The sequence below is a fragment of the Bubalus bubalis genome, chromosome 7, assembly GCF_019923935.1.
Source record: "Bubalus bubalis isolate 160015118507 breed Murrah chromosome 7, NDDB_SH_1, whole genome shotgun sequence".
Classification (NCBI taxonomy): domain Eukaryota; kingdom Metazoa; phylum Chordata; class Mammalia; order Artiodactyla; family Bovidae; genus Bubalus; species Bubalus bubalis.
The window spans coordinates 23,568,770-23,712,948 of NC_059163.1; the positions used below are offsets into that span (position 1 = coordinate 23,568,770).

The 144,179-nt window shown below is 37.9% G+C and overlaps 1 long non-coding RNA gene across 2 annotated transcripts; it reads right to left on the reverse strand.

Moving 5' to 3' along the window:
- Positions 1 to 44,662: 44,662 nt before the first annotated feature.
- Positions 44,663 to 119,168, reverse strand: LOC123334399. 2 transcript variants are annotated; one of them, XR_006552167.2, is made up of 6 exons: positions 118,184 to 119,168; positions 106,118 to 106,345; positions 78,218 to 78,313; positions 77,461 to 77,674; positions 61,207 to 61,317; positions 44,663 to 44,728 (listed from the first exon to the last, which is right to left on the reverse strand). It is a non-coding gene; the product is annotated as an uncharacterized LOC123334399 (long non-coding RNA). The 2 variants fall into 2 exon arrangements; XR_006552168.2 differs by lacking the exon at positions 118,184 to 119,168 and adding an exon at positions 109,744 to 109,805.
- Between the last annotated feature and the right edge of the window lie 25,011 nt (positions 119,169 to 144,179).

Here is a 144,179-nt window from a genome sequence, read left to right on the forward strand (position 1 = left end):
GTTTCTTGGGAATGAGCCATGGGGCAAGGAAATGAACTTTTAGAGAATCAAAACTTTTCTAAAATAATTCATAATTCTGGGTCTAATCCAGGTAGTCAGAGATACATCTAGCTTTATAGACAGATTTAAAATCAAAGCTCCAAAATTTATAAAGCAGAAGATAAACCTGAAATCATGTTATCCTGGGAAGATTTTAAATAAACCATCATCTGACACAAACAGTAAACTTATTTATTGGTTTCATAGTTTTATCTTTCCCGCCAAAGATTTCCTGAAACAAACAACTAACTCTACTTGACACAAAAGGTTCTCTTATCTGTTTCTCAGCTCTGTGTTCTTCTGTGCTCATTTTGATGATGAGATGCCCACCAGTAACCCCAGGAATATATTCTACCAACCAAGCAACCCCCATTAAGAGAGAGTGCGTCTCCTTTAATAGTAATAGCAAAAGCCTTGGGCCTAATTCTGATTAAAGGGAAATTCATTCAGTCATGTCTGACTCTTTGTGACCCATGGATTATACAGTCCATGGAATTCTCCAGGCCAGAATACTGGAGTGGGTAGCCGTTCCCTTCTCCAGGGGATCTTCCCAACCCAAGGATCGAACCCTAGTCTCCCGCATTGCAGGTGGATTCTTTATCCTCTGAGCCACCAGGGAGCCCTAGTTCTGATTGGTCCAGCTTAAATCAAATGTCCATCATGAACCTATCACAGTGCCCAGATGGATAAAATATACTTACGAGCCAGTTCTGGCTCACATGTCTATATTGTTCAGTGGCTAAATCATGTCCAGCTCTGTGACCCCATGAACTACAGTATGCCAGGCTTCCCTGTCCTACACTATCTCCTTGAGTTTGCTCAAGCTCATGTCCACTGAGTCAAGGACGCCATCCAACCATTTCATCCTCTGTCACCCTCTTCTCCTCCTGACCTCAGTCTTGCCTAGCATCAGGATCTTTTCAAATGAGTCAGTTCTTTGCATCACGTGGCCAAAGTATTGGAGTCTCAGCTTCAACAACAGTCCAATGAATATCCACAACTGATTTCCTTTAGGATAGACTGGCCGGATCTCCTTGCAGTCCAAGAAATTCTCAAGAGTCTTCTCCAAACCCACAGTTCAAAAGCATCAATTCTTCGGCACTCAGCTTTCTTTATGGTCCAACTCTCACATCCACACATGACACTGGAAAAACCATAGCTTTGACTAGATGGACCTTTGTTGGCAAAATAATGTCTCTGCTTTTTAATATGCTGTCTAGGTTGATCATAGCTTTTCTTCCAAGGAGCAAGCATCTTTCAATTTCATGGCTTCAGTAACCATCTGCAGTGATTTTGAAGCCCCCCAATAATAAAATCTCTCACTGTTTCCATTTTTTTCCCATCTATTTGCCATGAAGTGATGGGATCTGACGCCATGATCTTAGTTTTCTGAATGCTGAGTTTTAAGCCAACTTTTTCACTCTCCTCTTTCACTTTCATCAAGAGGCTCTTTAGTTCTTCACTTTCTGCCATAAGGGTGGTGTCATCTGCATATCTGAGGTTACTGATATTTCTCCTGGCAATCTTGATTCCAGCTTGTGTTTCATCCAACCTGGCATTTCGCATGACATACTCTTCACATAAATGAAATAAGCAGGGTGACAATATACAGCCTTGATGTACTCCTTTCCCAATTTAGAACTAGTCTGTTGTTCCATGTCCAGTTCTAACTGCTGCCTCTTGACCCGCATACAGATTTCTCAGGAGGAAGGTCGGGTGGTCTCGTATTCCCATCTCTTGAAGAATTTTCCACAGTTTGGTGGTGTCTTACACCAGGGGTCAGCAAACTAAGGCCTGCGAGTCAGATACTTACTTTTGTGAGTAAAGTTTGACTGAAACACAGCCATGCCTGCCTGTTTGCTCCTGTGCTGTCTATGTCTGCTTTCCTGCTGCAATGGTAGAAATGAGAAGTTGCAAAGGGACCACATAGCCTACAAAGCCTAAACTAGTTACTATGTATGCGTGCTCAGTTGTGTCTGACTCTGTGACCCCATGAACTGTAGCCCGCCAGGCTCCTCTGTCCATGGAATTCTCCAAGCAAGAATACTGAAGTGGGTTGCCATTTCCTCCTCCAGAGGATCTTTCCAAGCCAGGGATTGAACCTGCATCTCCTGCATTGGCAGGTGGGTTCTTTACCACTGTGCCACCGGAAAAGCACAAACTATTTACTATCTGACCCTTTAAGAAAAAGTTTGCTGATCCCTCACAGAGACCAAAAATGGGAAGGAGTGGTTCTCAAAAGAAAAACAAAGGATTCTAATTTTTTTAAAAACAGGATGAAATGCTAGAGAAAAAAATCAATATTACACCTGCAAGATAAACTGATTACAAAAGACATTTCCTCATAATTATATTAGTTGAACTGATCACATATTAATAGATTTTAGAGGAAGACTTCTTAACAAAGTTGAGGGCAAGAGGAGAAGGGGGTGACAGAAGATGAGATGGTGGGATGGCGTCACGAACTCAATGGATATGAGTTTGAGCAAACTCTGGAGATACTGAAGGACAGGGAAGCCTGGTGTGTTGCAGTCCATAGCGTCACAGAGTCAGACATGACTTAGTGACTGAACAACAATTTTAAGCAATATATTTACTTTCAAAAATTATCTTCTAAAATCAGTTTAATTAGAAACAGTACAACTATTCCCTAAGTACATGGAAGGATTTCTAACTTTCTGTTTTCAAGGGAGGCTGTAGAAAAACACTTGAATGCAACTCATTAAAAGTGGTATTAAAGTACACAAGTTTAAAAATACAAGTAAAGAAGTGTCTTTGCTGATAATAGCTAAGAACAGGTGATGATGACTTAGACACTTTTCTAGGTATTTTATATATTTTCATCTTATTTAATCCCCACCATCAACTGTGAAGCCAGGTACTTTTATCATTGTTTTACGAATAAAGCTCAAAGAGGACAAGGAATTTGCCTTGGCCATAAAAGTTACAGTGGCAGAACTAGTTTGGAACCCTTGCTCCCTCTCAGTGACACATGTGATACTGTCTTCATGAGAAACAAAAGGTAATTCATGGTGAGGCTAACAGAGCGTGACTCAGTCCAGTGTTGGTTGTTCTTCCACTCTGCTCAGTTATATCCCCACGGCAGTTGTCAAGCACTCAGAGAATCCTTATATGATATGAAAGTCTCTCTAACAGATGTTATCCTCAAGAGCAAATTTGCATTTTATGTGATAGGCCAGAAGGATTGGGGTGTTTGTATGAGTCATCTGGCTCATAATTTAGTAGTAGTTGTGCTTGCCTGGAGAATCCCATGGACGGAGGAGCCTGGTGAGCTACAGTCCATGGGGTCGCTAAGAGTTGGATACGACTGAGCGACTTCATTTTCACTTTTCACTTTCATGCATTGGAGGAGAAAATGGCAACCCACTCCACTGTTCTTGCCTGGAGAATCCCAGGGACAGAGGAGCCTGTTGGGCTGCCGTCTATGGGGTCGCACAGAGTCGGACACGACTGAAGCGACTTAGCAGCAGCAGCAGCAGTGGATAGAGAACTACACTGATGTACTGGAGGATGAGATTCCTTTCCTCAATTTGCCAGGCACATGCCTCACACATGTGAGTTCCAACTATTATTTTTGACATGTGGATGAAACTTTATAAGCTTCTGAAGAAAGTTGTAAACATTAACACAGAAAAGAAAACTGGGTACTTATGGAAAGCATTACATGTTTCAATTCATCATGGGACAATTTTAAGAATAGAAAACAGCAAAGCAATTATCTTTCAATTCAGGAAAAAAAAGAAATAGAAAACAGATCTTGTGAAAAATGGAATGATTGCTTTGGAGCTAAAAGAAAAATTGCAAATGTGTGATCACTACCTTAGTTATTTTTTTAAAAATGTATGTTTTATTATGGACATCTTCAAATATATATAAAAGTGGACAATCAATGTTTATAACATGTTCCTTGTCCTAGATTAAAGAGTTATCAATGTACATCCAATTTTGTTTTATTTATACGCTTAACAATGCCCCCCACTGAATTATGTTAAAACAAATTTCAAATATAATATCATTTCATCCATAAATTCTTCAAACTCTGTCTCTATAAGATAATTCTTGGGAATTCCCTTGCAGTCCAATGATTAGGATACAGCGCCTTCACTGTGGTGGCCAGGTTAAATCCCTGATGAGGAAACTAAGATCCTAAAATCTGTGCACCATGGCAGAAAAAAAAGTGATAACTCTGTTTTGCCTTTTTTTGAAGAATAGGAATCACAATAATATTATCGTATCTGAAAAAGTTAACAATAAATTCTTAATGTTCCTGAATAGCTATTTATTGTTCTAATATCCCTGATGTCATACATATGCATTTCATACATACATACATATAATTTGTCCTAGAAAATATTCTGTATTCAGGATTCTGCTGAATGCATTCCTATGGTGTTACTTAATGCGCTCCTTTTGGCCTTTTATTTCCTGAAAAAAAAAGTTAGTGGATCTAAATGCTTGATCAGGCTTACGTTTAATTATTTTTTGGCTTACATTTAATTATTTTATTTCAAGAATAAATCATGAAAATCATATGTTTTACTTCCCTACTGTATCTCATTAAGAGGCACATTATCTGATTGTCTCTCTTCATAATGTTGAAAGACTGATTAATTGGTTTAGATGCTGTCAACATGACTCATCACTAGAAAGCATGGGATCACTTTTATGGGTGGATTTAAACTTCAAAGCAACAAGCTGACAGTTTCAAGAAGGAGTAAAGCATGTTTTGGCAAAGACTACCTTCCTACTACCAGCTATGCTGGATTACAGTCTACCAACATGGGGTTTAGTTGCCAGTATTTGAGATGAAGAGTTAAAAAGCCCGAAGTCCCCTATTGGAAGTAAGTAGTGGGGGCAGCTTCTCTGGAATAGAATTATGAGGGAAATGATGTTCAAGGCCAGTATCTACTCCATTAGCAATTCCCTCTATGTTCCCAATCTTCTCCCCAATTATTTCATCAAAGGGAAGGTGCTAATTTTACATCTTTATAATCACCCCATTCCAGTACTCTTGCCTGGAAAATCCCATGGACGGAGGAGTCTGGTAGGCTGCAGTCCATGGGGTTGCTAAAAGTTGGACACAACTGAGCCACTTCACTTTCACTTTTCACTTTCATGCATTGGAGAAGGAAATGGCAACCCACTCCAGTGTTCTCGCCTGGAGAATCCCAGGGATGGGGGAGCCTGGTGGGCTGCCATCTATGGGGTCGCACAGAGTCGGACACGACTGAAGTGACTTAGCAGCTTAGCAGTAAGATTAGTACTGTGCAAGACCAAGAGGCTTTTTTCTAGAATGATAAGGCCTATCTAATACTTAGTTTCCCTTGTAAATGTGAACAAGAAGCCAGTCATGAGAGTGGTCCTGGTTGCTATGTCACTTTGTTGAAAGGCGTTTCTGGAACATCTGATAAGATAGGCATTATGCTAGGATCTGACTAAGGCACAATCCTCCTTTCATACAGTGTTTTAGAGAATATACATATTAAATAAGACATTAAATAAAGAATTAAAATGTGCCAAGTGTTGCTAAAAAAGCAGAGAGTGTTGTGATAATACACAATGGGTAATTCTGCTGCAATTCTGGGAGTGAAGTAAGCTTTTTCTGGGGAATAGAATTGCTGACAGAGAGTAGAACAGTAGAACTGGTATTATTACGCAATTTTTCCAACTCCAAATGAGTCTCTAACAATCACTCTATTAAGATTATGATCTCACATGGCCCCAGTATTCTGGCTCAGAGCAAGTCATATCTAACATAGCATAAGAAACCCACCAAACCTTCTAAGTTTTTTTTTTTTTAAACACATAAAATTTATTATAAACAATGCCAATGTCAAGACATCAGTCCCTGTCATAAACTCCAAAATGGCATTCTGGTCTCTCTGATAGCTCCCTTTCAAAAAGGCCAACCTCATTTTTAACAGTCATTTGTGTATGATAGGCACCATAGATCCAGAAAAAATCATGGACATGGATTTTGTTGGAAAATTTTCTGTACAGTCTTTTGAAAACTATGGACCAGGTACCAAAAAATGTAGGTAAAATCCTGATTTGTTGCACAGTTGGACTTTCAGTTTGACAGAATAATGTAATGGTTAAAAGCAAATAAGAGCACCTGAGTTCAGCTGCTACTTTCAAGCTCTATGACCTTAAGGTAGGTACATGGTCTCCATCCCACTTCTTGTGACTAGGTGTAATCAGAGCTTCTCCAAACACTGTAGTGCGGCTTTGATGAAATGATGTATCTAAAGACTTGGTATCATGGCAAGTACGTGGTACACACGTGTGTGCTCACTCAGTTATGTCCGATTCTTTGTAACCCATGCACTGTAGCCCGCCAGGCTCCTCTGTCTATGGGATTTCCCAGGCAAGAATCCTGGAGCGGTTTGCCATTTCCTTCTCCAGGGGATCTTCCCAACCCAGGGATCAAAACCCTGTCCCCTGCATCTCCTGCATTAGCAGGCAGATTCTTTACCATCGAACCACCAGCAAACCCCTTAACCACTACCTCTCCAGAATTACTTTTTAATAAACTTATTTTTAGAACAGTTTTCTGTATATAGAAAAATTTTAAATGCAGAGTTTTCATATACTCCTATTATTAATAGTAGTATGATACATTTGTACAACTGATGAACTAATATTAACACAGTATTTTTAACTGAAGCCCATACTTTTTTCAGATTTCCTTAATTTTTACCTAATATCCTTTTTCTGTGCCAGGATCCCATCCAGGATACCACAATGCATTTAATATGCTCTTCCTGGCTGTAACAGTTTCTCTGATTTCCCTTCTAATGATCTTCACAGTTCTGAAGTATACTGGTCAGGTAGTTTGTAGAATGTCTCTCAATTTGGATTATCTGATGTTTTTCTCATGATCAGTTTGGGGTTACAAGTTTTGGAGAGGAAGACCAGGAAGGTAAAGTGTCACTCTCATCACATAATATCAAGGGTACATATCAGCAACATGACTTGTCACTGTTGATGTTGACCTTGATCAACTGGTCCCAGAATTATTTTGTTCCATTCTTTATCTCACTTGCAAAATTCTAGCCACACCAACCTTCTATTAAGTTCTTCAAACTCCCCATGGTCCCCTAAAATATACCACTTCTCCTGTCTGGAACACTGATTTCTCACTTTCACCCTCTGCGTTCACATAATTAACACTCACTCATACTTCAGATCTTTGCTCAATGCACTTTCTTAGCAAATGCTTCTCAGAGACTCGTAGTCCAGGTCAGGATTTGGAGGCTGGTCTTAGGCTTTTATAGAATCATGTTCCTTTCCTTTGTATTCTGCTGTCCTTAGTCACTCAGTCATGTCTGACTCTTTGTGACCTCATGGACTGTAGCCTGCCAGGCTCCTCTGTCCGTGGCAATTCTCCAGGTAAGAATACGGGGGTGAGTTGCCATGCCCTCCTTCAGGGCATGAACTCAGGTATTGAACCCAGGGACTGAACTCAGGTATTCCGCATTGTAGGCAGATTCTTTACTATCTGAGCCACCAGGGAAGCCCAAGAATACTGGAGTGGGTAGCCTATTCTTTCTCCAGGGGAACTTCCCAACCAAGGAATTGAACCAGGGTCTCCTGCATTGCAGGGGGATTCTTTACCAGCTGAGCTAACAGGGAAGCCCAATTAATGCAGTCCTTGGCTCAAAGTGGACCCTCAAGAAATAGTTGTTGAATAAAATATTAATGAAACAAGATATTTTAAAACAATTCCTTAGCCCCACTAATTTTAATGCAGTTCTGGTGGAAGTACCCTGCATCCTTGTTGGACCATGAGGAGCCATGGCCTGGAGCTGATGGTGAGGACAGCATATAGGCCAGAGATACTGGACTTGAAGTTGATTGAGTGAATGTCTCCCTCACATCAGTTATTACAAGCCAACTACTTGCACACAATTCTGAATCTCAGGAAGTCTTTTCAGGGGAAATAAGATAACATCTATGTGTCCAGTTCATCTTAGATATCAAAACAAAAGTTAATCTGGGAATATTTAATAAGGTACTAAATATCTACAACTTTGGACCCAGCATTCTCAATCATAGGAATCTGTTGTACAAAAATAAGAAAATGAGAATGTAGGGCATATGTGTAGGAGTTTTGTTGTAAAATTATTTATAATCAAAAAACCTGGAAACAACCTGGATATACAAAAAGAGGAGAATGTTTGAAAAATATACATCCATAATAATGAATGTCATATAGCTATTTAAATATGGTAAGTTATATCTGAAATTACAGACCTAGGAAGATGTTATTATCAAGTGGGAAAAACCATCACCAGGATATGTGTAAATATATTCCATATTTTAGAAAACAGTAGATAAATTTACCTATATATGGCAAACCACCCCAGTACTCTTGCCTGGAAAATCCCATGGACAGAGGAGCCTGGTAGGCTGCGGTCCATGGGGTTGCTAAAAGTGGGACACGACTGAGCGTCTTCACTTTCACTTTTCACTTTCATGCATTGGAGAAGGAAATGGCAACCCACTCCAGTGTTCTCGCCTGGAGAATCCCAGGGACGGCGGAGCCTGGTGAGCTGCCGTCTATGGGGTCACACACAGTCGGACATGACTGAAGCGACTTAGCAGAAGCAGCAGCATGTTTCTATAAGTAGATAAAAATATGGCAGCAAAATAGCAAAAAGTTTATCTCATCTCTCAGAATTACAGGGTTACAAGGGAGAGATTATCCCCCTCTTTATACATCTTTTAAAGATGTATCAGTTCAGTTCTGTTCAGTTACTCAATCGTGTCCAACTCTTTGAGATCCCATGAACTGCAGCACGCCAGGCCTCCCTGTCCATCACCAACTCCCAGAGTTTACTCAAATTCATGTCCATTGAGTCGGTGATGCCATCCAAGCATCCCATCCTCTGTCGATCCCTTCTCCTCCTGCCTTCAATCTTTCCCAGCATCAGGGTCTTTTCAAATGAGTCAATTCTTCACATCAGGTGGCCAAAGCACTGGAGTTTCAGCTTAACATCAGTCCTTCCAATGAACACTCAGGACTGTTCTCCTTTAGGATGGACTGGTTGAAGCTCCTTACAGTCCAAGGGACTCTCAAGAGTCTTCTCCAACACCACAGTTCAAAAGCATCAATTCTTCGGCACTCAGCTTTCTTCACAGTCCAACTCTCACATCCATACATGACCACTGGAAAAACCATAGCCTTGACTAGACGGACCTTTGTTGGCAAAGTAATGTCTCTGCTTTTGAATACGCTATCTAGGTTGATCATAACTTTTCTTCCAAGGAGCGAGTGTCTTTTAATTTCATGGCTGCAGTCACCATCTGCAGTGATTTTGGAGCCCAAAAAAATAGTCTGACACTGTTTCCACTGTATCCCCATCTATTTCCCATGAAGTGATGGGACCAGATGCCATGATCTTAGTCTTCTGAATGTTGAGCTTTAAGCCAACTTTTTCACTCTCCACTTTCACTTTCATCAAGAGGCTCTTTAGTTCTTCTTCACTTTCTGCCATAAGGGTGGTGTCATCTGCATATCTGAGGTTATTGATATTTCTCCCAGCAATCTTAGTTCCAGCTTGGGCTTCATCCAGCCCAGCCTTTCTCATGATGTACTCTGCTGCTGCTGCTGCTACTAAGTCGCTTCAGTCGTGTCCAACTCTGTGCGACCTGATAGATGACAGCCCACCAGGCTCCGCAGTCCCTGGGATTCTGCAGGCAAGAACACTGGAATGGGTTGCCATTTCCTTCTCCAATTCATCAAGGTGAAAAATGAAAGTGAAGTCGCTCAGTCGTGTCCTACTCTTCGCGACCCCATGGACTTCAGCCAGCAGGCTCCTCCGTCCATGGGATTTTCCAGGCAAGAGTACTGGAGTGGGCTGCCATTGCCTTCTCTGATGTACTTTGCATATAAGTTAAATAAGCAGGGTGACAATATACAGCCTTACCATACTCCTTTTCCTATTTGGAACCAGTCTGTTGTTCCATGTCCAGTTCTAACTGTTGCTTCCTGACTTGCATATAGGTTTCTCAAGAGGCAGGTCAGGTACTCTGGTATCCCCATCTCTTTCAGAATGTTCCACAGTTTATTGTGATCCACACAGTCAAAGGCTTTGGCATAGTCAGTAAAGCAGAAATAGATGTTTTTCTGGAACTCTTTCGCTTTTTCGATGATCCAGTGGATGTTGGCAATTTGATCTCTGGTTCCTCTTTCTTTTCTAAATCCAGCTTGAACATCTGGAAGTTCATGGTTCACGTATTGCTGAAGCCTGGCTTGGAGAATTTTGAGCATTACTTTACTAGCATGTGAGATGAGTGCAATTGTGCATATTTTGAGCATTCTTTGGCATTGCCTTTCTTTGGGATTGGAATGAAAACTGACCTTTTCCAGTCCTGTGGCCACTGCTGAGTTTTCCAAATTTGCTGGCATATTGAGTGCAGCACTTTCACAGCATCATCTTTTAGGATTTAAAATAGCTCAACTGGCATTCCATCACCTCCACTAGCTTTGTTTGTAGTGATCCTTCCTAAGACCCACTTGACTTCACATTCCAGGATATCTGGCTCTAGATGAGTGATCACACTATTGTGATTATCTGGGTCATGAAGATCTTTCTGTACAGTTCTTCTGTGTATTCTTGTCACCTCTTCTTAATATCTTCTGCTTCTGTTAGGTCCATACCATTTCTGTCTTTTATTGAGCACATCTTTGCATGAAATATTCCCTTGGTATCTCTAATTTTCTTAAAGATGTATACAAGTGGTATATAATATTTGCATAATAGAAGTTTTTTAAAGGTGGAGATAAAATGAAAGAACAAAGAAATTTTGGAATCATAAAGGGTGTGATTTACACAATAAATAAAATTGCACAAATATCTGATTTTTTAGAATAGAATTAAAAAGGATCTGGGAGACGTTCCACATGTGTTAAATGTAAATCAGGAATAAGAATTCTTTCCTCAAAAGTTTGTATATAAAAAATAAGTATTGATGTTAAGTGTTTATTAAGAGTAAATATTTAACCTCTCAAGGGAAAAGAAATAAGGAAAAGATTCAAATAATACTAATAATAATTAGATTTGAAAAAATGTACTTATTAGGAATAAGAGATCTGCAAACCTAAGAAGAATAATGTCCATGATGAGGCTCAAATGTTCAGCATATTCACCATTTGAATAGAAATAAAGGGATCTTGGCCTTCCCAGGTGATCCAGTGGCTAAGAATCTGCCTGCCAATACAGGGGACATTGGTTCCATCCCTACACCAGGAAGATTCCACATGCTATAGGGCAACTAAGTTCTCACACTGAGCCACAACTACTGAAGCCCACACACTCTAGAGCCCATACTCCACAACAAGAGAAACCATGGCAATGAGAAGCCCACACAGTGCAACTAGAGAGTTCCTTGCTTGCCAAAACCAGATAATGATTGCACGGAGTAACAAAGACCCAGCAAAGCCAAAAATAAATAAATAAAGGGATCTGAATGGAAAAAACAAATAAATGAACAGAAAAAGAGCTTATGTTGTCTATACTGAAGATTTTTTCAATTTTATTTATTTTAAATTGGAAGGTAATTGCTTTACAATATTGTGTTGATTTCTGCCATACAATCAGCATGAATCAGCCACAGGTATACATATGTCCCTTCTTGAACCTCCCTCCCATCTTCCACCCCATCCCACCCTTCTAGGTTGTCAGGGAGCACTGGGTTTGACTTCCCTGTATCATGCAGCAAAATCCCACTGGCTATCTATTTTACATATGGTAATGTATATGTTTCTCTTACCTTCAAATCCTGAAAGATGATGCTGTGAAAGTGCTGCACTCAATATGCCAGCAAATTTGGAAAACTCAGCAGTGGCCACAGGACTGGAAAAGGTCAGTTTTCATTCCAATCCCAAAGAAAGGCAATGACAAAGAATGCTCAAACTACCACACAATTGCACCCATCTCACACGCCAGTAAAGTAATGCTCAAAATTATCCAAGCCAGGCTTCAGCAATACATGAACTGTGAACTTCCAGTTGTTCAAGCTGGATTTAGAAAAGGTAGAGGAAACAGAGATCAAATTGCCAACATCCGCTGGATCATCGAAAAAGCGAAAGAGTTCCAGAAAAACATCTATTTCTGTTTTACTGACTATGCCAAAGCCTTTGACTGTGTGGATCACAATAAACTGTGGAACATTCTGAAAGAGATGGGGATACCAGAGTACCTGACCTGCCTCTTGAGAAACCTATATGCAAGTCAGGAAGCAACAGTTAGAACTGGACATGGAACAACAGACTGGTTCCAAATAGGAAAAGGAGTATGGCAAGGCTGTATATTGTCACCCTGCTTATTTAACTTATATGCAGAGTACATCAAGAGAAACGCTGGGCTAAAAGAAGCACAAGCTAGAATCAAGATTGCCGGGAGAAATATCAATAACCTCAGATATGCAGATGACACCACCCTTATGGCAGAAAGTGAAGAGGAACTAAAAACCCTGTTGATGAAAGTGAAAGAGGAGAGTGAAAAAGTTGGCTTAAAGCTCAACATTCAGAAAATGAAGATCATGGCATCTGGTCCCATCACTTCATGGGAAATAGATGGGGAAACAGTGGAAACAGTGTCAGACTTTATGTTTTTGGGCTCCAAATTCACTGCAGATGGTGACTGAAGCCATGAAAATAAAAGATGCTTACTCCTTGGAAGAAAAGTTATGACCAACCTAGATAGCATATTCAAAAGTAGAGACATTACTTTGCCAACAAAGGTCCGTCTAATCAAGGCTATGGTTTTTCCAGTGGTCATGTATGGATGTGAGAGTTGGACTGTGAAGAAGGCTGAGTGCCAAAGAATTGATGCTTTTGAACTGTGGTGTTGGAGAAGACTCTTGAGAGTCCCTTGGACTGCAAGGAGATCCAACCAGTCCATTCTGAAGGAAATCAGTCCTGGGTGTTCTTTGGAAGGAATGATTCTAAAGCTGAAACTCCAGTACTTTGGCCACCTCATGCGAAGAGTTGACTCATTAGAAAAGACTCATGCTGGGAGGGATTGTGGTCAGGAGGAAAAGGGGATGACAGAGGATGAGATGGCTGGATGGCATCACTGACTCGATGGATGTGAGTTTGAGTGAACTCTAGGAGATGGTGATGGATAGGGAGGCTTGGCGTGCTGCGATTCATGGGGTCACAAAGAGTTGGACACGACTGAGTGACTGAACTGAACTGAATTGAATGTATATGTTTCCATGCTATTCTCTCAATTCTGTACTGAAGACCTTTGAGATTTGTAGTGGACTGAGTTTTGTGACCTACCTTTTGACCAAAGTGATGCTAGCTGGTCTACAGCAGGATGTAGGATCATCCACTAATCGTCACATAGCCTGGAATCACATTCTTTCATTCTGGCCTCCTGAACATGCTTTGCCTTTCATTTCACACCTGCACTAGAGATTGCTTGTCTATTGCCCTGTGGTTTTTCTAGATTCCCAGATATGGAACATGCCTCTCCTATATGCATATGCAACCTCAAAGTGCAGAAAGAATTAACACCCCATGATCAGCGGTTTGCTTCTTCTTCTTCTACTTTTTTATTTTACAAAAGAAAATACTGAAAGGATAAAACAGAAACTAAAATTGTTATCTGAATTGGGTGGAGTTGGGAGAAACATAGATATATAAGGACGGAAGTGAGAATTCTATGAAAACTATTTTATATATAGACTTTTATATATAAGTAGAGTTATATATAGACTTTTTTATATGTAAGGCTTTTATATAGACATATTATATATTTAATTTATATATATATGTATATATATATAAAAAACAGAGACATTACTTTGCCAACAAAGGTTCATCTAGTCAGGCTATGGTTTTTCCAGTGGTCATGTATGGATGTGAGAGTTGGACTATACAGAAAGCTGAGTGCTGAAGAATTGATGCTTTTGAACTGTGGTGTGGGAGAAGACTCTTGAGAGTCCCTTGGACTGCAAGCAGATCCAACCAGTCCATCCTAAAGGAGATCAGTCCTGGGTGTTCATTGGAAGGACTGATGTGGAAGCTGAAACTCCAATACTTTGGCCACCTGATGCAAAGATCTGACTCATTTGAAAAGACCCTGATGCTGGGAAAGATTGAGGGTAGGAGGAGAAGGGGACGACAGAGGATAAGATCGTTGGATGGCATCACCAACTCAATGGACATGGGTTTGGGTGGACTCCGGGAGTTGGTGATGGACAGGGAAGCCTGGCGTGCTACAATTCATGGGGTGGCAAAGAGTTGGACATGACTGAGTGACTAAACTGATATATATAATATATATAGATTTTTATATATAGATTTTTGACCCACATAAATATTTTTACACAATCAAAACATAAATTTAAATAAAAAAGCAATCCCCTAAACTAAAAGCAAAGAAATCTTGTAAAGTTCATGTACTCAAATGAATAGCCTAATCATGCAAAATATTATTCCAATTAACTTTTGTGTGTAATACTCTGACTATACCTGCTGAATGGGATGCAGTCTAAAAAGAAAACAGCACTCGCAAAGAATTCTTTAACTTAATTTAGATGCAATATTGGTATTATAATCTAGAAACCATTGTAAGTATATTATACCAAAAACAGTTAAATATGTGAATGCTATTAGGTAACAAGACTTTCAGCAAATATATTTATATATGTATATCATCTATAATAGTCTAAAAAGCTAAAAAACACTATTATTAAAATTGAATAGAATATATTATTTGGAATTCAACATGTGTGTATGCACTTATACACATATACATCCCAGCTATTCCACTGAAAAGTCGTATAAGCAATAAAATTCCTGAAGCAATGAACATAATAGCCCAGATCTTGGAATAATGGTTGATTTCAGATCTAGGACAAGTAAACTACAAAGTGAGCCTAACACATTTTACTGTCAGAGAGCAAGGAAATGTTCAAAAACTAATGAGACTTTGATTAGATATGGCTTGAAAACAGAACTTCTGTTTTAAATTTTTATTTTATTTTGGGGTATAGCCAATTAATTATGCTGTGATAGTTTCAGGTGAACAGTGAAGAGACTCAGCCATACATATACAGGTATCCATTCTTCCCCAAACTCCCCTCCCATCCAGGCTGCCACATATCATTGAGCAGAGTTCCATGGGCTATACAATAGGTCCTTGCTGGTTTCCATTTTAAATATAGCAGTGTATACATGACCATCCCAAACTCCCTAACTGTTCTCTCCTCCTCGCAACCAGAAGTTCATTTTCTAAGTCTGTAAATCTCTTTCTGTGAAAACAGAACTTTGAAAAAATGTATTCTGGAACAATCAGAAAAATTTGAATAAAGAATGGATATTATCATTAATTTTCTAATGATGTGCATATTTAGGAGAATACCTTATTTTCAAAACACAGGATGAAATATTCAGGAATGCAATGTTATAATGCATGTGAAATTTCCAATTGATTCAGAAAATACATATATAATACATAATAATATACAGGTAAAGCCTATATGGCAAAAAATAATAGTTACAGTTACTGAACGTGAACAGTAGTTACATATGCAATCACTGTACTAGTCTTCCCACTTTTCAGGATGTTTAACATGTCTGCATTTAAAAGATGGAAAAAATGATGTCAATGCATATCTTATAGAACGAAGAACAGGAGACGGACCTGACGTTCCCCTAAGGTCCATTTAAGTTTTCAGATTCTACAATAACAACAACAAAAAAAGAGATTGGAGGTAGCAGTTATAGAGAAGAAAAGAAAAATGGAGGGATTAAAAAACAGCTTCCTATAAGCCAATATCATAACAGCTTGCTCATTAGATTAGTGTGATTACTTCTTTATTAGGCCTTATTTGAGCTGTCATCTGGTATCAATTAGGTCAGTTATAGTCTGTCAGGTCTACCGGAGTGAAATGGAGCAAGGTTCATCATGGCGTGAGGATGGCGTAATTAAAGCAATGGAAGTAATGGCTACTCTTCATTTAACCCTCATCCAATCAACCAAGCCCATATTGGCCGTCCACTCACGTTGAATGCTAAAGATGTGGAAGAAGGGGAAAAATACTGCCAAAATAGAGTTTTAAAAATCTCATTTCAGGCATCAAATCAAATCAAATCACTAGTGAGATGATGAGTTACAAATAAAATATACTGGAATACTATTGTATTTATTTTAGAAACGGCACAATTCATTTGGAAATCCATTCCCTAGTGATTTAATTCTATACATATGTGTATATGTCATACATCATGGGTATGTAAATATATATGCATATATACCTAATTCTCAACCAGAAAAAAATGAAAGAGAAGGAGAAGTGTATAAATATTTTCCTAGAGGGCAAAAATTTTACATAGGTAGTCTAGAATTTTAAAAAGAGCATTTTAAGCACACATGAGTTGAACTGAGCATATATAACTTCCCTGAGCCTTGAAGAATCTAAGCAAAAACTTGAGACCAAAATTGTGGCTATGTTGCAAATTTTCCAAGAAATTTAAGTCAGGTTTACTTTATTATTTCACTTCAGTTGTAAGAGGAACAGAGGAAGCATGGAAGACACAAAAATCCAATTTTGTCTCAGCACTAAAATATCAAGAAACAGGGGGTTTCCCTGGTGGTCTAGTGGTTGAGTCTCTGTGCTCCCAATGCAGGGGTACAGGTTCAATCCTTGGTCAGGTAACTGGGATTCCACATTCCAGGTGGTGTGACCAAGCTTTTTTTAATTAAAATATTAAAAATAGCACAAGTGAGGTCAGGATAATTAGTCCAAAAAACTGAACTACAGTGAAATTTCATTTATACACCCTTGTAGGTAATGAGCAGTTTGGACCAATAGTTACATGGATTAGCGATTTTTAACAAATCTTATATGCAAGCAAATTTGGAAAACTCAGCAGTGGCCACAGGACTATGAAAGGTCACTTAAATTCCAGTCTCCAAGAAGGCCAGTGCCAAAGAATGTTCAAACTATCATACAATTGCACTCATTCCACAGGCTGGCAAGGTAATGCTCAAAGTCCTTCAAGCTAGGCTTCAACAGTATGTGAAGCGAGAACTTCAGATGTACAAGCTGGATTTAGAAAAGGCAGAGGAAGCAGAAATCAAATTGCCAAATACACTGGATCATAGAAAAAGAAAGGGAATTACAGAAAAACATCTACTTTTGCTTCATTGACTATACTAAAGTCTTTGATTGTATGGATCACAACAAACTGTGGAAAAATCTTAAAGACCTTACCTGTCTCCTGAGATATCTGTAGGCAGGTCAAGAAACAACAGTTTGAAACAGACATGGAACAACAAACTGGTTCAAAATTGGGAAAGGAGTACGTAAAGACTGTATATTGTCACCCTGTTTATTTAACTTATATGCAGAATACATCATATGAAATGCCAGGCTGGATAAATCAAAAGCTGGAATCAAGATCACCAGGAGAAATATAAAGTGTCTCAGATATGCAGATGACACCACCCTTATAGCAAAAAGCAAAGAGCCTCTTGCTAAAGGTGAAAGAAGAAAGTGAAAAACCTGGCTTAAAACTCAACATTTAAAAAACTAAGATCATGGCATCTGGTCACATCAATTCATGGCAAATAGATGGGGAAACAATGGAAATATGGACAGACTTTATTTTCTGGGCTTCAAAATCACTGCGGATGGTGACTTCAGTTATGAAATTAAAAGGCACCAGCTTCTTAGACGGAGAAGGCAATGGCACCCCACTCCAGTACTTTTGCCTAGAAAATCCCATGGACAGAGGAGCCTGGTAGGCTGCAGTCCATGGGGTCGCTAGAGTCCAACACGACTGAGCGACTTCACTTTCACTTTTCACTTTCATGCATTGGAGAAGGCAATGGCAACCCATTCCAGTGTTCTTGCCTGGAGAATCCCAGGGACGGGAAGCCTGGTTGGCTGCCATCTATGGGGTCGCACAGAGTCGGACATGACTGAAGCAACACAGCAGCAGCAGCTTCTTAGAAGAAAAGCTATGACAAAGTTAGACAGCATATTAAAAAGCAGAAATATCACTTTGCTGACAAAGGTCTGTATATTCAAAGCTAAAGTTTTTTCCAATAGTCATATACAGATGTGAGATTTGGACCATAAAGAAGGCTGACTGTCGAAAAATTGATGTTTTTGAACTGTGGTCCTGGAGAAGACTCTTGAGGGTCACTTGGACTGCAAAAAGATCAAACCAGCCAATCCTAAAGGAAATCAGTCCTGAATATTCTTTGGAAGGACTGATGCTGAAGCTGAAACTCCAATCCTTTGGCCACCTGATGTGAAGAGACGACTCATTGGAAAAGACTCTAATGCTGGGAAAGATTGAAGGCAGGAGGAGAAGGGCGTGAGGTTGGGATGGTTGGATGGCATCTTCAACTCAATGGACATGAGTTTGAGCAAACTCCAGGAGACAGTGAAAGACAGGGAAGCCTGGCATGATGCAGTCCATGGGTTTGCAAAGAGTCGGACACCACTGAGCAACTGAACAACAACAACAAATAAATGTTAAATTTATTAATATTTAAATTAATTAATATTTAAATTATACTTAAGTATTACTTCAAACTATGCAGTCCTCCTTTCACGATTCAGAAAGTCTGAAGGATTTCAGAGCTTTACATATAGAGATTGAGCTAAATTCAGAATTATCATCACAACAGCATCCAAGTTGTTTTTCCAAGAAAAAAACTGACAAGAACTTGTTCAGCAGTTTTCTTTTCCTCCATTCATAAAAATAAGATACAAAATTGGAAATAGGAAAATAAGAAACACAAATAGTCTGGATTGCAAATTAATGAGTTTCTATATAAGTGAAGATACATGACATTGATCTGTCTTCTGACACCGGTGCTGCCATGTAAGTAACTCTTTGGCTTAATTCACTTGTCCAAGGGACTTTTTCTGGGCCACAGTTTAATTTTTTATGAAATGAAGATAGCACATATTACCAAATATACCTAAATCATATTCAGCTTTAAATTTCGTACCTTTTATGATTTTTAGTTAACCTCCCTCTAAAGTCATTCACTCTTAAGAGGAAGGAATTAGATAGGCAGACACCAAAGAAAGTTAAAGTGGTATCAGAGTCTTATGCACACCTCCTCTTCCCTTCTCCTTGCTTCTCTTTTTTAAGGTTTAGGCACTATGCCTAATTTAACTAATAAGATCACCTACAATGTAGGATATTATGGTAATTACACTATCCTATCAAATTTTCTATATTATCATGGAATTTGCAGGTCACATTTCACCACATGTTAATTTCCTAAGTCTATTTTCAATAGATATTGACCAATGGCATCATTGTAATGATGCCCTAATTAGTTCTAGCTCCAGTGTAATTACGCTATAATAAAGCTATTCCTTATCATAATTCACATGCTAATGAGCTTCCTTTGACCATCCTAAAGTTCTGATAAAATATTGCTTAACTCTATGAACCTAAGAAGCTATTATTGTTGGACACAAGATAAAAAGGAAGACAAAAGGTTATATCTGGGCTTCTCAGGTGGCTCAGTGGTAAAGAATCTGCCTGCCAATGCAGGAAATGCAGGTTCTATCCTTGGGTCAGAAAGATCATCTGGAAGAGGAAATGGCAACCCACTCCAGCATTCTTGCCTGAAAAATCCCATGAATAAGGAGCCTGGCAGGTTACAGTCCATAGAGTTGCAAAGAGTTGGAGATGACTGAGTGAGCACAAAAAGATATGTCTATCTTAGTTCTCAGCCTTGGTTCTTTGTTCATGTAATACTTTCTCTGTTTACTCTGCCAAATGCTAGTAGCAGAAGAAAGACTTAACCCTATGCTTTTGGGAAAAAAATTAGACAATCACCAATATTATCACCTCAGCTCCAAATTTATGGCCAGTCTCAAGCTCTCTTCCACAGCTTTTCATCCAGAGTTTGATAGGCAGTAGCTTTCCACCGCCTTCCAAGTGAGCCTGGGGAGGCCAGTTCAGTAGGGCTCCCTGCAGTTCTAACAGAACATGGACAAGTTGATCTGCATCCCAATGTCTGCCATTGGAGCTCTATGAACATGCAGCCTCACTAATAGAAGCACAATATGCAAGATGCCAGTGCATCTCTGTGATTTACAATATGTCATTGTGCAAGCCCAATGAAGAGGTTTGTTGTCTACCATAAAACCAGATGGATGTAAGCAGTGATTAGAAGCAATTAACTCTGTTCAGCACTAAATAACTTTCCATCATTAATGTACATTTTTCCACCTCATTAGAGGTACGGAGGAGAGCATGAGGTAAGGAGCACTCAATTTGAATTTCAGATATGCATATGTTTGGAGGGGAAAAAAAATTGCAAGGAAAACAGAATACATATTAATAAGAGCTTTGTTTTGAAGTCATTTTTGTTCCATCAGTACTGGTATGGATATATACTCAATTTTACCAGCATTCACCAGGCCTTAGGTGAACATGAAGTGTATGAAGCGAAAGTCTGGTAAGAAACACAGAAGTTATCAAAAGACAAGTGATAACAGACATAGACATTTTTTTCTGTTTTGCTTCCAATATAATAATAGTATGCTTTCAATCATAGGTAATATAATTTAAAAGGATAAATCAAGAAAATCTCATATTGATTATCCAAGATACAAGAGCTTTCTAATTGATAGCATTAGTTAAAAAATAAACTGATACCTTCCCAAAAAACCTTTCAAAATTGACCCACTTCTTAAAATATTATAGGAAATGTTCCAGGTCACACAATTAGACTACAATGTTAAATGAATAAACAAGATATACTATGATCTCAAATATATTAAAAAACTCAGGGAAAATATTAGAAATAAATAAACTGAAATAGTATTAATGAATATTCTAGACAATAGGATTCTGGATGAATTTTTTCCTTTATTATTCTTATTTGTATCTCCAACTTTTCTGTATTGTTCAATCATTTACTCACTTATCTCTTACCTTGCTCTGCGAAGGACTGAACATAGCTTAAATAGTAAAAATAATTGAGCTAATAGGCATCATATGTTGTGTATATAAATGAATATAAAGAAGTAGTAAAGCAAAGAGGTTAAGAACATGTGATTAGGTAGATCACATTAGGTAGACCACAACACCTAGCCTGTCTCCTAAGAAACCTGTATGCAAGTCAAGAAGTAACAGTTAGAACCAGACATGGAACAAAAGACTGGTTCAAAATTGGGAAAGGAGTATGCCAAGGCTTATATTGCCACCCTGCTTATTTAACTTCCATGCAGAGCACATCATGTGAAATGGATGAATGACTCACAAGATGGAACCAATATTTCTGGAAGAAATATCAGTAACCTCAGATATGCAGATGACACCACTCAAATGACAGAAAGTGAAGAGGAACTAACGAGCCTCTTGATGAAAATGAAAGAGGAGAGTGAAAAAGTTGGCTTAAAACTCAACATTCAGAAAACTAAGATCATGGCATCCAGTCCCATCACTTCATGGCAAATAGATGGGGAAACAATGAAAACAGTGAGAGACTTTATTTTTGGGAGCTCCAAAATCACTGCAGATGGTGACTGCAGCCATGAAACTAAAAGACACTTGCTCCTTGGAAGAAAAGTTATGACCAACCTAGACAGCATATTAAAAAACAGAGACATTACTTTGCCAACAAAGGTTCGTCAAGTCAAAGCTATGGTTTTATCCCATAGTCATGTATGAATGTGCAAGTTGGACTATAAAGAAAGCTGAGTGCCGAAAAACTTGATGCTTTTGAACTGTGGTGTTGGAGAAGACTCTTGAGAGTCCCCTAGACTGCAAGATCAAACCAGTCGATCCTAAAGGAAATCAGTACTGAATATTCATTGGAAGGACTGATGTTGAAGCTGAAACTCCAATACTTTGACCACCTGATATGAAGAATTGACTCATTGGAAAAGACCCTGATGCTGGGAAAGACTGAAGGCAGGAGAAGGGGACAACAGAAGATGAGATATTTGGATGGTATCAATGAACATGAGTTTAAGCAAGCTCTGGGAATTGGTGATGAACAGGGATACTTTGTATGCTGTAGTCCATGGGTTCCTAAAGAGTTGGACATGACTGAGCAACTGAACTGAACTGCTCCTTGGAAGGAAAGTTGTAATAAGTCTAGACAGCATATTAAAAAGCAGAGACATCACTTTGCTGACAAAGGACTGTAATGTCAAAGCTATCGCTTTTTCTGTAGTCATGTACAGATGTGAGAGTTGGACCATAAAGAAGACTGAGCACCAAAGAACTGATGCTTTTGCATTGTGGTGCTGGAGAAGACTGTTGAGAGCTCCTTGGACTGCAAGGAGATCAAACCAGTTAATTCCAAAGGAAATCAACCTTGAATATTCATTGGAAGGACTTGATGCTGAAGTTGAAGCTCCAATACTTTGGCCACCTGATATAAAGAGCCTAATCATTGGAAAAGACCTTGATCCAGGAAAGATTGAAGGCAAAAGGAAAAGGGGGTGGCAGAGGGTGAGATGGTTAGATAGCATCACTGACTCAATGAACATGAATTTGAGCAAACCCCAGCAGGTAGTGAACGACAGACAGCCTGGCAAGTTGCAGTCCCTGGGGTTGCAGAGTTGGAGATGACTGAGTAACTGAACAACATTTCACCTTAATGACTATGAATGAATGAATAATACTCATTGTTTATCAAAGTTAATGATATTTTTCTTCCTAAAGTGAATTTTTAAAATGATACCAATAGTTAATGTGTGTAATACTTGATCTTTGCCAGGTATTGTTCTAAATAATTTATACATACTCATTTAATCCTCACTCTGTAATCTTATGAAATAAAGACTGATATAAATAATCCCATCATAGTCAGTTTAAAGCTATCAACGATTTATTAACCAGGTTGAAAAATTCCTGAAAATGTAACTAACAGCTGAAGAAAACCAATACAAGTCAGCTCCAACACATCACTGCTTACTAAAGGTCTATCTGCATGTTTACAGAGCTGGGCACTCCATAAACAAGCAGAAACATCAACCGCTCTGTTTCTAAAATGATGTCATCAAAAATTATGTTGTGGTAGACACCATTGATTGTCCTCCAATATCCACCTCCTATTTTCTTCCCTATTTCTTCCTAAAAGAACTGGATTTTGCACAATGTCTGAGCTTTTCCACCCTGGAAGGGACACTAAGAGGCATCTAAGCCATGGAGAGTTCAGCCTTTATGTGATGCTATTATTAGTCAGAAAATGGGCATGTTATTATGGCTGGCTTAAGCAGACTAAAAAGAGAAATATAACATGATACTATAAAACTCCTAGAAGAGAACATAGGCAAAATATTCTAGGACATAAATCATAGCAGTATTTTCTTAGATCACTTTCCTAAGGCAAAAGAAATGAAAGCAGAAATAAACAAATGGGACCAAATTAAAAGCTTACGCACAGCAAAGGAAACCATCCACAAAATGAAAAGACAACCTACAGAATGGGAGAAAATATTTGCAAACAATATAACCAACAAGGGATAAATCTCTAAAACATACAAACAGCTTGCACAGCTCGATACCAAAAAACCAAGCAACCCAATCAAAAAATGGACAGAAGATCTAAATAGACATTTCTCCAAAGATGACATACAAATGGCCAATAAACACATGAAAAGATGTTCAACCATTGCTTATTATTACAGAAATGCAAATCAAAACTACAATGAGGTATCACCTCATACTAGTCAGAATGGCCATCATCGAAGTCTACAAATAAAAATGCTGGAGAGAATGTGGAGGAAAAAGAGCCCGCCTACAGTGTGGGTGGAAATGTAAATTGGTACAGCCACTATGGAGAACAGCATGGAGGTTCCTTAAACTAACAGTAGAGCTTCCATGATCTTACAATCCTATTCCTGGGCATATATCTGGAATACATCATAATTCGGAAAGATATATGCTCCCTAATGTTCATTGCAGCACTATTTGCAATAACCAAGAAATGCAAGCAACTTAAATGTCTACTGATAGATGAGTCAATAGAGAAGATGTGATATATATATGAATATATGAAATGGAGTGTTAGTCAACCATAAAAAAGAATGAAATAATGCTATTTGCAACAACATGGATGGACATAGAGATTATCATACTAAGTGAAGTAAGCCAAAGACAAATACCATATATTTTTCATATGTGAACTCTAAAAACCATGATATGAATGAACTTGTATATAAAACAGAAACAGACTCACAGACATAGAAAACAAACTTATGGTTATCACAGGGGAAGGGAGGGAAGGATAAATTAGGAGTATGGTATTAACAGACACAAATTAATAATGTAAAAATTATAAACAACAATGATTTACAGAATAGCACAGAGAACTATATTCAATGTATTTTAATAACTTATGATGGAAAATAACTGGGAAAAGATATATATATACCTGAAACACTTTGCTGTAGACCTGAAACTAACACAATAGTGTAAATCAACTACATGTGTGTGTGTGTTAGTCACTCAGTCATGTCTGATCCTTTGTGACCTCATGGACGGTAGCCTACCAGGCTCCTGTGTCCATGGGATTCTCCAGGCAGGAATACTGGAGTGGGAAGCCATTCCCTTCTCTAGGGGATCTTCCCAACCCATGGATCAAATCAGGGTCTCCTGCATTGCAGGCAGATTCTTTAGCATCTGAGCCACCAGGAAGCCCAAATCAATTATACTTCAATTAAAAACAAAAGAATTTATACTCCATACTTTGAGAAACATTTCTAATACTCCTATTGTCTGTGAAAAGAAAAACATTAATATAATAACTTGTCTGATGACTAAAGTCAAATAATCTTGAAACCAGGAATGGAAATGATATTCAGGATGTAGCTGAAGAAGGCAAGGAGAAACAAGACAATATGAGCCCTTGATAGCATCTTTGGGCCACTCATCTCTGTGTGTGTTTGTCTCTCAGTAGTGTCCAACTCTTTGCAACAGCATGGACTTGTAGTCTGCCAGGCTCCTCTCTCCATGGGATTTCCCAGGCAAGAATACTGGAGTGGGTTGTCATTTCCTCCTCCAGGGGATCTTATTGACCCAGGGATTGAACCTGGGTTTCCTGCATTGCAGGCAGATTGTTTACCATCTGAGCCACCAAAGAACCACATTTATTGGAAAAAAAAAAAAAATCATGTGTAAGTGGAACCACTCAGTTCAAACTCACGTTGTTCAAGGCTCAACTGTAATCTCAAAATAGCACTCAGACCATACTGTAGTCCCAAATCATTAGAATTGGTATCAGCACTGATCATTGGTATCCTAAAGAAAGCTAAATTTGTCACAAATTGTCTATACTGAACACTTATACCGTCTACATTTTTGGCCCATAGATATTGCCTCCCTGTGAGTATTTTCAGCATGGAGCTAGATAACTGAACCCCAAAGCTCTTATTTAATTAATACTCCTGTCTGTTCCACAAATACTTATTTAATTAATACTCCTGTCTGTCTCCCTGTGATTTTGGCTGTTGCCAAAATTAGTTAGCTTGATAACCCCTTCCAATACCTCTGGAACTGTGATGACAATTAACCAGAATACTTTTTAAATAACCTGGAATCTACCTATAAGGGAATGTTTAATTTTTGTATATGGTATTGTATACAATGTTAGAAACAATGAAGAAAATAGTATACAAAGTGGTCTCTGTTCCAAGTTTATAATTTAATGGTGAAGATAAGATTAAGATTTCTGAACAAAATAAAACATTACAAGACACTCTACAAATCATAATATTCAAGAATGACAGAAACTGCTTACTTACCTAGAATTCAGTTAATAATCATCCTTACCTGTTAGAACCCAGGAAGCAGGCCCAAAAGCTTTTATCACATTGTACATTGCAAGTCCTTTACAAGAAGGGAAGCCTTGAGCCCTCACTGGAGATTATGTGTATAATAGCATAAAAATTAGACTACATAATTCAAGCTGACAATTGATTTAAGAGTGACAAAATAGACTTTAGTGAAAATAAGGGCCCAGAGCGAAAAAAGAAAAACTTTAATAACAGGGGGCTATTCCTACACATTTCAGCAGCACCTAAGAGTACCATGTTTTACTAATAAAAATTAATATTCATAATGATGACCCTGAATCATCAAGAAAGTGTGAAATTAGAATAATCTGCTTAAGATGGCAAGGAGGCACATAAAATTACCTTTGAGAAGGTTTCAGTCGCAATAGCTAAGTTGTAGTGCTTAGGACAGGGGATCTGCCATACAGAATTTCTTATGCTCCCACTTTTAAGATAGCAAGATTTCACTGTACATGTTTGTTCTAGAAAATTCCAGGGAGACACCTGGCATTGGCAGTCATTTAAGCTTGTGAGAGAACAGCTCTCGGGAAAAAAAAAAAAAAAAAGTTGACATTTCTTTTTAGAATATTTTCCAAGATGAAGTATTTAAAAGCTCACATCTTTGGGGATAAGAGGTGATAAGAACATGGTCAATTCTAGACCCATTAAAATGGATTGCTTTCTAAGGAATTTTTACCTTGCTTCTTTTTTTCTCTGCAAAGTGAGCCATTCAGGCATTGCATCTTCTGAAATTTCCTCGCCTCTTTCAGGGAAGCATATTGGGACAGAGCTTGCCAGCTGTCTGCTCCCTTTGCCTTCTGCTGCCATTATCCTGAGGTACCGCCCCACCTTCTGGCCCTCCAGCTTGTGGGGGGTGGGGCACGGGGGGTGGAGAACAGAACTCATGCTGCCGCAGACATGCGTAACACAATGAAAAGAGCAGAAGGCTCTACATCTATACATACGTTTGCCTCTCTATACATAGACATCTATAGACTGAGAGCACGCGTGTGGGCATGTATATGCATGTGCATCCACACACCCAGTGCCAGAATATCTATATGTATATATACACAGTATATATTCCATATGCTCTTTCGTTCTGCAGCACACATATGCAGCTGGGAATAACTACTGTGAAAAAAAATTACATACTTACCGAAGACAAATTATCAAGCAGAAACAAGAATATATGGAACTTAGCTATTATAAATTCTCATCTGACTGCTGCCTTTATTAAAACATGCTTACACAGCTTAAGAAACTACCTTGCATTGCATACTGCATATCAAAAGACTTCCTTGTCCTAAATTTCATGTTTTACACTGCTCAGCCAACGTCACAGTGCTGGTCCTGGACTGACAACTAATACAGTCAAGAGGTTTAAAAAAGCAGAGTACACACTGAAAGCTGTATATGATGGCTTGTGTGATGAATGAGCAGAAAGCACAGGTGAGTGTGAACAGGTAAACAGATGAGAGGATTCAATAATAGACAAATGCATGGAATGGGGACTATGTACAAGTCACGGGGACTGAAGCCCCTGGCATGTTACTGTGTCCTTTAATCCTCAGTTGGCCCTGTGTCCTTGGTACCATTACTCTTACCATTTTACAAATAAGCAAAGTGGAGCTTGGAGAGATTAAGCTCTCTCTCCTGACCTGAGAGTCCAGGATTCACCCACAGTGCGTCTATCTCCAGAGCCTGTTTTCCTTAATTGTCACTTTGGGCTGCCTCTGGCCAGGATAAATGAAAACGTCTCACATATACACAAGCAGACATTATGCATGTAGGAATAGAAAGCTCATGATACTAGTCTGGGTAGTGGAAGTTAAACATTCCTTTTAGATTTTTGTATATCATTTCTTTGCCAAAGTTAATGGATAAAATACATGATGCATGGTCTGACCAATCAACAATATCTAAACTGCATTGCTGGGAATTCAGTTATAAGTCTGGTGTAAAATTTTAACTTAGTTTAAAACATAATTTCAAGTGTGTACATTAAACAGTATTGAAATAGTAAAATCCCTCGTTTTTCCTAATGATATATTAAGTTCTACTAAAATGTATCATGACAATAATGGTTTACTCGGGACTTTCCTGGTGGTCTGGTGGTTGAAACTTCACGTTCTAATTCAGGGGGGTGTGGGTTTGATCCCTGTAGAGGAGTTAAGATCCTACATGCCTCATGGCCAAAAATCCAAAACATAAAAAACAGAAGCAATACTGGAACAATTTCAATAAGACTTTGAAAATGGCCTTCATCAAAAAAAAAAAAATCTTTACAAAATATAATAATGGTTTATTGACTCAGAAAAACAACAATGAGCCAAATTCCTCTCTAGTGCTTGTGTTGCTCTCCAGGCAGTTAGGTTGCACATTCAATGGATGTATCAATATGCAATACGCTGAATATGCCTTCAGTACCCTGAAAATGCTGCTGGTTAAGCATGCATAGGCCAAGTGACAAACGGCAGCTACCCCAGCCATTTCTCAATGAAGACTTCTTGTTTAGGAATTTATAAGGAAGTAATCACTTAGTAAGATCTATCACCCACTTCAAAGACTTCAATTATTCATCTTGCTAACACATTGAGCTCAATGCTCCTTGGTGTCTAAATTGCTTCCTGATATTAATTTAACGGTTTGGGGAGGGATCCTAACTCATTTAAGCTACTTGATACCATTAAGACTTGTAAAATCTATTTCAGGAAAAGGTAACATTCAGGCAACATTTTCAAAAAATTGTTCAACCCACAAACTTCTCACCAGCCTGTCCATTTACAAATTTCAGGAAGTAAGACATGTAGCCATTTGGTACATAATCCTAGCAATTATATAAAGTATAGTATTATCAGGAAAAATTTATGCAAGCCTGAAAATTATGTTCCAGAAGCAAAGGACAGTTTTGCAGAGGTTATATAGATAATTTGTTAAGGTCACTGACAATTTACTGATCTCAAGTTTTGGGTGGCTTGCTATTGTTGTTAAATAAAATCCAGATCACCAGTTTTGGCTATTATTCCTTCATTTTTTAAAGCTCACAGTTTAGAAATAATTTCTATAAAGAGGTATAACCTATAAAGCCCAAATACTCTAATATGTGAAATATATGTAACACTGTGGATATATGTTTATTACTTTAGTTATAAAACACTGTTATAAAACTATGGATATTTATTTAGGAACAAAACTGAGTTTTTTTAAAAAAAAAAAAAGGCTAGAATTACTTCCTGGGCTTAATCTCTATTTCTTTTTTCCTAGGGAGGCAGAGTGATATCTAATCAAGAACAAATTTGGTTTTAGAGGCTTTAATTTTATATGTAAGCTGAAAACAAGAGACATATAAAGCAGAATAGCTGTACTTTGTCACTCACAGAATATTTCCTTCACAGAAAATAGAACCTTGAACTCTCAAATAATACTATTTTAAAACTAACACGTATTATTTATTTACTACATTCTACCCTATAGCTTGGACTACAAGGAGATCAAACCAGTCACTGAACTGAACGCTACAGTTAAGTCCTTATGGTGAAAGTGTTAGTCACTCAGTCGTGCCTGACTCTTTGTGACCCCATGGACCATAGCCCACCAGGCTCCTCTGTCCATGGAATTCTCCAGGTAAGAATACTGGAGTGGGTTGCCATTTCCTTCTCCGGGGGATCTTCCCAACCCGGGGATTGAACCCGTATTGCAAGCAGACTCTTTACTGTCTAGGCCAAAGTCCTTACAGTAATTTCTTTTTATCTTTTAAATATTACCACATCTAATTCTTAAAACTATATTATGAGACAATTGATACTATACTATTTTTCAGGTGAGGAAACTGAGGTTTAAGAGTATTTAAATAGCTTTCTAACAGTGGCTCAGTAAGAAGCCAAGTGGGAATAAAAGCCATGATGTCTAATTCCAAAACTGAAGCTTTTGATCACCCTGATATTCTCGTACCCTTGTCCAATTTTTACTGGAAGCCAGGTTTTACAAAGTGTATTTATTGAAGCTTCCTGAAGGACTGGTCATGCAGTTCTTTTATTTCTTTATATATTCTGATTTCAAATTTGATCGCTATATTGTTATTAAAAGCTACAATTTTACCTTTGTATAGTTACTTGAAAAGGCATTAGGTATTAACATCTGACACCAACCTACACTGAGGATCGTTATTAGAAGCAGGCATATAAAATTCATTATTGTATTGTATTGTTGTTGAAATATTGAAAGTTGTTGAAAACATCACCAGCCCCACCAAAAGAGAATCCTTTTTCTATTTGTTTTTTAAGCGGAAAGCTATGTTTTTAAAAAAAATTTTTAGGAAATATTATGTCATTGTAGAAAAAGTAGAAGCCCAATGCAAAAAGAAGAAAGCCATTTAAAACACTCATAATTTCCACCACTCAGTGCTCAATGGGCTTCCCGCATAGCTCAGTTGGTAGAGCTTCTGCTTGCAATGCAGGAGACCTGGGTTCTATTCCTAGGTGGAAAATTTCCCCTGGAGAAGGAAATGGCTACCCACTCCAGTATTCTTGCCTGGAAAATCCCATGGAGAGAGGAGCCTGGCAAGCTACAGCTCATGGGATCACAAGAGTCAGACATGACTTAGCGCTATCTTTCTTTTCAATGATCAATAATGATGACTCTATTTCTTTCTTTATTTTTTAATTGAAGGATAATTGCTTTACAAAATTGTGTTTGTTTCTGCCAAACATCAACATGAATCAGTCATAGGTATACATAATGAATATGACTTTCTTGGCTAATTTTCTCTGCTAATATATTTAAAATGTGTCTTAGGTATTCAGTTCAGTTCAGTATTCAGTCACTCAGTCATGTCCGACTCTTTGCAACCCAATGGACTGCAGCATGCCAGGCTTCCATGTCCATCAACAACTCCCGGAGCTTGCTCAAATTCATGTCCATCGAATCAGTGATGCCATCCAACCATCTCATTCTCTGTCATCCCCTTCTCCTCCTGCCTTCAATCTTGCCTAGCATCAGGGTCTTTTCCAATGAGTCAGCTCTTCACATCAGGTGGCCAAAGTACCAGAGTTTCAGCTTCAACAGCAGTCCTTCCAATCAATATTCAGGACTGATTTCCTTTAGGATTGACTGGTTGGATCTCTTTGCAGTCCAAGGCACTCTAAAGAGTCTTCTCCAGCACCACAGTTCAAAAGCATCAATTCTTTGGTGCTCAGCTTTCTTTAGAGTCCAACTCTCACATCCATACATGACTATTGGAAAAACCTTAGCTTTGACTAGACGGACCTTTGTCAGCAAAGTAATGTCTCTACTTTTTAATACAATGTCTAGCTTAGTCATAGCTTTTCTTTCAAGGAGCAAGCAACTTTTAATTTCATGGCTGCAGTCACCATCCGTGGTGATTTTGGAGCCCAAAACAATAATGTCTGTAACTGTTTCCATTGTTTCCCCATCTATTCGTCATGAAGTGATGGGACCAGATGCCATGATCTTAGTTTTCTGAATGCTGAGTTTTAAGCCAACTTTTTCACTCTCCTCTTTCACTTTCATCAAGAGGCTCTTTAGTTCTTCACATTCTTCCATAAAAGAGATGTCATCTGAGTATCTGAGGTTATTTCTCCTGGCAACTTTGACTCTAGCTTCATCCAGTCTGGCATTTCTCATGATGTACTCTGCATATAAGTTAAACAAGCGGGGTGACAATATACAGCCTTGACGTACTCCTTTCCCAGTTTGGAACCAGTCTGTTGTTCATGTCCAGTTCTAACTGTTGCTTCTTGACCTGCATACAGGTTTCGCAGGAGGCAGGTAAGGTGGTCTGGTATTCCCATCTCTTTCAGAATTTTCCAGTTTGTTTTGATCCACAGTCAAAGGCTTTGGTGTAGTCAATAAAGCAGAAGTAAATGTTTTTCTGGAACTCTCATAGTTTTTCCATGATCCAATGGATGTTGGCAGTTTGATCTCTGGTTCCTTGCCTTTTCTAAATCCAGCTTGAACATCTGGAAGTTCTCAGTTCATGTACTGTTGAAGCCTGGCTTGGAGAATTTTGAGCATTACTTTGCTCACCTGTGAGATGAGTGCAATTGTGCAGTAGCTTGAACATTCTTTGCATTGCCTTTCTTTGGAATTGGAATGAAAACTGGCCTTTTCCAGTCCTGTGGCCACCGTTGAGTTTTCCAAATTTGCTGACATATTGAGTGCAGCACTTTCACAGCATCATCTTTTAGGCTTTAAAACAGCTCAATTGGAATTCCATCACCTCCACCAGCTTTGTTCGTAGTGATGCTTCCTAAGGCCCACCTGACTTCACACTCCAGGATGTCTGGCTCTAGGTGCGTGATCACACCATCATGGTTATCTGGGTCTTGAAGATCTTTGTTGTCAAACTTGCCTGTTACTCCAAGTATCTCTTGACTTTTTTTTTTTCTTTTTTTGGTGTTAGTTCTAGGGGGTCTTGTAGGTCTTCATAGAACCATTCAACTTTAGCTTTCGTGGCTGGGGCATAGACTTGGATTACTGTGATATTATATGGTTTATGTAGGAAATGAGCTGAGATCATTCTGTTGTTTTTAAGATTGCACCCAAGGACTGCATTTCAGACTCTTTTGTTGACTATGAGAGCTATTCCATTTCTTTTAAGGAATTCTTACCCACAGTAGTAGATATAATGGTCATCTGAATTAAATTTGCCCATTCTGGTCCATTTTAGTTCACTGATTCTTAAAATCAGTTCACTTGCCATCTCCTGTTTGATCACTTCCAATTTACCTTGATTCATGGGCCTAACATTGCAGGTTCCTATGCAATATTGTTCTTACAGCATCAGACTTTACTTTCACCACCAGACACATCCACAACCGGGTGTTGCTTCTGCTTTGGCTCAGCCTCTTCATTCCTTCTGCAGTGATTTCTCTGCTTTTGTCCAATAGCATATTGGGCACCTCTTGACCTGGGGAGTTCATCTTTCAGTGTCATATCTTTTTGCCTTTTCATACTGTTCATGGAGTTCTCAAGGCAAAAATACTGAAGTGGTTTGCCATTCCCTTCTTCATTGGACCACATTTGTCAGAACTCTCATGACCCATCCATCTTGGGTGGTCCTACACAGCATGGCTCATAGTTTCACTGAGTTAGACAAGCCAGCAATCCATGTGATCAGTTATATGTCAGTTTACACACACACTTCTGTAACCTAAATCCTTTAGAAACATTCATACATACTAATAAACAGGTCCAGATATTTACCAGTTCACATTGTAATTCTGGATTATTTTTGTTTTGTTTTACTTATGTGGCCAATAAAGAGATATTGGGAAGATGAATTCCATTTTATGCTTACCTGAAACCAGGAAGCTGAAGTCCAGTTGAGAAAAATATTATAGAACTCAAGGAAGGGCAAATACTGCCTACACATTACAAGATTAACCTGTTTGAAATGTAATAAGAACAAAGATAATAGAAATGGCACGATAGGCCGAAGTTACTACTTTATAGGCTCACAATATTGAACATTAGGAAATATCTCTAAATAATTCAATAACCACTTGAAAATGGTTTATGTATTCATCATTTATTCTATGCCTATAAATTTAAGCCTGAATTTAGAAGTCGTTTTAGAGAAATGAAAGTCTTAGGTGGCGTATTTATATGAATTAGCTGAAGAGGGCAGTGAGAAGGATTTTAACCACAAAAGCAAATAAAAGAAAAAAACTAATAGAATCATCTATAGATTTCAGCTTCCCTTGTGCCTCAGTGGTACAGACTCCACCTGGAATGCAGGAGACTCAGGAGATGCAGGTTTGATCTCTGGACCCAGAAGATTCCTTGAAGGAGAAAATGGCAACCCACTCTAGTTATTCTTACCTGGGAAGTCCCATGGACAGAGGAGCTTGGCAGGCTAGAGTCCAAAGGGTTGCGGAGTCAGACACGATTGAGAGAACACACAAACACTAAAAATATAAACAACATCTGAAATATCAGGGAGAACTAAAAAAAAACTTCCACATATATACCAGACAAAGGATTATTGCTGCTCCTGCTGCTGCTAAGGGTCTGACTCTGTGCGACCCCATAGACGGCAGCCCACCAGGCTCCCCTGTCCCTGGGATTCTCCAGGCAAGAACACTGGAGTGGGTTGCCATTGTCTTCTCCAATGCATGAAAGTGAAAAGTGAAAGGGAAGTCACTCAGTTATGTCTGACTCTTCACGACCCCATGGACTGCAGCCCACCAGGCTCCTCCGTCCATGGGACTTTCCAGGCAAGAGTACTGGAGTGGGTTGCCATTGCCTTCTCTGAAAGGATTATTACTATAATATAAAAAAGAGCTCTAACAAATAGTGTGAAAACATTAGTATCCTAACAGAAAAAAAAACTGGCAAAAGACAAAATCTAATGATTCAAGGGGAAAGTTAAATAAATATGAACAGGCAAATAATGAGAATTAAAGTGTGAAAACAAGATTCTGTGTTTTATTTATCAATACTCAATATTGTTGAAAAACTGAAATCAGCAATTTTAATCACTACTGATAAATTTCATATGATATTTCTATAAAACATGTACAAAGAACCTTTAAAAGAAGTCCATTGTCCTTGATGTATTAATATTATTCCTAAGAATCTACTATAAGCTTTGTCCAAATTGTTCCAGTAAGGTATATTTACAGCATTACCTGTAATGGTTAAAATCTGGTAACAGTGAAAATGTCTAGTGGGTAAATAAAGAATGGTGATGCACTAGGCCTTAAAATGTTTAAAAACCTTATTTTCAGTATTATGAAATGTACCAAAAAGTTAAAGAAATCCTAAAGAAGGTATATAAAATTCTACATATGGTTTGAAGTCAATTTGTAAAAAAAGAAAAACAGGTTTCAAATTTAATACAAAATTGTATACACATACATAAAAATATACATATATTTATCACATACACTTATTACACATCTATTTACAGGTATTTTTTAGTTGGGACTTAGACTTCCTGAAAAAAAAACAAAGTACAGTGGACAACAACTTTTTCATGAGCTAGAAAAAGAAAACATCTGTACCAACAAAAAGCAGACTTTCACAGTGAGTTGCATGTATAAAAGGTTTATAAAGATGCAAGACTCTTAACAGGAAGAACAGAAGGAATCAATGATAAGAAAACTCAATTTATCGACAAGCTATTTTTCTAATTGTTTGAGTTGCCTTCAGTCATAGGGTCTCTGATTATGAGTTCTATGCACTTCCTCATATTGAATATTTGATTTTTCTCTGGCTCTTATATCAGAGAAGGCAATGGCAACCCATTCCAGTACTCTTGCCTGGAAAATCCCATGGATGGAGGAGCCTGATAGGCTGCAGTCCATGGCGTCGCGAAGAGTTGGACAGGACTGAGCGACTTCACTTTCACTTTTCACTTTCATTTTTCACTTTCATGCATTGGAGAAGGAAAGGGCAACCCACTCCAGTGTTCTTGCCTGGAGAATCCCAGGGACGGTGGAGCCTGGTGGGCTGCCATTTATGGGGTCGCACAGAGTCGGACACAACTGATGCGACTTAGCAGCAGCAGCAGCAGCTGGGAAGTATGAGCTTCCCAGGTGGCACTAGTGGTAAAGAACCCACTTGCCAATGCAGGAGACATAAGAGACGAGGGTTGGATCCCTGGGTAGAAAGATTCCCTGGAGGAGGGCATGGCAACCTACTCCAGTATTCTTGCCTGGAGAATCCCATGGATGCAGGAGCCTGGAGGACTACAGTCCATAGCGTTACACGACTGAAGCCACTTAGCACACATACATGACTCTTATATGGATAACAACTTCCCCAAATATTCTCCTAATATCTGTTCTCCCAAATAACCCATAATTATACTTCAGGTCTTTAAAATCACTTCCTTCTGAAAGCCAAAAATCTGCCCAGAACAGGCCAATTCCCCTGTTTATACACTATCATCACACTTTTGGGCTTTCTTATAGCCCTTATCACAAATGTAGTTAAACAATTAAGTAGATGATTGGTTGCTTACTGCCTTCTTCCTTCTTCCCCACAACAAAAGTTCTATGAGTGTAGGGACCAGCTTCATCTTGTTCACCACTCTTTCCCCAAGGCCCAGCAAGTAATAGGTATTCAATATTCAATACTATGTGCCAGGTACCCACAAGCATTTTAAGTATATTAACTCAGTTTATCTTCACAACAATCCTTTGAGGAAGATAATAAAATTATTGTCATCAAAAGAAGTGGCTCAGTGGTAGAGAATTCGTCTGCCAATGAAGGAGACAAAGGAGACATGAGACACTCAGGGGCATCGGGAAGACCCCCTGGAGCAGGAAACAGCAACCCACTTCAGTATACTTGCGTGGAAAATCCTATGGACAGAGGAGCCTTGTGGGCTACAGTCCTCAGGGTTGCAAAGGGTCAGACACAATTGAGCAACTGAACACACAAAGAGGTGGAAACTGAGGCACAAAGACCCAAGATCCACAGCTAGTAAGTGAGGGGTCAGGATTCAAGTTCAGGCAGCCTGGCATCCTTAACCATGACCTAAGCCTCCTTATTACAGGTACCCCATAAATATTTGAATAATATTTAGAGAAATGAATGAGGGAATACATAAGCAATAAAATGTGTATTTGCTATGAATTAAGCACCAGCAGAGACATGTCCTGTAACAGCTGTAGCTCATCATTTCATGGTCACCTGACCATAATAGATGCATACGACTCCAATCCTATAATGGAAATACCAAGAACAAAGCTCCATAGACATCCTCATTAGAAATTCAATTATAATGATTTCTTTAGAATAATAGACTATTTGAGGCTTTCAATTTCAATGATAGGAATCTGAAATGAAAAGATTTGGAGTAAAGGCATAAATGGTTTTATGATACATATATGCATCCACTCTAATTATAACAACTGACCAGCCAAAAAGCTCTCAATTTTTGCATGCTCTTATTTCCTGTTGAAATCAGCTTTGAAAGAGGGTCTGTAATTGCAAACAAGTTGTGCAGAATAAACAAGCCATTATTGTAATGAGGATGATTCTTGCTGAGGATTATTTTTAAAAGCCAAATTATAGATTCCAGTCTAAATTGTATCTTTTTTTTGTCACTTGCTTTCAAATTTGGTTCTTATTTGCATTTGCCTGACCCCCTAGTTGGAGCACAAGTTCACAGAGCCTCTTCTGAAACTATAATGAGCTTAGGTAATAACCACCACATAATTGCGTTCAACTGCATACAAGTGTTTACTTTCTACTTTGTGCATCTGCCTTCGAGATTTTTGAGATGCAATTATGCATTGCAAAATTTGCAACTTGCCAACCTTGCTTGGACTATTTTTGCTATGTTTCACATTTAAACTACTTAAGTGTATAAGTAGAGGTATAAAACAGCCAGGTTTTCCAGACTAGAAAATTGCTGTTGCTTAAATGGCAGAATTTCTGCTCTGTGGTTTCCTATTTCCATGCCTTGCCTCAGCTACATATCTTTTTAACCATCTGTTTCTTTCTGGCGACCAGTGACAGGGAGGCAAGCAACTGTATCCACATTACTATGTGCTTTGACATCTGGTATCTAAATCCAACCATGGTATTTATCTGTGAATTGTTTAAATATAAGATCATATTAGTTACACTTGCAGATCCCTCTTCATTAACATCTTCAACCCTGCTAATGCCTGGAATTGCATTCCATTTCCCACAGAGAAAGATATGCATGTTTTCCTGCAGGTTGCATAGAATCTGGGTACGTGAATATGAGATTTTTTTTTAAGTAGCAAAATACATATGAATTAAAATTGTAAATTTCAGATATGTTAGAGGGAAGTTCAACAGACATCGCAACATGCACATGCTTTCAAGTATTCCCAAGACTGCTCTTGAACAAATTAAAAAACTCTGTAGAAATGGTGACTATGACATATGCGTATTTTATTGGACAAAAATACTGCTGGCCCAGGATCATTCGGAAAATTATGCTGTTTTTTCCTAGAAGAGAAGAATGCAGTACTTTCTTCTCTTCCCCCTGTGGCTTAAAGTGTGCATTTGGGAAATGGCTAACTAACGTCAGGGTATAGTAGGATACCCCCAGAGCTCAGTAGAAACCAAAAGACAGGGGAAATAAAACAAAGGATTTGGTATTATTAGCACCATTCACAACAGTTAACAAATAATGGTCGTAATCTTTTCATAATCCGTTAATTCTTCTTACTATAATAGTCATTGACTTCCATGTTCAGCTAAGATCACTTGATAATTAAAGTGAGTCAGGAACAATTCAGCTGGAAAGAATAATTCTGCATTAAAAATTACCTCAGAAAAAGAAGGATAATTTTGGTAGCTTCTCTGAGACACAAAAGGAGAGACAGGAAACTGATCCTCCCTCCCTCCACCCATGAAAGAGCACAGATTCTACCTTGACCTTGAGAAGCCTCTTAAAACAAGTTCATTTTCATTTCTCATTTCTCTCCTGTCTTACTCTCTTAAAGAAGTGATTGTGATTATCATTGCAGAAAGCAGACATGACATCTGTTTAACAAACTGCCTGAGAAATACTTTGCAGGTCTATGGAAAATTATTTATAAAGCAAAAATAAAGTAAAGCAGCAGCATATTTACTAGTTCCTTCAGCTGAAGCTAAATTCCCTTTAAATTTGCTTAAAGGTATTGTAATTACACTGCATAATCTTTTCTACCTACTGCCCTACACTCTTTATAAGCCTACAGAAATTAAAATCATTTTTAATGACTCAGTTCAAATGTCACTTTGTCCATGAAGTCTTCCTTGTCTCTCCTAGATTAGGCACTTCAACACAGCTTTCTTTTGTACTCTAAAATGCCTGTATTATACTGCATATTCCTCTATCAAAGTCCTTATGAAAGTGTGTTTTGGTCATTGGCTTGTACAACAGTGCCAACCAACTCCCGCCTTAACAAAGCAATAGAGCAAACCCCAAAATACCAGTGGCATACAACAATAAGCGTTTATTTTACTCATAGACCCATGGGTCAGCTGGGTGGTCTGTTTCACGTGTTCTTCGTTTTTCCTGTGGTCATGTATGGATGTGAGAGTTGGACTGTGAAGAAGGCTGAGCGCCAAAGAATTGATGCTTTTGAACTGTGGTGTTGGAGAAGACTCTTGAGAGTCCCTTGGACAGCAAGGAGATCCAACCAGTCCATTCTGAAGGAGATCAGCCCTGGGATTTCTTTGGAGGGAATGATGCTGAAGCTGAAACTCCAGTACTTTGGGCACCTCATGTGAAGAGTTGACTCATTGGAAAAGACTCTGATGCTGGGAGGGATTGGGAGCAGGAGGAGAAGGGGCCGACAGAGGATGAGATGGCTGGGTGGCATCACTGACTCGATGGACGAGAGTCTGAGCAAACTCCGGGAGTTTGTGATGAACAGGGAGGCCTGGCGTGCTGCAATTCATGGGGTCACAAAGAGTCGGACACGATTAAGCAACTGAACTGAACTGAACTGATGTGTTGTCCAGGCTAGGTAGGAGTCAAGACAAGGGGAAGTTCTTCTTAAGGTAATGGAATTACAAAGGCATAAAAGAGCAAGAAGAATTATGTGAGGCCTCTTAAACCTTGGCTCAAAACACTTTTTCCATGTGTATTTGGCCAAAGCAAGTCACGTGGCTAAGCCCAAAGTCAGAAGAGAGAGGAGTACACTCCATGCATTATGAAACCATGGTGAAAATGTGGATGCAGGGAGGGAGTGAAAACTCTGAAGCCAATAATTAAATCTGCCACAACGCTAGTACGGCAAGCATCACACATTCAATAGTGATTTGTTGGATGAATTGAATGAATGAACAAACTGAAAAATTCAGAATAAATCCAAAGTTGTCAAAATAAAATATACCTTTAAATATATATGTATTTGAGTGTTTAAATCTTCCTCACTAAGCTTTGAGTTATACATTAAAACTTATTTGGACTTCAGTGCCTTATTAGTATTCTATTTCTGCTGTTATAATTGCCACAAATATAGTGGCTTAAAACAATACATATTACTTCACAGTTGTGAGACCAGAAGTGTGAAATGGATCTCATTGGGCTAAAATCAAAGTGTTGGAAAGACTATATTCATTTCAGAGACTCTGGGAGAGAATTCATTTTCTTGCCTTTTTCAGCTTCTAAAGGCTGCCCACATTCCTTGGCTCATGGCCCCCTTCCATCTTTAAAGCCAGCAAATGTCAATCAAGTCTTTCTCACATTGCATCACTCAGATGGTTTTCTGCCTTCCTCTTCCATTTTCAAAGGCCATTTGATTACAGTGGGCTCAATCAGAAAATCCAGAATAATCTCGTAATTTTAAATTCAGCTAATTAGCAACCTTAATTTAACCTACACCTTCATTTTCCTTTGCCATTCCCAGTTGGTACAGTGGTAAAGAATTCACCTGCCAACGCAGGAGATACTAGAGACTTGGGTTCAATCCCTGAGTCGTGAAGATTGTCTGGAATAGAAAAAGGCTAACCCACTTCAGTATTCTTGCCTGGAAAATTCCATGGATAGAGGAGCTTGACAGGCTACAGTCCATGGGGTTGCAGAGTTGGACATGACTGAGTGACTGAGCATGCACACACAATATGTAACCCAACACATTCACAAGTTCCATGCAGAGCATATGGACATCTTCAGTTGGGGGCAAGGGGGATGAAAAGAATTATTTTATCTACCACACGGCCACATATTATAATAGAAAAAGCACAGATCCGGGAAATAGTTTTAGTTTGAGTCTTAAGACTAGACAGAAATAGTAAATTGGATGTGTGTGCAAGCTCAGTTGCTTCAATTGTGTCAGACTCTTCATGACGCTATGGGCCATACCCAGACTTCTCTGTCCATGGGATTCTCCAGGCAAGAATGTTGGAGTGGGTTTCTATGCTCTCCCTCTAGGGGATCTTCCTGACCCAGGGATCAAACCTACGTCCCCCACGTCTCCTGCATTGGCAGCCGGGTTCTTTACCACTGAGCCACCTGGGAAGTCCAGTAAATTGCACAAGTCCCTTCAAATTTCGGTTGTTTCTGGTGGAATGAAAAGGTTGTCCTAGCTGATCTCTATGTTCCTCCCAACTCAAATTCCCTTGATTCTATGACTATAGTACATCTAATTAGACTTGAGTGTTAGAAGATATCAAAGGCTAATTCATCATCATAAAAAAAAGAGGTAAAAACTTAGCAGCATTATGGGAACACAGAGGATGGTCATTCATAATTCTCTCTGGATGGCTATAGAGGACTTCATGGAGGAGATGAGATCTGAGTTTATATGCCCTTGGAGTGTCAGAACAAAGGCAATCCAGGCATGGAAACCAATGTGGAGGACACAGGCATTGAAAGGGCATCAATTGTGTAAGACATGGGGTGTGCGGAGAATGGAGAGAAATTCCACGTGGACAGAGCTATAAATGTACAGGAGAAGAGGCTGGAAGCCTACAGTCAGGCCAGATTGCGGTGACTTCGGTAGGCAAAGGAAAGACATCAGTAACTTTTTTTAAATCAGCAAAGCAGCAACATAATAAGTTTTGTATGTTTTAGAAAGATAACGCAGGAAGAATGATTTTCTTAAAGATCTAAAAATCCAAAAAAAAAAAAAAAAAAAGAGAGAGAGAGGGAAAGAATAACACATTTTTTGTGTCTAAGCTTACTATGGTTTTTCATGTGTAAAAACACTCATTTGTTTAGAATAAAAACATATTTCAAAGTTACCATTTAAAAATAGATTAGATAAAGTAAGATTAACCATATAAATAAGGTTTAGAGAATTAAACTTTCTACCCCACTCAAAAGTGGCCACTGGCTGTATTTGCCAAGCTCTTACTAACAAATCTTTCTTGAGAGTCTAATCCTGTAACTATCCCCTTGCTGCATGTGCTTAGTCACTCAGTCATGTCCGATTCTTTGCAGTTCTTTGTACTGTAGCTTGCCACGCTCCTCTGTCCATGGGATTTTTCAGGCAAGAATATAGGAGTGGGATCTTTAGGCAAGAAGGGTTGCCGTTTCCTTCTCCAGGGGATTTTCCCAACCCAGGAATCAAACCTGTGTCTCCTGCTTTGCAGGTGGATTCTTGACCCTCTGAGCCATCAGGAAAGTTCTCTAATACTATAGGTTCCTGTTTATTCCATGCTATTTAGTAAGTTAGCAGAATCCAAAGCTCTGGGATATTTAATTGCCAATTTAATTAACTTCATCTCCTCATCAGAAGCACTGAGATCTTGAATGATCAGAATGTGCTACTCCTTTGAATTTCTCACTTCACTAAAGAAATGTTTTCTTCCTTGTCTCTCCTTCCTTGTAGTTCTCCAATGTGCCAATCTTGCTCCCACTTCGGGGTGGTGTGGGGAGGGGAGGTTCACCCTGCTATTTCTCTCTCAACTGACAGCAGAGTGGTGTCCAGGATGGAGTCACTCAGGACCCTCTTGAGACAAGCCGACTGGACTCAAACATGATTTTATCACTTACTTGTGCACTATTAAGTTCCTTAACTACTCCATGTCTTAGTTTCTCCATCTGTACAATGAGGATAAAAATAATACACACTGCAAACGATTATTATAAGCATCTGATGAGTTATTATTTGTAAAAGGCTTAGAAAACAGGCATCATGTAAGGATTTATCAGAGAGGTACCCCAGATTGTCAGGTATGTGAGAAATACTAACTCCATACTTCCTTAAGCTGCTAGAGTATGATTTTCTGATCCTTAGAGCAGAACATAATCTTAATTAATACATGTGCCACCTAAGGCCTTTCAAAACCTGGCCCTTTACTTGCTTTCTAAGCTCATTCCTCATCCCTCTCTCCACTCCTTTTGCCTAAGTTTCCAGAATCACACTCTTGAATTGCCCATTTATCCTTAGAGACCCACTCTGCACCTTCAATGTCACATCATGAGAAAGACTTTCTTAACTCACTCATCACACTATGTTGCAATGATTTCTTTAGAGGTAAGTTCCTTGAACTAAAGTGCTCATTCCTTCAGAAGAAGAATTGAGTCTTTGGGGCTTATTTTCAATGTCTGGTACAGAACTGCAGCAGCATGATTAATTTATGAGTAAATGTGGAATGAACAAAGGCATCACTATTCTGATTCTTGCCTTCAGGCCATTAGGATTAGGTTGTTAACAGTTTAGTCTGTGCTTTTACAGTAAAAATATGAAGAAAGCACAATGTGGTCAATGTTTTAAATTACCATATCCCTTTTGTTATCTGAAATTTTATTCCTATATTTGAACATCTCTTCAAATACAGGTTGTTGTGTGTGTATGTGTTTTAATGATTTAATATATTAGGCCAAACATGAATAAGATGTTTACTTTGAAATATTTTTGCAAAATCTCATCTTTGTAATTCAAAAAGAATAAGACCTTTACCCTTATGAACAAATTCAGTTTTGTGCTTTAGTTTTGCAATTCAGAGAGGAATAACTTTCAAGTGTCTTTTATGTTTGAAACTAGGCTTTTCCTCAAATTATAAAATACCAGTATCAACAGGGCAAACAATAAATACTTTATGTTTGAGTATATTTACTAAGTACTTTGTTTGATGTACTTCACCTATGATCATTTAACTGTCTTTTTACTACCCATGTCAATCACAGTATCCAGCTCACTTGAAACCTTTTTATAAAAGGTTTTTTTTTTATAAAAGGTTCTCTGCAAGTCTTCTATAATTTTCGCATTTATAGCCACTGCTACTCCTGTCATCAAGGCTTCTACATCACCCCCACCTCCTCTCTTCAATTCATAAAGTCCTTGCTCCATTGATTATTTCTCCTCTTTTCTGTATCTTCAAACTTATCCTTTCCATTAACTCCTACTTCTCAACAAATTTTGGAATCCTTAAACAAGGAATCAACTGCAAGTATTTTATTTGGGAGGTAATCCCAGGAAACAGAGAGGGGAATGGCAACGTGACTCTTTTTATAGGGCAATCAATAACTGGTCTTCTTGATTCTGGTCTTGAGTCCCTCCCATCGGTTGTTCTCACTACTACCAGAATAATCTTTCTAAAATGTGTAATCATCTCCTGCACAATATCCTCCATGTTTCCCATCACCCACCAGGTGTAAGGGAAGCTGATCTGAAAGACCCTTCCCAACCTCTCTCTGTCTGTCTTTCCAGTTGTATGTCCTGTTACTTTCTCATCAAGCCATATGGCAACTCTCTAACAAGCCATGCATTCTTTTTTTTTTTTTTTTTAATTTATTTTATTTTTAAACTTTTGTCTGTGCTCTTAGCTCCTCCTACAAGTGGAGTCTTACACAAATTTTCAAGTTTGCAATAGTCTTTTATTTCCCCTACTTTTTCAAACTTCTCTAGGTCAACTTATAATCAGTCCCCACCACACTTAAAAGTCCAGCTCAAGCCCACGGCATTGTTATTGTTTATCCCAGGTCTACGTGTTATACATCTCCCAACCTCAATGTTGTAAACCAGCCCATGAAAACAAGCTTTCATTTAACAATTAACTGAGCTACCACAAGTGCACAGCTACAAGGATGAAGAGGACACAGGCCTGACTCAAAGAGCTTTTATTTGGAAGTATAGTATTTTGGGGGCAGAAAAGTTTTCCCTTCTTCCTTTTTAGGTTCTTTAGCTGGCCTAAGGCAATGGCAAGCCACTCCAGTACTCTTGCCTAGAAAATCCCATGGATGGAGGAGCCTGGTAGGCTGCAGTCCATGGGGTCGCTACAAGTTGGATGCATCTGAGCAACTTCACTTTCAATTTTCACCTTTCACTTTCACACAATGGAGAAGGCAATGGCAACCCACTCCAGTGTTCTTGCCTGGAGAATCCCAGGGACGGCAGAGCCTGGTGGGCTGCTGTCTATGGGGTCGCACAGAGTCGGACACGACTGAAGCGACTTAGCAGCAGCAGCAGCAGCAGCTGGCCTAAAAAATAATTTAACATAAGACAGATCAGAAGAAAACCAAACTTCCTACTTATAGAGGCCCCATAAAAATATGATACTCCCCTTATAGTCTGGTAATTGAGGCTTATATACCATCCTAAATGAAGAAGAGGGGAGAGGTCTGGGGCTTCAAATGGGAGGAGGGCAATTCATGGGAAGATGAGGAGCGTAAACATTGTAAACAACTGTTTGCCGTGCCATGCAGAGAAGTCTTTCTGATAAAAAAAAGTTATCTCTGGTAAAAGCTCTCTTTTGGCACAGATTCCCTGTCTAAATTATTTTAAATAGTTAAAGGAGAGGTGAAAAGCTCTTCCTGCATCTGTTGGGCCTTGCCTGTCTTTCTTGTCATTCTTTTTTGGCTGTGTTAGGCCTTTGTTGCGGCACGTGGGCTTCTCTCTAGCTGCAGCGCACAGGTTCTAGTTGCCCCACGGCATATGGGATCTTAGTTCCCTGATCAGGGATCAAACCAACATCCTTCGCATTGGAAGGTGGATTTTTAACCACAGGACCACCAGGGAAGTTGCCGGGCCTTGACTGTCTTTAGCTTGAGATAATCCACACACTCAAGCGGCACATTCTGGGATGGCATATCCTGCTCCCCAGCAGTATAAATACCAGCAATTTTAAAACCAGGTGTAGAGCTACACATTTTATAAATGAGATGCAGCTACACAATTGTAGGAGTTCACAGCAGGAAAAGATGACTGTGGCAATAAGTTTTAACTTTCCCAAATAGTACCTATCTTGGATTTTTTTCCAATTTTGACTTACTCTTAAATACTCAAAAATTCCATGGAAGAAAATATCTTTATTTAGGTAAAAAAAAAAAAAAAGACTTGTTGTCTTGTCTTAACTATGATTTTTATGGTTACTCTCTAAGGCTCATTTTATGAATCCAGACTTTTTTTCTGTGTTTATTTCCATCAGTGTGACTTCATCACCAAGGAAAATCATTTATATCTTCATTCATTAAACATTTGAGGATCTACTATGCAAAATAAACTATACCAAGAGACTAATCATAGGAACAATAATAAATTGCTTTCACCAGTTTTACATCTTTGAAGGGCAAAAATTTTCATCATTAACAATTGTGGCTGATTTTAACTAGAAGTTTGTGCCTTTATATTGCTATTTGAACACTCTTGTCTGCCCTTAAAGACAGCTCATTTTCATTGTTCTAGCTTGCTGTTTCAATGACAGCTTTGTAGCATCCAAAATAAGACTGAATACCTAGACTAATTTTAGATGAACGAAAGGGAAAAAAGTAAACAGATCCAAAGAAAGGGAAGAAAATTCATTACAAAGAAGGCATAATCTATATTTAACACTATGTTTCTTTCTGTTAATGCATTTTTTCACAATTATTTCTTAGTATCAACTCCTAGAAGCAAGTTCAATTTGCTTACTGCAGGAATGGTCTGCACTTTAAATACCGGAGTTTCGGAAAATAACCACACCTTAAAAATCCTTGCCAGTAAACACAAAGCAAACACCACATGCCATCAGTGACACAGCTGGAAATACAGACTTTCCATACTTAATAGACTCTGGTTAACATTTTATGACTCAAGAGTAACTGTCATATGAGCTCAGCATTTCAAAAAGCCATGGTCAGTGAGAAGAACTAAAATGTTACTTTTCTCCATGCGCCATTTTTATATTCTTTATTTGTCTTGAATAATATGAAACGCTGCAGTCACCCTATGATGCCTATGAACTGAGTTATTAAATGAATGACTGCAGCCCTGGGTAGCAGTGGGCCATGACACTCACAATGCAGATTCAGCTGGATGGATGAGCCTGGCACAGGACATCCTCATTGGGACGTTCGTTAGCCTCACTTTACAACTGTCAGAAATGATATCTGTTATTCAGCCCGACCCAGGCTCTGAGAAAGAATTCTATGGCAATTGATGGTAAAACACAGAAAATGATCTGAGAAAAAGCAAACCTATTTGAAAAGCTGACAAACCAAGTGGCGTAAATAAATAAATATCAATACTTCTTAGAGGATTAAAATGTAGTACCAAATAATAATTATAGATCAGAGTCAGACAAAGGAAAGGCATTCAACTTTACCTAAAAGAGTTCCGTGACTGTTTTCTATACTGGTCCCCAAGTCACACATTTGTTTCTAAGCCTGTACTATATCTCCATGAGTTACTCAAGTATATAAATACCCCTGCTCTCATTATGCTCCTCTGGCATTATTGTAAGTATGTCCATACTCAGAGAAAATTAGAGGCCTCTCAGATACTCCCATGTATTCCAGATAATTTAGGGACTCAGATGGTAAAGAATCCGCCTGCAATGCAGAAGATCTGGGTTCCATCCCTGGGTTGGGAAGATCCCCTAAAGGACGGCATGGCAACCCACTTCAGTATTCTTGCCTGGAGAATACCCATGGACAGAGGAGCCTGGTGGGCTACCATCCATGGGATTGCAAAGAGTTGGACACGACTGAGTGACTCAGCACAGCACAGGAAAGAGAAGATACAGCCTCACAGAACAGAAGCTGACTTGTCACTGGCCCACCAAGACCTCTCCATCCTTGGAACTCCTATACAGTTTTTATCTCCACTTGACAATATCTCTCTCTTCATCGTCTTATCTTATTATTTGTATTTCCCCCTCCCCACTTGGAATCACAATTTTGATACACATGACAATGCGACTCTTCACTTCTCTGGCTCAGTGCTTAAAATAGTATTGTGCACTGATTGGTTTTTAAGAAATAGTTGTTTAAAATCTTTAATAAATAGATGTTCAAAGTATGGAAAACCATGTGATGCCATATTGGCAACCCCAGTGTCCACAGTTCTTCCTCTACAAGGTGGCCAGCTTGCCCCTGAAGGCTTTATTTTCACTGTTAAATGTAAAAGCAGTGTTACCCTTGCATCTGGTAAATTAAATATCGACTCAGACATTTCTGTTAACAGAAAGAATCTTGCCAACAGTTTAGAATTCCTGAGTCATTCTTTAGGTGTTCTGTCTTCAGAAATGTTTAGATTTCAATTTGGATTCTTCTTCAACACATAATATCAGTACCATGCTTGCCATGCTCAACAGGTATTTTCTTAGTATATTCATAGTCTTTTAGGGCCTCCCTGGTGGCTCAGAACGTAAAGAATCTGCCTGCAGTGCGGGAGACCTGGGTTCAATCCCTGGGTCAGAAAGATCTCCTGGAGAAGGGCATGGCAACCCACCCCAGTATTCTTGCCTGAAGAATTCCATGGACAGAGGAGCCTGGCAGGCAGCCCATGGGGTCACAAAGAGTCAGACATGACTGAGTGACTAACACTTCCACGTTTCATAGTCTTTTAAAAGAAATTTCACTACTTCAAGGGGTGTGGGGGGGAGGGGGGGGGGGCGCGGGGAGAGCCTTTTTAAAAATGCGTGGGCTTGTAGCATTTTCAGCGCAGTGTTTCCTGAACAGCCAATGACCTGAAATATCTTCACATGGATCCTATGAAACCTTTAACAAGACATTTCTCAAGAAAATGGCACCCCAGAAACACATACATGTGTGAGGACACACACCACTCACACACAAAACACTGTTTTAATAGCCAAGGGCACTTTGGCACAATGTGGGGCGGTGGCTGTCAACATAAACAGATGGTCAAAGAAGTGGGCAAACACTTGGAGTGAACTAGTTCCATAAATGGAGTTTTTTATTTCATTTTAAATGCCATACTTACTTAACCAGCTTTCAGACAAGATGATACATGTAGCCAGTTGGAAACAGTTCCCTGCCAGGCTTCTGTGTTTTTATGACAAAATTAAAAGTCCACAGATGGAATAACTCAAAGCTAATTCTTACAGAGTTTGTTTAGTTAGAATGGGAGGGGGGGAAAGGAGAATACCATATTGCTTCAAATTAAAGCCACATCTACAAAATAGGAGATTTTTAATTAGGAAGGGTAGAAACGGCTTTTTAAAGAAATAGCAAGTCTTGTTTTTTAAACGAAAAGAATTATTTATCCATTAAAATAGCAACCTCCCCCAAAGAGTTTGAGGATCGTCTAAAAGATTCCTGATTCCAAGCTCAGCCCCCAAACATCTCAGCATCCTCTCAATCAGTTTTTTGAAAAATATCAGTTTGCCACTTCAGCTATCTTCTAAATATATACAGTCTTTGCATCCCGACTTCCCTAGTCATTAAATTTCAAAATCCCAGAGAAAGACTTCTGCAAGTGAGCTATAGGAAGAGAGGTGCTAAGAGAAGATGTAGAGGAGACCACTGTCTTGGCATGGTGCATTCTTTGAAAAATTTTCAAGTCTGTTAGAGTATTGAGCTGGTTCTTTTCATGAGGAAATGAAATAGAACTGATGTTTTGCCTAACATGGTAGCTCATGTGTAAAAGCATGAAAAGCATACAATATTGCCTATTGGGTAAGAAAGAAAATAAAAAGAGAGAACCCAAAATGAAAGAAAAACTATGTCAAATGGAATATGTTCCCTAATCTTTCAATTTAAAAACAAACCTAGGCATATAAAATTCAATTACAAAAACTAAGCTCTACAAAGAAATTTTCTCTACAGTTTTTCAGTGTATCCATTCAGAAGTCCCAAAGCAAATTTTTAAAAAGATGTAACCAATAAAATCATTATATGGGTCTACATAATATAAAAAGAAGTTGTTTTCATTTATTACCAATTGACTGATTTCACCTGATAGAATTAACTTGCTAGTTTCAGGTAAATCTAAGTGTCTACATTATATACAGGAAGTAAACATATATCAGCTTCTATTTGTCTTCTAGAAATACATGTACTTATTTCCACAAAAGACATTTTTCAGTGCCAAAGGTGGTGGCAGAAAAATTCTTAGCAAAAAACAATGTTCAACATTTGCTAGGAAACAGCTGGTCTTCTTCCAGAAGACCACTCAGCGGCCCTAGACTCATGGAACATGAGCAAGCCGACCAATGCATATACTAAGACCCTAAAAAGGCAAAATGAATCTCTTTTCACTACCAGGCATCCAGCAATTAAAGCCAGGGGTTCTCAAGTGTTCATGACCACAGATAAATGGGTGAATAGAACAGATCAAATCCCAACTTCCATATTATTCACTGAAGGATTTACCTGTGACTTCAATTTCTTTGAGGAGGAAACTGGTCTTGTTATCTGATGTTCTCTGTTTTTCATCTGATTATCTTTTATTTTAGGAATTCTTTTTCGTCATCTTTTAAAAACTTCTCTGCCATTAAAAAAGGGCTGTTTCTTCAATCTTCACTCAACTGTTTAAGGAAATCACTACAGGACTACCTGAAAATTAGCACTTCTCTCAATACAATATGGACTTCATCAAACGAAGTTGCCATATTCCACTGCCTATTTGAAAGTGTTCTGCAGACTTTAGTTTGCCAGGAATGGTAGACTTTGGATATGTTTTGATTGTTAAAGAAGCATCGGGTCTTTAAATTAAAGAAGGTATCTCTGTTTTCTGTGGCTCTTAATAGGAAAGCAGAAGATACAGAGAATGTGAAAGTCCAGTATTTTGGATACTAACAAGTAAGTGTTGTCTAACTAGAGTGGATTTTAAGCTGTGAAAGTCAAAACTTTGTACACCACTGTTTCTACAGAGTCAAGAACGGGGCTTGGCCTAAAGTAGAAGCTCAATAAATATTTGTTGAATATTGATCAAACAACTGAACAAAGGATTTCATAAAGATATGGTACTATAAAACCATAGCTTATATTTGGCTCTAAGAATTTTTGGCAGTTAAGCAGACAACAGAGAAAGTATTTAGCTTCTGTCTAGAGAGTAGTTTGTACACCACTGTGTCTAGAGAGCCTGGAATAGGGCCTGGCACATAGTACAAACTCAATAAATATTTACTGAATATTGATCAAATAAATGAATTGAAAGTATTTAATAAAAAATTATACTATAAAATCAGAGTCTATATTTGGCTCTAAGATTTTTTGGCAGTTAAGCAGATAACAGAGAAATTATTTAGCTTCTGTCTATAGAGTAGCTATTGGCATCAGTTATTGAAAAGCACTCTATTATTCTTTCTCAGCACAAATACATCCATTAGAATGATGAGTGAAGTGCTCATTAGTCAACCTGAATACTAAAAGTGGTGGAGGCTAGCTCACTCAAAGCCTGACCTTTCCAAACATTTTGCTTCTTAAAAAAAATAGACAACATTTCCCTCCCTAATCTTCCCTTTTTGATCCTCTGGCTAATTGGGGAGCAATCTCTCTTTTAACTTTGCCAAATATTGCAGACTATTTTCAGTAAATGTCAGCATAAATTGAAAGCAACACTAACATGGTAGATGTGTTTCATTTTCTGATCACGTGTAACAAACTTAGTCTTTGCTCTTGTTCTTCCCCTATTAGTATTGATTTTCCAAGTTGATAATGGATGGCAGAAAAAGACTCATTGAAACATTCTCACCCTTTGGCCTTACCAAGAGCTTAATTGTTGTCATGAATACACAATGGAGATTTTTAAATACCTTTAAAATAAGCATTTATGCTACTATTCTGATTGTACTGTGCCCTCATTATCCTTATATTTAATATTGCAGAAATGATGAATTTAACATGCTGGTGAAGCAAGGGAAAACCAATAGGTCTGTGATCACTAATTTCCTTTACCCGAAGGACAAGTTCTGTCCCAGAAGTTATTGCTCGTAACTCTGGATACATCCTTTAACTCCTCTGAACCTTGATTTTGTCTCTAAAAATGGGTTACTACCTAGTTCATGGCACTTCTTTAAGGATTAATTCAGAAAATATATGAAATTACCTAAGATATGTTTAAGCACTTCCATTCAGAGCTTTTGGAGTATGTGACAAAATTGTGAGAGTATCGGCAAGTAAGCCTTAACAAAAGAAGTACATTTTAGAAAATAAATCCTGTACTAGGCACAGATTAAAGTGGCTAAGTCACTCATACCAACTTCAACTCTACATTTTAGTGTAATATTGGTTATTATCCTAAGTGTTTTAACATTTTTCCTTTTTCAAAAGCAGGCAAAACAAGAGGATACAGAATCAAGAACAGGTTAGAGAGCTTCAAGTCAGCAGCACAAGGTCAGAGACTAATAAACCACATGAACGTTAACCAAGAAACTTAACTATAATGTGCCCCTGGAGTAAAATTCTCCCGTAATGGAAACCACCTTATGGTCTTTCAGTCTCCTACCTGTTCACTGTAGTCAATCATGACACAGCATGTATAATTTCATCCTGGAACTTTCTGAGGAGTGAAAGAAAATCACTGAGAACCGTACTCAACTTTCTACTCCAAGCCTTCCGGGGGACGGCACGAGTCCACCAGCTGCCAGACAGCAGAGCCTGGGCTGAGCCACCCACATAGCCCCAGCAATGGATCACAGGAGAGTCCCCAATTTACGAGACACAGCTGGTGCCTCCCCAGTCACCTTGCCTTCCTCTTTACCCAGGAGAAAACTGATGACTAGACAAGAGGGCACAGGTTGCTGAGGACAGAATCTGGACACAAGGGAATAAATGTCCAATGCTTAAATTAAGACCCTAAAAAATCAAAATGAATCTCTTTTCACTACCTGGCATCCAGCAATTAAAGCCACATCCTCCGTCAGTTCAGTTCAGTTCAGTCGCTCAGTCGTGTCTGACTCTTTGCAACCCCATGAACTGTAGCACACCAGGCCTCCCTGTCCATCACCAACTCCCAGAGTTTACCCAAACCCATGTCCATTGAGTCGGTGCTGCCATCCAACCATCTCATTCTCTGTCGTCCCCTTTTCCTCCTGCCCTCAATCTTTCCCAGCATCAGGGTCTTTTCAAATGAGTCAGCTCTTCGCATCACGTGGCCAAAGTATTGGAGTTTCAGCTTCAACATCACTCCTTCAAATGAACATCCAGGACCAATCTCCTTTAGGATGGACTGGTTGGATCTCCTTGCAGTCCAAGGGACTCTCAAGAGTCTTCTCCAACACCACAGTTCAAAGCATCAATTCTTTAGCACTCAGCTTTCTTTGTAGTCCAACTTTCACATCCATACATGACTACTGGAAAAACCATAGCCTTGACTAGATGAACCTTTATTGGCAAAGTGATGTCTCTGCTTTTTAACATGCATCTGGGTTAGTCATAACTTTCCTTCCAAGGACTAAGTGTCTCTTAATTTCATGGCTGCAGTCACCATCTGCAGTGATTTTGGAGCCCGAAAAACTAAAGTCTGCCACTGTTTCTACATCTATTTGCCATGAATGATGGGACCAGATACCATGATCTTAGTTTTCTGAATGTTGAGCTTTAAGCCAACTTTTTCACTCTCCTCTTTCACTTTCATCAAGAGGTTCTTTAGTTCTTCTTCACTTTCTGCCATAAGGGTGGTTCAGTTCAGTTCAGTCACTCAGTCGTGTCCGACTCTTTGCAACCCCATGAATCACAGCATGCCAGGCCTCCCTGTCCATCACCATCTCCCGGAGTTCACTCAAACTCACGTCCATCGAGTCGGTGATGCCATCCAGCCATCTCATCCTCTGTCATCCCCTTTTCCTCCTGCCCCCAATCCCTCCCAGCATCAGAGTCTTTTCCAATGAGTCAACTCTTTGCATGAGGTGGCCAAAGTACTGGAGTTTTAGCTTTAGCATCATTCCTTCCAAAGAACACCCAGGGCTGATCTCCTTTAGAATGGACTGGTGTCATCTGCATATCTGAGGTTATTGATATTTCTCCCAGCAATCTTGATTCCAGCTTGTGCTTCTTCCAGCCTGGCATTTCTCATGATGTACTCTGCATATAAGTTAAATAAGCAGGGTGACAATATACAGCCTTGATGTACTCCTTTTCCTATTTGGAACCAGTCTGTTGTTCCATGTCCAGTTCTAACTGTTGCTTCCTGACTTGCATACAGATTTCTCAAGAGGCAGATCAGGTGGTCTGGTATTCCCATCTCTTTCAGAACTTTCCACAGTTTATTGTGATCCACACAGTCAAAGGCTTTGGCATAGTCAATAAAGCAGAAATAGATGTTTTTCTGAAACTCAAGAGAGTTTTCAATGATGCAGCAGATGTTGGCAATTTGATCTCTGGTTCTTCTGTCTTTTCTAAAACCAGCTTGAACATCTGTAAGTTCACGGTTCATGTATTGCTGAGGCCCGGCTTGGAGAATTTTGAGCATTACTTTACTAGCGTGTGAGATGAGTGCAATTGTGTGGTACTTTGAGCATTCTTTGGCATTGCCTTTCTTTGGGATTGGAATGAAAACTGACCTTTTCCAGTCCTGTGGCCACTACTGAGTTTTCCAAATTTGCTGGCATGTTGAGTGAAGCACTTTCACAGCATCATTTGACTCCTATAGTCCTTGGAATTCTCCAGGCCAGAATACTGGAGTGGGTACCCTTTCCCTTCTCCAGGGGATCTTCCCAACCCAGGAATCAAATCCAAGTCTCCTATACTGCAGGCAGATTCTTTACCAGCTGAGCCACAAGGGAAGCCCATATCCTCCATAATAAATAGGAATACACTGCAGGGAAGCAGTAAAGAATTCTGATTTCATTCACCGATAATATGGGGTAAAGTCAGTTATAAAAATTGTAAATTTGTGAATTCGTTATATGTTGTACCTTTAGAGAAAGCATTAGTTCAGTTCAGTCACTCAGTTGTGTCCGAGTCTTTGCAAACCCAAGGACTGCAGAACACCAGGCTTCCCTGTCCATCACCAACTCCCAAAGCTGACTCAAACTCATGTCCATAGAGTCGCTGATGCCATCCAACCATCTCATCCTCTGTCATCCACATAGAGAACATATGTGGTCCATATCTATTCCTTTATCAAATTTTATAATTCCTTTATTAATACAGCACACCTCACTTTTTTTAAAGAGTCAAGTTTATATTCTTATTCTTTCACCAGAAGAAACAAACTCCATTCTTTCATTTTCAGCAAGTTAAAGAACATACACACACTCAAAAATCACCATGAAATATTTCTTCATCTTTTATGAGAAAATTGTATTTTTTTGTTGTTGTTTTGTTTGTTTGTTTGTTTGTTTGCATTTGCCCTAGGTTTCTGCTTGGTACAGAACAAAAGGAATGTTTCTTTCCACTTCCTGAGAAGCACTTTTGAATTATGAAAACCTCAGTGTCTTCTCTTATTCCCCTACCTTACCCAAGAGAATCTAAAAGATTTAGACCACCATGGGGTCATACAGAGATTAGCAAACAATGGATTGGTTTTTATAAAATGGTATTTGAAACCACTGTTTATATTTCTGAACCACCTTTGAAGAGTAACACCCCTTACCAGAGCTCTACAAAGAATGTAATATAACTTTAGAAAGAATGTGTTATTGATTACTGAATGTAGTCAGTAACAGGACAAAATGTAAATACTCTTCAAGATAAATATTCTTGGATCACAGCCTTAAAATTACTTTACCAAATTTTATTTTTAACATTCAGAGTTCTGGCATAGAAAGGAGTAGCTAAACAACCTTCCCAATGTCAAGCTGGAGAATTTTTCTCTTCTCCTAAGTAATTGTTATAGATGACTATTTCTCTACCAAAAATGACACTAAAGCAAAAAGCAAGCAAAAACTGAAGAATATGGAATGTTATATGTGGAAAAATCAAAATCCTATACTTTTAAAATTATGAAATAAATACTATGAGTTTTTAAATTTGTTTGAATGATCATATCATACTTCCTTTTGTATAGAACATGCTAGTGGTTTCCATTTGTGTTTAGAGTAAGCTCCTAATGCCTGCCACGGCATAACAATCTGAACACTGCAAGCCCAATCTCTTCCCCTCTATGGAGTTCTCTATGCTCCAATCTCTTTGGTATTCTTTCACTTTTAGGAATTTCCAAAGGTCTTTTCTGCTTAGGGCTTTCACACATGCTCTTCCTGGAATGATATCTTTCATCCTTCCCACGGCAGTGTCTTCAACCTTCACAATCCAGCAGAGATGTCAAGTCAGAAAGACCTTTCCAGATATTCCAGTCTAAAGTAAACAAACCTCCATCATCACAACTACCTCAAAGTTTTTCTTTCTCTCAACACTTGGTTCTTTTCTTTTATAGCACTCATTACAAAGTGCATGCATGTGTGCGTTTGTGGGTATTGTTTATGCTGCATCACCCCCGCTGGACTTAAAGTGCCCTGAGAGCAGGGACCATGCTTCTGTGTATAAAATAAAATGCCAAGTACCCAGTGCAGTATGCAAAGTACACGGCAAACACTCAATAAATATTGATATTTGTTAGATAAATAGAAGCTCTCCATTACATATGTTTATCTTTCCTAATATATTTCTCCAGAGTATTTGAGATAGGTCATCATTTGAACTGTTCTCTAGGCCTTTTGTTGAATCAGTACAATGAACATTTGAAAATATCCAATCACAGTAAATAGATGGGGAAAAAGTGGGAGAAGTAATATTTTATTTTCTTGGGCTCCAAAATCACTGCAGACAGTTAGTGTGTGTGTTAGTCAAGCAGTTGTGTCCAAATCTTTGTGATCCCATGGACTGCAGCTCACCAGGCTCCTCTGTCCATGGGATTTCCCAGGCAAGAATACTGGAGTGGGTTTCCATTTCCTCCTACAGGGGATCTTCCCAACCCAGGGATCAAGCCAATGTCTCCTGCATTGCAGGTGGATTCTTTCCTGTCTGAGCCACCAGGGAAGCCCTGCAGATGGTGACTACAGCCATGAACATAGAAGACTCTCCTTGGAAGAAAAGCTATGACAAATCTGGACAGTGTATTAAAAAGCAGAGACATCACTTTACAGCAAAGATCTGTATAGTCAAAGCTATGGCTTCTCCAGTAGTCCTGTATGGATATGACAGTTGGACCATAAAGAAGGCTGAGTGCTAAAGAACTGATGCTTTCCAGTTGTGGTACTGGAGAAGACTCTTGAGAGTCCCTTGAACTGTAAAGAGATCAAACCAGTCAATCCTAAAGGAAATCAACCCTAAGTATTCATTGGAAGGACTGGTACTGAAGCTGAAGCTCCAATCCTTTGGCCACCTGATGTGAAGAGCCAACTCATTAGAAAAGACCTTTATGCTGGTAAAGATTGAGGGCAAGAAGAGAAGGGTGCAACAGAGGATGAGATGGTTGGATGGCATCACCGACTCAATGGACATTAGTGTGAGAAAGATAGTGAAGATAGTGAAGGACAGGAAGCCTGGTATGCTGCCAGACCATGGGATCGCAAAAAGCTGGACATGGATGAGCGAATGAACAACAATAACTGACTTATTAATACTCATATTCTATGAAGAACTTAAATATCTCAAATTTAAGATCTCTATCATGAAGTTTTCCCAAAACACACAGTTGATAAATAGTACTTGCCACATACCTAAAACATAAATTTAATTCATATCATCCATTTTGCAAGTGAAAAATGTCCATGATTCAAACACAGAGACCAGAAACCAATGCCTAACCATTAAATAGGGACAAAATTAAGAATAAAATAAGCTTTAACTATAGTCAAATTTCTGAGCCATGACAGCTAGCAAAGAGGGTTTAAAATTCACTGGAAACTTTACATTATTAATATTTCTAAATATTATTGTTCAAAAGATGTATTGATTCATTTTTCTCTAGTTTTGCTCAATTTTACTTCTCATGCTCAACTCAGGTGCTGATAACATCTCCCATCTATAAGGATAATCAGATTAGACTAGATGAGAAATGTCTCCAAAAGTTATTAATCATTCCCCCATGATATTAGCATTTACATCTGTAGTGCTTTAATCTGGTTATTAGCACAGTTATTATGAAACCTGGTCCCAAGAAGAATAAAACAAGTAATAAACTTTTGCTCTTATCTCATTTGTGGGAAATTATTTTTCCCAAGAAGCTAAGCTACTTCTAACAAATAACTTATTTCAAAGGGGTAAATACTATCAAGAAAATACATCCTAAATCTCAACTTTCGATAATATGATCTGACTTGTTCTTATTATTACTAAAATATATAAAAATGCCATTGGATAAAAAACAGAATTAAGCTTGGTACAAACCCACTTAAGAGAAACAATTATGTTAACTTCAAATTTCATATTATTAACTGTACTCTTCAAATGAGCTCATGGCTGTTCATTCTCTAAGAACAGCTTGATTATTTCTCTCCACATTTGTGTCATCCTTCTTTGGTTTAAAATAGGAAAAGAAGAGGTTTCTGTTGCTCAGTTAAGAAGAGAACAAAGGGAGACCCAAGAGGTAATCAGTGAAGGGACCCTTCTCTGGACCCAGTTCCAGCACTGGTTCAGATACTCTCAAAGGAAAAATAAAATTCAACCAAAGATATTGGACAGAAAGGAGATCACACTTGTCAATCCTAAAGGAAATCAACCCTGAACATTCACTGGAAGGACTGATGCTGAAGTTGAAGCTCCAATACTTTGGCCACCTGATGCAAAGAACTGACTCATTGGAAAAGACCCTGATGCTGGGAAAGACTGAAGATAAAAGGGGAAGAGGTTGACAGAGGATGAGATGGTTGGATGGCATCACTGACTCAATGGATATGAGTTTGAGCAAGCTCTAGGAGAGAGGAAACCTGGCATACTATAGTTCCTGGAGTTGCAGAGTTGGACACAACTTAGCTACTGAACAACAACAAAAAAGAAATAAAATGCAGTTCATCCTCAAAACATTATGAGCTGAGGAAAAAGTTTATTCCAATTATAGACACTCAATGAAATGACTTGGTAAAAAAATGAAAATTCATGCACATACACACACATACAGTGTTCATATTTTTTTTTTTTTTAGTGTTCATATTTTATAATTCAAAAATTTAAAATAAACTCTCTCTTTGATACAACAGCCTAATTTATTACTCAAAGATAGAGATTGAAATTACTATTCAATGGACTATGTAATGGGCCTTACAGATTCCATTAATAGAGGAAGACTCCCTCCAAAGTACAATAGAATACTAGGTACCACAACCTAGGGTAACTCAGCAGAGAACTTCCTGACTGTACAAACTTCCTGATTTTATAGGTATCAGTTCAGTTCAGTTGCTCAGTCATGTCTGACTCTTTTCAACCCCATGAATCAAAGCACACCAGGCCTCCCTGTCCATCACCAACTCCCGGAGTTCACTCAAACTCATGTCCATCGAGTCGATGATGCCATCCAGCCATCTCATCCTCTGTCATCCCCTTCTCCTCCTGCCCCCAATCCCTCCCAGAAGCAGGGTCTTTTCCAATGAGTCAACTCTTCGCATGAGGTGGCCAAAATACTGGAGTTTCAGCTTTAGCATCAGTCCTTCCAAAGAACACCCAGGACTGATCTCCTTTAGAATGGACTGGTTGGATCTCCCTGCAGTCCAAGGGATTCGCAAGAGTCTTCTCCAACACCACAGTTCAAAAGCATCAATTCTTCGGCACTCAGCCTTCTTCACAGTCCAACTTTCACATTCATACATGACCACTGGAAAAACCATAGCCTTGACTAGACGGACCTTTGTTGGCAAAGTAATGTCTCTGCTTTTCAATATGCTATCTAGGTTGGTCATAACTTTCCTTCCAAGGAGTAAGTGTCTTTTAATTTCATGGCTGCAGTCACCATCTGCAGTGATTTTGGAGCCCAGAAAAATAGTCTGACACTGTTTCCACTGTTTCCCCACCTATTTCCAATGAAGTGACGGGACCAGATGCCATGATCTTCGTTTTCTGAATGTCGAGCTTTAAGCCAACTTTTTCCCTCTCCTCTTTCACCTCATTAAGAGGCTTTTTCATTCCTCTTCACTTTCTGCCATAAAGGTGGTGTCATCTGCATATCTGAGGTTATTGATATTTCTCCTGGCAATCTTGACTCCAGCTTGTGCTTCCTCCAGCCCAGCGTTTCTCATGATGTACTCTGCATAGAAGTTAAATAAGCAGGGGGACAATAGTAACAGTCTATAACCAGAATAAAAATGTAAACTCTTGACCTTGGGATATTTATGGGAAATAAAATAACTGTCTGGTTCAGATGACTTTGTGAGCTTTTGTAAATGTTCCAAGTGATATCTAATTAAAAATGATGTTTATATAACATTAATACAAGTGCTACGATGCTATGTATCAACTACAACAACTACAGTGTTATGGATCAACTTCTCTGGGCCATAGTACCCAGATATCCAGTCAAACATTATTCAGATATTTCTGTGAAGATGCTTTTGGATGAGATGAACATTTAAAATGGTGACTTTGGGGTCAAGTAGATTACTCCTTGTTATGCATGTGGGCTTCATCCAAGCAGTTGAAGGCCTAAATAGAAGAAAGATGGACCTTTTCATAGAAAGAAGGAATTCTGTCATCAGAATGCCTTTGGACTCAAACTACAGCTCTTTCCTGAATCTCCAGCCTTCCAGCCTCCCTCACCAGATCTGGGATTCTACAGTTACATGTGCCGGGGCTTCCCAGGTGGCACAGTGGTAGAGAATCTGTCTGCCAATGCAGGAGACTCAGGAGATGCAGGTTTGATCCCTGAGTCAGGAAGATACCCTGGAGTAGGAAATATCAGCTCATTCTAGTATTCTTGCCTGGAATAATCCATGGACAGAGGAGCCTGGTGGGCTGCAGTCCATGAGGGTCACAAAAGAGTTGGACATGACTGAGCACACATGCATAATCTCATGTGCCAATTACTTAAACTAAATCTCTCTATATGCACACATATTATTGGTTCTGTTTCTCCGGAGAATCCTGCATAATACACACACCAACACAAAAAGTGATCCATTAACATCTATTTTAGAATTACTTTTATGACTTAATTTTAGACATTCCCACCATATTACCATTTAATATCACATCAGCTTCACAAAGATTAGAAGTCAAAACCAGAAGGCTCTGGAGAACTACTTGGGCTTGTTTATTTATGAAACCAGCTGGGGGAGGCAAGACTTTTTCATCTAATTCCTTTTCATTTCCGTTAAAATCATTTTATTTGTGAAAATCTGTTCAAAAGGCAGGGTTTCCCTGGTAGCTCAGGGGTAAAGAATCCACCTGCCAATGCAAGAGACCTAGGTTCAATCTCTGGGTTGGGAAGATCCCCTAGAGAAGGAAATGGCAACTCATTCCAGCATTCTTGCCTAGGAAATCCCATGGACAGAAGAGCCTGACAGGCTACAGTCCATAGGGTCGCAAACAGCTGGACACAACTTAGTGACTAAACAACAACGACAACAATCCAAAAGGCAGAGGGCTCCTGCACCTTAAAGGATGGACAAAGCAGTTCTATAGTGAGAACATTTTCCTTCCAGCTCCTTAATTAAATATAATAGCAAAAGCAGCTGGAATTATGTGAAAGGACAACTCTGGCACCCAGTAAAGAGCCTTAGATGTGGTTTCTGTTGTCAGGCAAAATGCCCTTGGCTGAATTCTTGTGGACTCGCATTATATTTGAAGTATAAAAAGGAACGAGAAAAAAAAAATCCTAACAGAGAGGAATAACAGCAGAGCTGATTTTCTACAGCAGTTACCTCTGAAAAAGCTGCAGGCACAGTCTATTGAGCATTGTGGCCACAACTCCCAGCTCCAAGGTCTCCATGTCACAGATGGTTTATCAGGAGAAAAATGATAATGGCTGAAAACTGCATGGGTATTTTATTGTTAATGGGGACAAGGAAAGGAACAGACTGATATATCACGAATAATGAAAACATCATTCTCATTGTTATACAGCACAAATTACAGACAAAACAAACTGCTAACTTCAGGTACATTGGCCATTGAAATAAGAAGTTTTACGATTGTAAGGACAAACGAAGGAAAAGACCTGCCTCTTATCCCGACAGCTCCACAGCCATGCTTTCTAAGTCTCCTTGATTAATGTCAGGTGTCATTACCAAGGGAAAAGGAAAGAGGAGGATAACTTGAGAATTTCTCCTAATGCCTCTTGATGTGCACAATCAACCATCTTTGGTTCTTTTTTCTTCCTATAGAAATGCATCAGTTGAGAACACTATGTAATTGGCTGGGTAAGTTATTTGATGCCAAAAGTTATTGATGATGACCATAAAAATGAGATAAGTATGTGCATGTATTTTTGTTATGGGGTATTCAGGACTCACCTTTCTTCAAAACTGATTATATTTTTATAATATAAAATAATTTTTTAATATTTTAATTATTAAATTTTAATAATTTTAAAGGCAGAATCTGTGTCCAGAATTAAGCAGCAGACTGTCCCAGCAACTCTAACAAGCAGTGCATGAGTTCTTAATACCAGGAAGATTGTTTGCCAGCAATTATATGCTTCGATAAGAAATTATTTTCCCTTTCTTTCAAGAAGAATCTATTTGTCTTAATTTAAAGAAATTGAGTCATTCTATCTGTTTAAATGGGCTTTTCTGGTGACTCAGATGGTAAAGAATCTGCCTGAAGTGGAGGGGACCTGGGTTCAACTCCTGGGTCAGGAAGATCCCCTAGAGCAGAGAATGGCTATCCATTCCAGCAAATACTCCTTACATCCTGGGGCAAAGCAGGAGGGAGACAACATCAAGTTCCTTTTCTATACTGTTTGCATTGGGATAAGAGGTTTATTTCAGCTCTTTTGTCTGTTGAGTTCCTGGATACCTTCTGCTTTTATAGAAATTATAACACACACATTGTTAGCATGGTGACTAATGTAATTTTCCCTTTTATAGACTCCACAGATGTTTTATACCATCTTTGTTAATGTACATTTTGATTTATGTCATACTTCATGTTTCAAAGCTAAGGAGGCAACAGCTAAATAAGTTGATGTATCAGTTGTAACTTGGTCATGGTAATTTTGCTCCTAAAGCAGTCTGGACTCTTAAAATATAAACATTCCCATTGCTTCCTCTGGTCTTTATGTAGCATTGGCTGAAATATTGCAAGGAAAGGAATCACAGCAGCGACCAACCTTCAGACTCTCTACCTAAAACTTTAAACTCTTCCCAGTGATCTACAACATAGCATCCTTATATAGGTCCTCAAAGATGTAAAGACCCAGGGAGTGTATTAATAGCATTGTTGTATTTGTCATTGTTCAGTCGCTAAATTGTGTCTGACTCTGTGACCCCATAGGCTATAGCATGCCAGGCTTCCCTGTCCACTATCCCTGGGAGTTTGCTCAAAGTCATGTCCACTGAGTAGATGATGCCATCCAACCATCTCATCTTCTGTTGTCCCCTTCTCCTGTCCTCAACCTTTCCCATTATCAGTGTCTTTTCCAATGAGTCAGCTCTTTGCACTAAGTAGCCAAAGTATTACTAGCACTAGAAAACCCTTTTCCATCCTTGAAACAAATACTTAGCATCAGGAACTTGTTGCATTTAAGGAATGTGTAAGTAGATAGCAATAGATAGTTTCAGAATGTCTCATTCTCAGAGAAATAGCCCCAATTCATTTTCTTTGGAAAAATTTCAACTTTTTAAAACACCTGATGATTTTATTTCAAAATCATATCTATCTAATTGATAGTAACCATCAGTGAAAGATGATGCTGTGAAAGTGCTGCACTCAATATGCCAGCAAATTTGGGAAACTCAGCAGTGGCCACAGGACTGGAAAAGGTCAGTTTTCATTCCAATCCCAAAGAAAGACAATACCAAAGAATGCTCAAACTACCACACAATTGCACTCATCTCACACGCTAGTAAAGTAATGCTCAAAATTCTCCAAGCCAGGCTTCAGCAATATGTGAACCGTGAACTTTCTGATGTTCAAGCTGGTTTTAGAAAAGGCAAAGGAACCAGAGATCAAATTGCCAACATCTGCTGGATCATGGAAAAAGCAAGAGAGTTCCAGAAAAACATCTATTTCTGCTTTATTGACTATGCCAAAGCCTTTGACTGTGTGGATCACAATAAACTGTGGACAATTCTGAAAGAGATGGGAATACCAGACCACCTGATCTGCCTCTTGAGAAATTTGTATGCAGGTCAGGAAGCAACAGTTAGAACTGGACATGGAACAATAGACTGGTTCCACATAGGAAAAGGAGTACGTCAAGGCTGTATATTGTCACCCTGATTATTTAACTTATATGCAGAGAACATCATGAGAAACGCTGGACTGGAAGAAACACAAGCTGGAATCAAGATTGGCGGGGAAATATCAATAACCTCAGATATGCAGATGACACCACCCTTATGGCAGAAAGTGAAGAGGAACTCAAAAGCCTCTTGATGAAAGTGAAAGTGGAGAGTGAAAAAGTTGGCTTAAAGCTCAACATTCAGAAAATGAAGATCATGGCATCTGGTCCCATCACTTCATGGGAAATAGATGGGGAAACAGTGGAAACAGTGTCAGACTTTATTTTTCTGGGCTCCAAAATCACTGCAGATGGTGACTGCAGCCATGAAATTAACAGACGCTTACTCCTTGGAAGGAAAGTTATGACAACCTAGAAAGCATATTGAAAAGCAGAGACATTACTTTGCCAACAAAGGTCCGTCTAGTCAAGGCTATGGTTTTTCCTGCGGTCATGTATGGATGTGAGAGTTGGACTGTGAAGAAGGCTGAGCGCCGAAGAATTTATGCTTTTGAACTGTGGTGTTGGAGAAGACTCTTGAGAGTCCCTTGGACTGCAAGGATATCCAACCAATCCATTCTAAAGGAGATCAGCCCTGGGATTTCTTTGGAAGGAATGATGCTAAAGCTAAAACTCCAGTACTTTGGCCACCTCATGCAAAGAGTTGACTCATTGGAAAAGACTCTGATGCTGGGAGGTATTGGGGGCAGGAGGAGAAGGGGACGACAGAGGATGAGATGGCTGGATGGCATCACTGACTCGATGGACATGAGTCTGAGTGAACTCCGGGAGTTGGTGATAGACAGGGAGGCCTGGCGTGCTGCGATTCATGGGGTCGCAAAGAGTCAGACATGACTGAGCGACTGATCTGATCTGATCTGATCAGAGATTCTCTCAATTTGTAAAGAATCTGTTCTTCACACAGTGCCCAGGAGTTAGCAATACAGATCAGGGGGTGGGGAGCCTTTCTCCTCCTGCATATCCTGGGTCTCCTTACCCTTCTATTTCTTGTAAGTGCTGTGACCATAGGAGACCAGCTCCAGAGTAGCTCAAGGGCATTATTGTCATTTCCAACTTCCTAAACTTCAACAACTCTTTCTAGCTTCAGGGCCAGCCTAGACAGCAATCACAGAAACCACACTTGATCATATAAATAACACAGTTCTTGGTATTCCAAGTAACAGAAAGAAACTTAAGCTTATCTTCTCATTGTCCTCAAAGCAGTCTTACTAATGCCCACCTCTTGCCTTTTTCCCTGCTCCCTTCCCTCTTCCCCTTGGATTCCTTTTCCTTTTTCCTACATATTCTCAGTTGTCTCCTTCCCCTTGATGACCTCAAGCTCTCATTTTCTGTGATGTTTTCCTGAATGATTGCAGCCAACTGTGATTCTTCCCTTTCCAAACTCCTGGACACTTTTATTTTCACTTCTACTCATCTGTGTTCTTAATCATATATGCAGTAATTTATTAGATAAATATTTCCTGAACATCTACTATATAGCAGTGGGGTTTCCAGTCGGCTCAATGATAAAGAATCTGCATGCCAATGCAGGAAACATAGGAGATGTGGGTTTGATCCCTGGGTTGGAAGATCCCCTGGAGGAGGAAATGGCAACCCACTCCAGTACATTTGCCTGGAGAATCCAATGGACAGAGGAGCCTGTCAGGCTACAGTCCATAGGGTCACAAAGAGTCAGACACAACTGAGTGACTACGCACAAACGTGCAGACACGTTCTAGGTCTTATAGATGAAATTGTGAACAAAACAGACAAACTTACCCTGTTCCAATAAACCTCACATGCATTTATAATTCTCCCAGTGATATTATAAAATGTAAGAGTGGCCAAGGAGTATCACATGACCCTTGTATTAGCCCAGATGGAGTGCAGTTCAATTCATAGTTGACTGACGTGTGGGAGACAGGCACTGCAGCAGACCAATGATGTCTGTACTCCTCACACTTCTTGTCCTACTCTTCTTAGAACTCTTTGACTTTGCCTTCTCATCTACCCCTTAGGCTCACTTAATTACACCAACCAAAAATACAATACCTTGTTCTACCTCTTACTGGGGAAAAAAAAGCCAACTGTCTTCAAAATGGAGAATGGATAGCCATTCTCTTGTTTTCACCCACAAAAGTATATGCACCTAAAGTCTCTATACTGGTGTAGCTTGCACATCTAATGGGAACTAAGAGAGAAAGAAGTTTGGTCCTGTGGATGAAGAAGAATGGAATGTGGGATCAGGAATATCTGAGAAGTATCCACATAGAGACATTTCTAGTCTTTCATCCTGAAGTTAAATAAACAGTCTTTGGGTGGAGGCTAGAAGAGCCAGGGGTCATTATTCACTAGTACTTCTAAGTTTAAGGTAGGGCAAAGGACATGCATGGCTGGACAAGGCTGCCACAGGTAACTGGACAAGCTTTGTCCCCCATCAGAGCTGAGATTCTCTCGTATAGATGAATGAGAATTTGTCAAGGGAACATTCTGGAAATAAGCTTTGGATGTTGTTGGTTTTAGTCATATGTTAAAATCATCTGTCATCTGTGTGGACAACTAACACTTGGGGAAAAAATCCACAAAATAAGTAGCTCCTTGGCCTCTGTTGTTGTTGTTCAATTGTTAAGTCATGTCTAACTCTCTTACAACCCCATGGACTGTAGCCCACCAGGCTCTTCTGTCCATGGGACTTCCCAGGCAAGCATACTTGAGTGGGTTTCCATTTCCTTCTCCAGGGGATCTTCCTGACTCAGGGATCAAACCCACATCTCCTGAATTGGTAGGAAGATTCTTTACCATTTAGCCACCTGAGAAACCCTTGGCCTCTGTAGGAAAGTGTTTAAACATTTAATTAAACTGCCAAATGTATTCTAAGATAAAACTACTTTTTTCCCTAAAATAGTTTAATATATAGCTTTACAACATAACAAGGGGTCTTATTAATTTAAATATATATGTATGTATGTATGTGTGTGTGTATATATATATATATATATATATATAGTTTCAAGAGTGATTCAATGAGTCTACAAGAAACCCACTTCCGACCTAAAGACACATATAGAATGAAAATGAGAGGATGGAAAAATACATGCCATGCAAATGCAAGCAAAAGAAAGCTGGAGTAGCAATCCTCATATCAGACAAAATAGATCTTAAAATAAAGAATATTACAAGAGATAAGAAAGGACACTACATAATGATCAAGGGATCAATCCAAGAGGAAAACATAACAATTGTAAATAGCTATGCACCCAACAGGAGAAGGCAATGGCACCCCACTCCAGTACTCTTGCCTGGAAAATCCCATGGACGGAGGAGCCTGGTAGGCTGCAGACCATGGGGTCACGAAGAGTCAGACATGACTGAGCAACTTCACTTTCACTTTTCCCTTTCATGCATTGGAGAAGAAAATGGCAACCCACTCCAGTGTTCTTGCCTGGAGAATCCCAGGGACGGGGGAGCCTGGTGGGCCACCGTCTATGGGGTTGCATAGAGTTGGACACAACTGAAGTGACTTAGCAGCATTCACCCAACACAGGAGCACCTCAATACATAAGACAAACACTAACAGACATAAAAGGAGAAATTGACAATAACACAATAATAGTAGGAGACTTTAATGCCGGAGTCCAGCTCCAGCAGCCAGGGATTCAACCTGAAGGGGTGAGTGGTGTCGGCAAGAAACTGAGGCAGCCTCTCATTTTTCTTGGACTGCCTGTTTATTTCAAGCTTATGATTCTCTTTTATACTTCTACAAAAGCATTAGGTCAGAGGTTTGATATTTTTGTTTCCCATTGACCCAGATTTATTTTTCTCCAAAACTCATTGTTGCCCCTCAAAAGGAGTTCCTTCCTCAGTGATTCTCTTATCTACTTTTACTCATGTGTCCTTGTGAATACACTGTAACTCACGCTAATGTCTGGGCTGCATACCACATTCCTCAGTTTAATTCTTATCTTTCTAAGTCCTGTTTGCCCCTAGTATACTAAGCTCACTATTTCTTAGAAAGGGCTTCTAGCTAATAATATTTATAAAGTCCCTAATTTCTATAAGCTATAGTAGAATATGTTAACATTACAGCAATCCTTAAATCTTTAGCTTCTAACTATTTTAATTATTCCTAAGCCCTAAATTCAGCAAACTCCTTTGCCATAAACACTTTTCTCACAAATGGGCCTCAGATAGCAATCCCTCCCATGGCCTCAAGCTGTGGCCTGTGTGCTCACCCTGGAGCATTTTTTGTAAAAGTCCTTGAACAAATGTTAGTGATTAACTTTATGAATTATTCTTTGAGTACAGCTGCAGAAGGCTTTATGCCTTCTCATGCTCCTCTCAAAAAAAATAAGCACCTTAATATTCTCTTCAGTCAACTCAGCCGAGGAAAGGAAAAAACAAGTCGGAATCACAAAGCCTAACTCCCTCATTCCGGGTCTGTGCTTACGGAACAAAGGGACGGGGTTTAGGGCCGTGCCTCCATTTTGTCAGTAATGCCTAATGCAGCTCCCAACACTTTAATAACACCCTTAAACCAATGGACAGATCATCAAAACAGAAAATTAATAAGGAAACACGAGTCTTAAATGATACATTAGATGAAATGGATCTCATTGATATCTTCAGAACATTCCATCCGCTTGCAGAATACAACTTATTCTCAAGTGCACATGGAACATTCTCCAGGATAGACCACATCTTGGGTCACAAATCAAGCCTCAGTAAATTTAAGAAAATTGAACTCATATCAAACATCTTTTCCAACCACAGTGCTATGAGACTAGATATCAATTACAAGAAAAAAAAACTGTAAGAAACACAAACACATGGAGATGAAAAACATGTTTCTAAATAACCAACAAGTTACTGAAGAAATAAAAAAATTTCTAGAAACAAATGGCAATGAAAGCAACTCAAAACCTATGGGATTCAGCAAAAGCAGTTATGAGGGAAGTTTATAGCAATACAATCCTACCTCAAGAAACAAGAAAAACATCAAATAGACAACCTAATTTTACACCTAAAACAATTGGAAAAAGAAGAACAACAACAACAACAACAAAACCCATAATTAGTAGAGGGAAATAAATTGTAAAGATCTGAGCAGAATAAATGAAAAACAAATGAAAGAAACAATGATAAAGATTAATAAAACTAAAAGCTGGCTCTTTAAGAAGATAAACAAAATTGACAAATCTTTATACAGATTCATCAAGAAAAAAAGAGCGAATAATCAAATCCACAAAATTAGAAATGAAAAAGGAACAGTTACAACAGACAATGTGGACATACAAAGGATTATAAGAGACTATTATGAACAACTATATGGCAATAAAATGAATAACCTGGAAGAAATGGACTGATTCTTAGAAAAGTTCAATCTTCCAAGACTCAACCAGGAAGAAATAGAAATTATGACCAACCCAATTACAAGCACTGAAATTGAAGCTGTGATCAAAAACCTCCCAAAAAACAAAAGCCCAGGACCAGACTGCTTCACAGGAGAATTCTATCAAACACTTAGAGAAGAGCTAATGCCTATCCTTCTAAAACTCTTTCAAAAAATTTCAGAGGGAGGAACACTTCCAAACTCATTCTATGAGGCCACCATCGCCCTGATACCAAAACCAGACAAAGACAACACACAAAAAAGAAAACTATAGGCCAATATCACTGATGAACAGTGATGAACATAGATGCAAAAATCCTCAAAAATATTTTAGCAAACAGAATGCAGCAACACATCAAAAAGCTCATACACCATGATCAAGTTGGGTTTATTCCAGGAATGCAAGGATTCTTCAATATATGTAAATCAATCAATGTGATATACCAACAAATTGAAAGATAAAAATCATATGATAATCTCAATAGATGCAGTAAAAGCCTTTGACAAAATTCAGCACCCATTTATGATCAAAACTCTTCAAAAAATGGGCATAGAAGGAACTTACCTCAACATAGTAAAGGCCATATATGGTAAGCCTACAGCAAACATTATTTTCAATGGTGAAAAGTTGAAAGCATTCCCCCTAAGATAAGGAACACGACAGGGTGTTCACTTTCACCACTATTATTCAACATAGTTTTGGAAGTCCTAGCTACAGCAATCAGAGAAGAAAAAGAAATAAAAGGAATTGATCAGAAAAAAAGAAGCAGAGCCCTCACGGTTTGAAGATGACATGATACTGTATATAGAAAACCCTAAAGATAGTATCAGAAAATTACTAGAGCTAATCAGTGAGTTTAGCAAAGTTGCAGGATACAAAATAAATACACAGAAATCACTTGCATTTCTATATACTAACAATGAAAAATCAGAAAGAGAAATTAAGGAATCAGTCACATTCGCCATTGCAACAAAAATAATTAAATATCCAGGAATAAACTTACCTAAGGAGACAAAAGAACTGTACACAGAAAATTATAAGACACTGATGAAAGAAATCAAAGATGGCATAAACAGATGGAGAAATATTCTATGTTCCTGGGTAGGAAGAATCAATATTGTGAAAATGACTATACTACCAAATGCAGTCTACAGATTTAATATGATCCCTATCAAATTACCAATGGCATTTTTCAAAGAACTAGAACAAAAAAATTCACAATTCATATGGAAACACAAAAGACCCCGAATAGCCAAAGCAGTCTTGAGAAAGAAGAATGGAGCTAGACTTCATCTCCTGACTTCACCTTCCTGACTTCAAATTATACTACAAATCTACAGTCATCAAGACAGTATGGCACTGGCACAAAAACAGAAATATAGACCAATGGAACAAGATAGAAAGCCCAGAAATAAACCCATGCACCTATGGGTACCTTATTTTTGACAAAGGAGGCAAGAATATACAATGGGGCAAAGACAACCTCTTCAATAAATGGTTCTGGGAAAATTGGACAGCCATATGTAAAAGAATGAAATTGGAACACTTCCTAACACCACACACAAAGACAAACTCAAAATGGATTAAAGACCTAAGTGTAAGACCAGAAACTATAAAACTCTTAGAGGAAAACATAGGCTGAACACTTGATGACATAAATCAAAGCAAGAGCCTCTATGACTGACCTCCTAGATTAAAGGAAATAAAACAAAAGTAAACAAGTGGGACCTGATTAAACTTAAAAGCTTTTGCACAGCAAAGGACACTATAAGCAAGGTGAAAAGACAACCTTCAGAATGGGAGAAAATAATAATAGCAAATGAAACAAGAGACAAAGGATTAATTTCCAAAATATATAAGCAGCTCATTCAACTCAGTATCAGAAAAGCAAAAAACCCAGTCAAAAAGTGGGAAAAAACCTAAACTGACATTTCTCCAAAGAAGACCTACAGATGGCTAACAAACACATGAAAAGCTGCTCAACATCACTCATTATTAGAGAAATGCAAGTCAAAACTACAATGAGATATCACCTCACATGGGTCAGAATGGCCATCATCAAAAAGTCTAAAACAATAAATGCTGGACGGGATGTGGAGAAAAGGGAACGCTCTTGCACTGTTGGTGGGAATGTAAACTGATACAGCCACCATGGAAGACGGTATGGAGATTCCTTTAAAAGCTAGGAATAAAACCACCATATGACCCAGCAATCCCACTCATAGGCATATACCCTGAGGAAACCAAAATTGAAAAAGACACATGTATTCCATTGTTCATTGCAGCACTATTTACAATAGCTAGAACATGGACGCAACCTAGGTGTCCATCAACAGATGAATGGATAAAGAAGTCGTGGTACAGATACACAATGAAATATTACTCAGCCATAAAAAGGAATGCATTTGAGTCAGTTCTGATGAGGTGGATGAATCTAGAACCTATTACACAGGGTGAAGTGAGTCAGAAAGAGAAAGATAAATATTGTATTCTAACATATATATACAGAATCTAGAAGAATGGTACTGAAGAACTTATTTACAGGGCAGCACTGGAGAAACAGACATAGAGAATAGACTTATGGACATGGGGAAAGGGCAGGAGAGGGCAAGATGTATGGCAAGAATAACATGGAAACTTATATTACCATATGTAAAATAGAGAGCCACTAGAAACCTGCTGTATGGCTCAGGAAACTCAAACAGGAGCTCTGTATCAACCTAGAGGTTGGGATGGGGAGGGAGATGGGAGGGAGGTTCAAAAGGGAGGGGATATATGTATACCTATGGCTGATTCATACTGAGGTTTGAGAGAAAACAACAAAATTCTGTAAAGCAATTACCATTCAATAAAAAAACAAAACAAAAAAAAAGAGTGATTCACTGAAATTGTTCCAATGTCAGACAATGGTATCCTGTGAAAAAAAAATTTGTATTATTAAGAAATAGCATTATCCCACTAATTTACTTCATTTTATATTCTACAGGACAGTTATGAAATCATTAAAAACACTACTTTCCAAATGTTCAAATAAAACCATAGATTATGACTCTCAGAATGAAGGAATTAAAAACTCAAGACAAAACTCCCAAGCTCCTGATTTCATATCTGTTCCTGCCAATTATTGCTTTACAAGTTTTGTAGTGTTCACATTCTTCTCAGTATCCTAAGTTTCTGAACCTAATCAACTTTCTACATCCACAAATGAAAAACAGAAATTAGAAACAAATAATTAACGCATACTTACTAGACTCTTGCTAGCCTGACACAGAATCTCCAAGCAGCAGATCAACCAAAAGTTATTTATATTCAATTCAGTTCAGTTCAGTCGCTCAGTCGTGTCCGACTCTTTGCAACCCCATGAATCACAGCACGCCAGGCCTCCCTGTCCATCACCAACTCCCGGAGTTCACTCAAACTCATGTGTATCTAGTGGGTGATGCCTTCCAGCCATCTCATTCTCTGTCGTCCCCTTCTCTTCCTGCCCCCAATCCCTCCCAGCAGCAGGGTCTTTTCCAATGAGTCAACTCTTTGCATGAGGTGGTCAAAGTATTGGAATTTCAGCCTCAGCATCAGTCATTCCAATGAACACACAGGACTGGTCTCTTTTAGGATGGACTGGTTGGATCTGCTTGCAGTCCAAGGGATTCACAAGAGTCTTCTCCAGCACCACAGTTCAAAAGCATCAATTCTTCAGCGCTCAGCTTTCTTTATAGTCCAACTCTCACATCCATACATGACCACTGGAAAAACCATAGCCTTGACTAGATGGAACTTCGTTGGCAAAGTAATGTCTCTGCTTTTGAATATGCTATCTAGGTTGGTCATAACTTTCCTTCCAAGGAGTAAGCGTCTTTTAATTTCATGGCTGCAGTCACCATCTGCAGTGATTTTGGAGCCCAAAAACATAAAGTCTGACACTGTTTCCACTGTTTCCCCATCTATTTTCCATGAAGTGATGGGACCAGATGCCATGATCTTCGTTTTCTGAATGTTGAGCTTTAAGCCAACTTTTTCACTCTCTACTTTCACTTTCATCAAGAAGCTTTTTAGTCCCTCTTCACCCTTTGCCATAAGGGTGGTATCATCTGCATATCTGAGGTTATTGATATTTCTCCCGGAAATCTTGATTCCAGCTTGTGCTTCTTCCAGCCCTGTGTTTCTCATGATGTATTCTGCATATAAGTTAAATAAGCAGGGTGACAATATACAGTCTTGACGTACTCCTTTTCCTATGTGGAACCAGTCTGTTGTTCCATGTCTAGTTCTAACTGTTGCTTCCTGATCTGCATATAGGTTTCTCAAGCTGCAGGTCAGGTGGTCTGGTATTTCCATCTGTTGAAGAATTTTCCACAGTTTATTGTATTCCACACAGTCAAAGGCTTTGGCATAGTCTATAAAGCAAAAATAGATGCTTTTCTGGAACTCTCTTGCTTTTTTGATGATCCAGCAGATGTTGGCAATTTGATCTCTGGTTCCTCTGCCTTTTCTAAAATCAGCTTGAACATCTGGAAGTTCATGGTTCACAGCCATTTTGCTTTCTTGCATTTCTTTTCCATGGGGATGATGTTGATCCCTGTCTCCTGTACAATGTCACGAACCTCTGTCCAAAGTTCATCAGGCACTTTATCTATCAGATCTAGTCCCTTAAATCTATTTCTCACTTCCACTGCATAATCATAAGGGATTTGATTTAGGTCATACCTGAATGGTCTAGTGGTTTTCCCTACTTTCTTCAATTTAAGTCTGAATTTGGCAATAAGGAGTTCATGATCTGAGCCACAGTCAGCTCCCGGTTTTGTTTTTGCTGACTGTATAGAGCTTCTCCATCTTTGGCTGCAAAGAATATAATCAATCTGATTTCGGTGTTGACCATCTGGTAATGTCCATGTGTAGAGTCTTCTCTTGTGTTGTTGGAAGAGGGTGTTTGCTATGACCAGTGCATTTTCTTGGCAAAACTCTATTAGTCTTTGCCCTGTTTCATTCTGTATTCCAAGGCCAAATTTGCCTATTACTCCAGGTGTTTCCTGACTTTCTACTTTTGCATTCCAGTACCCTATAGAGAAAAGGACATCCTTTTGGGGTGTTAGTTCTAAAAGGTCTTGTAGGTCTTCATAGAACCGTTCAACTTCAGCTTCTTCAGTGTTACTGGTTGGGGCATAGACTTGGATTACTGTAATATTGAATGGTTTGCCTTGGAAATGAACAGAGATCATTCTGTCGTTTTTGAAATTGCATCCAAGTACTGTATTCCAGACTCTTTTGTTGACCATGATGGCTACTCCATTTCTTCTAAGGGAGTCATGCCCACAGTAGTAGATATAATGGTCATCTGAGTTAAATTCACCCATTCCAGTCCATTTTAGTTCGCTGATTCCTAGAATGTAGACATTCACTCTTGCCATCTCCTGTTTGACCACTTCCAATTTGCCTTGATTCATGGACCTAACATTCCAGGTTCCATTTGCTAAGTATTCCTAAATACACATCCCAGAACCAGAAGAGAGGCAGTCTAAGATTAATCACTGATCATGGATAAGCCACAAAGTAAATAATCCATGAGTGGATAGTAATATTTTCACTAAAAGTGTAAGATCTATGTTACCTCATCTAATAATGATGCTAAATGTTTGCATTAAAATAATCCTTGTTTTATCCCAAATTCATATTAGATGTCTCAGCATCTCCTCCTTTATAGACTATACTACATGATGACTATAATTACTGCTTGTCTACTTGCTCACATTTTATCTACAATCTTGATTCTAGATTGTAAATATCTAGATATTTAGATATCAAGATGTAGAGACTATTTCCAGTGCCAAGTATTACACCAGCCACATATTAAGAACATTGTAGATATTTACTGAATGAATAAATCAATCAACTCCAGAAGAATGCTTCATAGCTTGGATTTCATTGGATGTTGTACTATTTAAATATTACTTTATAGAACAAACTGGAATCAAGATTTCCAGGAGAAATATTAACAACCTCAGATATGCAGATAATACCACTCTAATAGCATAAAGTGAAGAGGAACCTAAAGAGCCTCTTGATAAGGGTGAAAGAGTAGATGGCTTGCAACTCAACATTAAGAAAAACTTCATGGCAAATAGAAGGCAGAAAATGGAAGCAGAGACAGATTTTCTTTTCTTGGGCTCCAAAATCACTTTAGATAGTGGCTGTAGGCATGAAATTAAAAGATGCTTACTCCTTGCAAGAAAAACTATGACAAACCTAAACAGCATATTAAAAAGCAGAGACATCACTTTGCCAACAAAGGTGCATATAATCAAAGCTAAGGCTTTTCCTATAGTCATGTGAGAGTTGGACTATAAAGAAGGCTGAGTGCTGAAGAATGGGTGCTTTTGAACTGTGTGTGTGTCAATGGTACATGAACCATGAACTTCCAGATATTCAAGCTGGATTTAGAAAAGGCAAGGGAACCAGAGATCAAACTGCCAACATCCACTGGATTATCAAAAAAACAAGAGAGTTCCAGAAAAACATCTACTTCTGCTTTATTGACTATGCCAAAGCTTTTGACTATGTGGATCACAACAAACTGTGGAAAATTCTTCAAGAGATTGCAATACCAGATTACCTGACCTGCCTCCTGAGGAATCTGTATGCAGGTCAAGAAACAACTGTTAGAACTGGACTTGGAGCAACAGACTGGTTCCAAACTGGGAAAGGAGTACATTGAGGCTGTATATTGCCACCCTGTTTATTTAACTTATATGTCAAGTACATATTGAGACATGCTAGACTGGATGAAGTGCAAGCTGGAATCAAGATTTCTGGGAGAAATATCAATAACCTCAGATATGCAGATGACACCACCCTTGTGGCAGAAAATGAAAAAGAACTAGAGAGCCTCTTGATGAAAGTAAAAGAGGAGAGTGAAAAAGTTGTCTTAAAACTCAACATTCAGAAAACTAAGATCATGGTATCTGGTCCCATCACTTCATGGCAAATAGATGGGGAAACAGTGACAGACTATTTTGGGGGGCTCCAAAATCACTGCAGATTGTTACTGCAGCCATGAAATTAAAAGATGCTTGCTCCTTGGAAGAAGAGTTATTACCAACCTAGACAGCATATAAAAAGCAGAGACATTACTTTGCCAACAAAAGTCCATCTAGTCAAAGTTATGGTTTTTTCAGCAGTTGTGTACGGATGTGAAAGAAAGCTGAGCACTGAAGAATTGATGCTTTTGAGCTGTGGTGTTGGAGAAGACTCTCAAGAGTCCCTTGGACTGCAATGAGATCAAACCAGTCCATCCTACAGGAAATCAGTATTGAATATTCAATGGAAGGACTGATGCTGAAGATGAAACTCCAATACTTTGGCCACCTGATGCGAAAAACTGACTCATTTGAAAAGACCTGGATGCTGGGAAAGATTGAAGGTGAAAGGAGAAAGGGACAACGGTGGATGAGATCGTTGGATGGCATCACCGACTCAATGGACATGAGTTTGAGTAAACTCCAGGAGTAGGTGATGGACAGGGAGGCCTGGCGTGCTGCAGTCCATGGGGTCGCAGAGTCAGACACGACTGAGCAATTGAGTTGAACTGAACTGAAGAAGACTCTTGAGAGTCCCTTGGACTACAAGAAGATCAAGCCAGTCAATCCTAAGAAAAGCAACCCTGAATATTCATTGGAAGGGCTGGTGCTGAAGCTGAAGCTCCAGTACTTTGGCCACCTGATTCGAAAAACCAACTCATTGGAAAAGACCCTGATGCTGGAAAAGATTGAGGGCAGGAGGAAAAGGGGGTGGCAGAGGATGAGATGTCTTGATAGACATGAATTTGAGCAAATTCCAGGAGACAGTGGAGGACAGAGGAGTTTGGCGTGCTGCAGTCCATGGGGTTGCCAAGAGTTGGACACTTAACAACACAACAACAGCAACAACAAGAGAACAATCTCAATTCATCCATGATATGCTTTTCTTGTATTTACCCAAAGCAGCAGTCAGTTTTTTTCACCTCTAGTATTTCGGGTTACTCTTTAAAACTTATAGAATTTTTTTAAAATATAGCCTTCTATTAGAAATCTCATAAATCACAGTTGTAAAATTCTGAGCAAGAACAGGAAAAGGAGAGAATGGTAATCATAAAACGAAAGTTCTCTGCATTGTTTTCTTGAAAACACAAATTGTTTCTCTAGGCCTTCACATCCAAAAGTGAAAAAAAGTGAACGTGAACCCACACGGTTGTGTCCAACTCTTTGCAACCCCATGGACTGTAGGCTACCACGCTCCTCCGTCCATGGGATTTTCCAGGCCAAAGTACTGGAGTGGGTTGCCATTTCCTTTGCCATCACATCCAAACTTACCTCCAATTACAAAATGATTCCCTTCATAGAGTGAGTCCCTGGCACTGAACCAAAATGCAAAGTCCTGCGCAATCCCGGGGTCTTGAACCTACTAGTCTCCAAATGGATACTTCTCCCCCAGCTCTTCTTCATCCTTCATGTTTCAGCTTATGTGTGTCTCCTTAAAGAGGCCATTCTTCTCAGTGAGTCCAAACTGATTTTTCTTTTAATGAAACTGAAAAAGTGAAAGTGAAGATCACACAGTTATGTCCAACTCTTCGTGACCCTGTGGACTATACAGTCCATGGAATTCTCCAAGCCAGAATACTGGAGTGGGTAGCCTATCCCTTCTCCAGGGGATCTTCCCGACCCAGGAATCGAATCAGGGTCTCCTGCACTGCAAGCTGATTCTTTACCAACTGAGTTATCAGGGAAGCCCTTTTCTTTGCATAGCACATGGTATTATTTGTGATTCAGTTCAGTTCAGTTGCTCAGTCATGTCTGACTCTTTACAACCCCATGGACCACAGCACACAAAGCCTCCCTGTCCATCACCAACTCCTGGAGTTTACTCAAACTCATGTCCATTGAGTCAGTGATACCATCCAACCATCTTATCCTCTGTCATCCCCTTCTCTTCCTGCCTTCAATCTTTTCCAGCATCAGGGTCTTTTCAAATGAGTCAGTTCTTCGCATCAGCTGGGGTTTGTATTTAGGATTACAAGTTCTAGTGTGTATTTTTGTTTACTATCTGTTCCTCACCCACACCTTATCTTACCTTCCATGATGATGACAGGGGCCACATTTGCCTCATTCATCTGTGGATCTCCAGCACCCAGTGAAAGACCCAGGACACTGGCAACACTCAAACAGACTGGAATCAAATCAAAAATGATAACTAAACTTAATATTATTTGTGTTACACTTATTTCTCTGGATTCTAAGCATTTTTTATCTCAGTGTTTCATATTCTATATGCCCTTGCTAGATTATACTTCCACATTTGTAGAATATAAACTAATGCCCGTAATGATAATATTGTGAGACAAAATATCCTGAAAACTTTTTAAGATGAAAATGAAAATAATGTATCATGTTTAAATTAGTATGCAATAATGTGCTCTAAACTATAAAAACTGAACATTCACATCCATACCACTGTTGTAATTTAAGACACTCTCAGTGTTAGGCTTTGAAAAGGTTTGGTTCCTATTACCTGCAGAGAAGGCAATGGCAACCCACTCCAGTATTCTCACCTGTGAAATCCCATGGACAGAGGAGCCTGGTGGGCTACAGTCCATGGGGTGGCAAAAGAGTCAGACATGAGTTAGTGACTAAACAACAACAATCTGTGGCTATATAACAAGCCACTCCAAAGCCTAGCAGCCTAAGACACCAACACTTATTTTGCTCACAAATCTGCAATCCGAGCAGGGTTAGACTGGGACAGCTTGTCTGCGCTCCACTCAGTGTCAGCTGAGTGACTTAAAGGCTGTGTCTAAATTACCTGAGTACTGTTCATTCACTCATTTCCCACCTTGTCTGCTTGAGGCTGGAGGAATGGAGTTCCTCAATCATCTCTCTCCACAAGACCTCTCCAGGATGATATCTTCAATGCAGGTGGTCATCTTACTTACACTTTGGTTCAGGGATACTCAGGTATGTGTCCCAAGAGACAGAGCCATGTGGAAGGAGGACCAGAAACATAGTTTTTAAGGTCCAGTACAAATGGAAAACGCAGGGCCCCTTGTTAAAAAATCACTAAGAATTTCAAGACACCACAACAGAGCATTAAACCCAGCAACTGCATAGGTCACACACCCATGATGATAGCTGTGAAGGAAGCCATATTGTATTTCACGATCTAGCATCACTTCTGCTTCATTCTGTTCACAAGGCAGTCACAACGTCCCTACCAATTTCAAAAGGAAGAGAAATAACTCCACATCTTGTTGGGAGGGACCATGATCTGAAAGAACACATAGGGTTGGAAAAGTCACTACGGTCATTTCTGAAAATACAGCCCACCACATGCTTGCTATAAATGACTGGCACAGCTCTGGAAAATAGAAACCTACCAAACTTGGAATACTCATACTGACACCTATGCATGTATGTGTGTGCTCAGTTGCTCTGCCATGTCTGATTCTTTGAGACGCCCATGGACTGTAGCCCATCAGACTCCTCTCTCTGTCCGTGGAATTTTCCAGGCAAGAGTATTGAAGTGGGTTGCCATTTCCTTCTCTAGGGGATCTTCCCAACCCAGTGATTGAATCTGCATCTCCTGCATTGTCAGGCGGATTTTTTTTTTACCACTGAGCCACCTGGGAAGCCCTACTGACACTTATAATAGCCATATATTTAGGAAACTTTCTGTGTGGGGGGGTTACTGACTGAGCACTTCAGAGACATCACTATATTTAACCCTCCTGACTTTGCACTTAGTAGGTACAGCAAGACTAGCATCCTTGTTACAGGGCTGATATCACAGAGAGGTGAAAGCATCACATAGTGAATAAGTAACAGAACAGGCTAACAGTGCTTATCACTGTTCAGTGCTATTGGAGTAAATTTCCCAAGAGACAAAGGGCCACACTCTTCCCCTTTCCTACCACCGGGTGATTTTATAAAGGTCAGCTATAGGGGGCACCTAATAGTTTGCCTTCATAGCTCACAACTTTCCTTCTTTAATGACTCTCCATCCCTCCATCTTCATAGCGCTAGTGTTCATATGACTGATTCTAATGCCCTGGATAAATGGGAAAATAACGGCCAGAGATTTACCCCTGGAAGGGAATGCAGGAAGAGAGAGACAAAGATCGGTTCACTTGGTCTGTCTTCAAAGTCTGCACCTGATATATACAAATTGGGGCACTGTATGTGGTTCTGTTTTCCATCCTGTGTTCTGAGAAAAATAAAGTAGATTTATAGAAAAAGAAAATAATTAAGTGAGTAGAGAGCAGCAAGACCTGCAAGAGAGAGAGTACCAAGAACATTCATATTTGTTTTCTTAAACTATTCCTGGAGCCCAAATATATCCCTGATCCTGAGATAACTACATATCATTAGGATATAACTTCATGCCTTGCTATTGTCAGCTTAAGTAGTTCTTCATCATTTACTAGAAAAATAATGCTAACATATACAGGTAAAGTAATAGCTTATCTCAACTAATAGAGGGCAAATTCCAGAAGTAGTTGATGGCCTTCCCAAATAAAAATATACAATATTAAGTTCATAGTTTCCCAAGGGCTCTATAAACCATGGTGGCAAATCCAAGTTACATTTAGCAAAGCTGAAACATCCTATGTATGGACAATAAGACAAAATAGAACCCTCATGACCACTACTAGAAAACACACACACACACACACACTTAGATCAATTAATCTGAGCTATGCAGGAATCCCTCAGAAGAAATGGAGTGGCCATCATGGTCAACAAAAGAGTCCGAAATGCAGTACTTGGATGCAATCTCAAAAACGACAGAATGATCTCTGTTCGTTTCCAAGGCAAACCATTCAATATCACAGTAATCCAAGTCTATGCCCCAACCAGTAACACTGAAGAAGCTGAAGTTGAACGGTTCTATGAAGACCTACAAGACCTTTTAGAACTAACACCCAAAAATGATGTCCTTTTCATTATAGGGGACTGGAATGCAAAAGCAGGAAATCAAGAAACACCTGGAGTAACAGGCAAATTTGGCCTTGGAATACGGAATGAAGCAGGGCAAAGACTAATAGAGTTTGCCAAGAAAATGCACTGGTCATAACAAACACCCTCTTCCAACAACACAAGAGAAGACTCTATACGTGGACATCACCAGATGGTCAACACCAAAATCAGATTGATTATATTCTTTGCAGCCAAAGATGGAGAAGCTCTATACAGTCAGCAAAAACAAGACCAGGAGCTGACTGTGGCTCAGACCATGAACTCCTTATTGCCAAATTCAGACTTAAATTGAAGAAAGTAGGGAAAACCACTAGACCATTCAGGTATGACCTAAATCAAATCCCTTATGATTATACAGTGAAAGTGAGAAATAGATTTAAGGGCCTAGATCTGATAGAGTGCCTGATGAACTATGGAATGAGGTTCGTGACATTGTACAGGAGACAGGGATCAAGACCATTCCCATAGAAAAGAAATGCAAAAAAGCAAAATGGCTGTCTGGGGAGGCCTTACAAATAGCTGTGAAAAGAACAGAAGCGAAAAGCAAAGGAGAAAAGGAAAGATATAAACATCTGAATGCAGAGTTCCAAAGAATAGCAAGAAGAGATAAGAAAGCCTTCTTCAGCGATCAATGCAAAGAAATAGAGGAAAACAACAGAATGGGAAAGACTAGGGATCTCTTCAACAAAATCAGAGATACCAAAGGAACATTTCATGCAAAGATGAGCTTGATAAAGGACAGAAATGGTATGGACCTAACAGAAGCAGAAGATATTAAGAAGAGATGGCAAGAATACACAGAAGAACTGTACAAAAAAGATCTTCATGACCCAGATAATCACGATGGTGTGATCACTGACCTAGAGCCAGACATCCTGGAATGTGAAGTCAAGTGGGCCTTGGAGAGCATCACTACGAACAAAGCTAGTGGAGGTGATGGAATTCCAGTTGAGCTATTTCAAATCCTGAAAGATGATGCTGTGAAAGTGCTACACTCAATATGCCAGCAAATTTGGGAAACTCAGCAGTGGCCACAGGCCTGGAAAAAGTCAGTTTTCATTCCAATCCCAAAGAAAGGCAATGCCAAAGAATGCTCAAACTATCGCACAATTGCAATCATCTCACATGCTAGTAAAGTAATGCTCAAAATTCTCCAAGCCAGGCTTCAGCAATATGTGAACCGTGAACTTCCAGATGTTCAAGCTGGTTTTAGAATAGGCAGAGGAACCAGAGATCAAATTGCCAACATCTGCTGGATCATGGAAAAAGCAAGAGAGTTCCAGAAAAACATCTATTTCTGCTTTATTGACTATGCCAAAGCCTTTGACCATGTGGATCACAATAAACTGTGGACAATTCTCAAAAAGATGGGAATACCAGACCACCTGATCTGCCTCTTGAGAAATCTGTATGCAGGTCAGGAAGCAACAGTTAGAACTGGACATGGAACAACAGACTGGTTCCAAATAGGAAAAGGAGTTCATCAAGGCTGTATATTGTCACCCCGTTTATTTAACTTATATGCAGAGAACATCATGAGAAACGCTGGACTGGAAGAAACACAAGCTGGAATCAAGATTGCCGGGAGAAATATCAATAACCTCAGATATGCAGATGACACCACCCTTATGGCAGAAAGTGAAGAGGAACTCAAAAGCCTCTTGATGAAAGTGAAAGTGGAGAGTGAAAAAGTTGGCTTAAAGCTCAACATTCAGAAAACAAAGATCATGGCATCCAGTCCCACCACTTTATGGGAAATAGATGGGGAAACAGTGTCAGACTTTATTTTTCTGGGCTCCAAAATCACTACAGATGGTGACTGCAGCCATGAAATTAAAAGACGCTTACTCCTTGGAAGGAAAGTTATGACCAACCTAGATAGCATATTCAAAAATAGAGACATTACTTTGCCAACAAATGTCCGTCTAGTCAAGGCTATGGTTTTTCCAGTGGTCATGTATGGATGTGAGAGTTGGACTGTGAAGAAGGCTGAGTGCCGAAGAATTGATGCTTTTGAACTGTGGTGTTGGAGAAGACTCTTCAGAGTCCCTTGGACTGCAAGGAGATCCAAACAGTCCATTCTGAAGGAGATCAGCCCTGGGATTTCTTTGGAAGGAATGATGCTAAAGCTAAAACTCCAGTACTTTGGCCACGTCATGCGAAGAGTTGACTCATTGGAAAAGACTCTGATGCTGGGAGGGATTGGGGGCAGGAGGAGAAGGGGACGACAGAGGATGAGATGGCTGGATGGCATCACTGACTCGATGGACGTGAGTCTCAGTGAACTCCAGGAGTTGGTGATGGACAGGGAGGCCTGGCGTGCTGTGATTCATGGGGTCTCAAAGAGTCGGACATGACTGAGGGACTGATCTGATCTGATCTGATTATAGTCTGCCTCCAGAATTTTAAAGAAGTAAACTTTACCTCTGCAAAAGGGATTTTCCTCCAGCATTTCCAATTCATTTAGAGGTGAGATGAGGAGATGGATTACATGTATTTTAAATTTCTCCCAGTTTTTGAAAAGAACATTTGATGAAATCCACTTCTCTGCTCTCCCTCTGCAGACTCACTTCTATTATTGATTTATTATCCAATTCTATCTATAATTCATATGGCTTTCCCAGGTGATGCCAATGTTAAAGGAATCCACCTGCCAATGCAGGAGATACAGGAGAAAGTGGGTTCCATCCCTGGGTGGGGAAGATCCCTTGGAGGAGGAAATGGCAACCCATTCCAGTATTCTTTCCTGGCAAATTCCTGGGGGCTGCAGTCTATGGGGTTGCAAAGAGTGGGACATGGCTAAGCACACACACACACAGATATAATTCCTAGCAGCTTTGGCATTGCTGGAGAAGCATTCCGGTGTGTATCAACAGTGCTTCCTCCAAGTTCCATGCAAAGAGAGAGTAGCTGGCAAATCCGTTCTTCTGTCTGAAGAGCTTTGCTCCCCTTCTCGCATGCTTCTCCACCCACCCAGGTCTTCCGTCTTCTTCACTGGGGGAGCAGTTTCCCAAGCTTGCAGTTTAGGGTGGAAGGGATGGGAGGAGGGGATTCTGGTGAACAGCTGGGGCCCATCACTTCTCATTGCAGGTCTTGGGGAGATGTGGTTGACAGAGTGATGCACAGAGCCTGTCCCAGTTAATGACTTCACCATTCTCCATCATTATCCCCATCATTAGAAAATTAGGAGGACAGAAGGTATTTACTGTAAACCTGCCACCTCCCAAGGAGAGATAAATAGAAACTGATAAATGGGCTCTTCTGATGCTGTTCGTCTATTAACCTTCTGCTTCCCAGCTCTGGCATATGCATGCCATCCTGCCATTAATATCCAGTAATTGGCATGGCAGCGGGCAATACAATCCTACCTTTCCTGTGAGCGATGCTCCGTGCAGTGTGTCTGCACAAGCACACAATTACGTTCATAATGAAGCTTTTGCTAAACAGTCCGGTTAAAAGACATTAGGCAGTTGTTCCCCAGCCATCATACCACCCTTCCACAGCCATTCAGAGCTTAACTCTTCACCAGCCTGGTTACCGGCTGCCTGCTTTGCTGGTCTTTGTGCCCTCATTGCATGCATGCCAACCTATTCGTTAAAGGTATACTCTGTTTCTGTTTTGTTTTGAACAGCTTCTCTTTCTTAACTCTGTGTTCCTTGGGAGCAAAGGCACAGTCAGCCTATGAATGACTTGGAGTCGCCTTATTTGGTTCACTGCCTGACATGACGGCAGGATGGTGTTTCATCCATGTTGTGGCCACTGGTGACCACCCAGGGGCAATGCCCCTCATTTGTCATCAATTGAAAGCCACGCTATTAATATTTAGCACTGTTTCCCAAGGAGATTTTGTGTTTGTTAGTGCATTCCTAGGTGACAAGAGGGAAAAAGCATGCATCTAGTGAATTTTCTTCTCTGTATGATAATAGAGCAGAAAGGAACACGATAACCTTGGTGTCTGATATTAGGAAGACTTCATTCTCAGTGTTCATCTGCTTAGACTCACAGGGTTCTTGAAGGAGCATGCATCCCAGGAGAGCCTGAAAGAGTTTACAGAAAACTGAGGCCCACAAAAAGAGAGCCAGCTCATCTCTTCTCCATCTGCTCACACAGTGGCTGCAAAATGAACATTTGGTCTCTGCTTCCCTGACCTATTTCTTCCCAAGTTACATTCCAGTGTTTACTCTGAAGACTTTACAACAGTGACTGCAGTGGGCAGACAGTCTCACCGGATGAAACATGAAAAGCAATGATGAGCAATCTCTCAGAAACACAGGGCAGATTCTATGAAATGAGTCAAGCTGGTCCTAAACATGGCTCTGAGGGGTAAATAGAAAAAGAAAGAAAGAAAAAAAAAAATGACAGTTGCAAGGGGGGAGGTGAGGTTGGAGAGAGGTAATATCAGCAAAGAGATAAAAAGCAATAAAAAGACCAACGAGAAGAAAATGACATGACAATCTTATTACTGGTGTTCAGGAACCATAGCCTCTCTGTCAGAAAAATACCAGATCACCCATTTGAGAACTTCATAAAACTAAATGATCAATAGATTATAGCTCTGGCCCTCCTTCCACACAGCATAAAACAAATAATAATATCTCCAATAAATATAACAAATAGGGCCATCTCTCCTGTTTCCTGCAGACCCCTGACAGAACATGCTACAGGATCTTTTCATTTCCTCTTCAGGATACTAAGCAGCTTGCCAGACTCCCAGTCAAGCACAGCCTCTCCAGCTGTCTTCTAAGCATCCACCTTTAAATACAGAATCTGGATATAGCTGGGCAGCTTTGCACTCATGGAGGCTTTCATTCCACAGAAATACCTGGGGGCGAAGCCTCTGTCAGTCAGCCTTCTATTAACTAAGCCTCTCCAGGTGCTGGCGCCAGAACACAATTCCAGTATAATGATGAATAATGTTCGTCAAGATGAACTGTAGACAGATGAAGAGATGGATGTGAATTCTGCTTCGGCTTCACCATTCCTTATTTCTATCCACCTTTATATTTTCACTAAGCCCCTTTACATTATCTTTTATGAATCACAACAAAGTCCAAAGCAGTCATCAAGAGATGAGGTCAGCTTGTAAATCAATGATGTTCAAACACTTGACATACTCCTTACAAAAATAAACTCAAAATGGCTTAGAGACTTAAAAATGTAAGACGTGACACCATAAAACTCTTAGAGCAGAATATAGGCAAAACATTCTCTGACATCAATGGTAGCAACGTTTTCTTAGATCAGTCTCCCAAGTCAATAGGGATAAAAGCAAACATAAGCAAATGCGACCTACTCAAACTTACAAGCTTTTGCACAGCAAAGGAAACCATTAACAAATAGACAACCTGTGGACTGGGAAACAATATTTGCAAATGATGTGATCAACAAAGGCCAGGTGCCAAAACATATAAACAGCTCATACAACTCAATAATAACAAAAACTCAATAAAAAAAAAAATGGGCAGAAACCTAAATATACATATCTCCAAAGAAGACATACAGATGGGCAATAGGCACATGATAAGATGGTCAACTTTGCTAATTATTAGAGAAATGCAAATCAAAACTACAATAAGGTATCAGCTCACACCACTCAGAATGGCCATCATCAAAAAATCTACAAATAAATATTTCCTGGAGAGGATATGGAGAAAAGGGAACCCACCTACAGTGCTGGTAGGAATATAAATTGATGCAGCCATTATGGAAAACAGTATGGAAGTTTCTCAAAACTAAAAATAGAATTGCCATATGATCCAGCAGTCGCACTCCTGGGCATATATCCATAGGAAACTTTAATTTGAAAATATATATGTAAACCCCAATGTTCATAGTAACAGTAGTCAAGACATGGAAGCAACTGAAATGTCCATGAACAGAAGAATGGATAAAGAAGATGGGGTACATATATAAAATGGAATATTACTCAGCCATAAAAAAAAATAACGGCATTTGCCACAACATGGATGGACCTAGAGATTGTCACACTGAGTGAAGTAAGCCAGACACAGAAATAAAAATATCATATGGTATCATTTATATGTGGAATGTTAAAAAAAAAGTACAAATGAACTTATGTACAAAAATTAAGTAGAGTCACAAACCACAAACTTATGGTTACCAGTGGATAAGAGTGAGGAGAGAGAAACTGGGCGATTGGTATTGGCATATACACATTCTACATAAAAAATAGATAACTAGTAAGAACCTAGCAGGGAACTCTACTCAATACTCAATAATGGCCTATATGGGAAAAGAATCTAAAAAAAGAGTGAATACATGTATATGCATAACTTGCTTCACGTTGCCATACACCTAAATCTAGCACAACATTGTAAATCAGCTACTGTTGCTCAGTCACTCGGTCATGTCCATTTTTTTGTGACTCCATGGACTGCAGCATGCCAGGCTTCCCTGTCCTTCGCTTCAAGAGTTCACATTCTATTTTACCAATATAAAATCAATTCACTGGCTATGCTTCATTATAAAACATATGCCCCCAAAAGTTTCATTTCTTCTGAAGCATGGTGAAGTACATATTATTTTAATTGATCAGATATGTTCAATAATTTTAAGAGCTCCAAGATAAAATCAAAGAGTCTTTTATGGGACAAATAATACTCCTTTTGAGTATTTATCATTTTAGCTATTTTTCTTTGCGTTTTTATTAAAAGGCTATTAGTTGAGGGTACAGTAGAAATTGAATACAGTACAGATGGAAATTTAAAAGTTAACTGACCTTCCTATATCTAGGTTTATAATATTCTATACCCAAGGTATATTTGTTCCCCCAAATCATATTATAGCTTTATTATAGAGGCAATAAAAATACATTCCTTTTTAGATGTAACTGAAAATGTGATTATGACATTTAACAATGGTAACTTGAATAATAATTTCCATCCATTTCAGCAACTGACAGTGTCCATCAATTATAGCATTAACTGCCCAGCAATTGCAGCTGCACAAAAAAAAAAAAAAAAAAACAGAATTAGCGTATAAGTTACTGTCACTCACCTGAAATTTTACAGTTCTAATTAGTGATCCAGTAAGTCTGTCAACAGTTAAATGCCCAATGATTGGCCTGCAAAGGCTGCATTTACCAACCCTTCCCTAGACTCATCCAGCACTGTAATGTCATTTCTTCCTAGTTTAAAATTCTGTCTGAAAGAAAACTCATTGTTTTGGCTTTTGGCAACATTCCTCAACAAGAAAGGAGAACACAGGACAGATGGATCCTCTGAGCCCACCTGAAGTCTGTAGAAAAATTGTTTTATACTCCTTTTTAACTTCATTTCTATACTACTGGCTTTTGGAAATTCTGATAGTGTAGTTTTTGTTGTTTTTTTTTTTTCCTCGCTCATTTACTATAACATATTTGAGTGCTTTACATGTGCCAGAGACTTGGCTAAGTATTGAGGATATACAATAGAAAAAGATTCCTGTTCTAAGAGAGCAATTCACAACACTCAAAATGGGGAGATAAACAGATTAGCAGGCAATTAATAAATCAAAGAAAACTATCATAGTGATAGATTTTAGGAAATGAATTAAAATAGAGTTATGGGGCTGAGAGTGAGTGGTAACTACTTTGGATTTGCTAGCTAGGAAAGACCACTAAGATGCTATTTGACCTGAATCAACCATGATGAGATGGAGTCAACATTCAAAGGCTACAACAAAGAGCATTTTAATAAGAGGGTACAAAAGCCCAAGTGCGAGAATGAATGCAAAAATTTGCAAGTTTGAGGAAAAGAAAAAGGCCATTGTGGAACACAATGAGCTAGGGAAAGACTAGTCCAAGAAGAGGTCACAGACATGGACAAAGGCCAAAGCACGCACAGCTTTGCAAACCACGGTAAGGAGTTTGGATTTTATTCAAAGTACAATAAGGTGTCACTGGAGGACTTTAAATTGATTTATGTTTTTAAAAGACAACTTACTCTGGTCTCTGTATAAAGAATGGATTATAATCCTTGAGAAATTCTTACACATTTGCAGCAAGAACATGAACAAGAAGGCTCATAGCAATACTGTTCAGAATAGCAAAAACTGGACATGGCCTAATTTTCTTCATTAGTAGAATAATAAATCAATTTTGTGACAGTTTAACCATAGACTACAACATGCATACTAATGGAGATGACTGGACGACAGACATATCAACACAGGTGAATTAAAAATAATTATGTATGGAAAAGCAAATTGGAGAATATTATATATAGAATGATTCCATTTATATAAAATTCAAAAGCATATACAAACTAAACAATATCTATTTTAATATACATATGCATGCTAAGTCACTTCAGTCGTGTCTGACTCTTTGTAACCCCATGCACTGTAGCCCACCAGGCTCCTCTGTCCATGGAATTCTCCAGGCAAGAATACTGGAGTGGGTAACCATTTCCTTCTCCAGGGGAGCTTCCCAACCCAGGGATCGAACCCAGGTCTCCTGAGTCTCTTGCATTGGCAGGCGGGTTCTTTATCACCAGCACCACCTTTGGGGAAGCCCAGTATACATATGATTAAAAAAAAAGTCAATTGCAAACTGCAGACATACCCGAAGGGGACTCCTAATGAGTCTCACTATTGTATAACCGTCCCCTTGTAGTATGAACAAAATCTATGAGTATGGGCAAAGGTGATAAAACCTCACTCCCATGATCACACTGCATTATGTAAGACTCCATATTAACCAACTAAAGTAAGATATTCTCCTACTGGCCCTGAGGTAGGCTGGCATGTTCCTGGAGGCCTGGAGGGCCTATGACAAAGCTTGCATGGTAGGCAAGATTCAGGAGCTGAGAGAGACTCCAGTCCCACAGTCAGCAAGAAAACAAGAGCCTCAGTCCTATCACCATTAGAAGGTGAATTCTGCCAACAACCTGAGGCAGCTAGAGGTACACCTTTTCCCAGGGGAGCCTCTGATGAGAATACAGTCTGACTGACACTTTAATTCCAGCCTTGGTAGGCTGAACAGAGGATATGGCTAAGCCATGCCTGCACCTCTGCACCAAACAAACTGTAAGATGATAAATATGTGTTGTTTTAAGCCACTGAATTTGATACTTTGTTGTGGAGTAATATAAAACATAAAAATAATAAACCCCAAATCTGGAGTAGTGGTTACCTCTGGGGGGAAGTAGGTAGGGGATGTAATCAATGAAGGTCACAGGGTGGACTTCAAAGATACTGTTAATACAATATGTTCTTTCCTCTTTTTATATCCACATACCCTCTGGGCTTTGCAGATAGGCCATTATTCCTTTCTTAAGTATACATTTCTTAGTCAACTATATTTTAGCCTTAAATTCTATTTGGTCGAACTTAAATTTGTTACCCAATGTTTTTCTTGGTTCATACTAACTACACATCCTTTCCCATGCTTTTATTTTCAGCATTCCCTTGACATTGTTTAAAATCAACAGTCTTATAGAAAATATGTTGTTAAATATTTTAAACCAAATCTTAGAGCATCCATCTTTGGTTGATCAAGTTAATCCATTTGTAGTTATTGTAATTATTATTTTAGAATATAATACTGCTATAACCTAAAAACATTTTCTATTTTCTGTACTTTCTTTTTCTTTTCTCCACTTTTGCTTTCCATCAGATGGATTCAGTGTTCTTATTCTGTTTATATTTTCTATACGTGCTGTTATGATGGATAGATTTAACATAGGACCAATCTAATTTTCTTCCTAATAAGAGCTACAGCATACTGGCATGTTCCTTTAGTCTCCTCCAGCCCATTATGTTAATTTTTCTATAATTTTAGTTCTGAGTTCTAAAATTCCCTCAGAGCTAAGGGAGGAACACAGCAGCCCATAATGGTTTGCCATTTTGTTAGGAAAATAAATGTTTCATTATAACGTTTAGACATGTTCCATTTCTTAAGCTATATGGCGGGCATGTGAGTTTTGTTTTATTACCAGTCTTTAAGCTTTATCTATATGTTATATATTACTTTGTATGAATCATCTATTTCATTCTCTTTTTGATAAAGAAGAGTACCTGGCTCAAGTAGATACTTACTATAAGTGGAATATAAAGAACTAATTGATTATTCTTTTGATCCTTGTTTCATAAATGCTCTGGTGATACTAACCACTAAGAAATTATTCCAACAGATAAGAAGGATCTTGTCTAGCTTTTCCTTTTTACCTAGAACCAGTGTACCTTCTATCACATCATTCATTTCATGCCGTTGTTAATTCATAAAATGTGCATGTTTATCCCAAACACCCTTAGCTATTAATACTTCAAGCATGTTGTTTTTAATGAAGCACCTGATATATGCAAATCATTGTGGTTATTAATATGAAGGATGTGAAAAATAATTTAGCAGGCTTCCCTGGTGGCTCAGATGGTAAAGAATCTGCCTGCAATGCAGGAGACCCAGGTTCCATCCCTGGGTTGGGAAGATCCTCTGGAGAATGGAATGACTACCCACTCCAGTATTCTTGCCTGAAGAAATTTATGGGCAGAGGAGCCTGGTGGGCTACAGTCCATGGGGTCACAAAAAGTCAGACACAATTGATCAACTAACACTACAACAATGCGTTTATCTGCTAGCAATGGGTGATAGATATGCTTACAAATAATTAAGATAGAAGATTTGCAGTGATGAATACAAAAAGAGGGTACTTCTTAGTCGCTTCAGTCATGTCCGACTCTGTGCGACCCCATGGACTATAGCCTGCTAGGCTCCTCTGTACATGGGGATTCTCTAGGTAAGAATACTGGAGTGGGTTGCCATGCCCTCCTCCAGGGAACCTTCCCAACCCAGAGATTAAACCCAGGTCTTCCACATTGCAGGAAGATTCTTTACTGTCTGAGCCACCACAGAAAAAGGGTACAAATAGATGAATAGGAAGTGAGAGGAGAAAGCTTAATAAAGATTTCCAGCTGGTCCTCTGGAGAAGGGAAGAACTGGGACTTTTAAAATAAATGTGTTCTCTCTCTCCTCTGGGCCTTCATAAACACTATTTTAACTGCATATATACTCTCATGCGTCCTCTTAGCCTAATTCTGACTCATCCTTAGATTCTCAGCTTTGTCCTCAAGTCTTTCAGGGAGACTTCCGGCCCCGCACCCTTACTTTCCTGAGCCTGAGTTCAGCCCCTTTCCTATGTGTGCCCCCCAAAATCTGTAAATGAACTGTTAAAATTTACCATAGTCTATTTTATAATTCGGAGAAGGCAATGGCATCCCACTCCAGTACTCTTGCCCGGCAAATCCCATGGACAGAGGAGCCTGGTAGGCTGCAGTCCATGGGGTCGCTAAAAGTCAGACACGACTGAGCAACTTCACTTTCACTTTTCTCTTTCATGCATTGGAGAAGGAAATGGCAACCCACTCCAGTGTTCTTGCCTGGAGAATCCCAGGGATGCGGGAGCCTGGTGGGCTGCCGTCTATGGGGTTGCACAGAGTCAGACACGACTGAAGCGACATAGCAGCAGCAGCATTTTATAATTAACTACTTATTTACAAAATAGAATGCTTCTGTATACATTAAATTATTAGCTAGAGATCTGCAGGGTCTATCCATAAGAATTACTTGTACTGGGGACACAAGACCTGTGAGAATAAATTTTTTTAGCAGAAACGGGAAAGCAGGAAATGAAGAACAGAACGTGGATTTCTTTTTCAGCCTATTCCCAGGGACTGGATCTGAGAGAACTTATTGAGCCTTGGGGTATAAGCAGCATCTGGGGTATAAGCAGCATGTGGGGTTTAGGCGAGGAAGTACAATGCACAGGTGGGGCTCGGGGCATGTTTTACATTCTGTTGAAGAACAGTGTGTCATACCAGCATGATGGCAACATGGTAGTAGCTAAAGGATTTTGCAGGACGGAGAATATGAGAAATTGAACAAGGAATGAGTGCCATTTATGTGGCGGTACCTCTAACAGTGATTGCATAGGCACCAGCTAGAAGTACCTTTGCAGGGAAAACCAAAGAAGAACACAATGGAGTCAGGAGTCCAAGGAACATTAATTGACAGGAGCTCATCAAACGCCTCCATACCAACACTGAAACCAAGCATCACACAAGGGCCAACAAGTTCCAGGGCAAGACATACCAAGCAAATTCTCCAGCAACAAAGGAACACAGCCCTGAGCTTCAAGATACAGGCTGCCCAAAGTCACCCCAAATCCATAGACATCTCATAACTCATTACTGGACATTTCATTACACTCCAGAGAGAAGAAATACAGCTCCATCCACCAGAACATCGACACAAGCTTCCCTAACAAGGAAACCGTGACAAGCCACCTGTACAAACCCACACACAGTGAGGAAACGCCACAATAAAGAGAACTCCACAAACTGCCAGAATACAGAAAGGACACTCCAAACTCAGCAATTTAAACAAGATGAAGACACAGAGGAATACCCAGCAGATAAAGGAACAGGATAAATGCCCACCAAACCAAACCAAAGAGGAAGAGATAGGGAATCTACCTGATAAAGAATTCCGAATAATGATAGTGAAATTGATCCAAAATCTTGAAATTAAAATGGAATCACAGATAAATAGCCTGGAGGCAAGGATTGAGAAGATGCAAGAAAGGTTTAACAAGGACTTAGAAGAAATAAAAAAGAGTCAATATATAATGAATCATGCAATAAGTGAAATTAAAAACACTCTGGAGGCAAAAAATAGTAGAATAACAGAGGCAGAAGATAGGATTAGTGAATTAGAAGATAGAATGGTAGATATAAATGAATCAGAGAGGATAAAAGAAAAACGAATTAAAAGAAATGAGGACAATCTCAGAGACCTCCAGGACAATATTAAACGCTACAACATTCGAATCATAGGGGTCCCAGAAGAAGAAGACAAAAAGAAAGACCATGAGAAAATACTTGAGGAGATAATAGTTGAAAACTTCCCTAAAATGGGGAAGGAAATAATCACCCAAGTCCAAGAAACCCAGAGAGTCCCAAACAGGATAAACCCAAGGCGAAACACCCCAAGACACATAGTAATCAAATTAACAAAGATCAAACACAAAGAACAAATATTAAAAGCAGCAAGGGAAAAACAACAAATAACACACAAGGGAATACCCATAAGGATAACAGCTGATCTTTCAATAGAAACTCTTCAAGCCAGGAGGGAATGGCAAGACATACTTAAAATGATGAAAGAAAATAACCTACAGCCCAGATTATTGTACCCAGCAAGGATCTCATTCAAGTATGAAGGAGAAATCAAAAGCTTTTCAGACAAGCAAAAGCTGAGAGAATTCTGCACCACCAAACCAGCTCTCCAACAAATACTAAAGGATATTCTCTAGACAGGAAACACAAAAACGGTGTATAAATTCGAACCCAAAACAATAAAGTAAATGGCAACGGGATCATACTTAACAGTAATTACCTTAAACGTAAATGGGTTGAATGCCCCAACCAAAAGACAAAGACTGGCTGAATGGATACAAAAACAAGACCCCTACATATGTTGTCTACAAGAGACCCACCTCAAAACAGGGGACACATACAGACTGAAAGTGAAGGGCTGGAAAAAGATTTTCCATGCAAATAGGGACCAAAAGAAAGCAGGAGTAGCAATACTCATATCAGATAAAATAGACTTTAAAACAAAGACTGTGAAAAGAGACAAAGATGGTCACTACATAATGATCAAAGGATCAATCCAAGAAGAAGATATAACAATTATAAATATATATGCACCCAACATGGGAGCACCGCAGTATGTAAGACAAATGCTAACAAGTATGAAAGGAGAAATTAACAATAACACAATAATAGTGGGAGACTTTAATACCCCACTCACACCTATGGATAGATCAACTAAACAGAAAATTAACAAGGAAACACAAACTTTAAATGATACAATAGACCACTTAGACCTAATTGATATCTATAGGACATTTCATCCCAAAACAATGAATTTCACCTTTTTCTCAAGTGCACATGGAACCTTCTCCAGGATAGATCACATCCTGAGCCATAAAGCTAGCCTTGGTAAATTCAAAAAAATATAAATCATTCCAAGCATCTTTTCTGACCACAATGCAGTAAGATTAGATCTCAATTACAAGAGAAAAACTATTAAAAATTCCAACATATGGAGGCTGAACAACACGCTGCTGAATAACCAACAAATCACAGAAGAAGTCAAAAAAGAAATCAAAATTTGCATAGAAACGAATGAAAATGAAAACACAACAACCCAAAACCTGTGGGACATGGTAAAAGCAGTCCTAAGGGGAAAGTTCATAGCAATACAGGCACACCTCAAGAAACAAGAAAAAAGTCAAATAAATAACCTAACTCTACACCTAAAGCAACTAGAAAAGGAAGAAATGAAGAACCCCAGGGTTAGCAGAAGGAAAGAAATCTTAAAACTTAGAGCAGAAATAAATGCAAAAGAAACAAAAGAGATCATAGCAAAAATCAACAAAACCAAAAGCTGGTTTTTTGAAAGGATAAATAAAATTGACAAACCATTAGCCAGACTCATCAAGAAACAAAGGGAGAAAAATCAAATCAATAAAATTAGAAATAAAAATGGAGAGATCACAACAGACAACACAGAAATACAAAGGATCATAAGAGAGTACTATCAACAATTATATGCCAATAAAATGGACAACGTGGAAGAAATGGACAAATTCTTAGAAAAGTACAACTTTCCAAAACTCGATCAGGAAGAAATAGAAAATCTTAACAGACCCATCACAAGCACGGAAATTGAAACTGTAATAAAAAATCTTCCAGCAAACAAAAGCCCAGGTCCAGACGGCTTCACAGCTGAATTCTACCAAAAATTTAGAGAAGAGCTAACACCTATCCTGCTCAAACTCTTCCATAAAATTGCAGAGGATGGTAAACTTCCAAACTCATTCTATGAGGCCACCATCACCCTAATACCAAAACCTGACAAAGATCCCACAAAAAAAGAAAACTACAGGCCAATATCACTGATGAACATAGATGCAAAAATCCTTGACAAAATTCTAGCAATCAGAATCCAACAACACATTAAAAAGATCATACACCATGACCAAGTGGGCTTTATCCCAGGGATGCAAGGATTCTTCAATATCCGCAAATCAATCAATGTAATACACCACATTAACAAATTGAAAAATAAAAACCATATGATTATCTCAATAGATGCAGAGAAAGCCTTTGACAAAATTCAACATCCATTTATGATCAAAACTCTCCAGAAAGCAGGAATAGAAGGAACATACCTCATCATAATAAAAGCTATATACGACAAACCCACAGCAAACATTACCCTCAATGGTGAAAAATTGAAAGCATTTCCTCTAAAGTCAGGAACAAGACAAGGGTGCCCACTTTCACCATTACTATTCAACATAGTTTTGGAAGTTTTGGCCACAGCAATCAGAGCAGAAAAAGAAATAAAAGGAATCCAAATTGGAAAAGAAGAAGTAAAGCTCTCACTGTTTGCAGATGACATGATCCTCTACATAGAAAACCCTAAAGACTCCACCAGAAAATTACTAGAACTAATCAATGACTATAGTAAAGTTGCAGGATATAAAATCAACACGCAGAAATCCCTTGAATTCCTATACACTAATAATGAGAAAACAGAAAGAGAAATTAAGGAAACAATTCCATTCACCATTGCAACAGAAAGAATAAAATACTTAGGAATATATCTACCTAAAGAAACTAAAGACCTATATATAGAAAACTATAAAACACTGGTGAAAGAAATCAAAGAGGACACTAACAGATGGAGAAATATACCATGTTCATGGACTGGAAGAATCAATATAGTGAAAATGAGTATACTACCCAAAGCAATCTATAGATTCAATGCAATCCCTTTCAAGCTACCAACAGCATTCTTCACAGAGCTAGAACAAATAATTTCACAATTTGTATGGAAATACAAAAAACCTCGAATAGCCAAAGCGATCTTGAGAAAGAAGAATGGAACTGGAGAAATCAACCTACCTGACTTCAGGCTCTACTACAAAGCCACAGTTATCAAGACAGTATGGTACTGGCACAAAGACAGAAATATAGATCAATGGAACAAAATAGAAAGCCCAGAGATAAATCCACGCACATATGGACACCTTATCTTTGACAAAGGAGGCAAGAATATACAATGGATTAAAGACAATCTCTTTAACAAGTGGTGCTGGGAAATCTGGTCAACCACTTGTAAAAGAATGAAACTACAACACTTTCTAACACCATACACAAAAATAAACTCAAAATGGATTAAAGATCTAAACGTAAGACCAGAAACTATAAAACTCCTAGAGGAGAACATAGGCAAAACACTCTCTGACATACATCACAGCAGGATCCTCTATGACCCACCTCCCAGAATATTGGAAATAAAAGCAAAAATAAACAAATGGGACCTAATTAACCTTAAAAGCTTCTGCACATCAAAGGAAACTATTAGCAAGGTGAAAAGACAGCCTTCAGAATGGGAGAAGATAATAGCAAATGAAGCAACTGACAAACAACTAATCTCGAGAATATACAAGCAACTCCTACAGCTCAACTCCAGAAAAATAAATGACCCAATCAAAAAATGGGCCAAAGAACTAAATAGACATTTCTCCAAAGAAGACATCCAGATGGCTAACAAACACATGAAAAGATGCTCAACATCACTCATTATCAGAGAAATGCAAATCAAAACCACTATGAGGTACCATTTCACACCAGTCAGAATGGCTGCGATCCAAAAGTCTACAAGTAATAAATGCTGGAGAGGGTGTGGAGAAAAGGGAACCCTCTTACACTGTTGGTGGGAATGCAAACTAGTACAGCCACTATGGAGAACAGTGTGGACATTCCTTAAAAAACTGGAAATAGACATGCCTTATGATCCAGCAATCCCACTGCTGGGCATACACACTGAGGAAACCAGAAGGGAAAGAGACACGTGTACCCCAATGTTCATCGCAGCACTGTTTATAATAGCCAGGACATGGAAGCAACCTAGATGTCCATCAGCAGATGAATGGATAAGAAAGCTGTGGTACATATACACAATGGAGTATTACTCAGCCATTAAAAAGAATACATTTGAATCAGTTCTAATGAGGTGGATGAAACTGGAGCCTATTATACAGAGTGAAGTAAGCCAGAAAGAAAAACACCAATACAGTATACTAACGCATATATATGGAATTTAGAAAGATGGTAACAATAACCCTGTGTACGAGACAGCAAAAGAGACACTGATGTATAGAACAGTCTTATGGACTCTGTGGGAGAGAGAGAGGGTGGGAAGATTTGGGAGAATGGCATTGAAACATGTAAAATATCATGTATGAAATGAGTTGCCAGTCCAGGTTTGATGCACGATACTGGATGCTTGGGGCTGGTGCACTGGGACGACCCAGAGGGATGGAATGGGGAGGGAGGAGGGAGGAGGGTTCAGGATGGGGAACACATGTATACCTGTGGCGGATTCATTTTGATATTTGGCAAAACTAATACAATTATGTAAAGTTTAAAAATAAAATAAAATTTAAAAAAAAAAAAGGAAAAAAAAATCACCAGGAGGAAGTCTTTAAAAAAAAAAAAAAAAAGAAGAAGAAGAACACAATGGGATTCTGAGAAACATATAAGACACCCTTGGGAATTCTCAGTAACTCAGGAGGCTTAGAAGGAGAACTGAGGTTCCCCAAGCTACTTAGGTTTTAAGCAACAAGTCTCATGCCAAATTCAGGCACTAACATTAAAGCAACTTCATTTGCTTCTAAGAGATGATAAGTCTAGAGATTTGTATAGGTTTCTTTTCTTTATCCTCTACTATAACGTGATTTCTTAGGAGCAGGTACTGAGTCTTGTTCACTATGGGATTCATAGCATTTGGCACAATATCTGACATATGCTACATGTTCATTACAAAATTATTGACTAAATGAATCACGAGTGGTATTAGAACTAAAGTATCTCCTCTAACTATTCCAATTGTTTTTTTCTTTACCACTGTATTGAACTGACTGCTGTATTGACTCCTAAGATTTTTCAAATGAGCCTTTGAAGAAATGTGGAATTTGTACTTCTTAAATACACAAGTTTTCCTTTTCATATTCAGGCCTTAATAAATGTTATTTTAGTTGCATATACACTCTTCTACGTCCCCCTAGCCTAGCTAATTCCCAGTTATGCTAAAGGTTCACTGATATCTATTTGTATGAAATATTTGCGATGATGAAAAGAGAGAGACCTGTTTTATGTGGGTGACTAATTTCACATGGGTGAAGTTACAAGGGAATAAAAGATAGTAAGTGAAACTTTTCAAACAGCCATTAAAACAGTGTTATCTGGTAAGAACAGATAGGTTTTCAAATGAATAAGTACCCAATATTATATTAAATCTCCAATATAATCTGGTCAATTTGAAATTGTGAACAAAGAGTTTTCTCTGTAATATCCTCTATTTGGAAGTCAGTTTCTGCTCAATGAATATTAGCTCCTTACATCTAGACTACAGGATTACCTAAAAATGTCTCTACATCTCATATACCACATTAGATGTTTTATAAATAACAAGATAAATTCAAAGTACAATATGGAAGTGAAGGCTGGTATGCATTTAGCTGCATTTTCACTTAGAAGGCAGAGTCTGTGTGTTGTAGTAAGAAGGCAGATCTAATATCAAAACCCCCTTGTAAGAGAACACGATTTTTCATAGCAATGAGAGACAGCAACCAAACTTAGTTTTAAATTAATTTACTGGTCTCATGTGTCATTAAATAGTATGTGTAGATTGTGGAATACATGAAGGTTATACTCTTGCCCCAAAGAGGTAAATCAAACAAATGGAGAGAATTATACAGCTTTCACAAGCTTATATGTCCCTGGAACATCAGAGCTCCTGGATGGTTTAAACATATGTCTTCCCTAAGGGGTAAATTTAAAAATTTATGTAAAAAGCTGTATGGCACCAATAACAAGCTAAACTCTTGAAGCTCCACTGTCAAAAACAGCAATACACTGTGAATATAACAACAGATATTGGGCAGTGTAGTGGGAAATAAATGCCCCCAAATAAATTTTTTTTAAGTTATCTTGCACCAAAATGAACTGAAACTTTTGCCATTAAAAAGTTTACACAATTGGGACTTCTCTGGTGATCCACAGGTTAAGACTCTGTGCTTCCAATTCAGGGGCCAAAGATTTGATCCCTGGCACCCCATATACACATGGCAAGGTCAAAAAATAAATTAAATAAAAAGGAAGAACTAATGAAAAAAAATTTTAATTCACATAGTAGAACTAAAAATAGATGATAGGAATAATGGAATTCCTGACACTTTCAACTACAGTTGGGTGCCTGACTGTTGTATAGAAAAGATATCCTACGTGTCCTACTTGTACCTTGTCTATCCTCTCACAATCCATGAGACACGCCTCATTTTGGCAGGCTCCCAACCAGAAAGTCAAAATATTAATAAATTAGTTATAAAGGGAGGTGACTCATCTGAAAATATTTGCATTACACTTCCCACTGAGCAAGAAGCTTAAGGAAGGAATCCAGTAACTTAGAAATATACTCTTTGGAGAAAGTCAAATGAGAGTTCAAGTAGAACTCAACTTACCTGTTTGGGCAACTGCTACACAATTTGATTCTTATGGCCTGTTTAAAAAATGTATGTCCATAATCTTACCTACAACAAGATATAATGCTTGGGTGAAAGAAACTCGCCACTTCTCTTTGTTTTCCAAATCTATGCTTTCCCCCTCTAAAGTCCAATTAATCAACTGGGTGGGGGGGTACCTTTCATGTTTCTGAGGTTAGAGTCATAAAAACCTTACATGTATCAAAGGAAAAGTCTCTCAGACTCTAACCGGTTTCATCTTTTTTTCATATGGTGATTCAATACTTGTTCAGACATTGATTTTCCAATATCCACTCACTTTGTAGTTCTGTCTGCAATGTTTCTCACATGTTTAGCTTGTTTGCTAGGACAACAATAGCTTTCAGCCTTATGTTGGCTGAAAGTTATTGATGGTAGCATCATTCTTTCCCAAAGCCCAGTGTTTGGTGATTCACTCTTCCCTGTTATCCCACAGTCATTCCCTGGCATGGATGTCTAAGCACTTCTGAGATGCTGTGTTCCAAGGGACTTGATCCACGTGCTTATCCAACAAGGAACCCACAATCGTTTCTCTCATCCCTCAGGGGGAGCCAACACCTAAGCTATGTAGTATGTGAACTGCATAATAGAACCTGATTAGGTGGTATGTGGGAGAACTGGAATCCAGCCCCGCTCCCCTGGCTAAGCACTGTGTCTTGTCTCTGGGTTGTATCTACCTAGAAAGTGAGTCTTTTTCTAATTTACAGAGAAACTTTCTGTAGACCACTCAGTAATGGCCCAGGTCTAAAATCATTCTGGGTTTAGGACCTCTCTCCACAACCTCCTCTAGGGTATATTCCACTCTTGAATAAAGCCTTTAATTCCCTTAATGAATCTGAAAGAAAAAGCTATTAAAGCCTTTCCTGCCACTACTCTTCCCCTATCCCCATAAGGAGAAGCTAAACTTTACAAATAAAGATCTGGTTGCTGGAGATGGAACATGAAATGGAGCAGAGAAGTCCCTTCAAACAAATTAAAAGCAAAGCACTGAGAGAAAAAGAGACAAAAACAACAATTAACAACTTATGTTACCTACTTTAATCCTTAAAATATTCTCAATTTTTAGGGAAGGAAACTGAGGCACAGAGAGATTATCCAATATTCTGAAAGTTACATAGTTAATAAATAGTAGAATCAAGACTTGAACCCAAGCACTCTTGTTCCAAAGCCTGTGCAACTAATCACCACACTATAGTAATAATGTGGGTAAACTGTTGAAAGGATTTGTTCTCTAAAAACTGTTAAGTAGATACAGCCACTTTATAAGACATTTGGCAGCTTCTTACAAAGCTAAACAGTCTTACTACACAATCCAACAATCACTCCTAGATATTTACTCAACTGATTTCACATTTTATGCCTACACAAAAACCTCCAGATGAATGTTTATAGCTTTAACTATAATTGCCAAAAATTAGAAATGTCCAAGACATCCTCCAATAGGTGAATAAACTGTGGCACATCCTTACAAGTGACTATTACTTTGCAGTAAAAAGAAATGAGCTATTAAGTAACAAAAAGATATGAATAAATTTTAAATGTGTATAGCTAAGTAAAAGGAGTCAGTCTGAAAAGGCCATATACTATATGATTCCAATAATAATTATATGACATTCTGAAAAAGGAAAAACTAGAGAGACAATAAAGAGGTCAGTGGTTATAGGGAGTTTTAGGGAGTATAGGCTGAAGAGATAAAGTACAGGGGACTTTTTAGGGCAATGAAACTGTTCTGTATGATACTATAATGGTGGATGTATGACCATATATCAAAATCCATAAGGCAGCACAAGGAGTGACCCTTAAAGAATACAAAATTTTTTAAAATAGTTTTGGAGGTCAGGGGATTCCAAGAAGGAATGACAAGAGAATCTAACTATACGGCAAATGTATGAAACAGCCTCACTAAAGGGGATGGGGGAAAAGAAACTAACCTAAATAGCTTTGGAAATTAATGGAATCTGTAAAACTAAAGACAAACTGCACATAATCACTTTTCTCTAGTTGATAAAGTTGTTTCACACAGGTATGGGGTTAACAGTTTTAAAGCTGCTACACATATATACTAGAATTTAGTGATTAGTTAAATGAATGGCAATTTTTCACTGTTGGAATGGGAATTTACAGATATGCAAGTGGTGGAGCCTAGAATCACCCATGTAGTAATAGATTACTGTTGGAAACAAAACTATGATCTCATGTTTACCTTAATACAGATGCAGATGGTTACATATATAAATATTTATAGGTGTACATTCCTTTACTCCTTCAGCTAAGAAAGCCTAAAAGAAATGATATTAAGTAGCAACAAGCACACCTTGCACCCAGATCTTGGCTTCTAATACCATTTCATAATAAAAGAAGTCACAGCTCCTTAGAGAGATAATTCTAGGACTGGGAAAGGAAATATACAAAAGGAGATGGAGCATCTTTTAGTTCCGAAAAGGAAATACAGACACACACACACACACAAGTTGATGGGAAAATGTCAAAGAGGAACATGAAATTCCAAAGGCCAAACTAACAATTTGAGCAACAAAACAGCTTTTTAAAGTATGACCTAAAGTATAAATCCAAAGAAGAGTATGAGAAGATGGTTTTCAAGCTACCATTAGCAGCCAGTTTTTATTGCATCTTACTAAGAACCAGGCAAAGAAGACTGGAAACCTTAGCTTATTCAAGAGCTGGTGAATAGACCTGAAACAGTGACTTTGTATAGAAGATTGATATTATAAAGGAAACCAAGGCCAAATTACCTTGAATCTTTATCTTACAGGCAATGAAGAGGCAGATGAATATGGTCTTCAGCGTAAATCATGAAATTAGGCACACCAAAGAGTCTACAAAGTCAAGAAGCTCAATTAGAAAGCTATTACAGAAGTCCGGGTGCAAGATAATAAATGCTGCTCAAGGACTGTGGCACTAGGATTGGAGAGGGTAAACTGATATTTGAAAGGAATAATTAATATATTCAGTGGTAAAGGAGATTTAAAATGAATCAGATAATTTAAGTTTTTTAATCTAAGTGATGTGGCTTTTTTAATCTGAGAAGCAAAAGGCAAAGGAAAAAAGGAAAGATATACCCATTTGAATGCAGAGTTCCAAAGAATAGCAAAAAGAGATTAGAAAGCCTTCCTCAGTGATCAATGCAAAGAAATAGAGGAATGGGAAAGACTAGAGATCTCTTCAAGAAAATTAGAGATACCAAGGGAACATTTCATGCAAAGATGGGCTCAATAAAGGACAGAAATGGTATGGACTTAACAGAAGCAGAAGATATTAAGAAGTAGTAGCAAAAATACACAGAAGAACTGCACAAAAAAGATCTTCATGACCCAGATAATCACGATGGTGTGATCACTCACCTAGAGCCAGACATCCTGGAATGTGAAGTCAAGTGGGCCTTAGAAAGCATCACTACGAACAAAACTAGTGGAGGTGATGGAATTCCAGTTGAGCTATTTCAAATCCTGAAAGATGCTGTGGAAGTGCTGCATTCAATATGCCAGCAAATTTAGAAAACTCAACAGTGGCCACAGGACTGGAAAAGATCAGTTTTCATTCCAATCCCAAAGAAAGGCAATGCCAACGAATATTCAAACTACCGCACAATTGCACTCATCTCACACGCTAGTAAAAGTAATGCTCAAAATTCTCCAAGCCAGGCTTCAACAATACATGAACGATGAACTTCCAGATGTTCAAGCTGGATTTAGAAAAGGCAGAGGAACCAGGGATCAAATTGCCAACATCTGTTGGATCATCAAAAATGTGAGAGAGTTCCAGAAAAACATCTACTTCTGTTTTATTGACTATGCCAAAGCCTTTGACTGCATGGATCACAATAAACTGTGGAAAATTCTTAAAGAGATGGGAATACTACCAGACCACCTGACCTGCTTCCTGAGAAATCTATATGCAGGTCAAGAAGCAACAGTTAAAACTGGACATGGAACAACAAACTGGTTCCAAATCGGCAAAGGTGTCTGTCAAGGCTGTATATTGTCACTATGCTTATTTAACTTTTGTGCAAAGTACATCATGAGAAATGCTGGACTGGATAAGGCACAAGTTGGAATCAAGATTGCCAGGAGAAATATCAACAATCTCAGATATGCAGATGACACCACCCCTTATGGCAGAAAGTAAAGAAGAACTAAAGAGCCTCTTGATGAAAGTGAAAGAGGAGAGTGAAAAGGTTGGCTTAAAACTCAACATTCAGAAAACTAAGATCATGGCACCTGTCCCATCACTACATGGCAAAGATGAGGAAACAATGGAAACAGGGACAGACTTTATTTGGGGGGACTCCAGGAGTTGGTGATGGACAGGGAAGCCTGGCATGGTGCAGTCCATGGGGTTGCAAAGAGTGGGACACAACTGAGCGACTGAACTGAACTGAACTGATGTGGTGATGGTTTACTCTCTAAAGCCATGTCTGACTCTTGTGACCCCATGGACTGTAACCCACCAGGCTCCTGTGTCCATAGGATTATCCAGGCAGGAATACTGGAATGGGTTGCCATTTCCTTCTCCAGGGGATCTTCCCAGCCCCAGGATCCAACCTGGGCCTCCTGTATTGCATGTGGTCTCCTGCATGGCAGGCAGATTCTTTACCAACTGAGCCACCAGTCAAGACCTAGGTGGTGTGGTAGTATCATTAACTCAAAAAAATTAATTTAGGAGAAAAATCCAATTAGAACAGAAATGTCTAACTGGAGATGCAAGTTCATACTTCAGCTGGTAGTAAAATGACCCTAGTAATCACTTACTAAATGACTGTCAACAAATGAGCAAATAAACAAAATCAGGAGATACACTTTAGAGATAAGATTATAGAATTATCTAAATATAATAAAACATGATGTAAGAGAATAATAGGAATTCTAAGAAATGTCAGGTACAAAAGGGGAAAAAAAGACAATGGTAGGTTACATGCCAATAATATGGATATAACATAGGTGATATTTTCTGAAAACAATGTGTACAAAATTAGATGTCAACAATAAAACCTGAGACCACTTATTTCTATAAGTCTTAATTATCAAGTCTGAGAACACTATTCACATGACATGACTCTACTATCTGTTCTGAAAAATTGTTGACCAGGGAAATAAAGATATAAACCAAAAAACAACTCTATGGTTAACTTAAGGAAATTCCTACAAATCAAGTTATCCTGGCAAATAGTTAGCTGATCTAGGCAAATATCTTTTGTATCATTTTAGCAGAATATTTATGCAAGCAAACAGCTTATCCATCAAACAATAATTTATCAAGACTCTCTTCATGACTCTCACCACATTGTATCCCCAATATTAAACCATTATGTTGTGAAGTTTGCCCAACTCCAACAAATTTCCTACCTTAAACCACTTAAAACCAGAATTAAAAGCCCTATACAAATCTTCCACTGATTTTCCCCTTCTTTATTCAGTACAAAGGTTATCACAATGTCGTGTTCTTCTTTATTGCAGTAGGTCATATAAATTTCACTTTGCTTTATCATTAGGTTTTCTGGTAGACTTCTGGGGAGTTGACAATTGACAAATATAAAACCAGAAGTCCCACTTCTGGATCTTCAGGAAGAAGTCCTGGAAATTTCAGGAAGAAAGTTAAAAGTTTATACAAATCATGATGCAAAGAGGAAATTCATGCCTAAACTGCTAAATATATATGGACAAACAATATACGGAATACAGCTAAACCACTGAGCTGAGGAAAATACATTGCCTAAAACAGTTATGTTAAAAAGTAAAAAGAACTACAAATAATCCCCAGAAAAGCAAAGTGATTAATGACAATTTAAGCATAAATTAATGAATTATAAAACAAAAACAGAATGAATAATATATCCCAAAGCTAATCCTTAGGGGGAAAAGTAAAATGAATACCCAATAAGAATCACAAAATTTACAAGGATTGTCCTAGAATAAACACCACCAAATTCAATTAAAATGAACAGAAACAGTAAAAAAAAAAAAAAAAAAAAGCAAAGATTATGAACTTACAAACTTTTTTCTGCATAAAGCAAGCTAAGATGGATATTCAAGTTATGGTCACTGGCCATTTATTATGTGAAAAGAAAAGCAACTTAGAAGGTTAAGCCAACAGCTACAGAAGAAAGCTCAGAGGAAGCAGGACTGGGCCCTAATCAAGGAATGGAAAAATGTGCTTACATAACTTTCACAATGGACCAAGATTTCTATGTGCATAATACTGGCCATATTTTTTTGAACAGGAGTGTCTATTACAGTCATCTTATACCACGGTACGTGAGATGTATGGATGGCAGATAACCTTATCTCTTTAGTTCACAAGTCTTCAGATCAAGAGGAACTTTAGAAAAGGAATTGTATCAAATGAACAATATCTGAAAAACCTTAGTTGCTCAGTCATGTCCAACTCTTTGCGACTCCATGGACTATAGCCTGCCAGCCTCCTCTGTCCATGGGCATTCTCCAGGCAAGAATACTGGAGTGGGTTGCTATACCCTCCTCCAGGGGATCTTCCCAACCCAGGGATCGAACCCAGGTCTCCCGCATTGCAGGCGGATTCTTTACCAGCTGAGCCACCAGGTAAGCCCTTGTAAAACCTTATCTACACCTGAACAAGTTATAAAGCCTCCATAATTAAAACAATGGAACTGCATTTTAACACTACTAAAACTAAATAGTCTCATGTATGTAACTTTCAAAATAGCCAAAGCAAATTGTATACACTGTTTGGGAATACATGTATATGTAGTAAAAATATAAAACTTGGTGGCAACGATTTACACCAACATCATGCCAGTGATGTTATATCTGAGAGGAGAGAAAGAAATGAATGAAGGAGGGATCTTAACTATCTGGAATATTTTATGGCTTTAAAACATAGAAATCTGTGGCAGTTATAGCAAAATGTTGACATCTATTTCATCAAGGTTGTGGACTTATAGACCTCTCTTACATTATTTGGAGAACTTCAAGTATTTTATAGTTTAAAGGTGACATTTTGAAAAGGAGAAAGAGAAGAAAAGATGGAGAAGGAGGAGCGAAACGAAATAAATAAATGCAATCATAATCAAAAACACAAACTACTAAAGTTTTGTTTTTTAACAACTTTCCCTAGAACTACAAGTTCATTAGGTACATTTTCTTGTTTTCACATTTTCATAAACAACTTTACTAAATCTTTTGCCACCACAAAACACAGACTGCCATCCCTCCAGCATCTAAAAATAGTTTTCTCAAGGGAAAGCTATACCAATGTCATATATTTCAGACTTATGACAGTATCTCCCTTGGGTAATTTTTGTATCTGTCAGAAAAGGCTAGAATACACTGCAGTAACAAACAAAATGTATATGGCTTATCACATAAAAGTCTATTTCACGTTCAAGGAGGTTCAGCAATAGCTCTGTTCATCACAGACTCTCAAGGACCCAGAATGACAGAGATTTAAGTTTGACAGACACATTTTAGATTTCTGCCACAGGGAATAAGTAACATGGCAAACCATGCACAGGTTCTTGAGATTTTCACAAGGAAATGACACATATTGCTAGCCTAGAGCGAGTTATTGGTATTCCTATTATTAAAGGGACATTATCTTTCCATGCATGGAGAAAGAAGAGAGTTAGAAATATTTTATGACTGGCAATAATAATTTCCACATTATCTGAAGAGAAGGACAAAATTAAATGTTTACTTCTTTTTATTATTATTGCAATTTTGTGAATGTAATACTTACAAATTATGTAAATATGAAAGATGTGAAATGGCAAAAACAATACTGAATTTCTCCACTATAAGCCACTCATTATTAACTTGAATTGTCAAATCAAATCACAAGTTCAGGGCTTCCCTGGTGGTCTAATGGTTAAGAGTCCACCTTGCAATTCAGGAGACACTGGTCTGATCCCTGGTCCGGGAAGATCCCACATGCCGCACAGCAACTAAGCCCATGTTCCTTAACTACTGAGACCCCATTCTAGAGCCCGACAGCCACAATAATGAGCCCACACACTGCTACTACTGTGGCCTGTGCACAACACGGGCCACAGCAGTGTACTAGAGTCTGTGCCCCACAACACAGAAGCCACTGAAACGAGAAGCCTGCACACTGAAACTAGAGCGGAGCCCCCACTTGTTACGACTAGAGAAAGCCTGTGGACAGCAACAAAGACCCAGCACAGCCAAAAAAGACTAAATAAATAAAAACCTTTTTAAGTTAAAGTTACAACACATTTATAAAAATTTAAAAATCACAAGTTTAGAACAATTAAAAAAAATAATCTCAAAGGTTTTTTTTTTTGAATTATTAATATAGCCCCACATCTCTGCCTAAAACAATGATAGTCAATGATGTGAAAGAATAAAATATATCAAATCATTTACTGAACAAAGATGAGGTATATTGTTTCTATATAATTCTTTCAAATACTTATTATTTAGAATACCTTCAGATAATACATTATGATTTACAAAGCATTCAATCAGTACTTGATTATAAATATATAGGCATATTCTTTAGTGTTTCCATAAATAATAAACTGTACAGGGTAGTAATTGCTTATATATCTCTTTTATCTATTTCTGTAATGGTTATAAATCACAGACAAAGTTATATGCAACTAACTAATCTCAAATTTTTGAAGGCTCCTCATTGTGTCATTTTTAATAGATATTAGTGGCAATAAATTCTTATTTGAGCTATTGGACTTTAAAACAATAGGCACACTACAGCTGCATACAGTAAACAAATACTTATTTTAAAATCTTACATTACTATATTTTATTAACTCTTATTTGAAAAATATCTTTTTTTTTGAAAAATACCTTAAAATTCTAACAAATCGAGATTAAAAAGAGCAAGACATCTGTATCTTAAATTTGAAAAGATTTTATAAGAAAACATGTTTAAGCCAGGAAATATTTCAAGCAATAGTGCTTACATTTCTTCAAAAACAACAATGATAAAATATGAATATTGGTGGTAAAGAACCCACCTGTCAATGCAGGAGACATAAGAGACACAGGTTCAATCCCTGTAGAAGGGCATGGCAACCCACTCCAGTATTCTTGCCTGGAGAATCCCATGGACAGAGGAGCCTGGTGGGCTATAGTCCAGAAGGTCACAAAGAGTCAGACATAACTGAAGAAACGTAGCATGCATGCACACATTATATATCTAACCAGCAGGTGGAGAAGAAAGAAAATATCTATACCTTTTTAAACAGTCTCTTTATAAAATTTACATCAAATGAAGTACACAGGTTTAGAAATCTTAAGTGAATTGGCCTCTTTTCATCTGTTGTAATTAAGAATAAAGTGCAGAAAGATAAACATGGACTTTTTAGTCATTATCCCCAAGGCCTTGCAGTTAGTTCTCAGGACAAGCAAATTAAAGGCCCTGCCCACAAGAACTTTATATGTAGATGAGTAAGTGAGGCTTGAAAATGCAACCAAGTATAAAAGTAAGAATAACATGCTGCTTAGAAATATATTTGATAAAAAATAGAAAAAACAAGACGATTAAAGATATTAGACTATATGAACCTGAGAAAACAAAGTGGGGAAATTGGCAATTAATTTGAACTCTAAACTCTATTCTGAGTAACTAAATTCAAATAATCTTTTATTTCAATTTCTAGATTTTTACTCTAACCTCTTTTTGGAAAGAATTATAATTTAAATTTTACTGATTGCATAGAATTAACTGAGTTATAAATATGAAATTTAAAAGGACACATGATATTTAAGTAATCAATTTTGAGAAGACTGGATGAATACATTGTATTTATATCTATCTCTACTGCATTACAAAGTTTATGAAATGGCAGGGAAAATAATAATAAATAAAAAATTTCTGGAAAACAACTAAAGATGCCAAAACAGAAATACTGAATATTTTGAAGATGGAAAAAAGACATTCCTGAATTTACAGAGAAATAGCACCATAGAACACCATCATTTATGACAATGCTGTAGAAGGTAAGTGGTTATGGAGTGATATGGTCAGAAAACACTCTACATATATTTTAAAACTGGATAGAGAACATTTAAATATACCATACAGAATTCAAAAGCAAACAGAGAAGAAAGAGAGTTGAGCCTTTTAAAAATTTTAACTTAAAGGAAAATGAGTTTTACTTTATGGCTTATTGACCCAAAAGTATCATCTACCCCAACAGCTACAGAACATGGCGCAGGGAAAAACTATAGGCGCACAGAGTAAGAGTGCCAGATACCGGAGTTCAGTGCAGGCAAAGCAGCTGAAAATGTAAAGGGAAAATCCAGACTCTAAGAGAATCAAAGAAATAGATCAAAATTAAAAGCAAAAGCTGTCCAAATACCTGGCTGACAGTATGGTGAAAAATACAGAAAGAGATCAAAGAAAATTAACCTCTTGAAAGGTAAAACTATACAGAATCCATTCTAATGCTTTTCCCAGCTAAGCACATTTCCCAATTATGCATAATTTGGCCACAGAAAGCTTTAAGTGTCAGAGTACAAAGCTCAAAGATGGCAAAGCATCTTAAAAAGGAATCCATAAAATTAGCTAGATAAGTTCAATAGGAGACATTTACATGACTTACAAAAAGAACCAGTGAACGTAAAATAGATCAATAAAAATTCCTAAGCCAAAGAACAGAGGAAAAAGAACAAGACCTCTGAAATAGTCTAACGTGCATATTTGGAATTCCAGAAATAAAGGAGAGAGACAAAGAGGCAGAAAAAAATTTGAAAAAGAAAATTAGAAATTTACAAATTTTGTAGAAAATATTAATTTATAGATTCAGAAAGGTCAACAAATATCAATCAAGATAAATAAAAAGAAATATATACCTAGACACAGAGACAAACTGCTAGGAGCAAAAGATAAAGAGACAGTCTGGAAAAAAAGTCAGAGCAAAACACTTCAGGAGGTATGGAGAAAGTGGGCATACCACAAACATCTCATGAGAAACTATGAAAATCAGAAGACGCTGGGATAGCATGTTCAAAGCACTAAAGGATAAAAAGTTATTTACAGCAAAGCTATACTTCAAAAATGAAAGCAAATTAAGAACATTTTTAAGATTAAAAATTAGAGAAGCTGTCAGGAATAGATATGTAGTATTGCTGTTGATGTTCAGTGGCTAAGAACTGTCTGACTCTTTGTGAGCCCATGGAGTGCAGCGTGCCAGTCTTCCTGTCCTTCACTATCTCCTGGAGTTTGCTCAAACCAAGTCCATTGAGTCAGTGATTCCATCCAACCAACTCATTCTCTGTCACCCCCTTCTCTTCCTGCCAACAATCTTTCCCAGCTTCAGGGTCTTTGTGAATGAGTCAGCTCTCTGCATCAGGTGGTCAAAGTATTGAAGCGTCAGCATTAGTCCTTCCAATGAATATTCAAGGTTGATTCCCTTTTGGATTGACTGGTTTGATCTCCTTGATGTCCAAGGGACTCTCAAGAGTCTTCTCCAGCACCACAGTTTGAAAACATCAATTCTTTGGCACTCAGTCTTCTCTATGGTCCAACTCGCACATCTGTACATGACTGCTGGAAAAATCATAGCTTTGACAATATGGACCTTTGTTGGCAAAGTGATGCCTCTGCTTTTTTATTCACTGTCTAGGTTTGCCATAGCTTTTCTTCCAAAAAGCAAGTGGCTTTTAATTTCATGGCTGCAATTATCATCCACAGTGATTTTGGAGCTCAAGAAAATAAAATCTGTCATTGTTTCCATTGTCCCCCCATCTATTTGCCATGAAGTGATGGGACTGGATGCCATGACCTTAGTCTTTTTTTTGTTTGTTTGTTTTGTTTTTTTTTAAATTTTATTTTATTTTTAAATTTTACATAACTGTATTAGTCTTTTGAATGTTGAGTTATAAGCCAGCTTTTTTGCCGGGAGCTGGCATATTGCATATTGAGTGCATATTGCATATTGCATAGAGTGCAGCACTTTCCACAGCATCATCTTTCAGGATCTGGAATAGCTCAACTAGAATTCTATCACTGCCAGGAGCAGGAGCTCCGCCCATGGCAAAGGTCATGAGGAAGGAGGCTCGGCATACGCAAAGGCGGGATCGAGCCTCAGGAGTCCCCCTGGAAATTCTCGAGCATCTACCCCCAAACCAGAGTCTGCCTACTTTCTGCTTTGTGCTCTCACCAACACCTCTGACTTCACAGGGGGGCTGTCCCCCACTACCTCTCTCTGAAAAAAGAGTTAGCTTACAGCTCCAGTTAATAATTCCTGGGTGTGACAGTGTTTCAACCTACAAACTCCTTTGGATATCCTCTAGCCTGCCTGAATAGGTTTTTCCGGCCACATGTGATTGTTCAGAGCCTCCCAACTGTGAGAGGCAGGAGATGTTCTAAACTGTCTAAACACAGATTCCTTTGAGTAGTTAAAAGATTGATTAGAAATTGTATTGGTGAAGGGTTTTTCACTTATTGGGCCAATGTTTGCTGCTAAGTCTCCATACTCCTTACCTACTGTGTCCTTGGCAGTGTATTGATTGATATAATGGGTGTATAGAAATGTAAGTAGTAGCCTCAATGTTTGTAACCTTGGACCCTTGAGTTAATTCTTTTCTTGATTGAGCCCACCTCACCTTTGCCCTATAGGAATGCAGCTTTGTCCAATGCTTTTTTGGAGGCTGGTGCCTGACTTCGGAATAATCACCTTTAGAGAAAAATAAGTTTCTTAAAATGTTAACAGGCCTCCTGGCCAGAAGATGATGTAAATCACCTGAACTTTTGCATATGATAAGTTTGAAAGCCTGGCTTCGATTAGGATCAGGAACTGCTGTCCTTGCATGACTCCACCCCTTCCCCCATTATCCTCTCTGCATAACTTAAGGTATAAAAACTACTTTGGAAAATAAAGTGCGGGCCTTGTTCACCGAAACTTGGTCTCCCCATGTCGCTCGCTCTCTCAAATTCTGGCTGAGTCTCCATCTGGAGCGTGGAACCCGCCATGCTTGCTAATTATGCCTGGGCTTCTAAGATCCGACCAGGGAGGCCTCAGTGTCTCCTCTCCTTCAGGAGAACGGAAGGACGCCTGCGGCCTACGTAAGTTGTGCAAACTTCTTGTCTTGAAGTTTTATTGGTCTCCCGCGTAAACCAAGCTACTCAGCCTCTTTTCTCCACTGAATTTTCCTACTGAGCTATCCTCATTCTATTACTCTTTATATCTTTGATAAATATTTAAATAAATAGGTTGCCTATGCCGTCTCTCCTTCGAATACCCTGGATCAGCAGGGGCTGGACCCTGGCACTTTTTCACTCTCCTCTTTCACCTTCATCAAGAGACTCTTTAGTTCCTCTCCACTTTCTGTCATTAAAGTGGTATCATGTGCATATCTGAGGTTGTTGATATTTTTCCCAGCAATCTTGATTCTAGCTTGTGATTCATCCAACCCAGCATTTTGAAGTAGATGTGTTCTGCATAGTAGTAAAATAAGCAGGGGGACAATATATAGCTTTGACGTACTCCTCTTTCCCAGTTTGGAACCACTCCATTGTTCCCTGTCCAGTTCTAACTGTTGCTTCTTGACCTGCACACAGGTTTCAGAGGAGGCAGGTAAGGTGGTCTGGTATTCCCATCTCTTTCAGAATTTTCCACAGTTTATTGTGATCCACACAGTCAAAAGCTTTAGCATGGTCAATGAAGCAGAAGTAGATGTTTTTCTGGAATTCTCTTGCTTATTCTATGATCCATTGGATGCTGGCAATTTGATCTCTGGTTCCCAAGAAGGTGTTTCAGCTGGGGAAAACAGGAGATCCCCACTGTTTCTGCCCTGTTGGGAACTGGGGACCTTTCACATGTTAGGTGAACATGATAACCACTACAGTATGGAAACACACATGTAGTTTAGGAAATGCTAAGGGGAGTTCTTCAATCTGAAACTAAATGACACTGGATGACAACTCAGATATACAGGGAAGAATGAAGACTATTACAAATAGTAAAAGTATGGGTAAATACAAAACTATTATTTTCTCTTTACTTTTTGTAAGCTATATGAGTATATAAGGTGAAAAAGTACTACATGTTATTTGTTGCTTTATGGACTAAATAGACACATGCATGACAAGTCTTAAGAAGGGGGAGAAAATGGAAATACATACTGTTATAAGATTCCTGTATTTTATAAGAAGTAATTTAAAATTATTTCTAAGCAGACTGACTAGGTATATAAGCTATATTTTTAACATTTTAGCAACCACTAAAAAATGCAGATATAAATAACAGAGGTATGAAATAGCATTTTGAAATTAATTTGATTGATTTTAAAAGGCAAAAAATTGAAAGAAACAAAACTTAAATAAGAAAAATTTTAAATAGTAAAAAGCAGATCTAAGTGCAATTGTATCAATAATTACATTAACTATAAAAGACTTGAATCAGTAGTTAAAGACTGCCACCTGGATATAAATGAACTGTCTTCTGCATATAAAATCTTAAAAAGAAAACACAGATACTGAAAGTGAGAGCTGTCAAAATGCTTATTTGTAAACAACAAAAACAACAGAATATTGATATAATAAGAAATAAAGACAAGTGGTAGTTTTAGAGATAGAGAAGGATATTTCACCATTATAAAAGTCAGTGTATCAAGAAGATAAAATAATTATAAATATACTTGACTCAATAAAAGGGTTTCAAAATATATGAAGCAAAAACTGGAAGAAAAAATAAAAAAGACAAATCTACAATCTCGGCTGGGGACTTTAACACACATTTCCCAGAAAACAGAATAACCAGCAAAACCATCTATAATAATGTAGATCTGAACAACACTGTCAATTATCTTAACCTACATGACATTTAAAGAAAACTATAATGCTACAATTTCAGAATACATAGTCTTCTCAAAGCACATGGAAAAATAACCAAGATGGAGCATATACTCAGCCATAAAACTGGTCTCAATACAGCTTAAAAGATGGAAATATTTTTCTTTGACCAAAGTTTAAATTTAAAAATCAGCAAAAATAAGACATCTAGAAGTCCCAAGTATTTTCAAGTTAAATATCTTCCAAGTAATCTTCAAGGAAGAAATTACAATGGACATTAGAAAATATTTTGTAGTGGATAACACTGAATGCAACAAATCAGTATTTGAGAAATTCAGTGTAAACAGTGCTCAGAGAGAAATTTATAGTATAACATGCTTAAGTATTAGAAAAGAAAAAAGGTTTAGATCAAATTTTATATCAAACCAAAGATGCAAGTCATTGCACTAAACAGTAGGGGAAAAAAAGGAATTTAACCCAAAGTAATGAATTTAAGGAATAATTAAGAATAGAAGTAAATTATATATAAAACAAAATTAGAGACATATCAATGAAGCTGATCTTTGAAAAGATCAATAAATTGAATAATTATATCTAGATTTATCAGGAAAAAGAGATGACATTCAGATTAACAATATTAAAAATAAAAGACAGGTCATCACTAAGTACTTTATCAACATTAAAAGGATTATGAAGGAAATTTAAGGTTAACTTTATCTTAAAAAATTCAACTTAGATAAAATGGACACATAGTTTGAAAGACACTATCAAAGTTCACTCAAGAATAAATAGGTAACCTGAAACACCTGGATGTATGAAAATCTGAATAAGCTTTCCACAACAAAAGCAACAGGCCCATATACCTTCTTGGTTGAATTTTACCTAACACTTAAGGAAAACAAACAAATACGTACAAACTCTTCCAGAAAATAGAAGGGAGGTAGGGAGGTACATTTTCCAATTCATTAAAAGACATTATTGAAAAATATAAATATTCTTCATGAAAACAGATGTAGGAATTCTTTTAAAATTTTAGCAAATCAAGTCTGAAATCTGAAATGTATAAAATGAATAATATATCATGACTAAGTGGGATTTATCCCAAGAAAACAGATTGCTTTAGCATTTTACGGTAACAATAACCCTGTATACAAGACAGCAAAAGAGACACTGATGTATAGAACAGTCTTTTGGACTCTGTGGGAGAGGGAGAGGGTGGGATGATTTGGGAGAATGGCATTGAAATATGTATAATATCATATATGAAACGAGTCGCCAGTCCAGGTTCGATGCACAATACTGGATGCTTGGGGCTGGTGCACTGGGACGACCCAGAGGGATGGTATGGAGAGGGAGGAGGGAGGAGGGTTCAGGATGGGGAACACATGTATACGGGCAGATTCATTTCGATATATGGCAAAACCAATACAATATTGTAAAGTTAAATAAAATAAAATTTAAAAAAAAATAAAATCTATTAGTGTAATTTAATATATTACCAGGTTTAAAATAGGATGAATAAAAAGCATTTGGTAAAAGTGAACAACTATTCATGATTGAAAACTCTTATCCAACTATAAAAAGAAGGTATAAGGGGCATCTCCAAAAACCCACAGCCAATGCCAAAGTTATCTCTCCCAAGAATCAGGATCAAGGCAAAAATATTTGCTCTTATAAATTCTATTCAACATTGTTTTAGAGGTGCTAATTATTTCAATAAGAAAGGCATTAAATAAATATGAACTGGAAAAAAGAAAACAAAATTTTTCCCTGTTTCATCATCAACATAGAAACACGATCATCAACATAGAGAAAATCTTAAGGAATGTACAAAAAGCTACTTACTGGTGTTAAAATTAAAAATAAAATGGATATCAAACTTGAGAATGCGCTGAGCAGACAAAACCATTTAAGCCATGTAAGGAAAACTAAATCTTGCTTATTTCATGAATGTGGGTAAAATTAATTTAGGGTTGTTTCTTGTAAATGCCTCTGATAGTCACAAAGAAACTTAAGCCATCTTCCTAAAAATGGTATAAGACAATCATTTTAACTGGTCCCTTGTATGGAATCCCACATTGTAATAACCAATCATTATAAAGGGAAAACAACTTCCTCATTTTCTCTCTATAAGCCATCCTATAACTTCATGCCTTTGAGCTATGTGTCAATTTATACTCCCATTTCTAGAACCATGATATGCATAATAAACACTTACTAAATACTATTTGATTTGGTGGTTTTTAATTTTGCTATTTCTGGATTTTTGTCACAAATAATGTTGTAAGATACAAATTCATCATGTAAAAAATTATTGTATTTACATACAGTAGCAATGAATTATTACAAGACAAATTTTTTTTCAAGTATCCATTAAGAAATATGAAATACCTTGGGATAAATTTAACAAAATATGTGTAAGACGAAGCCCCTGAAAACTCTAAGACATTGCTAAGAGAAATTTTAATAGGCCTAAATACTCTAGTTTTCAATCCAGTTTCCCAGAAGCTTGGAAGTCACCACTTACCAAAAAGTAACATGCTAAACAACCAATCAACAACTCTGCTTAGATCTATAAAAGAAGTGAGGTCACAGGGTAAACAACTGCCACTCACATTGTAAACACCAACAAGCAGATATAGACAATCACAACTTACAGGGACAGAACCCCAAGAGCTGAAACGTCCACAGGCGCCAAGGCTAGAGCAGGAAAGGCTAAAGTTATCACTGACTAATTACTGGAGGCTCAGTTTGAGAGTTAAAAACTCCAGAGGACCCAGCCATTGGGAGTGGGGCACACTTTTGTGCATTTTACCTCCAGGAGTCCTACCAAGTCCTCAAAGAAAATACTGAAGAAAAATCCCTCTTGAGCTTCCAGCAGGGAGAGAGGAAATGGGAACCATTTTGAAGTCAGAGCTTGCTGCTCTTAACAAGACTTGTCTCAGAGAAATGAGTTAACCAGAGTGTAATCAGCTGGGGCTTTAACAGAGCCTAATTAATTTGGGGGAAATGAAATACTCAACCCCAGCCCACTCTAGGCTTCCTGTCTCACTGAGGTTTGGGGTTTCTTCTGAAGTAAGCATCAGAACAAATCTTGTATATGGCAGTGGTGTTGGAATAATCAGACTGAGATTTTTAAAACAACTATGATTAATACTCTATGGGTTCTAGTGGATAAAGTAAGCAGCATACAAGAAGAGATGGGCAATGTAAGCAGAGAGATAGAAATTCAAAATAGGAGCCAAAAGAAATGCTAGAGATCAAAAACACTCTAAGAAAATGAAGAAAGTATTTGATGGGTTCTTTTAGCAAACTAAACATGTCTAAGGAAAGAATCTCTTATCGAGAATATTTCAATAAAAACTCCAAAATTGAAAGTACAGTGAACAAAAAAGGATAGAATATCCAAGAATAGAGAACTGCAAAATGTATAACCTACACATAATGGGAATATAAGAAGGAAAAGAGGGAAAGGAATAGAAAAAAATATTTGAAGCAATAATGACTATTTCCGCAAATTAATATCAGATGCCAAATCACAGATCCAGAACACCCCACAAACAAAAAAACCTACACATAGACATGTTGTTTTCAAATAAGAGAAAAATGAAAGAAAGCAGAGGAGGGAAAATATCTTTGGAGAATCAAAAGTAAGAAGCAAGAAGAGAGCTGAAATACAAGCAAAAAGAGAGTTGAAATAGTTAAAAGTACTGAGAGAAAAAAAAGCAACAAACTACAATTCTGTACCCTGCAAAATTATCTTTTAAAAATGGAGGAAAAAAAAGATTTTCTCAGACAAACAAAAATAGAGGAAATCTGTTGCCAGTAGAGTTACTTTGCAAAAAACTGTTATTAATAGAAGTTCTTTAGGTAAAAGAAAAATAATATGAATCAGAAACCTGGAACTACATGAAGAAAGAGCATCAGAGAAGGAATAAGTGAAGGTAAAACAAACGTTTATTTTCTTATTCTTAATTTAGCTAACAGATAACAGTTCATTCAAAACAAAAATAGTAGCAATGTATTCTATTATGTATGTCTATGTAAATATATGTATGTAAATGAAGTGAATGAACGGTATAAAGGATGAAAGGGAGAAATTAAGATTATTTTATTATAAGGTATTCATAGTACCTGTGAGGTGGTATAGTTTTATTTGAAAGTAGACTTGGATTCGGAGAAGGCAATGGCACCCCACTCCAGTACTCCTGCCTGGAAAATCCCATAGACGGAGGAGCCTGGAAGGCTGCGGTCCATGGGGTCGCTGAGGGTCGGACACAACTGAGCGACTTCACTTTCACTTTTCACTTTCATGCATTGGAGAAGGAAATGGCAACCCACTCCAGTGTTCTTGCCTGGAGAATCCCAGGGACGGGGGAGCCTGGTGGGCTTCTGTCTCTGGGGTCACACAGAGTCGGACACGACTGAAGCGACTTAGCAGCAGCAGCAGACTTGGATTAATTATAAAAGTATATTGCCAGCATGAGTTTGCTGGATGAGAAGTCACCTGGTATATACACTGCATTGAGACAAAGTCAAGACCAGAGAGGATTTGGCTATGGACTCCACCAGAATTTTGCAAAGGCTGATGGGGGATGGGGGTGGGGGCAAGATGTTCAAAGACTTGATTAGTATATTCTCTGGGGCCAGGGCTGAGAAAAAATCTCATTTGATTGGGGTCCATGATGTCAGGGCCAAGGAGAAAACTTATGTGTCTCTGAGACTGGTATTTAAGCAAACAAATAAGTATATTGTAGTTGATGAAAGTCAGATTTTCTTAATGTCCAAAAAGAAATTTATATATATGAAAAAGGAAAAGCTTAGAATAATCCTGTTATTTTAGATTGGAATTGAGGGTACCAGTGTAAATTCAAGTTTCTTTTTTTAAGACAAATAGAGATGAGAGATACAAAGATAAAGAACTAGAGATGGATATTTATATAAATATATGTGTGTTTATAAACATACAGATCTATGTATATGTATATATGCATTTAAAACATAAATATAAATATATTTCCTATGTATATTTCCTGAGAGGACCTAAAAGCAAAAATGGCCTATAGCAATGAACGTAGTTAGCACAGATTTTGGTTTCTAAATGCCACTCTTCACTAAAAAAAAAACAGAATTCCTTAAGGAGTTGGCTGATTTTAGGACTTAGAGCAGAAAAAGACTATGATAATCCTGGAATATCTTGCCTTGCCAGAAAGCAATGATTTTTCAAAAAAAAAATAAAGAGTGCATGTCAAGAAGACATTGGATCTGCCTGAAAGAACTCCCATGGACCAAATATGGAACAGAATAACAAATAATGAACATAAAAATTATAACCCTGTGAATAAAATGTATATCCTTGAGTTCATACTGATGTAACTACATGGTGATTAAATAAATGGGGAAGATCGAAAGATCTTGCTTAAAGTCAAATGTCCACCAACAATGTAGAAGGAAACCTGGAATTACAAAGTAATTGTTTGGCAACTATGAAAAAATAATTATTTCAGATAAGCATCATCAATAGATGCTAATATTAATTTGGTGAGGAATGGGATACTCCTATGGTCTCAAACATCTCTCCACAAATACTCATTAATTACTTATTTTTTAATAAGTACAAAATGCTTTTACAAAGGAAAAGCTTGGCAGAAAATACTTTAGTCAAGTAAAGTGTGCACCACCAGTAATGGGAAATCTTAGCTGAGTGTACCCCTGGTATTATAAACTGAAAATAATATAACATCATTCCTGTTGTATTCCTGCTTATTATTCATAACTTAAATTTAATCATGAAAGAAATATCACACTAACCTAAATGAGGGAGATTCTACAAAGCAAGTGACCCATGCTTTTCCACACACGTCAAGGTCATAAAACACCAGAGAAGACTAAGGAACTGTTTCCGATTGAAGGAGACTTAAGAAACATGAAAACTAACTCTAACGCAAGATTCTCAGTTGGATCTTGGACCTCTAAAGAATATAATCGAAACAAAAGGTGAAATTTGAATCTGATCAGTGGATTAGATAGTGGAATTATATTAATGCTAATTTCCTGATTTTTGATGGTATAGTTATACTGTGGTCATGTGGGGAAATGGCCTTATTTTAAGGAAATATACACTGATATACTAAGAGACTATATCAGCAACAATTCCAAATGATCCAGAAATAAGTAATAATAAGTATTATAGAAAATGAGAGAGATATGATAAAATGTTAATATTTGTGGAAGTTGAGCTTGTGCTTTTCTTGCAACTTTTGTATAAGTTCAAAAATATTTCCAAATATGAAATTTTTAAAAGGACACAGTATGTACTGAATACATTGAAAAAATGTAAAAACATAACAATCCAAATAAATGACCAGTTATAGAAAATAGAATAGGGGTCTCATATACAATTACCATGGTAACAAGAATGGTTGTATTCTCCAAGGGTTTTTTTTTGGGGGGGGGCAGGGGGGACCAGAAATGAATACGTATGTGTGAAAAACTAAAGAATACAAATTATTACAAAGTGCAAGTAAGGAACACTGAGGTGTAAGCTTCTGACAATCTCTAGCCTAGTGCCTCAGGAGAAGTAATTTACTTTCCTGAGCCTCAAGCTTAGTTACAAAGCAAAGGATTAAGCCATAAAGTCCTTATATTTCTAAAATCTATGATTCAACTGCCAAGGTTAATCATTTAAATCAAATTACTGTGACCTAAATATCAACTACGTATTTGACTAAGCAAAAATCAATGATAAAGCTTGTTGGACTACCATTTTCAGATGATCTTGCGTTTGATAACAGGGGAAAAAAATCTAAAAACACTTTCATCTGTAAATATATATGTTTGGCTGTTTTAGATTTAAAAATTCATCATTTTTCAACATATCACTGAAGAATCATGTCCTGTATTGAAGTCTAATAATTGCCTGAATCAAATATCTGGAAAAGTGATTATCAAATTGGTCACACTTAAATTCTTAACCCTTTAGTGCACTCTGTGTTCAATTAGGATAGCTGATTAGGAAATTACACTAGCAAACTCATGAGTTCATCATTCAGTAAACCTCTCACCCTTGCTGGTCATCTTACCTGTGACTGTCCTCAGTCACAAGATAACTGAGTGATCATGAATGGATTTATTACTGCAAATTCATCACCAATAGAAAAATATTCACAAAGCACACTCCATGCTCAGCGGCCTAGTGATATCATTTTTCTGTATGAACACAGAACATCAAATTAAGTTTCTGGTACTTTTACGTATGCTATTAATCTCAAACTACTCTTCTTTGACTTCGTAATCAGCTCAAATTTTAAATATCTGCCAATACTGTTGTCCCTTTTCATGATAAATACCTCCTTAGCTTTGTTACTTTTTTGAGCAGAATTGGGAGGCAGAAGATATTCTGCCTGTGTTTCTAGTTCTCCCAAATTTGTAACCTAGGAGAAGGCACTCACCTTTTCAATCATCCATGTGTTGCTGTGTCAGCAATCCAGGACACAAAGACCATTGTGAGATCAATACCTTGGACTCATCATGAGAGTAATATGTTCATCATATTTTCACAAGAGCAGTAACTTCCATAAAGCTGAATTTTTAAGTAGGATGTTCATGTGTTCAAAAGTATATTTTGAAAGCTGACTAGACAAAGAAATGAAGAAACAAACATGTGGTTTGAAATTCACTCTAAATCTTCAAAAAGTGATCTTTTTTGAAATGCTCCCTCCTGAATGTGGCTGCTAATGTGAGTAAATATTGGGAATCAGAAGGCCATGTATTTACAAGAAGCAGCTCCATAATATTCCAAAGCAGCTTTGGAAGATCTAAAGCACAAATCTTTACATTGAAGGTATGCACCTCTAAAAGAAACCAGGCTCTGGAAACTTGTGGAGCCCTAAGATGAACCAGGGATGGCATGGTGATTGGTTATATGGGATACAGTTCAGATCGTGTGGGTTCTCATTCCCACTCTGTCAGAAGAACCCTAAGAGACAAGCATATAAAAAAGGAAAGACCTCATTCTGCTTGAATATTACATTAACCTGTGAGCACAGTGCTCCCTTGGTCAGCTTTTTCAGGGCTTGCTGGCACCTCAGCACTGCTGACCTGGTAGGTCTGATTATGAATGATCAATGTGCCTATTTGCAATAAAACTCTTTGCACAGATCTGGACCCTCAGCCCTTATTCAGTCATGCAGATAATAACGGCAGTTCAAGGCACTTGCCCATAACTCCAAGCTTCATTAAACAAAGGGAATGTCACCAAAAGTCCCTTTAACTGTCTTTTTGCTGCTAGGCAGGGAAAAATTGGCCATTCTGAGAAAATGGAATTTACAGTGTTAATAAAATAAAGATTTGTATATCCCTGTGCTCTGTTTTGCACATCTTTCTTGAGCTTCTGGTGTTAAAATCCACCATTTTAGTGGGGAGCAGAGTGAGAAATATGAACAAAGGATGCTGTGTGCCTGAGGTCAGATTCTGCTTCCGAGGAAATATTTCAACGGAATTTTCAGGTCTGTGACAGGGAGTGGGGTGTTGCCACTCCTCCTCATTCATTACAGACACAACTAGTGTTAGGCTGCTGTCTCGAAGGTTTGAAGGTGGGGGAGGTCCCAGAGAAGGGCAGTGTGGCGTTTTGAAAAGAGGGTCTCTCTGTGGTGCACTGAGGCATGCTGAAGTCTGTCCACTTGCTAGACTCTGGAAGGGTGTGAAGTTTGGGTTATCCATTTTCTCAGGCAAAATATATTAACAGGTCACTGTTGTCTGTGGGAAGTGTCAGCAACAGAAGTTCTAATAAGAGACGGTCATCTGAGACACAGTCCCCTGTCACCTTCTTACTCATGCCCCTCCCATGAATTCACATTCCACTATACACCTTTGCCATCATTCCATCATCCCAATACCTACAGTAGTTTCCCTAAGTGTTTAGAATGCCCACTCACCTTTTTATATAGTCCTCTCCTTAACTTAAAACTAGGCTTTCAGGATATCCTTAAATATTTGTTTTCCTGAATAACTTGCTATGATTTGAAACTCAGAGGAAAATGTAGTTTTCAATGTCAAAATAATCATAGTCGAAGTTTGGGTTTCTTCAAAATCAACTAAATGTCTGTTTCTGGATAATTGATATCTGCACTTCAACTCTTAGGCAATACCAGTTCAGGAAAAGTGCGAACAAGGGAATCTTCATGCACTATTGATGGGAATGTAAATTGGTACAGCCACTATAGAAGAGAATATGGTGGTTCCTTTAAAAATTGAAGAAAAAAAATAGAACTACTATATGATACAGCAATTCTACATCTGGGTATTTTTCCAAAGAAAACAAAATATTAACTCGAAAATTTATATTCACCCCCATGTTCACTGCAACATTATTTACAATAGCAAGATATGGAAACAACTGAGGTGTCCACCAAAGGATAAATGAATAAGAAAAGGTAGTGTGTGTGTGTGTGTGTGTGTGTATTATTCAGCCATTAAAAAAATGAAACCTTGCCATATATGACAACATGGATGAACCTTGAAGACATTATGCTAAATGAAATAAGTCAGACACAGAAAAACAAATATCATATGATCTCACTTATATGTAAAATCTTACACACACACACAAATACACACAGAACACAATGGTGGTTGCCAGAGATGGGGGTTAGGGAGTGAGCAGAATGTGTAGAGGTAGTCAAAAGGTATAAACATGCAATTATAAAATAAATAAGTCATGGGGATATAATGTACAGCATGGTAACTGTAGTTAATAATATTGTATTGCATATTTGAAAGTTGCTAAGAGAGTAGATCCTAAGAGTTCTCAAACTTTTGTTACCAGGAATAGTGACAAAAAGTTAACTAGACTTATCGTGGTGATTATTTTGCAGTATACACATATATTGAAACATTATGTGGCACATCTGAAATTAATGTGATGCCGATTGCATCTCAATTTAAAAAAAGAGAAAAAACTGGAAAAATGAGAAATTATTCTGTGCAATGAATAAACACAGTCAAAAAACTTAGAGAAATTAGGCTCCAAATAGAACACCTTTCCACAGAAAGATTTTTGTCCTCAATCATTTGGAAATATTTTTTAGTGCTATGACCTATAATAAGTAGACTTAAGGTCAGAGGTATATGTACTTGACCATGTAGAATATAATAAGACCAGTTGTTTTGTGTTAATTCACTACTAAATTCTAAGAAAATAGACTCTCAAGTTTTCATGCTGATTAAAAATTGAGTGGTGAGCGCCTTGCACAGAGCAGTGGTCTGCAGAGCAGCCCTCTTTGCAAGCAAACAGCATTCCCTTTTGAATCCCTCTCAAACTATTAGAACTGTCTGCCTGCTCATGCAAGCTCAGTGCTTATTTATGCCTCCAAGTCACCTTGCAACAATTTTGTATGGGAAGGGAAATGTGGCAAAGGTCCAAAAAGAGTAGAGAGGAAGAGAGTGTGCCTAATTTCAGTGCCTATGAAATTAATTTAGAATTGTGGTGCTGGACAAGGCTCATGAGAGTCTCTTGGACAGTAAAGGAGATCAAACCAGTCAGTCCTAAAGGAAACAGTCCTGAATATTCATTGGAAGGGCTGTTACTAAAGCTGAAGCTCCAATGCTTTGGCCACCTGATGCGAAGAGCTAACTCATTGGGAAAGACCCTGATGCTGGGAGAGATTGAGGGCAGGAGGGAAAGGGGGAAGCAGAGGATGAGATGACTGGATGGCATCACCGACTCAATGGTCATGAATTTGAGCAAATTCAGGGAGATAGTGGATGACAGAGGAGCCTGGCATGCTGCAGTCCATGGGTTCCAAAGAGTCAGACGTGATTTAGCAAGTGAACAATAACAATGAAACTCAAAGTACAGAGAAATATTATTCCCAAGATACTCTCCTGAAAAAGATGCCACACAAAGAATAACTGAAGGAACTGAATACGATTGGCTCAAAGGAAAAATTAAGGAAATCCATTACAGTTACATGCGAACATTTGAAGGTCATCTTCAGATGGGGCATATAGATTTTTTTCTATGTTTATCTGAAGGTCAGAAATGGGATTAATGGGTGAAGGTTGTCAAGTAAGAGATTTTGTTTCAACCTAAAATTAAATTTTGAATCACTAAAACTACCAAACTATGGCTTGCTCAGGAGGTATGTACTTGCTATACCCATCTATGAGAGACATTTTAAGAGACATTGAAATGGGTGAGAAGTTATTCTTAGATGACCTTTAAAAATACTTCAAACTTCAAGAATTCTGTACTTCTATGATGAGGTGGAAACTAAGAAAGTTTGTGAAGTAAGCTAACAAATAAAAACCTTAACAAGCAATTATTTACTCCTTTAGTGCCATGACCAACCTAGACAGCATATTAAAAAGCAGAGACATTACTTTGCCAACAAATGTCTGTCTAGTCAAGCCTATGGTTTTTCCAGTAGTCATGTATGGATGTGAGAGTTGGACTATAAAGAAAGCTGAGCTCCAAAGAATTGATGCTCTTGAACTGTGGTGTTGGAGAAGACTCTTAAGAAGACGCTTGAGTCCCTTGGACTGCAAGAAGATCCAACCAATCCATCCTAAAGGAAATCAGTCCTGAATATTCATTGGAAGGACTGATGTTGAAGCTGCAACTCCAATACTTTGGCCACCTGATGTGAAGAACTGACTCATTGGAAAAGACCCTGATGCTGGGAAAGATTGAAGGCAGGAGGAGAAGGGGACAACAGAGGATGAGATGGTTAGATGACATCACCGACTCAATGGACAGGAGTTTGGATGGACTCCAGGAGTTGGTGATGGACAGGGAGGCCTAGCGTGCTGTTCATGGGGTCACAAAGAGTTGGACAGGACTGAGTGACTGAACTGAACTGAACTTAGTGTCATCTTTAAGGCAGACTTCAGTCTTATTTGTTCTTTTCGGTAGGGTACTCATCTCTCATAATCAGTAAGATGATATGAATCTTAATTTATGAACATTAATTTTGCTTAAAGAAACTTGAAGAAATGTCAAGACATGAGAGAACTCTTCTGTAAAGTGATTCTATGGAAACTCCTCATGCCATTAGGCTGTCTGGGTTTAAATTACAGTTTCTTGGCTGTTTGAAATAGTTTGATAAGCTCAACTCATTTTGGATGAGAGAAGTCCGCTGTTCTCATCTTAAAGCTCAGGGGTAAGATTTTAATATTATATCCTCCTCTTTCCTCCACACTCTTCCAAGGCCTGAGAAGCTTCTGCCCAAACCATCTATTCAAACAAAAGACTCACTGAGCTATTCAAAGCTCCGTCTCAGGCACTTAGAGTTTTGTGCTATCGTACAACTGTATGATTACAATACTCTTTTGGATTCTGTGGTCCCGTCTGTTCTAATATACCTTTCACTAAAATACATGCCTTTAGTATTACAGTCTCTTTTTCATTGTTTTTTTAATGAAAATTATAAAATTTTCATTATATAAAAAAACCCAGAGGCAGCTCTGGGTTTGGTCTATTTTACTTCAAACCATATTATAATGTCCTTGGCCTGCACTATTGGGATTTTTTCAGTATATTTCTACTAGGATATAAATGCTTGTAGGTGAAATTGCTTTTATAGATAGATAGGAATCATATTTTATAATTTTTATATTTTGTTTTTGTATTTGCCATAACATTTGGCACTATGACTTGCACACAATAGATGGTCAACAAAGATATGTGAAATTCAATTAGACTTTTTTTCCCATGCCCAAGAAAGTGTTGCCTGAAAAAGTAAAACAGTGAAATAATGACATTTATAAAATATAATGCACTGAAATTATCTTTTGATAGTTTTCATTCAACATTAATTGACTGATTTGCTATTGACTTCTATTAAAAGATTTGAAGTATCTGATCATCTACCATTTAAAATCAACAACCTTAGTTCTTCAGAATGAAAGAAGAAGAAAGCCTGACTTAAAAATGTAAAATCAGTTTTTGAGCAATTTCATGATTTCCCTGAATGAATGTTGCATCATTGAGTCTCTAAATATTTTCAACAAAAAGAAGCCTTAGCAACTAATAAGTCCAACTTTCTGAAGTGAAAGATAGACTAGTTTACGTTAGGGAAAATTTTTTCTTTTATTTTTAAACAAGAGGACTAAACTCTTGGCTAGATTTTTTAAAAGTGAAGGTATGGCAGGGACGGGCTACAGTCCATGGGGTCGCAAAGAGTCGGATACAACTGAGTGACTTCACTTTCATGTTCACAAAAGAGCAAGGGTCTTCCCAGATGGCTCAGTGGTAAAGAATCCTCCTGCCAGTCCAGGAGACTTGGGTTCGATCCCTGGGTCAGGAAGATCCCCTGGAGAAGGAAAGGGCAACCCACTTCAGTATTCTTGCCTGGGAAATTCCATAGACAGAGGAGGCTTGTGGGCTACACCATGAGGTCTCAAAAGAGTCAGACACACTTAATGACTGAACAACAACAACAACAAAAGGGCAAGGCCTTTATTTTCCTCAGAGTCCAGGAGATATTGACAGTCCCCCTTGGCATAGCCTGAGTTCTGCTATGAGGGTGGAGTTTGCTCAGAGGGTAACAGACAATAATGATTTATGGAGGACACTTACTACTGTTTCTCTTGTTTCCATCTGAAAAAAGAAATTTTCACTTTATTCCCCAGGGCAAACCATGGAAGAGATACTCAGGCTCTCCCTCAACTCACTCCTCTAATGGAAGAATGACTGATCTAATTGATAAATTGGAGAGAAGTAACGAAGTCCATTCGACTCAGCATCTTCTGGGTCCCTCTTTCAGATCCTGCTTGACTACAGGGTACAAGCTTTTGAACCTCTTCTCCCACATGAGAGTTTAGCAGTTCAAGACCTGTCTCTGCAAGGAGGAGCCTATAGTTCGGAGGAGAGAAGAAAGGTTATAATCAAATGATATATTAGTAAGCCCTCTCCAGTCATAAATCTAAAGTAATATTCACTAATTCAGGTGTTAGAAGTAATAAGTATTTCTATTTGTCTGGCTCCTATGTCCTATCTTACAGTTGTTTCAATATGTGCAAGAAGAAAGAGACAGCAGAAGAGGAAAAGTCTCCATTTTTAAGCTCATGTATTTAAAGCTCATGCATTTTTTAATTTATATATAAATTATACAACTATAATTATAAGCTATCCTTTGAAATTATAATGATTTTAAAGCCAATATGGAAAATTATTAGATAACTCACCCTCTAAGTTTTCAAAGTTAAAATAATGTGTATTCAGTTTTTATATTGTTCCTTTTAGTGTAAAAGAAAAATTTGAACTGCTATAGCTAAACTTGGTATCCATTTCTTATGAAGCAAATTTGTATTGACCAGTATATTAAATGTGTATATATGAATTTATAATTTGGGGGTTTGGACAGTAGAATAGTTTTATTGGTTTATTTATGCTAGCCTCATAATGAACACTATTTCTCTTGCTATGGGAGATATTATTCCCAGGCATACCACATCTAAAACATAATCATATACTTAATCATCATATTAAATAGTATTTTTGGATAGCTTTAAAATATCTTCACTTATATTCTATTCTGCCCTTTCAGCAGCACCATAAGTTGAGTAGGGCAAACAGTTTTATATATTTTTAAAGATAAAAAAATTCACAGAGAGATTATGTGACTTCTTGAAGTTACTCAACCAGTAGTAAAAAAGCTAATACTAGTATCCAATTGTCCTGCCTCATATTGCTAAACAATTTTTGTATATTTATTATATCCTTACTTACAAGGGCAGTATTAGTTTCAGGTGACTAAAACACTATGATTTGATCTTTGTTTGGCTTCTGAAAACATACTCATTCAAAGTAATTAAAAATATTTATTGAGTATCTAGCACATGGTTTAGCAAAGAACACCACCAATTATTAGTAATGGAAGGCTCTGAATGTGTTAGGATAGATGAATGAATGGATAGATGGATGGGTGGGTTAAAGGATGGATAGATATGCAATTAGCACAAAAATAAAAGAACAAGTTGTAACTCCTAAGGAGGACAGATGTAATACACAAATAGTTAGAATTCATGTTGATAAGTGCTTAGCAGAGACAAGTACATTGTGCTAGGAGAACAGACGACAGAACAAATCATTGTGCCACATTTCGAGATTATTCTACAACTGTTGTATCATGGACCCATTGAAATGTTCTCTATGCTGTAAAGAAAAGAATTGGAAGTAATGAAGCATGAAAAGCCCATTGTCAGAATTTTTCTAAGAAAGATACCTTAGAATCCATAAAAATCAACAAAGAATCTAGGAATTTGAAATCCCAAAGAACTTAAATGAAAAACCTAGCCCTACATGTTTTTTATTAAAGCAGTGACATCCAGAAGGGGTGGAGGGCAGAAGGGAGATGTGTAAAGTCATATACATGTATTTTTAGTAGTAAAAGAAAGCATTGAATCAAGGCATTAACCAGACACATTGCTAACCTTGACATGAGTTGCTGATGAAATGGCCCTTAGGATAAACAGCACAATTGGCCTTATTTTGACCTGAGTCAGCAGGAGCTTTTAGCAGCAGTTCTGTCATGTAAATGCCCTCTTGAACAAGAACAGAACACATTGTTCAAGTTGCTCAAACAGAGCTGGCAGGTCACTAACTGACACAAGAGAACTTGGGTAGAGGCAGAATGGGGAGAGGATCTCTTTCAGGAGTGCTGATTGTTAAGGGGATTTAACAGAGTGAAAGGAAACTGTTCTGGGAAATACAATGTTTGAATCCAAAATACTTTGGCACTTTAATCGAATATGCTGCTTAGGAAAAAGCAGTCTGCACCCCAACACCTGCTGGACCTAATGGACTCTGAAATGTTGTTTCAGAATTAATCAAGTCATTTAAAATCATAGCTGCAGTCTCCATTCACTACTCCTGTGCATAAATGTGCTGATCCCGATACTAATCCATGTCGGGTGACTTGAGCAATATATCACCATAATTGCCATTTTAGGGCTGCAAATTGGAGCTAAAATAACCAGATGCAAAAGAGATGGCCGTATCATACTCTCAAGATGGATCTTCAAAGTTCAAGGAGAGTTCAAGCATGGAAGAGGCAATAGAAAGGGGTCAAGTGTAAGGGGATTGTTCATGTTCGAGAAGAATTAACTTTACAAATATATTGTTTCTGAGGTGGTAATTGTCCCATCTTACAGTTATTCATACCTCATTTACTCGTTGCATTCTTCTCAAGCATTTAATGAAATGAATTTGATTTTGACAAAATATTCTATTTCAAAATTGCCATTAATTTTCAAGATTTTTTTTTATTCTCCTGTAAATTATCTGTTTTAAAGGGATAGAGACTAAATTTTGGAAATCTAATATTTCCCTAGCTAATCTTCTGGGAAAGGTCCATGTCAGTTTCATATATTTCCTTCCTAGCTTAGTCAGTTAAATCACTGAACTAAAAGAAGTCACCAACATTGCAAACATCCCAAACTCAAAAGATCAGGAAAGGATTCTGTCTCCTGTGAGTGAAAGGAAGGCAGTTTTCTAGCTTATCTGTCACAGTTTCTAACAAGGGACAGTAAAAGTAATGCAAATAAAAGCTTACTATATAGTTCTTTGTTTGTATAATACTGAGACAGATTTGGAAAACTGGGAGCAAAAAACAACTCCTGTGACTACTTTAGTAGCAAAGTTACTTAAAAGAAGTTCATTCTTACTTTTTGCTTTGGTTAAATCACCACACCCTTGATATCATTATAAAATAAATCACCATAAAAAGGGAGCACAATATACTACCTTTATTTAAAAACCCAAGTTTGCTAATATAGCACTCAGGAATCAACCTATTTGTTTAATACCTCTTTTCTCACAAACTCTTGTGCTCCAGCTTCTGTCATAACAAATGGCTCATGACAATTCAAAGAACAAGGTTTGTTTAAGTCTCCAAGCCTTTTCAAGTGTTCTTTCCTCAATAGAACATATTTCTCTTCCATTTTTCTCCATCTAGTACACTTACAGTCATTCTTTAATACCCAGCTGAAATGTCACCATTTTTGTCTCCTAGCCATCCCAACGCAGGGTAGTTAGATTTCTTTTTTTTTTTTTGGCTTTCCCATAGTGAAGGATGCAAGCCTCCACTACAATCACTTATTACAACATATTATGCATATGTTCTTTATATTTTCTTTGTTTCCATCACCTTCAATGACACAATGAGGTAATAGAGTAAGTAAACTAATTTTCATAATTGTTTGAATGATACATTAAATGTAGATAAAAGCAGTTTGCAAAATTATAAAGCATATTAAAATTGGAGTTGTTTTGCTATTTATAATTTCTAAAAGTAAATAATATATCACAATCTTTAGATCTAATATAGCAACCATCAGGATAGGGTGGATAAAATATTTGAAGAAATAATGTCAGAATTTTTAAAAATTTGATGAAAATTATAAACCTTTCACTCTAAGAGGGTCAATTAAATACAAGCATAGTAAACAAATTAAACAATATCAAGGCATATCATAATTAAAATGCTGAAAACTAATATTAAAGAGAAAATTGTAAATGCAGCCCAAAAAAAAAGATACGGTACATAAAACAGGGGAACAAAGATAAGAATAACTTCAAATATAAAGAACAATACAGTCCAAAAGACAATGCAATGACATTTTTAAAGTGCTAAAAGAAAAAATATGGTAAAGCTAGAATAGAATTCTGTATCTGAAAACATCATTAAAAAAGAGTAAAAAAGTCAGCTACAAGGACACATTGTACAATAGAGGGAATACAGCCAATATTTTATAATAGCTATAAATGTAGTAAAACCTTTAAAAACTATGAATTTCTACATAGTACACTTGTAACATATAATATTGTACATCAACCATACCTCGGTAAAAATAAATAAATAAAACACAAAAAAGAAAATAAATATATCTTGGGAAAAGCCAAACCTCAGAGAATTTTGTTGCATCAGGCTTCCATTAAAGAAATGTTAAAGTAATTCTTCAGCTAGAGGAAAATAAAACCACATAGAAAATTCAACATACACAAAGACATTTATGCATGCCAATATGGAAAATGCATGTTAAGTCTAAAAAAAATTTTATCCATTTTTAAAGTTTCTTTAAGAAATAAGTAAAGATTTTAATAATAATAATATCTTTAGATTTGCAATATGGAAGAAAATAGCACAATAATATAAAAAGGAAAAGGGAAATGGAAGTATATAGCTCTAAGATTATTATAATGTGCATAAAATGGTATACTATTATTTGAAGGTAGATTATAATAAGGTTAACAATGTACACCTAAGTGAAATAAAATAAAGATTGCTAATAATACAAAAATATATATAAGAACAAACATTACAAAATAGTCAAACTAATTCAAATGGAAACAGGAAAATAACAAAGAGGAAAAGAGAATATATAAGACAAAAAGAAAACAAATAAGATAATGGAAAAACTAACCTCCAATGATGTTAATAATTATACTACACACAAACTGCCTAAAATTTCCAAAATTTTTTCTCAAACTGAACAAAAAAGCACGACTAAATCATACACTATTCATCAATAAATGAACTTACAAAGACATGGATTAAAAGGACAAGGACAGAAAAACAAAAAACATGCACACATTAATTAAGAGAAAACTGAAGCAGCTATATCAATATCAGGAAAAGTACATTCCAGGAAAAGGATATGACAGAATAGACATTTCAAAATGACAGAAGTGTCAATTAGCCAAGAAGAAAGAGCAATAATACTAAATGTGAATATTCTAAACAGTTCTTCAAAATATTTAAAAGAGAAGCTAAAAGAACTTAAAAGAAACAAATCCACAATAACAATTGAAGATTCCAACACTTCAGTAAATTGGTGGAAAACATAGACACAAAAAGTGAGAGTAGATATGACTTGAATAACACAATCAACCAACTTGACATATCTGATATTACAGAATACTCATTCCAACAAAGTGTACCTGAATAATTAAAAGGACTGAAGTCATACAGAGTTTGTAGTCTGATCATAATGGCATTTTTTTTTCATTGAAGTATAGTTGACTTACAAAACTCTTAGTTTCAGGTGTACAACAAAGTAATTCAGTTGTACATACACATATATCTATTCTTTTTCAGATATTTCCCCCTTATAGGCTACTATAAAATATTGAGTATAGTCCCTTTTACTGTATAGTACCTTGGTCCAGGACTTCCCTGGTGGCTCAGATAGTAAAGCATCTGCCTACAATGTGGGAGACCCGGGTTCAATCCCTGGGTTGGGAAGATCTCCTGGAGAAGGAAATGGCAACCCACTCCAGTATTCTTGCCTGGAAAATCCCATGGATGGAGTAGCCTGTTAGGCTACAGTCCATGGGTTGCAAAGAGTTGGACACGACTGAGCGATTTCACTTTCACCTTGGTCCATGTTGGTTATTTTATATATAGTAATGTGTAACCCCAAATTCACAGTTTATCCCTACCCCCTCTCTTTCCTTTTGCTAACCGTAAGTCTGTTTTGTGTCTGTGGGTCAATCTCTGTTTTGTATATAAGTTCATTTTATCACTCTTTTTTGATTCCATATAAAAGCAATATCATATGATTTTTTGTCTTTATCTCTCTGGCTTACTTCACTCAGTAAGTGATATTCTCTAGGTCCCTGAATATTGCTGCAAATGGCATTATTTCATTCTTTTTTATGGCTAGATAATATTCCATGGTATATATATTCTACTTCTTTATCCATTCATCTGTCAATGAGCATTTAGGTTACTTCCATGTCTTGGCCACTGTAAACAGCGCTGCAGTGAACACTGGGGTGCATGGATCTTTTTGAATTATATTTTTCCCCAGATATATGCCCAGGAATGGGATTTTAGATAATGTGGTAGCTCTAATTTTAGTTTTTTAAGGAAACTCCATACTGCTTTTCATAGTGGCTGTATCAATTTATGTATCCCACCAACAATGTAGGAGAATATTCTTTTTTTTCCACACCCTTTCCAACTTATTTGGAAACACAAAAGATGCCAAATAGCCAAAGCAATCTTGAGGGAGAAAAATAAAGCTGGAGGAAACAGGTTTCTTGACTTTAGCCTATAATACAAAGCTACAGTAATTAAAACACTATGGTACTGGCACAAAAACAGAGATATAAACAAGTGAAAAGGATAAAAAGGCCAGAAATAAACCCACAGAGTTATGGTCTATTAATGTATGACAAAAGAGGCAAGAATATACAATGGGAAAAAGACAGTCTTTTCAATATGTAGTGCTGGGAAAGCTGGACAACTACGTGTAAAAAACGAAATTATAACATTCCCTGACACAACACACAAAAATAAATTCAAAATTGATTAAAAACCTAAATGTAAGACTGGGGATACTATAAAATTCCTAGGGGAAAACATAGGCAGTACACTCTTTGACATAAATCACAGCAATATCTTTTTGGATCCATCTCCTGCTGCTGCTGCTAAGTCGCTTCAGTCATGTCCAACTCTGTGCGACCCCATAGACGGGAGCCCACCAGGTTCCCCTGTCCCTGGGATTCTCCAGGCAAGAACACTGGAGTGGGTTGCCATTTCCTTCTCCAATGCATGAAAGTGAAAAGTGAAAGTGAAGTCACTCAGTCATGCCCGACTCTTAGCGACGCCATGGACTTCGGCCCACCAGGCTCCTCCATCTGTGGGATTTTCCAGGCAAGAGTATCTCCTAGAGTAATGTAAATAAAAACAAAAATTAACAAATGGGACCCAATAAAGCTTTTGCACTGCAAAGTAAATCATAAACAAAATGAAAAGATAACCTACAGAATGTGAGAAAATATTTGCAAATGATGCAACCAACAAGGGATTAATCTCCAAAATATATAAACAGCTCATACAGCTCATTATAAAAAAAAAGTCATGATATTAAATCAGAAGTCAATTAAAAATACTAGGAAATGCCGAAATATTTGGAAACTTAAAAATACTTTTCTGAAAACCCCATGGATCAAATAAGAGAGCAAAAGGTAAAATTAAAAACTGCTGCTGCTGCTGCTAAGTCGCTTCAGTCGTGTCCGACTCTGTGCAACCTCATAGATGGCAGCCCACTAGGCTCCTCTGTCCCTGGGATTCTCCAGGCAAGAACACTGGAGTGGGTTGCCATTTCCTTCTCCAATGCATGAAAGTGAAAAGTGAAAGTGAAGTCGCTCAGTTGTGTCCGACTCTTAGCGACCCCATGGACTACAGCCTACCAGGCTCCTCTGTCCGTGGGATTTTCCAGGCAAGAGTACTGGAGTGGGGTGCCATTGCCTTCTCCAAAATTAAAAACTATTTGACCTGATAAACTAACTATAAGACACATCAAAATTTGTGAACTGCAACTAAAACTGTGGTTAAAGGAAATTTGTTGGTTTGACTTAAATGCTTATGTTGAAAACAAAGAGCCTAAAATTAAACTATCTGCAGCTCCACCTTAAAAAGAAAACACTCAAACAGAATATTAACTATAAAAATTTAGGGGAAAAAAAGGAAATAATACTGCTACATTAAATCAATCAACATATAAGTGAAAAACAATAGACAAAAAATAGAAAACAAAAGCTGGTTCTCAAAAAAACTGAAAAACCTCTAACTAGATTAAACAAGGAGAGGGAACAAACAAGTGAATTCAACCATTTATATGGAAAGAACAAATTACTTGAAAGAGATAAATTACATTACTGACACAGAACAGCCCTACATCTATGGTGGAACTTAAAATTGTAAATAAAAATTTCCTCACAGATAAAACTACAAGCCCAAAAGTTTTACTAGTTGAAATCTGGCAAAGAATTAAGGAGGAAATAATTCCAATGTCACAGAAAATATTTTAGAAAATTAAGGAGAAGGGGACACTTCCAAACTCATTCTATATGGCCAGGATTACCTTAATACCAAACCAGACAGAGATATTACAAAAACAGGACACCTCAGTAGTAACTCTCATGAACATAGATACAAAAAAAACCCAACTTAATATAAAATTAACAAATGAAATCCAGCAACATTGAAAAAGTTAATTTATAATGACCAAGTAGGGTTTATCCAAAGAATGTATAGTTGGTTTAACATCTGAAAATTAATCAATTTGCTTAACAAAACTAGGGTAATAGGAGCACAGACTTTAGGCAAGAGGGCTCAGTAGCTCTGGCTTAGTTGTTCTGAGGCATATGGAACCTTCCCAGACCAGGTATCAAACCCATGTCTCCTGCCTTAGCAGACAGATGCTTAAATGGGCTTCCCTGGTAAAGAATTTGCCTTCTGTACAATGCAGGAGATCCAAGTTTGATCCCTGGTTCGGGAAAATCCCTTGGAGAAGGAAATGGCAGCCCACTCCAGTATTCTTGCCTGGAGAATTCCATGGACAGAGGAACCTAGTGGGCTACAATTAATGGAGTTGCAAAAAATCAGACACGACTAAGCAACTAACATACACACAGGGCATCAAAGAGAAAAATAATACAGTCATCTTAAGTGACTTAGCAACAGCAACAAATAGATGAGAAAATCCATCTAGCAAAATTCTACACACAATCATGATAAAAACCACCAACATATTGGAAACAGAAGAAACTTCCTCAACCTGACAAAGGAAACCCATTTAAAAAATTGTAAGTAACATTATAATAGAGAAAGATTGAGCACTTTCTCCCTAAAATAGGAAGCAAGGTGAGGATATTCTCTCTCACTAGTCCTGTTTAATACTTTCCCTACCCTACTCACTGCAAAGATGTAAGAAAACAAAGTAAAATAATACAAAAAGGATAGAACAGTCTTATGGACTCTGTGGGAGAGGGAGAGGGTGGGAAGATTTGGGAGAATGGCATTGAAACATGTAAAATATCATGTATGAAATGAGTTGCCAGTCCAGGTTCGATGCATGATACTGGATGCTTGGGGCTGGTGCACTGGGACGACCCAGAGAGATGGAATGGGGAGGGAGGAGGGAGGAGGGTTCAGGATGGGGAACACATGTATACCTGTGGCGGATTCATTTTGATATTTGGCAAATCTAATACAGTTATGTAAAGTTTAAAAAAAAAAAAATCTACAAGTGAAAATCCCAATAAAGCCAGGAAGATTTAGTACACTAAAAAAAAAAAAAAAAGGATGCAGAAGGGAAAGGAAGAAGTAAAATTGTCCCTACCTGTGGCTGTGAACCTAGACAACCCTACAGAATCTGAAAAAAAAAAAAAAAAATTAGTAGAACTAAAAAGTGATTTTAGCAATTGCAAAATAGAAGGGCTGCATACAAAAATCATGTGTATATTTAAATACTTTCAGCAAACAATTAGAAAATATTATTTAAATTTTTTTATTTATAATAGCATTAATCTATTTAACAAAATATATGAACTATTTTTGTACAGTGACAATAGCAAAAAACACTGCTGAGAGAAATTAATGAAAATGTAAAGAAAAATTTTTAAGTGGAAAATATACTATGATTATGGATTAAAGATTCAATATTTTAAGATGCAAATCTTCCCCAAATTGATCTATACATTTGACGGAATCCCAGAAAAGATTCCATCAGGCCTACTTTGTGGAAATTTAAAAATGTATACTAAAAATTATAAAATACAGAGAAACAAAACACAAACACAGTTTTGAAAAAGAATAAAGGTGAAAGACATATACCATCTCATTTCAAGATTAACTGGTAAAGCTATCAAGAATCAATACAGTGATATTGACATAATGTACAATAAACAGACTAGTTAGCCTAGTAAAAGAACCATAACCAAATTAATTTTTAACCCCAGTGTCTAAGTAATTTGACAGAAAGGAACAGTCCTTTCAACAAATACTGCTGAAACAACCTAATATCAAAAGGTAGAAATGTGAATCTTATCTATTATGTCATACAAATTTCAACCTAAAATGCATTTTAAACTTAAAAGTAAAACTTAGAGTTATAAAACTTCTAACAGAAAATATAGAGGAAAATCTTCATGACCTTTTCAGTCAGGTTTTCTCAGGTAGGACACAAAGTATTATTAAAGAAAAACTTGATAAACTAGACTTCATTAATATTAGAACTTTTGGCATTAAAAGTTTTCCATAATACAAAAAGAATTAGTACAGCTCAATTCTAAAAATAAAAAAAAGAATAACCCTATTTTTTTTAATGGGCAAAAAAATGATGACATTTTGTAAAGTAGCTATGAAGTGAAAGTGTTAGTAGCTCAGTCCAACTCTTTGTGACTCCATGAACTGTAGTCCTCCAGGCTCCTCTGTCCATGGAATTCTCCAGGCAAGAATACTGGAGTGGGTTTCCATTCCCTTCTCTATGGGAACAGCTAATAAGAACATGAAAATAGATCAACAGAATTTATACTTCAGGTCAGAAAGGAGTTTCAGAGAAAAGATTTTTCTTCATGCATGAAAACTATAAAGCGAGGCATATAAGTAAAATAGTAGTTCTCAAGACACTGGAAATCAAGCAATAAGAGATCAGCTAAGCTAACAAGAGGACTTTCCAGATGGCACTTGTGGTCAAGAACCTGCCTGCCAATGCAGGAGACATAAGAAACACAGCTTCGATCCCTGGGTCAGGAAGATCCCCTGCAGAAGGGCATGGCAACCCACTCCAGTATTCTTGCCTGGAGAATCCCATGGACAGAGGAGCCTGGTGGGCTACAGTCCATGGGGTTGCATAGAGTTGGACACTGGAGCCTGGTGGGCTATACAGTCCATGGGGTTGCATAGAGTTGGACACTGGAGCCTGGTGGGCTACAGTCCATGGGGCTGCATAGAGTTGTTAAGTGAAGTGACTTACCACACAGTCTAACAAGATTAGCCCTATGATGGCTCCAACATAGCTCTTGGTGAAAATGTGCAAGTTGTAAGTCTGCAAAGGTCAAGAGAGCCAGATATTGTAGGGAAGAGTACCAGAGAGAAGAGAATTGTGAAGACAGAGAAATTTAGAGATCTGAAGGAGGCATCCACAGTGCTCAGGATTTATAAGAAATCTCTAAATACCAGAGAGAAAACATGGAGAAACATTAAAAAGAACAATCCCTGGGATACACACAGAGCCAGAATTAATGTTTGCTCTCATCTGACACAGTGTAAAGCTTCATATTTCATGGGCATTTGGTAGAATATTCAGAAGTGTTTTTCCTCAGAAGTGGGGTAAATTAGCAACTGACTGAATTGTATTTGTCAGAGTTGGACACGACCAAGAAACTGAACAGCAACAAATTGTATTATGATCATGTTTTACAAAGCCTAAGAGCAAGAACTGAAAGAATCAAGCTCTTTCCAAGTACCATAACACGAATGCACAAATATTTAGAAATATTTATAGGATTACAAAACATCCAGGATCCAACAAGTTAAAATTCATAACTCTGGCCTCAAAATGGAAATGAAAAGTCATGCAAAGAAATGATCATAATGAGAAAAGTCAATAAACTGAATCCAAAACAAATATGACACAGAGGATAGCTTATACAAGATATTAAAGTTATTATAACTATATTCAGTATGGTCAAGAAGCTAGAGAAAAAAAAGGCATGTTAAGTAGAGATATGAAAGATATATTCTTTAAAAGGAACAAACTGCATTTCTAAAGATGAAAACAATGTCTGAAATGAAAATACAATTGTTAGGATTAACAGAGTAGACATTGGCAAAGAAGAAATTAATGAGGGTGAAGACATAGCCAAGAAAAAAAAAGCTATCCAAAAGTACTAGTACTAGAACTAAACATTACTTGCACTAAACATGAAGTACATCATACCACTGGAAAATAGGTTGGGATAAACACGAATGCAACTACTAAAATAATACAAAAATGGTTATAAATAACAATAAAACAAAGGCAATAAAATTGGATCATTAAATAATTTTTATTAATGCAAAAGCAGAGGAGAAGAACAAAGGGAAAAAATAACCGAGAAAAAAAAATCAACATAGCAGAATCAACCCTAATGTAAATAACCTAGAACCTAAATGTTGCAAAAGCAAAGATTAGCAGATTGGCTAGAAAAAGATCTAACTACATACTTCCCATAAGAAATACCTTTTATATATCAAGATATACTAGATTTAAAAGATGAGAAAACATATACCAGGATAACACCAATCAATCAGAGGCATGCTGAAGTAGTTGTATTAATATCAAAGGAAATTTCAGAGCAAACAATATCACCAGAGATATAAAGGATCATTCTACAATGATGAGAAAGTCAATGTTCTCAAAGGACAAACCAATCCTAAACATTTACTAACCTAATAACAGTTTCAAACACAAAAACTAAGAAGAACTGCTAGGAAAAATAGGTAAATGTACAATTACAGGAGATTTCAACTAAACTCTCAATAATTGATAGGCCAAAATTAAGGATATAGAAGACAAGCCACACTATTAACAAGATTGGTATACTTGGCATTAATAGAGTGCTCCACCCAACAACAGCAGAATATGCATTCTTTTCAAGTGCATGTGGATCGTTTACCAAGACAGAAGTGTATTCTGGGTCATAAAAAATGTCTAATAAATTTAGAAGATTTCAAGTCATATAAGATATACTGTCTAACCACAAACAGATTAAATTAGAAATGTTTAAAGTATCTGAAAAACTCGCATATAACAAACTTCATGGGTCAAAGAGGAAACCAAAAGAGAAATTAGAAAGTATTTTGAATTGAGTGAGAATGAAAAATACAGTATCAAAATCTGTAGGATGTTTCTAAGGCAATACTTGGAGGGAAATTTATAGTACTAAATGTCAATTAAAACAGAAGATCTCAAATCAATGATCTCAAGTTCCTCAGAAGAGGAACAGCAAGTTAAAACCAAAGTAATTTAAAATTTAAAATAAATAAAATAATAAAAATCAGAGGAGATATCAGTTGAAAATAGAAAAACAATAGAAAAAATCATTACTTTTCAAGTGCTTCTTTAAGAAAACCAATTAAATTAATAAACTTCTAACAAGACTAATGGGAACAAAAAAAGATACCACAGTTGCTAATATCAGGAATGACAGAGGCAATTTTGCTGTAGATTCTGTACATATTAAAAGGATAATAGGAAAACAAAACAAAAAAAGGATAACAGGGACTATGATAATAACTTTATTCTAGCGGATTTGACATCTTATATGGATAAATTCCTTGAAAGGCACAACCTACTAAAATTCCCTCAAGGAAAAACAGATAATCCTAGTATTACAATATCAGCCAAGAATTAAACTTTTAGTTAAAATCCTTGACACTAAAATATCCCCCATTTAGACAGCTTCACTGAGGAATTTTTAAAATATTTAAAGAGGAAATAATACCAGTTCTATACAAACTCTTCCAGCATACTGTATAAGACCAGCATTTCTTTAATACCAAAACCAAAATAAATGTACTTCAAGTAAAGAATGATACAGACAAATATTCTTCATAAAGGACTTCATAAAGATTGTGTTGCCCAGGACATGTAGCAGATATACTTTTTGGTTAGTATCTATCACAGACATGGCACCAGAATCAGTGAGTACTTTGTCAGACATGTGTATAGTTGACTAACCTGTATTGAGAAAGTATCCATAATCATTCACTGAAAAAAATCTTTAAGAAATTAATTAATCCAAGTAGATTTCCAAGGCTTTCAGTTTTCACATAAGCATTAAAACATCAACCTCATTCTTGCTGAAACTTGCTTTAAACAGTAAATCTGAACAACATAGAAAACTATGACCCAGCAATCCCACTGCTGGGCATACACACCGAGGAAACCAGAATTGAAAGAGACACATGTACCCCAATGTTCATCGCAGCACTGTTTATAATAGCCAGGACATGGAAGCAACCTAGATGTCCATCAGCAGACGAACTGTGGTACATATACACAATGGAGTATTACTCAGCCATTAAAAAGAATACATTTGAATCAGTTCTAATTAGGTGGATGAAACTGGAGCCGATTATACAGAGTGAAGTAAGCCAGAAAGAAAAACACCAATACAGTATACTAATGCATATATATGGAATTTAGAAAGATGATAATGACAACCCTGTATGCGAGACAGCAAAAGAGACACAGATGTATAGAACAGTCTTTTGGACTCTGTGGGAGAGGGAGGTGGGGGATGATTTGGGAGAATGGCATTGAAACATGTATAGTATCATATAAGAAATGAATCGCCAGTCCAGGTTCGATGCAGGATACAGGAAGCTTGAGGCTGGTGCACTGGGATGACCCAGAGGGATGGTATGGGGAGGGAGGTGGGAGGCAGTTTCAGGATTGGGAACACGTTTACACCCGTGGCAGATTCATGTTGATGTATGGCAAAACCAATACAATATTGTAAAGTAATTAGCCTCTAATTAAAATAAATAAATTTAAATTAAAAAAAAAGAGATGTTATTCCAATGAAAAACTTAACAAGGCTATGGTTTTTCCAGTGGTCATGTATGGATGTGAGAGTTGGACTGTGAAGAAAGCTGAGTGCTGAAGAATTGACGCTTTTGAACTGTGGTGTTGGAGAAGACTCTTAAGGGTCTTAAGGAGATCCAACCAGTCCATTCTGAAGGAGATCAGCCCTGGGATTTCTTTGGAAGGAATGAGGCTAAAGCTGAAACTCCAGTACTTTGGCCACCTCATGCGAAGAATTGACTCATTGGAAAAGACTCTGATGCTGGGAGGGATTGGGGGCACGAG